The sequence below is a fragment of the Pongo abelii genome, chromosome X (assembly GCF_028885655.2).
Source record: "Pongo abelii isolate AG06213 chromosome X, NHGRI_mPonAbe1-v2.0_pri, whole genome shotgun sequence".
Lineage (NCBI taxonomy): Eukaryota > Metazoa > Chordata > Mammalia > Primates > Hominidae > Pongo > Pongo abelii.
Window position 1 is genome coordinate 53,557,365 of NC_072008.2, and position 120,936 is coordinate 53,678,300.

The following is a 120,936-nucleotide window of genomic DNA, read 5'->3' on the forward strand; positions in this document are numbered from 1 at the left end:
GATGACAGAAGTTGGGAGGTTAATGGTGAGGAAGGGGGCTATAGGAAATGGTATTCTCTCATCTAACAAAATTCTAGTTTAGAAATATTGTCTGTAGTTCATGGAACAGGAAATAAAGGCATTACTCAATAACCCACAGAAAAACTAAACTATACTAGAAGCAGGAAGGAGTTGAACTTGCTGTAAATGATCTAAATCCTCATCTCTCATAGCAGGCCATCAATGGGTAATGTCTGAAAGTAATGATTTTTTAAATGCCCACATATTATGGAGGTATGGAGATAAAAATCAGAACAAATAACTAAAAGTGGTGGCGAAAAGTGAGAGTGGGGGTGGGGATGTGTGGGGCAGTAGACTTTTGCTTTTCACAAGTCCGTCTGTAGTGATTTGACTTTACTGATTTGAGTTTTCTAAATAAGGTACATGGATTACTTCTATTTTAAAATGAGAAAAAAAATTTTAAAAAGGACACTCCTGCCCACAACCCTCCTCCCCCCAAATTTCCTTATCCCTCCAGACCGACTGTAGCAGAATATAATAAAGTTTGGGAAACCTTGCAGTCTCTCTTCCTGCTTCTCCCTTAGGTGAAGCCTCTTTGCTTTAGTCAAAATGGAATATTTGTTAGCCCAGACAGGGCATATTTATTCTCACCTTCTTGTTTTTATGTCTCCCAGGCCTGGAAAGCCTTTCCTCCTTATCTCTACCAGTTGGAATCCTCCCTTTTAAAAAGGCTCAGCTCAAATTCCACCTCCTCCAAAAGTCTTCGTTGTCCCCTGGTAGAACTCTCTCTCTCCTTGGGGGTTCCTACGAGTCTTCATTTATGCCTCTGATTATGACACTTAAATGTACTTTTTTTTTTTTTGAGATGGAGCCTTGCTCTGTTGCCCAGGCTGGAGTGCAGTGGTGCGATCTTGGCTCACGGCAACCTCCGCCCCCTGGGCTCAAGCAAGTCTCCTGCCTCAGCCTCCCTAATAACTGGGATTACAGGCATGCGGTACCATGCCCGGCTAGTTTTTGTATTTTTAGTAGAGACAGAGTTTCGCCATGTTGGCCAGGCTGGTCTTGAACTCCTGACCTCAGGTGATCCACCCGCCCTGGCCTCCCAAAGTGCTGGTATTATAGGGTGAGCCACTGTGCCTGGCAAATGTACTTTTTTCAAGTACTGTTTTTTTTGGTTTTTTTTTTTTTGAGACAGAGTCTTACTCTGTTGCCTAGGCTGGAGTGCTGGGTTCAAGCAATTCTCCCACCTCAGCCTCCCAAGTAGCTAGGATTACAGGCGCACGCCACCACACCCGGCTAATTTTTTTTTTTTTTTTTTTGAGACGAAGTCTCACTCTTGTCCCCCAGGCTGGAGTGCGATGGTACAATCTTGGTTCACTGCAACCTCTGCCTCTCGGGTTCAAGCAGTTCTCCTGCCTCAGCCTCCCAAGGAGCTGGGATTACAGGTGCCTGCCACCACACCCAGCTAATTTTTGTATTTTTAGTAGAGACGGGGTTTCACCATGCTGGCCAGGCTGGCCTCAAACTCCAGACCTCAGGTGATCCACCCACCTCGGCCTCCCAAAGTGCTGGGATTACAGGCGTGAGCCACCGTGCCTGGCCTAATTTTTGTATTTTTAGTAGAGATGGGGTTTCAGTATGTTGGCCAGACTGGTCTCAAACTCCTGACCTCAGGTGATCCTCCTGCCTTGACCTCCCAAAGTGTTGGGATTACAGGCGTGAGCCACCATGCCCAGCCTGAAGTACATTCTTTAGGTCAGTGTTTCATGCCCCCAACCTTCTTTCACCCCAGCTACCAGAGTGGTCCTCCTAAATACCAATCTGGCCCAGTTAGTCCCTTGCTTCAAACCCTTCTACAGCCTCCCATTGCTCAGAGTCAAAGCTAAGCTTGACTGCTTGGATTCCACCACTTCTCCCACTGCATGGGTGATGCCCCATTCCCCCTGAAATCCATGCACTTTCACCCTCTTGATTTAACTGTGCTTAGGCAGCTCCTCTGCTTGGAATGTTTTTTCCTCCCTTTCCAAGTGGTAAGCACTCATTCCTCTTTCAAGACTCAGTTCAAGTGTCCCATCCTCTATAAAGGCTTTCCCACCCCAGGGAGAACGATCTAATACTTCCTATATGCTCACTTTGCCTCACCTAGACTTCCGTTATATCATCTTCCACAATTAGTGTGCTTAACCGCTTACTTATCTGAGTTCCCAATTAAGCCAAGAATTCCTGGAGGGCATGTATATCTAATTCCCAGAACCTAGCACAGGGCCTGACACATGACAGGAATTCAACATATGCCTGCTGAACAAATGGATGGAAAAATGATGCATGAGTGAATACAGGAAAGAGCAAGTGAACTGGTAAATGCTTACATTAATGTATTAATGAATGAGTGAAGTTGTGAGTTAGTGCATATATAAGGTAATGAATAAATGAGTGGATGAATGAATGATAAAAATAAGTCAAGTAAGTGAATGAAAGGTGCCCATGCCAGTGAGGCAGGCAAGGATGAGTGAATTCCCACCTCTATGTCTTGCTTCAAACCCACCAGGAAGACCTCCTGCCCTGCTTTCCCCTCATCTAAACTGCACACCACAGTGTTAACCTTTTAGATTCCAAGGAACAAAGACACACACAGGTTAGTGATGGGGATTTATTAAAGCATTCACAGGGAAATAAGGAAGACAAGAACAGCTACACAGGCAGCCTCATGGAAGAACAGAAACTTGAAAATGGTTCATGATCCAAAGCAGCTCTAGAGCCTGGCTTATCTTGTCACCCCCTCAGCTGCAGGCATCTGTTGCTCCCTTCTCTAGTGCTTCCCAAATTGGTGACTCAACTCCTTTCTGGCTGTATTTATACTCCTCCTACTGCTACTGACTAACTTCTTTCTGCCCCCCTCGATGCTAGCCCATGGCTTTTTCTGCCTCATGGGTCCTGCAGCTTCATGGCTCCCGGCGCTTCAGTTCCTATTAATCCATGGCTTTTCTGCATTGTAGCTCCTGCTGCCTCTTCCATTCCTGTTGCCATGTTGCCACATGGTTCTGGCTACCTTGTGGTTCTTGCAGTCTCATCGCTTCTACTGTCTCATGATCTTATCTATTCAAGCCTTCTGCTGCTTTGTGGATCTCATAGTCAGTTTTGTCTCATGGTTTCTGTTCCTCGTGGCTCCTATTGCTTCATGGCTTCTGCGTCCTTTTAGCCCATTGTTGCCTTGCTGCTTCATGGCTTCTGCCACCCTGTGGCTCCGTGATCTCATTATACAAATGTCTCATGACCTCTGCTTACTTATGGTTTCTGCAGCTTTCTCTTTGCTTTTGCTGTTTAGTTTCTGGCCACCCCTCACCCACCACCACTAATGCCTCATTAAATTCTAATTAACTGTTGTTCTCTTCTTCTGAATATCTCACATTCTGCCTCCCTGAAAGATCTGGTTGTTTCATGCGTTTGCCATTTGATACATGCCACCCCTGTAAGGTGGAGTCTTTACGCCAGTCCAGCTAATAGGCCACTGGCCAGCCTAGAGATTGGTTGCCCTTGAATCAGACACTATCCACATCCAGCTATCTGTGGCCAGGATTGTGAGGTCACATGGTACAGAGCATGGCAACTTATGCTAAAGAAACCCCTTAGAAGGGACTGCAAGCATGGCAGGTTTGCTAAGGGTTTCCAGAAGGGGGCAGTGTAATTGGCAAGCATCTTGTTTGACCTGTCCAATACATCGACCTTCAAGGTTCAACCTAAGTCCCACCTTCTCTCTGACCACCTCTGCCTGTCCTGATCTACAATGGGATAGATCAAGATCAAGGCTCTAGAGATGACATAGAAAGGAAACCTAGGTTCCATTTCTGGCTCCAACACTTCCTAGCAGTGGGACCTTAGGAAGTTAATTCCCCTCTGAGGACCTCAGAAGGGGTTTGGGCAGTCTTCCCTTACAAGTCTGACATTCTGGGTATCTCACTATAAGTTATTGTATAAGAGATGTGACTCTTACCTGGGAAAGCCCTCAAAAACATCTCTTGTAGGAAAGAGGGAGTCAGAGTCCTGGCTTGGAAGAGCCTTACTGCACACTGGAGGTGCTTAGCCAAGATTTCTTGAACTGGATGAATGAATCAATGGCTTGTGGAGGGGTGGGGAGAAGGGGGGCAGTGAGAGACCACACAGCACACAGAATGTCTAACTAACTTGAGGAATTCCAGTTGCTGAGGAGGATGTAAGGAGATTCTGTTTCAGAGATGGATAAGGCAAGAGATGACTGGGACAGGGTAGGAATCATGGCTATTCATGGGTACTCATTCTATCCTCTCAGTCACCCTCCACATCCAATAATCAGTCATTAAGTTATCATCTTCCCTTAACAGTTCACACCTTAACACCTCCAATCTATTCCTACTGGCCTTTGCCCTAGTGCAGGCCTTCTGGTCTTTTTCCAGTCTCCTAATCTTGTCATCTCCATTCGCTCTCTCACAAATGGATTCACTCATGCATTCATTCATTCAAAAACTTTACTGGGTGCCTGTTTTGTGTCAGGCACTGTGCTTTTTTGCAGGGGCTATACTGGTAAGCAAAATATCCCCAGGCCCACCCTTGTGGTGCCTAAAGCTTATTCAGAGACAAAATAAACAAATATAGTAGTGTTAAGAAGCTGATTTAACAGGGAAACTACAGGCACGGGCACATACAGCATGAACATCTAACCTAATCTGTTTTCCATGCTGGTTGGCTAGCCAGCCAGAAACAGGTTAAGTTCACATCTGATCTGGAGTCCCCCTATTAAAAACCATTTCATAGCTCCCTCACCGCCTTCAAGCTATGGTTTCCAAATCTGGCTGTACCCTAGCCATGTGGTAACCTTTATAAGCATTCAAGATTCCAAATCCTCACCCCAGACTTACTGAATGTTTTAGGGGCCGGGGTCCAGAATGCCCTACCTGTTTGTGGTATACAGCCAATTTGGGAACCACATTGTCCTACAAGACAAATTTGAATTCTGTAGCCATGCATTTACGACCCTCTTCCAATCTGGTTCCTCTCTACCTTTTCTTGCTGCTTTTCCCCCACCCCAGGAATCTTCATGCTTCAGTATTTGTTTTGCTGTTTCTTGCCTTCATGTCTTCATGCATACTGTTTCCAGTATCTGGAAATTCCTTCTACTTCCTCAACTGGCTAATTCCTACCAGTCCCTCAAGACTCAGTTCAGGTGTCACCACCTAGACTACAGGATGCCTTCTCTGAATCTTCATATAAGCTAGATGTTTTTCCTGTGCCCGTCACAGTGTTGATCATACTGTATGGTTAATGGCTGTTTTACAAATTGTTTCCCCAATTAGACAGTGAGCTCCTCAAAGGCAGGATAAAGATTTGACTCATCTTTGTGTTCCTGGTGCACAACACTGTGATTTCCAGAGAGAAGTGCCCAATTAAACTTAGATACTGTTGTGGAGTACTCTTCAACTCCCTACAGCAAGGCTACTGCGTCCACAGTATAAGGGAGTCAAACTAGTTCCTCCAACAAGCCCTAGGGAATCTACTCGGATCCAGCTTGCTCTTGGAAACACTGGTGCCCGGCCTCCCGTGAGCATAGCCTTCATTGACAACGGTTGCCCTGTGATGCCAGGAGGTGGTGGGGCACAACAGGAGAGAGCAGGGGGCAAGCACTAAATAGATCCGAGTGGAAGTCTAGGCTCTGCCACTAAACCAGTGGAATCTTGGACAAGTCACCTCACCTCCTGGATCCTCAGGACTTAAGTCCCCAAAGCTCCTTTGTAGCACATGTGTTCCTGTGTGCCAGGGCCTTAGCCTAAGGCATCTCATGTAATCCTTTTTATCCTGTGAGGTAGGGGTTAGTTATCTGGGTTATTATCCACGCCTGCTGAATCAGATTTCCAGAGGCGGGACCAGAGCAATTTATTTTTAAAGAGCTCCACATCCTTTGGATGTGGGGGTGCAAGCAGGGAACTGCTGCTTCTCATTATAAGCCCTTCTGTACTATTTTATTTTTTTACCTATGTATATATTGCTTTACTTTTTAAAAAGGAAAAAGAAAAAGCTTTACAAACGATTCTGATGTGCAGCCAAGGTTGATAACCACCTGTACAGTGGAGAAAGCAGTTGAATGACTTGGAAGACCTGGGTTCAAACCTTTTTGGGCCTCAGTTTCCTTATCTGTAAAGTGGGGAGAATAGCAAAGGTGACCTTTAAAGGGCTGTGAATGATCTAGATGCCAGCCAAATTGCTTCATATATATTTAATTTTCTCTTTGCTTCACTACTGCAAGGTAGGTGTTTATTATCTCCTTTTACAGATGTGGAAACTTAGGCTCAGAGGTGAAGTAACTTGCACAAGTTTCTACAGCTAGAATTTGAACCAGGTCTGACCCCCGAATTGTGCTCGTCCATAAAGGCCAGCATTTGCCAAATTATGGCACACAGTAAGTACCACCAGTGGTACGTGACTTCTTTGGTTGAAAACAGACAAATTTATTTTGTTTTGATAGTTACGTCTTTTAATATGTATTAGAAAAATACATAATTAGCACACATCAAACCTGCGATTTCACAGATATCACTACTTGGGATGAAAATGATATAGGATAACAATGTTAGACCTCAGATCAACCTCAAGAAAAATACTGAGTAAATAGTACAGGAGGGCAATTTGGAAGTATTATTAAAAACCAATATATAAATATCCTATGACTTTGCAATTCCACTTCTAGGAATCAACCCTAGGTAAACTTTCACACATACACTTTCACACAGGCATAGGGACGCTCCTGTGTAGTATTTTGTAATAGCAAAACCTAAAAACAGTCTTAATGTCCATCACAAGAGAAATGCATAAGTAAAATGTGGTAATCATATGATGACAATCTATACAGCAATTACAGAAGATGGATTGAGCTACATTAAGTAACATGCACAGATCTCAAAAACATCGTTAAGCAAAGAAAACAAATTGCTAAACAATTCAATATATCATTTGCATTAAACACACAATATTTCCAATGAGTTCACATATGTACGTACAAGCATTAAAACAAAGTCTAAACGGAAGTACAACAAACAACAGCCACTAAGAGGGGAAGGATCAAGAGGGGGAGTGGTTGGTAGCTGAATGAGACTATCTTTAACAATCTAATTTCTCAAAAGGAGAATGAATTCATGCATTATTTGGGTAATTAGAATGGACTTAACTTTTAAAAAGCAATATACAGATTGGAATTAAAGTGTGATGGTGTATGTGAATGAGTAAAGGCTGAGCTCATCGCACCCGGCTTTGCTGCCTCTTCATGATCCTTATAGCTAATGAGGTTAGTTCCTAAAATGAACCTCACACGTGTTAGGCTGGGATGTGGCCCAGGATACCTCTCCCCTATTTCCTCACAACCCAGATTGGGGCTCAGGCACCCGGTTACCAGACATGATTGAAGCTACAGGTTTCCTCAGGCCTTCCACTTACCAGGTAGACCCCATCAGTGCCCTGAAACTTTCCCAGTCAGCAGGGCATTCAGCACCTTCCAGATTTGGAGGCTTCTTCTGTCCCTAACAGCTGGGATCAGAAGCTCTCAGGGGTCCAGGCATGAGGGTTATATTCTGAGGGGTCGGCACCTAGTGGGCTCCACGAACGGATAAGGCCTCCAGTGAGGAGCTTGACATCATTAAATCCTATGAGGTAGGTAATATTGTTAGCCCCATTTTACAGATGAGGAAACTGAGGCACAGAAGGTCAAATGACTTGCCCAAGGTCAAACAACTAGTAAGTGACAAAAAGTGGGACCAGAACCCATAACTGTCTGTCCCCAGAGCTCATGCTCCACTCCTAGTGCCTGACCAAATCCTACCAATTTGTCAAGGTCTAGCTTAAATGTGACCTCCAGGAAGCCTAGAGGGGATCACCCTCTTCTCAAATTCAAAGTACATATGACATTCAGCTAACTATAGTCATTCATGAACCCACTGTATCTCCTTACTAGGAGGGTAGAGATCATGTCTGATTCAACTCTGTATTCCAAGCACAGAGCCTGACAAATAGAGGGTGTTCAGTATGTGTCTGATGAATACATAAATGAATGAATACACAAATGAGTGAATGAAGGCAGTTTCAGGTAACTGCCTAAGACTCCTATGAGGTCCTGAGTACCTTTGCCCAGCTCAGGGGTGCTGTCATCCTAAGCTCTCTTGGAATCAAATTCAGCCTAGGCTCCTTCTAAAACAGGTCTCCAATATCCTTTATTATTTTGCAAACATACTCACATGCACACATGCGGATACATACACACACACATATATACCCACACACACAGTGGGCAAGAGGCCCAAGGGGCCCACGATTATGGGTGATGAGGGGGAGGAAGGGGGTGTGTGTGATGAACAGATGGCCCTGTTCAGCTCAGCACCTCCTTTCGGAGGCCAGAATACTCCCTGTCGTTCAGGAATTTCTGCTCCAGACCTAACATCACCTCTGTTCCTCTTCATGCTTGATTAGCAGTGCCTAAATCCCATGACTACACCAAAAAGGGCCAGGAGGTAGGGGGAAGGTTGGGAGTCAAATATCCAGAGATTGGGAGAGGGACAGCTTAGGAATCCAGACAGGGCGGGAGGGCAGAACTACTGCTACTGCTCATTGGGGTTGGGGTTGGCATCTGGGTACTTGGTGAGGTCGAAGGTCAGGACTTTGCTGATCACACAGTCCCCTTGCTGAAGGAGGAGGGAGAAAAAGAAAAATAAAATTGTAAGGAGAGAATTAAGAGGGGTCTAGTGCCCCAGGACCAGGGGCCTCAAACCCTCCTCCCTGAATACCTGCCCAAAGCCCAGTCAATGGTTCTCTCTGGGTGTGAGAGGATATGCTCAGTCCCATGTGCCTTCTCTCCCTGCCTACTTCTGTACTCTCCTCCTTTCTCCACTGTCTGGCTGCCTCTGCCTGCCTTTCCACCTGTACCCAAATGCAATGGCCCTGCCTGACTGGGCTGGCTAAGCCTCCAGAGGCAGGGCTCCAACAAGCCCAAATGGCCATTCAGGACCTGATTCCCTATGCTCCCCCACCTCCTTTCCCCTCCACTGCAGCCTTCCTTTCCTGCCCTGGGAAATCAGGCAGGGAGTAGGACTGGCTCCTGAGCCAGGCCCGCCCTACCTCAGGATAGACTCCAATGAGGCTCTCGGCCTTGGTGTAGAACTCCTCCTTGAGAGAGATGACGATGGCCTGGAAGTTGCAAGTCGACTGCTCCTTGATGTAATTTGCCACCTGTGGGAAAGGCCGCCAGGCACTTAGCAAGGCTCAAACCTTAACAGTCCCCTGTATTTTCCAGCCACAACCAGAAGGCAGAAGAGGTAGGGTAGGGAGAGGAAGGTGGGGAAAAGAGAGGTTGAGAGAAGGAGACTACTGACTACCACAGCATGGATGACTCTGGGCCCAGCCTCCCAGGCACAGACAGCAGGCAGCAGGAACGGCTAGGGCACACTCAGGAGTTGCTCCCTGAAACCCAGCCCCGACCTGGGGGCATCCCTCCCAGGCCCCACTTTCTTTGCACCCACCTTGCCAATGTTGGTGTTATCCAAGGCAGCATCGATCTCATCCAGGACGAAGAAGGGGGCTGGCTTGTAGCTGGGAGGGAACCAGTAGGTGAGCTGACACTGAGGCGGGGAGGGGGTGGCAAGGCGGGGTGGGACAGCCCCAAGGCCCATCAAACAGGCCAGCTTCCCACTCCACTTCTTCAGAGACTAAAAAACCCAGGTCTCAAAGTTGCCGGAGCCCCTAAAAGCCAACACATCAACAAAGCCCTCCCCTCTGCACTCAGCCCTGTGTTCCAGGTTCCTACAGAACCACAAGAAGACATGGTCCCCTCAGGAGCTTCCAGGCTGGCTGGGGAGCTAAAGCTGTCCAAGGTTCTAGTCGTAATGACCGAGCTACCTAGAGGTCCACCCCATTCCAACACACGCCATCACAGCATGCTCTGTCATGCTTCCTTGCCTCTGCACATGCCGCACCCTCAGCCTAGAATGCCTGCTGGTCTACCTGGCACTTCTACTCATCCTTTACATCTCCTGCTCAAGTGGCACCTGTCATTAAAAGTCTTCCCTGGCCTACCCATACCCTCCCCACAGACTGGGTTAAGTGTACCTCCTCTGTGTATCCATCTCGCCCATGCTCACCGGGTTACAACACTTAGCACATGTCTGTTTATGCGTCTGGCTTCTACTAGACTGTGAGCTCCTCGAGGCCAGAGACCCTGTCTGATAATCTGTGTCCCTAATCCCTCCGCAGGGTCTGGTACAGAGCAGCACTCAAGAAATTGATGCTGTACAATCAAGCAATATAAGTTGCAGGAGTCAGACTCCAGTACTACTGGCATTCAGGAGGGGAAGGTCAGGGTATGCCACAGTGATCAAGGAGGGCTTCCTAAAGGGGAGGAGAATGAGGAAGGGTGAAGGGGTGAAAGGTGATGATCAAGCTAGATTTACATGGAAAGGGATTATTAGCCAGCAACCTTGTGAGCAAAAGCCTGGAGGCGGAACTGAATACATGCAGAGGCCAGTGAGGACATGCTGAGCAGATGAGGGTGGATGGGGAAGACAGGTCCAGAAAAACCAAAGCCAGATACGCTGCAGTAGATACTGAAACAGGGATGCAATCCAGATTCCACCAAACCATCTTCACCTTCGCAGATCTCCGCGTATCCTTGGGCCCCAGAGTCTCTGGTGGCCTCAGTTCAGTCTCTTCGTCAACTGCCCTAGGGGATCAGCCTTACCTGTGGATGGCAAAGAGCAGGGCCAGAGCTGCCACTGTCTTCTCCCCCCCTGACAAGTTGTCCATAGGCCGGAAGCGTTTCCCAGGAGCCACACAGTTGTAGTTGATGCCATCCAAGTAGGGCTCTTCAGGGTTCTCAGGGCCCAGGAATGCCTAGGGGAAGGCAGATATGTCAGGATCTGTATCCGAGTCTGGATGGAGACAGGGACAGGAAGCCTAGAGGGAAGGACAACTGAGGATGGTAGCAGCTGGTTGGGTAAGGGGCTCCAGCCTACCTGGGCACTGCTATTGCGGGACAGGGCCTTATAGATCTCATCAATGTTGGTAGCCACAGATTCAAAACAAGCATTGAAGCGGTCAAAGCGCTCCTTCTTGATCTGTTCGAATGCCTGCTTGGCCTTTTTTGCTCGCTTTCGGGCTGCTTCAAACTCTGCCAGAAAGAAAGACAGAAGACCCCTCAGTGCCCTGGCAAGAAGGACCTGCAAATGACAATCCAGAGCAGGGACATCCCACCGAGAGAGAGGAATGCTTGAGGAGGGTCCCAGAAGGATCTGTATCCAGTGGACTGGCCCCTGGATACAATGCAGAGTAAGAAACAGGGGCCTGGAGCCACACAAATATGGGTTCCTCCCTGTGTTCTACCAGCAACCAGCTGTGTGACCTTGAACAGGTCATTTACTCTCTGGGAACCTCACCAATTTTCCGTTCTATAAAGCAGGTATAATAACCCCTACTGTTTAGGGCTCCTGGGAGTTTTAAGTAAGAAAACATGTCAGAACAGGAACTGCTGTGATGTACAGCAGGCCCGTGGCATACCTTTAGCCTCTTGTCCTCATCGTAGGCCCAAGTAGAAGGGTAAATCTTACCATCTGAGGTCTCCTGGAACTTGTCTCGGACACTTTCCAGCTTTTCCATGGCCTTCATGTTGGGGGCGGCAATACGCTGAAGCACACTCTGCTGCTCGTTCAGCTTCTGCTGCAGTGTGTTCATCTCTTGCTTGATCTCTTCCTCAGCCTGGGCATCCTGTAAGCCCCAGGCCCAGCAACGTCAAGAAGGGCCTGGCCCCTGTGCCAAGGCCCCCACCGAAAGATGACTGACTGAGTGTGGCCTGGGCGCCTGCTCCTATACGGAGGGCAGGTTCTTCTTCTCTAGCTCAGTTCCTTCCACCAGATCCTACCCATAATAACCATTCCCACCATCTCTGGAAATTATAGGCTGAGGCTGCTTTCTAATCTCTAGCCCTTCCCCCAGGCCCTGCCAACCTCTTTGTCTCTCAGGAGGAGCAGCTGGTGGTGTCCCTCTCTGGCTCTTAGCCCAGGCCATGAGCCAGTACCAACCCAGGGTGACCTGGAGGCTCCCACACTGGCCGCTTTGGACTCCACTTACAGCTCCACAATAAGTAAGGCAATTCACGTTTTCTGCTTAGATCACTACATTTGAGCAAATTCCATTTGAGTTTAGTTTTAGTTGTTATAGATATTGCAATGCATTTCTGGGCTTGTGCCTTTCTGCCACTTTCAGTCAATAAATATTTACTGAATGCCTACCAAGTGCCAGGCACTGGGGCCATCCTGTCCTGTGAGCCCTGGTTTCTGTGCTCACAGAGCTCAGGGGTCTAACAGAGGAATGCACATAAGTAAACAACCAGAATACTGTAGGATGAATGTGAAAACAATGATAAGCAGGCAGTGTTGAATCAGCACACAAGAAAGACACCTAACTCAGACTCAGGAGGACTCAGACTCCTAACTCAGAGATCAGGAGATTGATAGTTCTTGAGTGGTGAATGTTAGTACTATTATGTTTAGTGAGCCTAGGGTATTTTGGGTATAAATAAGTATAATAAGTAGAAGGAGGGATCCCACTAGTATATAGAATATGTGCCTGCATTGAGGTGTTCTGGTTGGTTACCTCATCGGGTGATAAAAATTAAGGTAGGCTTCCAGGAATATGTTTAAGCTAAGGACTACAGGATGAACAAGTGAAGACAGAGAAAAGGAATAGACTTTTTTTTTTTTTTTGGAGACAGAGTCTCGCTCTATTACCCAGGCTGGAGTGCAATGGCATGATCTCTGGTCATTGCAAGCTCCACTTTCCAGGCTCAAGTGATCCTCCCACCTCAGCCTCCCAAGTAGCTGGGACTACGGACACGCACAACCATGCCTGGCTAATTTTTGTATTTTTTGTAGAGACAGAGTTTCGCCATGTTGCCCAGGTTGGTCTCAAATTCCTGAGCTCAACTGATCCACCCATCTCAACCTCCCTAAGTGCTGGGATTACAAGCGTGAGACACTATGCCCGGCCAGGAACAGACTTCTATGCAGTTGGGAGCATCACAAAAAATAGCCAGGGGAGGTTGCTCATGGTCCGTTCATCGAATTGAAAAGAATTCAAAAGAGAAAGCAAGCCAGGAATGGTGGCTCATGCCTTTAATCCCAGCATTTTGGGAGCCTGTCAGGAAAAGCGCTTGAGAATAGGAATTTGAGACCAGCCTGGGCAAAATAGGGAGAGTCCATCTCTACAAAAATAAAAAAATTAGCCAGACGTGGTGGCACATGCCTGTGGTCCCAGCTCCTTGGGAGGCTAAGGTGAGAGGACTGTTTAGGTACAGGAGATCGAGGCTGCAGTGAACCATGATGGTGCCACTGCACTCTAACCTGGATGACAGTGCGAGACCTTGTCTCAAAAAAAAAAAAAAGAGTAATCAACTTTAATAAACTTCGAAAGCTAAAAAAAAATATATATATATATGGCAGTAGTAGCAATTGTGTGTGTATGTGCATGCGTACAAGTGTGTTGGAGGGCACAGAAAGAGAAGATGCTAGATAGACAAGTAGAAGACAGATTATAAAGGGCCTTATAAAGTTTAGACTTTATCCTGAGAAAGGTGAGGTACCAGTGAATGATTTCAAGAATAAGGACATAAACTTATGTACATTTTAGAAAGCCCTTATGAAGATCTCTATACACGACTTTGGAGTGGTCTCCAGGATAGGATTTTTTTTTTTTTTTTTAAAGTTTTTTTTTGAGATGGGAGTCTTGCTCTGTCGCCCACGCTGGAGTGCAGTGGCGCGATCTCGGCTCACTGCAACCTCCGCCTCCCAGGTTCACGCCATTCTCCTGCCTCAGCCTCCCGAATAGCTGGGACTACAGGCACCCGCCACCATGCCCAGCTAATTTTTTTTTTGTATTTTTAGTAGAGACGGGGTTTCACCGTGTTAGCCAGGATGGTCTTGACCTCCTGACCTCGTGATCCACATGCCTAGGCCTCCCAAAGTGCTTGGGATTACAGGTGTGAGCCACCGCACCCGGCCCCAGGATAGATTTTTAAGTAAAATATGAAAGCTACACAATAGTGTATGCTATATTTTATTGAAGTGAAGGTAGAGGGAATATAAATATATTTGTATTTTAAACATATAACGACAAGAAAAAGAATCCAAAAACTAATTAAAGGGTTATCTATCAAGAAAAAGAGGTGAAGGGGACAGGAATGGAAGCAGGAATTCTCTTCATGTACCTCGTTTTATACTTTTGGTTTTAGAAACACATAAAGATGTTATATATAACTATTAAAGCAAAATTAAATCAAAATGTGAAAACCACTGGGTAAAAAATTGTTGGGGAACAAGATATTCACAAGATGCCAAAGCATCACTCTAAAGATTACTAATTAATGACAAAGGTAAAAGTGTACATTTAGCGTTGAAAAACCTAGCAACTGACACTTTAACTGAGGGATCAAACTCAATAACACTAATAGTGGGCACATTCTGACATGATGTACCTTCTGGAGGGATGCCACATCAAGTTCACCAATGAAATGTTCTTTCCAAAAAATACTTAACATGAATCCATTGAGTCTCCAGACTGGATGAAATTTCCAATTTACAGGAGATACAAGGGTTGGAAGAGCAGGTTAAATAATATTGTAAAAAAAAAAAGAACATATCCATAATGTGGGACATTTTTCAAGAAAACTCTCATAGACTCTTTAAAAGATCAATGCCATGAATAAAAGGTAAAGGGATAGCTCCATATTAAAAGAAACTAAAGAGACATAATAAATAAAATAAATTCATAAATTTTGATTGGATACTAGTTCCAAAAAGAAAAAAAACTACAAAAGACACTTTTAGAACATCTAGAGAAATTCAAATATGGGTTGATGATTAAATATTATGAAACCTAATTATTCATTTTCTTAGGTATAATATGAAATTATGGTTAGGTAAGACAATCCCTTGCTCTTAGCATGCTGAAGTATTTAGGGCTGAAGTATCATGGCCACACTTCCTTCAAAAGGTTCAGCAAAAACAAAAAAACTGCAAGTAATGGGAGGCAAGAGGGAAGGAGGGGAAAGATAGGGGAAAGATGAGAGAAAAAGCAAATGTGGTAAAATATTCACTGGTGAATCTAAGGTGAAAGGCATATGAGTGTTCACTGTTCTAGTCTTTCAAGTTTTCCACAGGCTTGAAACATCTCAAAAGTAAAGCTGAAAAAAAAATCAAAATGCTAAAAAGAGTAACCCCTAAAAATGAAAAACAAACTAAAACAAAGAAACCTAACTATATATTAAGCTGGTTAGACACTCAGATAATTCTTTCAAATTACTTTAAAACATAGGAACATGACTATACATTCCCAATAAGGCTTTCCTTAGCTTAATAATAAAAATAATCTCAGAAAATCTTAAACTATTTAAAATTACATTCAATAATCAAATTGTTACTATCTTTTTTTTTTTTTTTTTTTGAGATGGAGTCTTGTTCTGTCGCCCAGGCTGGAGTGCAGCGGTGCGACCTCAGCTCACTGCAACCTCTGCCTCCCAGGTTCACACCATTCTCCTGCCTCAGCTTCCCGAGTAGCTAGGACTACAGGCGCCTGCCACCACGCCTGGCTAATTTTTTGTATTTTTAGTAGAGATGGCATTTCACCATGTTAGCCAGGATGGTCTCCATCTCCTGACCTTGTGATTAGCCCGCCTTGGCCTCCCAAAGTGCTGGGATTACAGGCGTGAGCCACTGCGCCTGGCCCTTTTACTAATAATATCTTATTGTGATTTTTCAAACTAGTATATACAGAGTAGGATAAAGTAAATGTGTTATTATGTTAGTGTTGCTAGGAACTGAGATTTTCAGCAACTGGGAGACTCAAAAAGAAAATCAATGACGTTAAACTAAAAATTACAATTTCAATTCAAAGTATCAATATGAACTCATGATGCATTTTTCCTTCAAAATAAAAAAAAAATGCATTTAATAGCCCAATCTATTGAAAAGTTCTAGAAGCACTAACAAACCCAGCAATCATGAACACTCCAATATCCAGATGTTAGCTGCTAAATAATAGCATTTCCCACTAAAGGAAGTCAGAGCTTCCTGGAGAAACAGTTGATTCCAGGTCTGGGTGGAAAATGGGGAGGATGAACCTGGACATATTGGAAAGCAAGGGAGATATCAAAGACTACCAGGGTTGTGTTGAAATGATTCAGAAGCCAAACTGAATGAGTCACCATTGGCCAAAGATGGGACAACCTGAGCACCAAGAAGGATTTCTAATAACCACAACAGACTGAAAGACACCAAATATATTTAAATTCATAATGATATGAGAACTCAGTGGACAAATCTTGAGAAAGCCAAGGAAGCAATTCTTTATTTTATGAACTGATAAAGGGGGGAAAAAATCAAGCATATATATCCTGCCTTTCCTATACAAACTGTATCTCAGAATAACCAAATAAATGATGAGAGGAAGTATCTCTTTATAGTATTCCAGCTAGTAAACACAGAAATGATAGAATAAGGTCACCATTTTGCAATGCCTGACTAATTAATGGATCTATGCAATAATAAGCATGGCTGCAAACCACACAAAAAGAGCCACTAATGGACATTATGTACCTTTTGATGGAAGTACCACCACCAGCTGTGAAGGAGCCGTAGCTACAACAAACAATTGAACCCCAAAATTTGAATCTAACCAAGCCACTGTGCTGTCCAATCCGGTTGCCAGTAGCCACATGTGGCTACTTAGCACATGATATTTGGCTAGTGCAACTGAGGAGATAAAATCTTAATTTTATGAAATTTTAGTTCATTTAAATTGAAAACCTGATATTCAATTCAGTTACTGGAAAACTTTGATGCATATTTGGAAAACTTGGGTATGTGGGTCTCCTTTTTCAATTGTAAATTTTAGGAAATCTAAATATAGATCAAGTATTTCTGAGGAAATTTTAGCATCTGAATTGAGATGTGCTGTGTTAAAATACATACTAGATTTTGAAGACAGTACAAAAAAGATCATCAAATATCTCATCAATAATTTTTATATAGTTCACACATTGAAATCATACTCCTGAGGATACTAGGCTAAACATAATATAGTATTAAAATTAGTTTCACCTTTGTCTTTTTATTTTTAAAATGTGGCTACTAGAAAATCGAAAATTGGCCAGGTGCAGTGGCTCACACCTGTAATCCGAGCACTTTGGGAGGCCGAGGCGGGTGGATCACGGGGTCAGGAGATCGAGACCATCCTGGCTAACACGGTGAAACCCCGTCTCTACTAAAAATACAAAAAAAATTAGCCGGGCGTGGTGGCGGGCGCCTGTAGTCCCAGTTACTTGGGAGGCTGAGGCAGGAGAATGACGTGAACCTGGGGGGCGGAGGTTGCAGTGAGCCGAGATCGTGCCACTGCACTTCAGCCTGGGCGACAGAGCAAGACTCCATCTCAAAAAAAAAAAAAAAAAAAAATTACATATGTGGATCACATTTTACCTCTTCTGAACAGCACTGATCTACATCTAACTACCCACTTATAAGAACTACAGAGGATGGCAGAACCATCTATGGTTTTTTTTTGGTGGGCGGGGGTGAAAGGAACATTTTAAACACTACAGGACACAATCAGTAAAGTATAGAATGTGAACAATCCTTCAGAAGAAATGAGTCAATTTCTACAACAACAAAAAAATAGTGCAAAGAAAAATAAAAACAGGTGGAGGGGGATCCTATAAGTTAAATGAGATTCAAGTGACATATCAATTAATGGCTTTATCAATCATCCACTAACTATCGTCAATCATCTTATTTGACTTCCAATTCAAGCAGGTAAACTGTAGAGTGTGTGTTTGCGTGTGAGCATCATGGATGTGTAACACTATTAAGAAATTACTGCCAAGCGTGGTGGCTCACGCCTGTAATCCCAACACTTCGGGAGGCCGAGGCGGGCGGATCACAAAGTCAGGAGTTCAAGACCAGCCTGGCCAACATAGTGAAACCCCATCTCTACTAAAAATACAAACAATTAGCCGGGCATGGTGGCAGGCGCCTGTAATCCTAGCTACTCAGGAGGCTGAGGCAGGAGAATCGCTTGAACCCGGGAGGCGGAGGTTGCAGAGAGCCGAGATTGTGCCACTGCACATCAGCCTGTGATAGTACGAGACTCTGTCTCAAAAAAAAAAATTATTTTTAGGTATGTAATGGTTCTAATTATTTTTAAGAATTCCTATCTCTTTCAGAGATGTATCCTGCAATATTTGCAAATGAAATATGATGCCCAGAATTTCTTTTTTTTTTTTTTGAGACGGAGTCTTGCTCTGTTACCCAGGCTGGAGTGCAATGGCGTGATCTCGGCTCATTGCAACCTCTGACTCCTGGGTTCAAGTGATTCTCCTGCCTCAGCCTCTCAAGTAGCTGGGACTACAGGCATGTGCCACCACGGCCAGCTAATTTTTTGTATTTTTAGTAGAGACGGGGTTTCACCGTGTTAGCCAGGATCAATCTCCTGATCTCATGATCTGCCTGCCTCGGCCTCCCGAAGTGCTGGGATTACAGGCGTGAGCCACTGCGCCCAGCCCAGAATTTACTTTAAAATAACCTAGGGGTAGGGAGGGATAATAAAGTGTCAGGGGGCGGGGGGGCCGGGCCCCGTGGCTCACACCTGTAATCCCAGCACTTTGGGAGGCCAAGGCGGGCAGACCACGAGGTCAGGAGTTCGAGACCAGCTTGGCCAACACAGTGAAATCCCGTCTCCACTAAAAATACAAAAAAATTAGCCAGGCGAAGTGGTGGGCGCCTGTAATCCCAGCTACTCGGGAGGCTAAGGCAGGAGAATCACTTGAACCTGGGAGGCAGAGGTTGCAGTGAGCCGAGCTTGTGCCACTGCACACCAGCTCAGGCCACAGTGTGAGACTCCATCTCAAAAAAAAAAAGAACTGTGTGGGGGTGCACATTAAACAAGTTTGGCCAGCAGCTGACTGTTGTTAAAACTGGTGATGGCTATATGAGGGAGCACTGTAGTATTTTACTTTTGCATATAAAATTTTCCATACTAAAAATCTAAAAATAACAACAACAAAAAAACTTGAAGTGGTTCCCACTGGCCAAGATGAACAATGTGAGCATCAAGAAGAAAAATGGGGGCCAGGCGCAGTGGCTCACACCTGTAATCCTAGCACTTTGGGAGGCTGAGGCAGGCGGATCATGAGGTCAGGAGATTGAGACCATCCTGGCTAACACGATGAAACCCCGTCTCCATTAAAAATACAAAAAATTAGCCGGGCGTGGTGGTGGGTGCCTGTAGTCCCAGCTACTTGGGAGGCTGAGGCAGGAGAATGATGTGAACCCGGGAGGCAGAGCTTGCAGTGAGCTGAGATCATGCCACTGAACTCCAGACTCCGTCTCAAAAAAAAAAAAAAGAAAAATGGGGCCGGGTGTGGTGGCTCATGCCTGTAATCCTAGCACTTTAGGAGGCCAAGACAGGGGGATCACATGAGGTCAGGAGTTCAAGACCAGCCTGGCCAACATGGCAGAACCCCGTCTCTACTAAAAATAAAAAAAATTATCTGGGCGTGGTGGCGCATGCCTGTAATCCCAGCTACTCAGGACGCTGAGATAGGAGAATCACTTGAACCCAGGAGGCAGAGGCTGCAGTGAGCTGAGATCATGCCACTGAACTCCAGCCTGGGTGACAGAGTGAGACTCCGTCTCAAACAAAAACAAAGAAAAATGGGCCAGGTGCAGAGGCTCACACCTGTAATCCCAACACTTCAGGAGGCTGAAACAGGAGGATCACTTGAGGCCAGAAGTTTGAGACCAGCCTCGGCAACACAGTGAGACCCTGTCTCCACATTAAAAAAAAAAGAAGAAAAATGACTCTAACAGACTGAAACATAAAAGACATCTAAACGTTGAAGTTTCTTTTTTGAGACAGGTTCTCCCTGTCACCCAGGCTACAGCGCACTGGTGTGATCTAGGTTTAGCGCAGCCTCAACCTCCCAGGATCAAGTGATCTTCCTGCCTCAGCCTCCTGAGTAGCTGGGACTACAGGTACATGCCATCACACCCAGCTAATTTTTAAAAATTAGCTCTTGGGCTCAAGCAATCCCCCTGCCTTGGACTCCCAAAGTGCTGGGATTACAGGCGTGAGTCACCACACCTGGCCAACATTTATGTATTTTTTTATTTTTTGAGACAGGGTCTTGAACTATTGACATTTTGGGTCAGGTAATTCGTTGCTGTAGGGATTGTCCTGCGCACAGTAGGATGTTTAGCAGCATCCCTGGTGTCTACCCACTAGATGCCAGTAGTAACCCCCCTACCCCAGTTATGACAAGCAGGCGTGACGAATATCTCCAGCCATTGTCATATGTCCCCTGGGGGAACAAAATATCTTACCCTCTCAATGAGAACCACTCCTATAAAAGGACTTAAAAAAAATAGTGATACCACTATTACACTTAAAAGTATTAACAATTCCCGCGGCCGGGCACAGTGGCTCACGCCTGTAATCCCAGCACTTTGGGAGGCTGAGGTGGGCAGATCACGAGGTCAGGAGATCGAGACCATCCTGACTAACACGGTGAAACCCCATCTCTACTAAAAATACAAAAAAAATTAGCCGGGCGTGGTGGCAGGTGACTGTAGTCCCAGCTCCATGGGAGGCTGATGAAGGAGAATCGAGTGAACCTGGGAGGCAGAGCTTGCAGTGAGCCGAGACCACGCCACTGCACTTGCACTCCAGCCTGGGTGACAGAGCCAGACTGTTTCAAAAAAATAAATAAATAAATAAATAAAATTTCCCAGTCTGGATTTGGCTAACTACATCCCTGTGCATTTTTTTTTTTTTTTTTTTTTGAGACGGAGTTTTGCTCTTGTCACCCAGGTTGGAGTGCAATGGCACAATCTCGGCTCACTGCAAGCTCCGCCTCCCGGGTTCAGGCGATTCTGTCTCAGCCTTCCGAGTAGCTGGGATTACAGGTGTGCACCACCATGCCAGGCTAATTTTTGTATTTTTAGTAGAGATGGGGTTTCACCATGTTGGCCAGACTAGTCTTGAACTCCTGACTTCAGGTGATCCACCTGCCTCGGCCTCTCAAAGTGCTGGGATTACAGGCGTGAGCCACCGCGCCCGACCCTCATGTGCTTTTTTAACATTCCTCTGGCACCAGTGTTTCTGATAGTTGGTAGATATAGAAGCTTGATCAGAGCCACGTTTGTTTTTTGGCAAGAATACTTCATAGCTAATGTTGAACACTGGTCAATTTTAACATTACAAAGAAAGTGAGAACTGACATCAGGTGTTTACTGATGTGATGCAGATGGAAGTTCACAAGTACACAATACCACCTATGATATATACTTGCCTAAAACAGAACTTGAATCCAATCAAATCCTAGATTTACCTACCAGTTTATAGGAAATACAAGGAATAGAAAAAACATGTTCAGTAACATCAAGGGGACATAATCAGCCAAATCTAGAATGCAGACAATTCTATAGTACCAACGACCCAGTTCCTTCCATAGATAAATACGAAGAAAAAAAATAAAATAAAAACGAAGAAGAAAATGTTATAGACTAGCAGAGACCAATTTTAACATACGGACCTTACTGGAATATTGATCTAAACACATAAACTGCAAAAAATAAAAAAAAATAAAAAAATGTTATGGGACTTTCATGAAATCTAAACATTTACTGATTAGATGATATTGTGGAGTTATTGTTAAATATTTTCAGGTATAATATTATGGTTGTTTTTCTTAAAAGTTCTCATATTCTAGAGATACATGCTGAGCTAATTGTGGATGGAGTAATGTCTAGAGTTTTCTTTAAAATACTCCAATGGGGGGTATAAAAAATAAGATTGCTTAACTGTTGAAGCTGAGTGCCTGAGGTTCATTATTATCATTCTCTTTACTTCCATATGCTTGAAATTTTCCATAAGTTAAAAAAATCAAATCCTCCTGAATATAATGACGATTGAAACACACCATAAACTATTTAGGAGGCTCCTGTAGTTGGCTATGTGAGATGAAAGTGGCCTGCATTAGAGACAGTGGAAACAAAAACCAGAATTCAATAGATATTTAGGGCCGGGCACAGTGGCTCACGCCTGTAATCTCAGCACTTTGGGAGGCCAAGGTGGGCAGATCACCTGAGGTCAGGAGTTCAAGACCAGCCTGACCAACATGATGAAACCCTGCCTCTACTAAAAATTAGCTGGGCATGATGGCGGGCACCTGTAATCTCAGCTACTCGGGAGGCTGAGGCAGGAGAATCGCTTGAACCCGGGAGGCAGAGGTTGCAGCAGTGAGTAGAGATCATGCCACTGCACTCCAGCCTGGGCAACAAGAGCGAAACTCCGTCTCAAAAAAAAAAAAGATATTTAGGAGGCAGAATCCATAGGGTTTGGTGCTTGGTAATTAATTGATTATGTAAAGTGAAAGAGGGAGAAGTCAAGGATGAGGCTCAAATTTCTGGCTGAGCATGTGAGTGGCACTGAGGAGATGGGTAAATATGGGGAGGAAGGCTAGGGTTTGAGGTACCTGTGGGACCTAGCATAGAGATTGCAGCGGAAGCCATGGAAGTTTACTTTAGTGTGCCAAGTTTACTTTAGTGTGGTATCCACTTTAGTGATACCCAGGATGAAAGAATGCCAAGCGAGGAGGAAAGAGCCCTGAGGAACACCTGAGGTCAATCTGTTCACTGTACTGAAGTCTCTTCTCTGTGTGTACCTAGGCTTAGCTTAGTTATATACACACATGGAAGGGGAAGACTGATAGCAGGCAAGGGCAGGAGCAACTCGGGGTATGGGGTGGGGAATGTGCATATGTCTGTTTGTATATATGAGGGCGAGATCCTGCCTCACAACTGAATCCTCCCATCCTTGCCAGCTTTCCCCTTTCCAGCCATGGTCTCCATAGAGCCCCCAGATGGGCTGACCCCCTCTCTGGACAGCTAGGAAGATGGTCCTACTACCACCCAACCCCCACCCCCACCACACCCCTGTGGTTGATCCTCACCTTCAGATCCTCACACAGATCACCGTAGTCAATCTCAATGAGGGCCTCTCGTGCATAGATACTGGAAATTCTCTGTGAACCACTCACTGAGTCCTCCCCCTGGGAGCTACCCTGCAATGGCAACGGAGAGTCAAGTGGAGCAGACTGGCCATGAAAGTGCACTTCTATAGGGAGCTCCTTTGCAGCCTTCAAACTTTGAGAAAGCACCTTGCTAGAAAGCACCATGGCAGAAGGAACAGAGGCTTTGCAGGCAGAATGACTCAAGTTCAAAATTGAGCTCTATGGCCAGGTGCAGTGGCTCGTGCCTATAATCCCAGCACTTTGGGAGGCCAAGGCAGGTGAATCACTTGAGGCCAGGAGTTTGAGACTAGCCTGGCCAACATGGTGAAACCCTGTCTCTACTGAAAACACAAAAATCAGCCAGGAGTGGTAGTGCATGCCTGTAATCCCAGCTACGTGGGAGACTGAGGCACAAGAATCACTTGAAACTGGGAGGCGGAGGCTGCAGTGAGCCAAGATCACGCCACTGCACTTCAGCCTGGGTGACAAAGTAAGACTCTGTCTCAAAAAAAAAAATAAAAATAAAATAAAAAAATTGAGGTCTACCACTTACTAACATTGTGATTTTGGGCAAGTCACATTCTCAGATCCTGAGTTTCTTCACCTGTAATGTGGGGATAATGCCTGTCTGGCAGGTCTGTGGTTAGGATTGGGGTAATTATGTCACACACTACCATGATGCCCAGAACATTTCTGGTATTCAAAATATTTTACTGAATTAAACTGAAATGCCATTTGGAAAGTGAGGAGGGAGAAAGATACATGGGACTGAGATACATAACCAGGTCTAAGACAAGATATTAATATATGCAAACCTCCTCTAACATTTCCCATCCCCTTGCTACAAATCTTTGCTTCCACTGCTCCTCTTTGGCTAGTATCTCTGGTTTTCCTACAACTAAACTTCCTCACCTCTGCATTGCTGATGTCCCTTACCCAACCCTCTCCTGGCCAATCTCCCTCACTGCAGCTAAGCTATCGCCCTCAGGTCCCCTAGCTTTCTGTCTTCCTTTGCTCTTGGCTAATGTCCCTCAATTCCCACTCCTACCAATTTCTGTCACCTGCTGGAGCTAATATAGCTCAGGTCCCTAAGGTTAATGAATTACTTCATTCTTTCCTGGCTCAACTCTCTCACCACCCACTCACTGGCTTGCAGCTGTATTCCCAATTCAACTTCTCTCTCACACCAAAGCCATTATTACCTTTCGCCTCACCTGCCTTCACCACTGCACCTTGCCTCATCTCTCCTGCATCCCTTTTCATGTCCCTTCACCATCTGCCCACCATCTTTCTCTCTTTTGCTGCCCTTCCTGGTCACTTTCACTCCCCATCCCTGGTTAATGATGTTCATAGCCCACTCCCACCACCAGCCACAATACTCACCTCTTCCTGACTAATATCATCCATGGTGCCTTTTGACAGTGGCAACTTAATGTCCTGCATCTTACAGGCCTGTAGCAAGTTGTGACGGTCACTGCGCTTCTGTTCAAGCTTGGTCTCAATGGCTGTCACCTCCTTCTGTAAATGAGTCATTTCCCTAAAAAAGGTCCAGGGGCTAGGTGAGACCCAAATCTGGCAGGGTGCCTGCTCTACCTACGTCCTCCCACCCCAGGCCTGAACCCACTCACTTGTTGGCGCCCCCCAGTTTCTTACGAATCTCCTCCATCTCATGATTCTTGTCATTCACTTCCGACTTCTTGGCCAGATGCTGATTCTTCAGGTCTTGTAGCTGAGCCATGGTCTCATCTATGATCTTCATGTGTCTTTGTTCCTCCTGGTCCCAGCAGTGGGAACAGGACAATAGGTGAAGACTTTCCCCATCTTACCCTGGGATATTCTCCTGCTCCCACCCTTCCTACTAGGCAGTTTATTGGAGTCACTCGTCAATGAGCTTTGCTTTCACACCCCCATCACCCCTCAGCCTTCTATCTTTTTTAAATTTGGTTGTCCTCTCCCACACACCCCAATTTTACAAGTTATCTAGTATATGTAGAAAAGTATAGAGAAAGTATTAAGGGGGGAATCACTCACAATCTCATCAGCTAGATAATCAATTAACATTCTAGCACATTTTCTCTCAGCGTTATTTACAGACAGCTTTACATAGTTGAGACTAGATTGTAATTAAAACTGTATTCTGACTTTGTTATATTTGAGCATTTTTTTCTATATCAAAACTTTGTCATGTGCAGTATGGTAACATTTGTTGTTTTTTTTTTTTTAAAAACCCACACAAACAATACTGTGCATTTTCTATGAATACACATATGCAAATGTACAAGTATTTAAGTAAATCCTTAAAGGGTCTGGAAGAATCACCTCTGGCAAGACGAAGGGGACTAGGATGAAGAGTGGTCAGCCAAAGGGGATTGTAGCCTTATGTATAATGTTCTGATTTTTACAAAGGAAAATTTTTGTTTTCATTTTGATCTTAAGTCACATAAAGGGGGCCTGGTGGAGTGGCTTACACTTGTGATTCCAGCACTTTGGGAAGCCAAGGTGGGCAGATTGCTTGAGCCCAGGAGTTCGAGACCAGCCTGGACAATAAGGCAAAACCCCGTCTCTACAAAAAAATACAAAAATTAGCTGGGTGTGGTGGTGCACGCCTGTGGTTCCAGCTACTTGAGAGGTTGAGGTGGGAGGATCATTTGAGCCTGGGAGGCAGAGGTTGCAGTGAGCTGAGATCGTGCCTCTGCACTCTAAACTGGGCGACAGGGCGAGACCTTGTCTCAAAAAAAGTAATAATAATCACATAAAGGGGACATATCTGCAACTTACTCCCAAATGGCTCATAAAAAATAATAAGCATATATATATAGAGAGAGAGAATGCAGAAGATAATGCGGCAACATGTTGATGACCGATGAATCTTGGTGATGGGTAGATGGGAGTTCTTTGTACTATTCCTTGCAATTTTTTGCAAAGTTGAAAATTATTTCAAAATAAAAAGTAAAAAAATTGCATATATTTAATATCCCAAATCATCTAGGTATCTAACTTGTCTTGCCTCAGGATTTTACTGCCCAAGCTACAACTGCATTTAAGATTTCAGACACCAGGCCGGGCATGGTGGCTCACAGCTGTAATCCCAGCACTTTGGGAGGCAGAGGCAGGCGGATCACTTGAGGCCAGGAGTTCCAGACCAGCCTGGCGAACATTGTGAAACCCCATCTCTACTAAAAATACAAAAAATTAGCCGGGCTTGGTGGCGGGCGCCTGTAATCCCAGCTACTCAGGAGGCAGAGGCAGGAGTTATCGCTTGAACCTGGAAGGCAGAGGCTGCAGTGAGCCGAGTGCTACTGCACTCTAGCCTAGGCAACAAGATCAAAACTGAGTCTCAAAAAAAAAAAAAAAAAAGATTTCAGACACTAAAGAGGACTACTTTAATCATCAGGGGTTAATGACGAAAACACACAAACAAGCAACAAACATAGGCAGACATAAGTCAAACAGTAAGTTCAAACCAAGAGAAGGCCAAATCACCTCAGGAGGGAATGCTATAAGGAACAAAGGCTTCATAGTAGTTTAAAGAGAAAGGATGTGAGAAAATTGAGTCATCACACAATACATGGTGGCACAGGCATGCTAAACTCAAAAGAACTGAGCTGTAGCAGTCAGTAGCATAGTCACACTGTGAAGTGACTAGGTTTCAGCAAAACATCATCATTTGTTGCACTGAATTTACATAGTCAATCTAAATTTTGCTCATTTTGTTAGTATTTAATTTTTAACGTTCTCTTAGCATTTGGTTAAGTGTTCTAAGTATATATATTTGTATATACTTAAGTAACATCACGGATTTAAGGCAACACTGGCAATCTTAGGGACTATTTTTCCTTTAAAAAGGGTCTGTGTATTACTAAAGTTTGAAGACACTACATAAATAATTTTACAAATGTAGCATGATTTGCTAAATTCCCACTTTCCAAGGGGCACTGAGTAGTTTCCAATTTGGAACTATAAATAATGCTTCTTATAAACATCAAAGTGTTCGCATAAAGCTTTGCCAGCATTTTGGATCATCTCCTCAGGTATTACTGAGTTACAGGGTATAAATGCATTGTGAAGCTTCTTGAAGGATGGGTGCCACATTACGTAAGAATACTCGTCTCCTGGCCAGGCACGGTGGCTCATGCTTGTAATCCCAGCACTTCGCAAGGCCGAGACGGGTGGAACACGAGGTCAGGAGCTCGAGACCAGCCTGGCCAATATGGTGAAACCCCGTCTCTACTAAAAATACAAAAATTAGCTGGACGTGGTGGGAGGCGCCTGTAGTCCCAGCTGCTTGGGAGGCTGAGGCAGGAGAATGGCATGAACCCGGGAGGCGGAGGTTGCAGTGAGCTGAGATAGTGCCACTGCACTCCAGCCTGGGCAACAGAGCAAGACTCCATCTCAAAAAAAAGAAAAAAAGAATACTGGTCTCCTATACCATGGCTGGTATTGAGCATTGTGTCCTTTGTTTTTACATTTTCCATGATGTGCTAGAAAATACATTGTATCTAATTGTTGCTTTAATTTGCGTTTCTTTAGTAAGACTGAATTATTTGTATGTGTTTAGGGACTATTTGAAAGTCTTCTTGAACTGTTTGTGACACTTATCCATTTTTCCTGTTTAGGTCTTGGTATTTTTCTTATTGATTTAGATGAGAAATTTCTAAGTTGTGGACATTATCCTTCTGTCTGCCATATTTCTTCCCATTTTTCCTCCCAGTTATTAGTCTGTCTTTTAATTCTTTCCTTCCTTACCTTTTTGAGCTTTTCTATCTCATTTTCATCTTTTTTCACTGTCTGCTCCCACATGTGTACTTTATCTTGGTCCTCCTTCAGTTGGTTCTTTTCAAAATCCAACTGAATGCCCAAGCGAGTCTTCTGATTCTCAAACTCCAAACTGTGTATAAAGGTGGGGGGAGAATCACTCATAATCTCATCAGCCAGAGATAACCAATGTACAAAATCCAACTATGGGAAGAAAGGGAAACTAGACCCAGGGCTCAGGGACCCAGAGTTACTGATTTTCAGTCACAACTTGCTTCATCCATCCATATGCACGTAAAACGGTCCCCTGAAGCTGAAGAACTAAGTTCCTCAGCCTAGCCCTGTGGACATGGCATAAGGCAGGGAAGATTTGGCCAAACCTTATTTATCCCTCTTTAAACACTGAAGACCCCAGCGCCCTCCAAGTTCCTACAAGGAGGCATAAAAGAGTCTATCTGATTCCACCAGCTATGGTAATTCCTATTTATTAGGCTTCCATGTACTTTACATACATTATCTCTAATCCTCTAATCAACAGCTCTGCAAGTAGGCATTATTATCCTAATTTTACAAATGAGGAAAACTTAGGCCAAGAGGTAAAAGACCTTGCCCAAGGCCACATAGCTGGTAAATGGCACATGTGAGACTGAAACCCAGATTTAACACCAAAACCTGGGCTCTTTCTAGTATACCACCACTGCAACATAATGTAGTGGATTAAGAAGACTGGCATCTCAACTCTGCCACTTACTAGTAATGTAATTCAGGCAAGTTGGTTATACTCTCCAGGCCTGTTTCCCCATCTGCAAAATGAACATCATAATAATACTTACCTTAGGGTTATTGGGAAATTTTTAAATGAGTTAATATGTATAAAGTCCTTAGAACCACACCGGGTCCATGATAACTACTCAATCAATTTTAGTTACCATTATCACCAGGTATATTGACTGTACTCAGCTTACTTTTGTCCAAGGGCTTCAACTAGAGCATCCCAACTTCTGCCCCAAGGTCCCAGAACCTCTTAAAGGGCAGAACTTGGATAGTACAAAAACATGGAGAAAATACTGGATTCCTGCTATTGTCCTCCTCTCCATCTCTTCAGAAACTCAAGAGTATGCAACCAGCATACACAGTCACTGGCAGGCCAGGCAGGACTAACTTCCAATTGCCCTCTCCAACTCCTAATATGGTGTGACAGATGCTGCCAGATGTCATGCTAGCAGCTTAAACCTATTAGCCACTATAATCCAAATGAAATGTAACTAACTCTATAATTTTGAGCTATGCAATTTTATATCCAATCTCCTAAGTATGACTCATAAAGGCCTCTGTGATCCGGCCCCTGCTGACCTCTCCACCACTCCCTACCTTCTTCCTGACCCTGCTTTTATGCTCCAGACATTAAAAACTACTTAGTATCCAGAACAAGGCATGCTCTCTCACACCTCCAAGCATGCTGTTCTCTCTGCCTGGAATTCACTTTTTCTGTCGCTGCCTGGCTGGCTAAATCCTACTCACTCTTCAGGTCTCCAGTCATCACTCCCTGTTTTGTAAAACCTTTCCTGACGGTTCTGAGCAGGTTCCTAGTTTCTATTACACTTTGTTGGGTTCCTCCCTTTTTAGACTTCAGGTGCAGAAGCAAGTTAATCATATCCCACAGTTCATAACACACTTATCATCACTGCCTGGGCAAGACCCTTCCCTTGTCCTCTTTGTTTCAATCCCCAATTTCCATTCCCATTACCTTCCCTGCTGTGAACATGCACCACAAAGTGACATACACACATGCATTCCTTAAAAATGCATATCCTTGTAAAATGTCTTGGTTCTAAAATTTACACAAATCTACTGCATTAAAAATTTTATTCTTTTTTCTGGTCAATACCAGGTTTATAAGTTATCCATTACTGCCCATAAATCTAGTTCCTGCTGTGAACTCCCACACAGTATTCCAGTCTATATATTCATTTGACTTATGCTTCCCCCAGTAATGGCCATCTACATTGCCACCAATGTCCCACTACTACAAGTTATGCCAAGATGAATGACACTGAATGTGTATCTCTTTGGGACCCTATGGCAAGACTCTCTCTGGGATATATACCCATAGGTTATAATATATATATATGTATATATATACACATGTATTTTTTTCACATACTACACAGGACATCTATAGATTTCCACCTACTACTGTTAGACTTTTTAATTTGCATTTCTCTGATTAAGAGGTTAGACCTCAATTCCTATGGTCATTAGCCACTTGAACTTCTCTTTCCATGAAAGCCTATCTATATTCTTTGCCACTTTTTTTTTTTTTTTTTAACTTTTTTCATCGCATTGGGTATCATTAAGTACTTTGCCACATTTCTATTGGGTTTCTTGTCATTGTTTTTTATTTTTCCTGTTGTTGATTTGCAGTTCCTTGAAAATTTCTTCAGTATTTTGTATCTACCTTAATTACACCATTGATCACACTGTCCTCAAATTGATGTTTCCCCCAGTACTCTATATGTTTCCTGAGGAAAGAAACAGAGTCTGATTCAATTCTGTATGGGCAAAGGGCTAAACTGCTAACTGAAGCCCAGGGTACAAGGGATGACCTCCTTCAGCAAAGACTGTGCTGTGTTCATCTGTCTTACCTCCATCTCCCTTGTCCCCCTTCCAATACCTAGCACAAGACAACCTGGCACAAGGTAGGTACTCAACAAAGGTTTGTTGAATGAATGAATCAACTAAAGTGAAGAAAAATGAGAAGATTATTTTCTTCTGGCTATTGTTTCAACCAAGAATTTCATCTCCCGCCTCCCTCCACCTCACATTGCCCATTATGATAATAACAACAAAAGCTACTATTTCTTGCTCTTAGTAGATGATATGTAAGCTGCTAAATACCCTTTAAAAAGGTAAAAAAAAAAAAAAAGCCAGGCGGGGGTTGGGGCCAGGCGTGGTGGCTCATCCTGTAATCCCAGCACTTTGGGAGGCCAAGGCTGGTGGATCACGAGGTCAGGAGTTCGAGACCAGTCTGGCCAGCATGGTGAAACCCCATCTCTACTAATACGAAAAATTAGCCAGGCATGGTGGTGTACACCTATAGTCCCAGCTACTTGGGAGGCTAAGGCAGGAGAATTGCATGAACACGGGAGCCCAGAAGGTGGAGGATGCAGTGAGCCAAGATCATGCCACTGCACTCCAGCCTGGGCGACAGAGCGAGACTCCATCTCAAAAAAAAAAAAAAAAAAAAAAAAAGGCTGGCAATATGGCTCACACCTGTAATCCTAGCACTTTGGGAGGCTGAGGCAGGAGGATCACTTGAGCCCAGGAGATCAAGACCAGCCTGGGCAACATGGCAAAACCCCATCTCTACAATAACAACAAAAAAAAAACAAAAAAAGAAAAATTAGCCGGGCGTGGTGGCAAACACCTGTAGTCCTAGCTACTCAGGAGGCTGAGGTGGGAGGACCACCTGAGCCTGGGAAGGTCAAGATTGACACTGCACTCCAGTCTCGGAAACAGAGTGAGACCCCATCTCAAAAAAAAAAAAAAAAAAAAAAAAAAGGTAAAACAGGTAATCTTAAAAAAAAAAAAAAAAAGATTATTTCACCTGATCCTCCCAACAATGCCATGAGATAGGTATCATTATACCATTTTGCAGATACTGCAGCTTACAGAAGTCAAGTCACTGCCAAAGATAACGAGTTGTGGAGCTGGGGTTGTAATCCAGGAATCCAGAAAATCAAGTTTAGAGTTGGCACTCTTAACCACTATAACTATGCCATACTGCCCTCCTGATTTCTGTTCTTCAAGGCCTACCTACAAAAACTCACATAGTTCTAAGAGCTGACCCTTGCCTATGACAGCATCTGGTTTTCCAAGGATGTCAAGCTAGAGGCTCAAGGGCATCCCAATCTCTTCTACCAATCCTCCCACCTACCGCTTCTTGGCGATTTCATTCTGCCGTTTCACCTTCTCTTCCTCAAACTCCCGGATGTTGCGCACACCAATCTCCCGACAAAACTCTTCAAACACCTCATCCTCTACCTGAGAAGAGAAGCCAGGGAGGGCATCGGCCCTTTTAGTCTGTCCTGCTTCCAGTCCCAGTCCTGCCCTGACGCACACGCTGGCATGGCCCACACCCTACCAACCTGGTTCATCTTCTCCTTCAAGTCTTTCATTTCCCTCTCTCGGCTCTGAATGATCCTCTTGATATCATTAATGCGAGGCCCAAAGTTGGCTAGCTCACTCTCCAGCTTGGATTTTTCCTACAGGCAATGGGTTGAGAGGACAAAGCAGACCAGGCTCCTTGGAGAAAAAGCTACCTTGACTGCATTGGCCCCACAGTCAGGAAGGGCTAGCTCTCCACAACTGAGAGAACCTGGCTTAGCACAACTGCCCTAGTCAAGTCTCCATGATGTTGCACTGAAGCCATCACATGGCTTCTTCCCTGCCATCCAGTTCAGCCAGCTTCAATCCACAGGGCTGGGCACACAGTAAACATCATTAGGTATAGGTCCCAATGTTTGATCTACAACCCCTGGGGGCAGAGCTGATTCAGAATTCAGTTTAGATTTTTTGAGTTTAGAAAGAGATATATAAATACACACACTACATATAAAACCTCTAGCGCGGTCTGGGGAAGTACTCAATAAAAAAAAAAAAAAAAAAAACCACATGAATATACCTAGAACAGTACCCTCCCCCCGCCCCACTACCACAAGCAGGGACTGAAATGCCCATAGTTCACTTTCAAAAATTCAAATTTGTTGAATGAATAAATTATGCTAACAATAGCACATAACATAAACTGAACACATGGTAGTCTTAAGCACTTTACATGTTAACTCATTCAATAATGACCCTATAAAGTAGGTATCATTTATTTATTTTGAGACAGAGTCTCGCTCTGTCACCCAGGCTGGAGTACAATGGCACGATCTCGGCTCACTGCAACCTCCACCTCCTGGGTTCAAGCAATTCTCCTGCCTCAGCCTCCCAAGAAGCTGGGATTACAGGCGCCTGCCACCACGCCCGGCTAATTTTTTGTATTTGTAGTAGAGACAGGGTTGGCCAGGCTGGTCTCCAACTCCTGACCTCAGGTGATCCACAGGTGATCCACCGTGCCCGGCCGAGTAGGTATTATCTTAACTCGCATTTCACAGATAAAGATGTGAAGGTTGACACTGAGAGGTGAAATTACTGCCTAATGTCATACTCAAGGCAGAGCCAAGCTCTGAACCCCTGGCTGTCTGACTCTATGCTATACTTGACTTCCTGTGGCAGGCTGGGAGGAGACGGGGAAGTGAAACAAGTTCCCCACCCCCAGAGAAACCTAGGCCAGGAAAGTGTGGATGGCCTTTGGAGAACAGGGCTGAAGGCCAGGCCCCACCTGCAGATTCAGAGCTAGATGTCGTGTCTTGGTCTGTTCTAGGTCACTCTGGGAGTACTTGAGCCGCATCTGCAGTCCATGGGCCTGAGACTGCACCTGACGCAGCTCTGCCTCTTTCCGTTTTGCCTTCATCTGCTCCTGAAGGGAACAAGAAAGAAGGGCTAGGTGGTAAGGTGGTGGCTGACCTAGGCTTAGGACTCCCACTGCTAAAAACAGCACTGCCTGTGGCTTACTTTCAGCTCCTCTGTCAAGCGCTCCTTCTTCTCTTTCAACTTGTCTACTGCTTTCTCATCCCAGCGCCGCGCCTTGGCCTTCAGGTCACTGGCCCCACCAGAGATCACTCCTGACTTCTGGAATAGGGTTCCATCCAGTGCCACTGTCTACACACAGCAGGGGGAAGAGAGAAGAGGGGGAGAAGCTGAACAAATGAATCTCCAGTACTGAGTCTGTCCAGCTCCAACCTGGGCAAGGGAATCCACACCTTGTGGCGCTGGTGGCCTCCAAAGGCAATGCGGCGGGCATCCTCCACGTTGTCACAGACAAGGGCATTGCCACAAGCATACTGCAGGGCCTTTTTGATATGAGGTGGCTCATAGCGAATCACATCAATCACTAGCTTGGCCCCCTTCAGCTCCCGGAGTTTCTCATCTGTAGGCTTTACCTGTGGGGAGAAGCTCAGTCAGTGGCAGAACACAAACACGGAGTACTAGAGGAGGGGCCCTTGAACACTGGCCTGACCCAATCCCCAACAAGCCTCACCTCCAGGTAGTCAAGAGGCAAGAAGGTCTCAGGCTCCCCACGCTGCTCCTTGATATACTGAATACAGTCCCGGCCTGTCTTCTCCGAGTCCACAATAATGGCATCCATGTTCTTGCCCAAAACCTTGGTTACAGCAATCTGATACTTCTTTTGTGTGGGCTGGCATAGGTCAATGAGGCGGCCGTACTGAGTAAAGTAGGAAGGGAAAACTGAAGTATGAAGCTTTTGGAAGCTGGCTTAGGAATCCTAATTCCCAGTATGGAAAGGGGGACAGACTAGAATCTATATCAGGAAGTGACTGCAACTGTATTGCCTAGTAGTTAAGATAATCCAATACCAAGCATGGTGGTGTGTGTTTGTAATCCTACCTACTTGGGAGGTTGCAGTGGGAGGATAGCTTAAGCCCAGGAGTTCAAGACCAGCCTGGGCAACATAATGAGACCCTGTCTCAAAACCAACAAAAAAGACAGCCCACTAGTTCTGTACCCACGTAACCCTACCCTATCTGAATGGGACTGTATGGACTGAGGAGGAGGCAACTGCAGACTAGCTTGCTGTGTGCACTCTAGATCAGCACAGTGGCCAATCCTAATGTCCCTCTGAAAGGTGGAAAAGTTTGGGTAAGAGAAGGGAGGTAAAGAAATGAATAAATGAGTTACATAATGAGGGAAACTCAATATTACATTAACACCTCAAAAGAGGTTCAGAGCAAGAGATGATATTGTCTCTTAGCACAATTATCCCAGATGCCTGAAAGTGTGAAGCTATGTTTGCTGAGAACACTCCTGGTTTTGGAACCTAACAAGATTGAATAGAAGCCTGCAAACCTGAATGGCCTCACCCTAGGAGACATTTTTATATGACATGATCATGGACTAGACTAATTATTAATTAATGACTGAATGGGATTCTAGTAATGTGCCAGTATCTTTCTACTTTTTTCTGGAGACGGAGTCTTACTCTGTTGCCCACGCTGAAGTGCAGTGGCGCAATCTTGGCTCACTGCAACCTCCACCTCCCAGGTTCAAGTGATTCTCCTGCCTCAGCCTCCCGAGTAGCTGGGGTTACAGGTGCCTGCCACCATGCCCGGCTAATTTTTGTATTTTTAGTAGAGACGGGGTTTCACCATGTTGGCCAGGCTGATCTCAAACTCCTGACCTCTGATGATCTGCCCGCCTCGGCCTCCCAAAGTGCGAGGATTACAGGCGTGAGCCACCGCTCCCAGCATCTTTCTATTTATTACATGATTGTTCTGATGTAAGGGATCTGTGTTTGAAGATCAAAGTGGACTGTGGTTTTATGAAATATATATTTAGTCTTCTACCCGCAAGTTCCTGACACACAACTCCTAAAACCCTTAGAATCTCAGGAACGAGCAGTGTCTTTTGTATGTTAATGAGATGATTATGGCTGGAGGCCCATAGATAGCTTCTGGATAGGGGCTGGTTACCAGAAAGACCAAGGCAGGATTAGATTTGGGACTCTTAGCTCCACCCCCGCAACCTTCAGGAGGGGAGAGGGGCTGAAGGTTGAACTGATCATTGATGGCTGATGATCTGATCAATCATGCCTACATAATGAAGCCCCTGTGTGGGGGTACCTGGAGGGTGGCTTGCCCAGATTGGGCATGGAAGCTTCACATCTCTTCCCCCATACCTTGCCTTATGCATCCATCTGGCTGTTCTCTGTATCCTTTGTAATATCCTTCATAATAAATGGGTAAACATAAGTAAAACATTTTCCTGAGTTCTGTGAGCTGCACTAGTAAATTAATCGAACCCAGAGAGGGATTCTTGGGAACTGTAATTTATAGCAGGTCAGTCAGAACCACAAGTCACAACCTGAGACTTGCAATTGACATCTAAAGTCTTGGACTGAGCCCCTAACCCACAGGATCTGATGCTATCTCCAGATAAATAGTGTCAGAGCTGAAGTGAATTATAGGTCACCCAGCTGGTGTCTGCTGGAGAATTGCTTGCTGTGTGAGGAAAAACCCCCACACTTCTGGTGTCAGAAGTGAAGTGTTGTGCTGGTTGTGTGAGAGTAGAAAAAACACTTTGGTTTTTTCCTATCTCACAGAAGAACACAGCCCCCATGCTGTAAAGGAAAAGCCTATTCTGGCTCCCAAGCAATGACTTCAGGCAGTCGTGTCTGAATCCAGAATCATCTTTCTAAACCTCACATTTACCATTTTACAGACCACCACCACCCAGGAACTATGCCAAATATATATATTATTTCAAATTCTCACAAGCACTTAGCGAAATACATCTGGCTGGGCGTGGTGGCTCACGCCTGTAACCCCTACCACTTTGGGAGGCCGAGGCGGGCAGATAACTTGGGGTCAGGAGTTTAAAACCAGCCTGGCCAACATGATGAAACCCCGTCTCTACTAAAAATACAAAAAAATTAGCTGGGCATGGTGGTGGGCACCTGTAATCTCAGCTACTTGGGAGGCTGAGGCAGGAGAATCACTTGAGCCTAGGAGGCAGAGATTGCAGTGAGCCGAGGTTGTGCCACTGCACTCCAGCCTGGGCGACAGAGCGAGACTCCATCTCAAAATCAATCAATCAGTCAATCTCTTTTACCAGTTCCCTTCCCGCAGCCTCCAAACCAAGCCTGGTTCCCTAAGAACTATCAGATTAAGGGGGCAGGGACTGACTCTAATCATACTTATCTCTCCAGCAGTGTCTAGAGAAGTGATAGGGAAATATTAGTGGAACCAAACTAAGTTGAACCCAGGTATGGGATAATATTCAGGGAACCTGGGAACTCAGGATTTGGTGAAAGAGGCCAAAAGATCAAGAGATCTGATAAAGCTCAGGGTGTCCCTAAAAGTTACTGGGCCACTTAATACATGCCAAGGGAGCCCATTTAGAAGACTGCACCGAGCTACTTCCTGGGAGAGAAATTCCAGCCCCATGGCCCCACCTGCTTCCAAAATCTTTCCTGGTTTTCCAATTCCCCTCCCAGAGGCATAGACATAGCAAGACAAAACCTTCAGAAAGACACAATTGGTATGATGAAAACAACATGATTGCCTAGTATGACAGGTTGAAAAATTAAAAAAAAAAAAAAGAACATGAGCTTAGAACAAGTTGGGTTTGAACTGCAGTTCTTCCTCTTAGAAGCGGTGCTTTTTTAAACCTCTCCGAGCCTCATTTCCCCCAACAATAAAAATGGGATTGGCAACCCTGTCCTTACAGGGCTGCTGGGAAAATCGTGTGACAGTGAGTGTAAGTGCTCAAGAAATGAGTTCCCTCTCTGTTCTTACCACAGAGCCAGGGTAAAGGCGCTTGATGCTTTCCATTATCTCTGCCTTTCGCTGCTGGCGGCTGCTCTCCTGGCGGTCGATGCGGGCATCCCCTAGCTGCTCCATCACCTGGTTCAGCTCCTTATTGATTTCATCAATACGCCGCTTGGCCATCTCCACCTCCTCTGTCAGCTCCCCCTCTAGCTTCTTCTGCTCTTCTAGGGACTGCCTACAAAGTGAGGGCACACAGGAGTTACTCCTGCTGGTGAGAAAATACTCCTGGCTCAGAGCTCTGGGGGTCCTGCATGAAGAGGGGCAGGTATGTAGGGTCACAAGAACAGGCCTGGAAGTAAGGGGGACAGTTGCTGAGCTACATACTTGCTAGTGGTGATGTATTCCTCCAGTTTCTCAATCCGCTTCTGATTCTCTTCAATTTCCCGCAGCTTTTGCTTGATCTTGGCCTGGGAAACAAACATATTCCATCATCAGGGGCTGCACAAGTTTACGCCAAGACCATGGGGGCCCTAGATAACACCCTTTATGTGCCCACTCATCCAAGAGCCAAACAGTCCAGGACAATCTGTCACTAATATAGGAGGCCTACTAAAAAGCAGACATAGGTGGTGTTCGGTTTGATCTACTAACTGATGATGGGGGCCTCCCAGAGCTCCAGAACCTCTCACAGGTGTTCTACCCAGCCAAGGCATCTTCTTCACCAACCATGGAGGCTCAAATCAAGATAAAGCTTCACAGGCCTTTCTGTACCTCTGTTTCCTCATCTGCAAAATGTGGGTAATCTCCACTGCATAGAATACACATTAAGTGCTTAATATAGGGTTGCTATTAATATTAATGACTATCACATTCTTTTTTAAAAATTTTTATTATTTTTTAAAATTTAATAAATTTTAAAAATTTATTTTTAAATAAATTATTTATTTAAAATAATAAAAAATTATTAGGAGAGCAGCCGCCAGCAGCGAAAGGCAGAGATAATAGAAAGCATCAAGCGCCTTTACCCTGGCTCTGTGGTAAGAGCAGAGAGGGAACTCATCTCCTGAGCACTTACACTCACTGTCACACGATTTTCCCAGCAGCCCTGTAAAGACAGGTTGCCAATCCCATTTTTATTATTGGGGGAAATGGGGCTCGGAGAGGTTTAAAAAAGCACCGCTTCTAAGAGGAAGAACTGCAGTTCAACACAGTGAGACAGGGTCTCACTGTGTCAGGGTCTCGCTGTGTTCAGCTCAGGCTGATCTCAAACTTCTGGCCTCAAGTGATCCACCACGCCTGGCCAACATTCTTTTAAATATTTAAAAGTGCTTAGCAGAATGCCTGGAACACTGTACACTCCTGGGACACTATGACAACTTTCTATCGTTGTTATTACAATATTGATATCAGGGAGGCAGTAAGTAAAGTATATTTGGTAAGAGTGTGGGCTTTAGAGCTACACTGCCCAGGGTCTGGTTCTGATACTTAATAGTTATGTGAGTGGCTGGGCACGGTGGCTCACGCCTGTAATCCCAACACTTTGGGAGGCCAAGGCAGGCTGATCGCAGAGGCAGGCAGGAGTTTAAGACCAGCCTGGGCAACAAGCAGAAACCCTGACTCTACAAAAATAAAAAAATTAGGAGGCCGAGGCAGGCAGATCACTTGAGTTCAGGAGTTCAAGACCAGCCTGATCAACATGGTGAAATCCCATCTCTACTAAAACTACAAAAAATTTAGCCAGGTGTGGTGGCACCCACCTGTCATCCCAGCTACTAGAGTGGCTGAGACACAAGAATCACTTGAACTGGGCTGGGTGCGTTGGCTCACACCTGTAATCCCAGCACTTTAGGAGGCCAAGGCGAGTGGATCACCTGAGGTCAGAAGTTCGAGACCAGCCTGACCAACAAGGTGAAACCCCGTCTCTACTAAAAATACAAAAATTAGCTGGGCATGGTGGCTGGTGCCTGTAATCTCAGCTACTTGGGAGGCTGAGGCAGGAGAATTGCTTGAACCCGGGAGGCAGAGGTTGTAGTGAGCCGAGATGGCACCACTGCACTCTAGCCTGGGCAACAAGAGAGAAACTGCATCTCAAAAAACAATAAAAATAAAAATAAAAAAATAAAAAGAATCATTTGAACCCAACAGGCAGAGGATGCAGTGAGCTGAGATCATGCCACTGCACTCCAGCCTGGGCAACAGAGTGAAACTTTGTCTCAAAAAAAAAAAAAAAAAAGTAGCCAAGCATGGTGGCAAGCACGAGTAGTGCTGGATACTCGGGAGGCTCTGGTTGGAAGATTGCTTAAGCCTGGGAAGTCGAGGATGCAGTGAGCCATGGTCGCATGGCTGCACCTCAGCCTGCATGACAGAGAAAGACTCTGTCTCAAAAATAACAATAATCTTGTGACCTTAGGCAAATTACTCTGTGTTGTAATTTCCTCATTCATAAAATAGGGTAATGGTAGCCATTCCATAAAGATAATCATAAATAAAGAATTAAATGAGTGAATACATGTAAAGAACATTGCCTATCATACAGTAAGTGCTCAACAGATGTGAGCTACTGTCATTATCATTAAGATTATCATGGCCAGGCACAGTGGCTCAGGCCTGTAATCCCAGCAATTTGGGAGGCCGAAGTGGGTGGATCACAAGATCAGGAGTTGGAGACCAGCCTGGCCAACATAGTGAAACCCTGTCTCTACTAAAAATACAAAAATTAGCCGAACATGGTGGTGCGCGCCTGTAGTCCCAGCTACTCAGGAGGCTGAGGCAGGAGAATTGCTTGAACCCGGGAGGCAAAGGTTGTGGTGAGCTGAGATCGCACCACTGCACTCCAGCCTGGGCAAGAGCGAAACTCTGTCTCAAAAAAAAAAAAAAAAGATTAACATTACAGGTTGGGTAACTCTAATCTAAAATGCTTGGGACCAGAAACGTTTCAGATTTTGGATTTTATTTTGGATTTGGGATGCTCAACCTATATCCTTTTCTGTGGACCATCATCCCTAATCTTATAACTATAGCCCACCTCTGTCTCTACTTTCTTCCGTTCTTCCAGATCCAGACGGTCCTGGTCAGCTTTCTGGTCTCGATTGAATTTCTCCAGCTCCTGGGCCAGGGTAGCCGCTCTCTTGCTGGCTTCTTCTTTCAACCGGTGGTATTTCTTCACCTGTGTTAGGGACAGGGAAGGAGAACAGGGATGACCAAGTCAGCAGATGTCAGCCCAGGGATCTCCTCCCTGCCAACCCCTTCCACAGCTTACCTGATTCTCCTCCAAGGTCAAATCTCTGCCCTGACTCTGACTCTCTTCTTCCATCCGTTCTTCAAACTCCTGCCGGGCCTTCTCCACTGACAGCATCTCCTTCTCCAGCTCATCCATGTCACCTTTACGCTTCTTGTAGTGCTTCTGAGCATTCTGCAGAGACTTCTTGGCTGCTTCCAGCTTCTTGATTTTGTGGGAGGTGTTCTCCTTGGCTTTGATGTACTGAGGCCGCTTCTGGTTCAATTCTGAGTCCTTCTCCCTTTTGCCAGAGGGGTGGGGGAAACCAGTGAGCACTATGGAAGAAGGGAGGGTTCCCAGGCTTTTCACCCAAAGGAGAGCTTGAGCCCCTGAGACAACCTCAGGGAATTACTTAAAAGAACAAGGGCGTAATGCCCCACAGATCCTGAAAAAAAGCGGCAGTCTGACTACTCCCTGAAAGGTATGACTTCAGCCTGGCATTCCAGCCACTCCATAAGGCAAAGCTACCAACTCTGCCTCAACCCTGGCCAAGAAGCTCATTAACAACTCCCAAGAACATCCTGTATTTACTTAGTTGGCCCCTCAAATTCCTATCCTTTAAACTTCTAGCTTCAGTTTCCTCTTCTAGGAAGGCCTTCTCAGCCACTCCATTGGCTCGGCCTCACACTGGTTCCTCTTTCTTGGCAAGGCCACCACCCCTTTTGAGTTTTCCCTCATCTGAGCACCTGTCTACCCAGGGCCTGAGTGCTTAAATATTCTATTTGTCTAAACTGCAAGTCAAGAAATGTGCCTGGTTCTTACAAAAGCAAGTCAGGAGAATAACAGAGAAATGAGTACAGGTACTGAACTCCGGGCTCAGAGGAACCCTAATAAACAGCACGGCCTCTTGGCTTCCCACAAGTCGCAGGCCCAGGTCTGCCTCTTACTTGATCTCCTTCTCAATCTGCTGCTGCTCCCGCATCATTTTGCCCAGCTCCTTCTTCTTCTCCTTCAGCTCATCCTCCACCTTGTCCATACGCTTCTTGTCCTTCTCGATCTCCTTGTTCTTTGAGGCCAGTTCCTTGTTGAGCTTCTCAATTTCCACTTCATTATGGTAAAGCTTAAAGAGCTGCAGCTGTACCTGAGCCCGTACTACCTCATCCTTCAGGCGCTGGTAGCGGTCAGCCTGTGCAAACAGGGGAATGGTGGCAGGGGTGCATCGATAAGGCACTGGCTCCATCCTGGTCCCTCAGAGCCAAGAGGTAGCTTGGCCACCTACCTCTTCTTTCTCCTGCTTTGCTTCCTTGCGTTCAGCCGCAATATTTTTCTTGCGATGGTAATTAAACTGTGTGTCCTCTTCAGCCTTCACCATTTCCTTCTTTCGCTTGTCATACTCCTGCGCCAGCTCCCCAGAACGACTAATCTCTTCAAATAGAGCTGTCCTCTCTTTGGGGTTCTTCATGGCAATAGATTCCACAGCACCCTAGTAAAGGTTGAAACACTCTTCCACTTCAGACCCCAGCCAACCCAGTTCACCTTACCCACTTCCACTCCTTCATCCAGAAAAAGTTACCAACTTTCTCTCTCCCATGCCCCTGGTGCCACATTTCACACTGGGCTTTGAGGACAAATTCCTTGCCCTCTGAGGAACACAGGGAGCCAAAGGGACAAAGACAACAAAGTGTTATGTGCAGTAACAGAAGCAGCACAGGAAAAGGACAAAATGAAGCTTGGGGGTAGGAGACTGATAGGGATATCTATCTCAGAAGGCTTCCCAAAGGTGACATCTGTGCTGAGTTTGGAAGATAGAGGGAAACTAACCAAGAAAATAAAAGAGAAAAGGTGGCCGGGTGCAGTGGCTCACACCTGTAATCCCAGCACTTTGGGAGGCTGAGGCAGGCAGATCACCTGAGATCAGGAGTTCAAGACCAGCCTAGCCAAAATGGTAAAACTGCATCTCTACCAAAAATACAAAAATTAGCCAGGCATGGTGGCGGGTGCCTGTAGTCCCAGCTACTTGGGAGGCTGAGGCAGGAGAATCACTTGAACCCTGGAGGTGGAGGTTGCAGTGAGCCAAGATCGTGCCACTGCACTCCAGCCTGGGTGACAAGCAAAACTCCATCTCAAAAAAACAAAACAAAACAAAAACAAACAAACAAAAAAAAAACAGAAAAAGTTATTCTACGTAGAGGAAAATTAATATGCAAAGACCTGTAGGCCAAAGAAAGCAGGTGAATTTGCAGAACCATAAATGGTTTAAGTAGGCTGGAGTGCAAGGCTGGAGAAGAACATGCAGATGGTATTTGGATTTTGATGATGGTGTTTCCCAAATGATAGGCTTAGGAGTTTGGATCTCATCCTAAGGCAATAGTTCTCAAATTTCAGCCGACATCATAATAAACTGGAGAGCTTGGTAAAACACAAATTGCTGTGCCCCACCCCACAGTTTCTTCCAAGTAGGGAAGTCTAGGATAGGGCCTGAGAATGTGCATTTTCTAACATGTTACCAGGTAATGCTGATACTGCTGGTCTGGAGACTACAGTTTAAGAACCACCATTGTAAGGCAATACGGAATCACTGAAATGTTTTAAGGAAAAAAGGGAGGGGAAACAAAACAAATGTGTCTTCATAAGATGAGCCTGGCTCAGGGGCCAGACTGAAGTTGGGAAGCTCAGTGAACAAGATGCTACATTAGTTCAAGGGAGAGATGATAAAGCCTGAGATGGAGCAGACAGAGTGGGGATGGGACATGGTCTGGCAAAAACCAGATAGCCAATAACTGTTAAAAACGCCCACCTGGAAAACGAGGAAGTTACGAGCTTTGATGAGAATGCCCAACTTCTCTAATTCCTCACTGTACTCATGTAGTTGGACCACTTTGTTGTTGATCTTGTACTCAGAAGAACCCCCTACAAGACAATGCATGAGTTGGCAAGGGTCAGGCCTCCTTCCTGTCCCAATCAACTAGTCTAGCCACCTCCCAGGACCCAAGGAGAGCCTTCTGGCAAGCCTCACCCACCTACAATGACACGGGCAAAGGTACGGTCCTCAGCACCCTCCTCAGAGTAGACCATGCTGACAAAGGCCCGGTTGGCAGCTGGCTTGCCCACAGGAGCTCCATGGATCAGGTCCCGCAAGGTCTTTACCCGCAGGTTGCTGGTTTTTTCACCTAGCACAAAGCTGATGGCATCCATGAGATTTGACTTACCTAAGGGAAGAGGGACGAGGCAGTAGACGGAAAGTCAGGATGAAGAGGAGAGGAAAAGGAATAAAGATATTGAGACGAACAAAAATGTCCCCTAATCACTCAGTACTCAGACTAATGGGAAGAGAGACTACTCCTCTGTCCCCATAAAGACTGAGCACAACCAAAGCTCTGGGTCAAAGGCTTAGGGAAAATAGTCCTTTTGCAGTTACTATATAGCAGCCAGAAGCTAGAACCCAGGACAAGCGTAGTGACTCACACCTGTAATCCCAGCACTTTGGGAGGCCGAGGCAGGAAGATCGCTTGAGGCCAGGAGTTTGAAACCAGCTTGGACAACAAGGCAAAACCCAGTCTCTACAAAAACTTTAAAAATTAGCTGGGCATGGTGGCATGCGCCTGTAGTCCCACCTACTCAGAAGGCTGAGGAGGGAGGATCGCTTGAGCTCAAGAGTTCAGAGCTGCATGAGCTATGATGACACCACTGCACTCCAGCCTGGGTGACAGAGCAAGACTCTCTTTAAAAAAATAGTGAAAAAAAAAAAAAAAAAGAGGAAAGAATAATTTAAAAAAAGAAGCTAGAATCCAATCTAAAGAAATGGTATATTCACAGAATGGATAGTTCTACAACCTTTAATGATATGGACAAAAGCCCACAATAGGTGAAACAAACAAGACACAAAACTCAACGATGTTAAAATAATATAAAGTAGGCCGGGCACGGTGGCTCACGCCTGTAATCCCAGCACTTTGGGAGGCCGAGGCAGGTGGATCACCTGAGGTCAGGAGTTCAAGACCAGCCTGACCAATATGGTGAAACCCTGTCTCTACTAAAAAAATACAAAACTTAGCTGGGCATGGTGGTGGGCGCCTGTAATCTCAGCTACTTGGAAGGCTGAGGCAGGAGAATCGCTTGAACCTGGGAGGTGGAGGCTGCAGTGAGCCAAGATCGTGCCATTGCACTCCAGCCTGGGCAACAGAGTAAGACTCCATCTCAAAAAAAAAAAAATAATAATAATAATAATATAAAGTAAAATTTAAAAATAGGCTGGGAGGAGGGGAAAATGGGAGTTTTTTGTCTTTTGAGATGGAGTCTTGCTCTGTTGCCAGGCTGGAGTGCAGTGGTGTGATCTCAGCTCACCACAACCTCCAACTCCCTGGTTCAAGGGATTCTCCCGCCTCAGCCTCTCGAATAGCTGGGATTACAGGCACACATCACCACGCCCAGCTAACTTTTTGTATTTTTAGTAGAGACGGGGTTTCACCATGTTGGCTAGGATGGTCTCGATCTTCTGACCTTGTGATTCGCCCACCTCGGCCTCCCAAAGTGCTGGGATTACAGGCATGAGCCACCACGCCTGGCCTGGGAGTTGTTTTTTAATGGGTATAGATTTTCAGTTTTGCAAGATGAAAAAGTTCTAGAGATCGTTTGCACAAAAACGTGAATATATTTAACACTACTGAACTGTACACTTAAAAATGGTTAATTTAGGAAATTTTATGTGTATTTTACCACCATCTAAAAAAAGAGCGTATTCCTGTTGTGATACAATATGAAACACACAGCATCATTTATGATGTATCTTGCCAAAAATATTTAACCTGAATCTATTTTTTTCCTTTTTTAAATTTTTTGTTATAATAAAGACAAGGTCTTGCTGTGTTGCCCAGGCTAGTCTTGAACTCCTGGCCTCAAGTGATCCTCCCACCGTGGCCTCCCAAAGTGCTGGGATTACAGGCATGAGCCACCATATCCAGCCTAATTTGAATCTAAACAAGCCTTTAGACTTATCTTCCAGTTCCTAGGAAATACAGCAATACAATATAGAGGAACATAGTAAGGTTTCCATGAGGAAATCTTAACACAAACACAGAATGTGGGATGTTCTCAAAGAAAAATGGCCCGGTCTTTTCAAAAAGTCAGTGTCTAAACAGAAAGGTTGAGCCGGGCATGGTGGCTCACCTGAGGTTGGGGAGTTCCAGACCAACCTGACTAACATGGAGAAACCTTGTCTCTACTAAAAACACAAAATTAGCCGGGCATGGTGGCATATGCCTCTAATTCCAGCTACTCAGGAGGCTGAGGCAGGAGACTCGCTTGAACCTGGGAAGCAGAGGTTGCGGTGAGCCAAGATCGCGCCATTGCACTCCAGCCTGGGCAACAAGAGCAAAACTCTTTCTCAAAAAAAAAAAAAAAAAGTTGAGCGAACCATTCCAAAACATGAGAGATTTCTGAGACATAGGTAAACAGTGCACAAACTTTGACTGGACTCTGGTTCCAAAATAACAAAAAGACATTTGGGGAGCAAGTTAAGGAAGCTTAAATATAAACTGGATAATTGATGACATGAGGAAATTTTCTTAGTTGTGATCACTAAATAGTCGTAGTACAGGAGAATGATGATTTTAAGAGGTGAATGCTGAAGCACTTAGGGGTGAAATGTAATTGAGTCTGTAATTTACTTCCAAATGACTAAGTAATGCACATATATGCTTGCAAATTTTCATAATAAAACTTGGGAGAAGAGAAGGCATAGGAAACAAATATATGAAAATGTAAACAGTGCAGCAGTGATTGCCTCTGAAAAGGAAACTAAGCAGCTAGGGTCAAGGGAGTCTTCTTTTTACTACTGTATATCCTTAAGGATTTTTAAAATTGTATACCATGTGCATGTATCAGCTATTCAAATAAATAAGGTTTTCAACATTAACAGTGGCTATCTTTTCAGCAATGGAGTTACAGCTTTTACTTTCTTCATTTTAGAATCTGAAAACAAAAAAGGTTTTATTTATTTATTTTTTGAGATGGAGTCTTGCTCTATTGCCCACGCTACATTGCACCTACCAAGTTCAAGTGACTCTCCTGCCTCAGCCTCCTGAATAGCTGGGACGACAAGCGTGTGCCACCACACCTAGTTAATTTTTGTATTTTTAGTAGAGATGGGGTTTCATCATGTTAGCCAGGCTGGTCTTGAATTCCTGACCTCAGGTGATACACCCACCTCGGTCTCCTAAAGTGCTGGGATTACAGGCATAAGCTACCACGCCCAGACCTTATTCATTTATTTATTGAGACAGGGTCTGACTCTGTTGCCCAGGCTGGAGTGCAGTAGCAGTATCACAGCTCTCTGCAGCCTTGACCCCCTTGGCTCAAGTGATCCTCCTGTCTCAGCCTCCCAAGTAGCTGGAAGCATGGGCATAAGCCACCATGCCCAGCTAGTTTTTGGATTTTTGCAGAAGCAGGGTCTCCCTATGTTGCCTAGGCTGGTCTCAAACTCCTGAGCTCCAGAGATCCTCCACCTTGGACTCCCAAAGTGCTGGGGTTACAGGCATGAGCCACCGTTCCTGGCCAAAAAAAAAGATGTTTTAAAAGTTTAGGCCGGGTGCAGTGGCTCATGACTGTAATCCCAGCACTTTGAAAGGCCGAGGCAGGCAGATCACCTGAGGTCAGGAGTTTGAGACTAGCCTGGCCAACACGGTGAAACCCCGTCTCTACTAAAAATACAAAAATTAGCCAGGCACAGTTGTGTGCCTATAATCCCAGCTACTTGGGAGGCTGAGGCACGAGAATCGCTTAAACCCAGGAGGTGGAGGTTACAGTGAGCTGAGATCGCGCCACTGCACTCCAACCTGGGTGACAGAGACTCACTCTGTCTCAAATTAAAAAAAAGTTTAGTCGGGCTGGTGGATAAGGAGGAACAGTTTAGTCTCTATAATTTCTATCTCAAGACTGTCTCTAAACAACTTATATATGACTTTGAACTGAAGATCTGATTTCCAACACCTTTCTACTCAGCCATAAAAACAGCAGCCCAAGTCCTTCCATGGAGATGGTGTAAGACTATGATTAGGTTGGGCACGGGGTCTCACGCCTGTAATCCCAGCACTTTGGGAAGCAGACGTGGGTGGATCACTTGACCTCAGGAGTTTGAGACCAGCCTGGACAACATGGCAAAATCCCATCTCTACAAAAAATACAAAAATTGCTCGGCATGGTGGCGCACTCCAGTTGTCCTGACTACTGGGGAGGCTGAGATGGGAGGGTTGCTTGAGCCTGAGAAGTTGAGGCTGCAGTGAGCCATGATTGTGCCACTGTATGCCAGCCTTGGTGACAGAGCAAGACCCTGACTCCAAAAAAAAAAAAAAAAAAAAAAAAGGCCAGGCACGGTGGCTCACACCTGTAATCGCAGCACTTTGGGAGGCCCAGGTGGGCGGATCACGGGGTCAGGAGTTTGAGACCAGCCTGACCAACGTGGTGAAACCCGTCTCTACTAAAAATACAGAAACTGGCCGGGCATAGTGGTGCACGCCTGTAATCCCAGCTCCTCAGGAGGCTGAGGCAGGAGAATAGCTTGAACCCGGGAGGCAGAGGTTGCAGTGAGCTGAGATCGCACCACTGCACTCCAGCGTGGGCGACAGAGAAAGACTTCATCTCAAAAAAAAAAAAGAATCACTTGAACCCAGCAGGCAGAGGTTGCAGTGAGCCGAGGTCATGCCACTGCACTCCAGTGTGGGCATCAGAGTGAGACTCCCTCTAAAAAAGCTTGAAAACTTGGGCTTACAACCAACAGACCAGGTTCTAATCTTACTTTCACTACTTCTTAGCTGACCTTCCATTCCCTCACCTGGAAAAAGATGAAAAAACCACAATTCACAGGTCTAAAAATATGTGCGGCACATACTTCTCTATTAGAGTGGCAGGAGCACAGGCATGGGTTCTGAGAACCACGGACAAGTTATCACACCTCTGTGCCTTAGTCTCCTCATGTATAAAACGAAGCTATTGGCATTTTCCTCCTAGGGTCATTTTAAGAATTTAAATGTAAAGGGTCCCTTGGCTGGGTGCAGTGGCTCATGCCTGTAATCCCGGCACTTTGGGAGGCTGAGACAGGCAGATCACTTGAGCCCAGGAGTTTGAGACCAGCCTGGCCAACAGGGCGAAACACCACCTCTACTAAAAATACAAAAACTAGGCAGATGGGGTGGCGCACGCCTGTAGTCCCAGCTACTTGGGAGGCTGAGGCACGAGAATCACTTGAACCCAAGAGGCAGAGGTTGCAGTGAGCCAACATCACGCCACTGCACTCCAGCCTGGACAACAGAGCAAGACTGTCTCAAAAAAAAAAAAGAAAAAGAAAAAGAAAAAACAGGGTCCCAATAAATAAAGTACTTGACACAGAGTAGGTACTCATTAATTAGTCCTATCCTAAGTCTGGACTCAGCTCTTGTCTCCCTCATCACAGCAGGACTAGCACATCATGCAGACCAGGAATCAGCCTTTTAGGAACCAATATCCAACCTTTGGGCTTCTCCCATCATTTCCAGGGAGGACATCATCATCTCACAACCACAAGCCTCTCTAATCACAATCAATATGGCAAACATTTTTGTAATATATATTATGGACTGAATACCAGTAAAACCTTTCAGGGAATGTCTGCTTTAAGGTACTCACAGGTCCATGAAGATACAAAAACATGCACCATCAATATAGGACTTAATAAACATTAATGTGTACCAAGTGTCTACGGTATGCCACAGAGGAAGAGTAATTCACCAAAGGGACTAAAGGAATGGCTTGTAGAGGTGGGCCTTGAAGAACGGGGGCAAGTGGGGGAGTGCCATGGCCCTTTTCAGAACAGCTGGGAATACAAATCTACTAATGCTGAGGGGACTGAATGCCAAGAGGTACATCCTAGCTCTTCCAACAGGGGCCACTACACTAAAACCCGAGGAAACTGGGTGGACACCAAGCATTAGCCCTCCAGGCCAGTGGTTCTCAAACAAGTTAGGGGTTTGGGGGAGTCACACACACTCTCTGTGACATCTGGCAATGTCTAGAGACAGTTTTGATTGTCATGCCTGGGGAGGAGGGGTGCTACTGTCATCTAGCAGGTAGACAGACGCCAGAGATGCTGTTAAACATCCTACAACGCACAGGGCACATCCCACAGCAAAGGATTATCTCGCTGGAAATGTCAATAGTGCCACTGTTGAGACACACAGTCTCCAGGAAAGGTACTCAGTATGTGCTACTTCAGCAAGGGCAGCCTCTTAGGCTAGGATATCATTCAGCTAGAACATCTCTGGGGTGGAAGAATACAGCAGGATTCCAAATGGACATCTGAGGTGAGAGGAATCCACGGTGTATCGTTTAGAGTTGGGAAGATACAAAATAGAGGCTTTACCTGACCACCCTTTCTAAAGACACCACCCAAGTCACTTTATCACATCCACCTGTCTCATTTCCTGTATAGCACTTGTGACAGCCTAAAACCATCTCATTTTCTCCTTCTTTATCTTCTTTCCCCTCTGGAATATAAGTTCCCTGTGAGCATGGAGTTGGTTTATTCTATTCTCCGCTGTTTCCACAACTTGCAATTGAATAACTCCTGATAAACAATAAGCATTCAACAAATTTGGTAAATTAGTTAATTTCGGCTTTTGACGGTTTCGGTGGTAGTAAAGGGGCGAGTTCGAGGCAACTACCTCTGACATAGCGGTTGGGGGTGGGGATCGACACCTCAAGCACTCTAAAGACTGGAGCGCTGGGTCTGAAATTCAAAAGTGCCGCCTCCAGAGAAGAGTAGAAAGGAAAGAGTTAGAATGTACCAATGCGAGGCGAGAGGGGACGCTGGGCTGAAACAGAAGTGCACCGTTTGGGACCGAAGGCCACGGGACAGCTACCAGCGTCCCCACATTTTCCGGAGGGGGTCAAGTAAGGCTGGGAAGCCGGCTCCGGCCGGTCCGGCGGGGAGCCGCGCGGCGGGGAACTGAGCTGGCGGGAAGCTGGCTCCAGACGCGCCTCCTTTGGCGGGAGGGGGAAGTAGGCGGGGTAACTAGCAGCTCGGCCTGTACTACTTGGCCGGGGCGGGGGCCGTGCAGGAAGCGGCAAGTGACACCTGGAAGGGGTTCGAGTTAAAGCACCCGCGCGGGGACAGTGGGTTCGAGCAGAACCCCCTCTGGAAGGGCAAGGAACCCGTAAGGGTCCGCGACGTTTCAGGTTACATGGGCTGGGTTGTACTACTCCGGCACCGGATAAGGGGTCCAGGCCGGGACGTGCGCAGGGCCGCAGCCAGGTTTATCTCACCAGAGCCATTGGGTCCAATGATGGCGGTGAACCTCTGAAATGGTCCGATAATCTGTCGACCCTTGTACGACTTAAAGTTCTCAATCTCAATCAGTTTCAGGAACCCCATGACGGCCGCGGCGCCGGCGGCGGTAGGACAGGCCGCGCCGTACGCCCGAGAACTGAGGTAGCCCGCGCGGGAAACGCCGCAATGCAAGCCGGGCGACCGGCAAGTGTCGCGAGAATACGTCCAGGCCTAACGGGATTTTCCCCTTCCGGCAGGAGTGGGACCAGGGGCGGGGACTGATGTTGCGTAAACGAGGAGCGAGCTGACGACTGGCGTGGTGCCTCCGCCCCCCTTTCTTGTTGCATGGCAACAACAAACACTTGCTCCTGCGGACCAGATCCCCGGAGGAGTTGGTGCTGGGCAGAATCAGAGCAGTTCTTGAGGTTCAAGGAGGCGGGGGAGACCTGAGCTCACGCTTGCTGAGACGGAAGTCACAGCAGGATTATGCCCCTCAGGGCAAGAGGAAGGTGGGAGCTCAGCTGTGGCTTTAGCCTGGCCAGCTTTCAAGGCTAGGACAAGGACAGGGTCGGGAATTGGAAGGATCCGAGGGGAGCAGAGGGCTGGACGGGAAGGAGGGGCCAACGGGAGGATTCAGTGTTAGGTGAGCTCAGACTTTGCTAATGGTGGGGTGGGATTGGAGGCGGGACGGGATGCGAAGGCGGATGGGTTGTGAATGGGGCTGGGGCTACTCCCAGGCAACAGGGATACAGGCTGGGGAAGGCTACGGCCTGAGATACTACCCCTATCCCCTGCCTCCCTCCTGCTCTACCAAGCAGAGTTCAGAAACTGCCGCCGTAACCCAAGAACAAAGTTGCATGCAGAGCCAACCTAAGAGCTTCAAAATCGGGATTCCTTACTGAGAAAGGTATTTTGTGTGAACCCCCAGGAGTCAGGGTCCCTAAGCCAGTGGTCTCCACCTCCACCTACCTCTGCCTCCATGCCTCTCCCCCATCCCATTCCCACAGCTCTATACCACAATGCCACCTTACCTCTCTTCCCTCTCTGCTCTCTATCATTAATAAGGCAGGGGCCTTAGCAATCCAAGAAGCTTAAAATGTCAGTTGAATCTTCCCCTTCAGTGACCTTATACTGTGATGGCAGGTGAAACCAGTAGGTAAGCTGGTGCCATTTTCAGACTTAAACATGAAAGGATCTGGTGGTTGCCATAATTCTTCCTTTAACTATTTATTAAATTATGTCCGAAGGCTAGAAAGAATCCTAAAGACTTAGGACAAGTCCAGGAAAGTGAGGAAGTGGCTGGGCATGGTGGCTGACAACTGTAATCCCATCGTGAGGGAGGCAGGCCAAGGCAGGAGGATCACTTGAGACCAGCAGTTCAAGACCAGCCTGGGCAACACAGTGAGACCCTATCTCTACTAAAAATTTAAAAATTAGCTGGGTGTGGCAGCTGTCACCTGTGGTCTACCCAGGATGCCGAAGCAGGAGGATCACTTGAGCTTGGGAGATTGAGGCTGTAGTGAGTGGTGTCCGCACCACTTCACTCCAGCCTAGGTGACAGAGCAATACCCTGTCTCAAAAATAAATAAAGGGAGGAAGCTTGGTAGATGGAATCTAGTAGGGGAACCATAAATGAAGTTCAGTTGGGAGAAACAATCAGGCTGAGGGGATAAAATGGCTAAAAGACAGCAATCTCATGTAATCCATGGGGAAATACTGTTCCCTTTTAAAAGATGAGATGGTGAGCCTGGGTGACATAGCAAAACCCAATCTCTACAAAAAAATTTTAAAAATTAGGCAGGCATGGTGGCACACACCTGTAGTCCCAGCTACTCAGGAGGCTGGGGCAGGAAGATCCTTTGAGCCCAGGAGTTTGAGGCTGCAGTGAGCCATGATTGCACCACTACACTCCATCCTGGGCAACAGAGAGAGACCCCATCTAAAACAAATTAAAAATAAAATAAATTTTATTCTCTGCCTCAGCCTTCCGGGTAGCTAGGATTACAGGTGCCCACTGCCACGCCCGGCTAATTTTTTTGTATTTTTAGTAGAGACAGGGTTTCACCATGTTGGCCAGGCTGGTCTTGAACTCCTGACCTCATGATCTACCTGCCTCGGCCTCCCAAAGTGCTGGGATTACAGGCGTGAGCCACCGCGCCCAGCCAAAAATAAAATAAATTTTTAAATTTAAAAAAAGATGAGATGGCACTTGGGGGGAAAATTAAATTGGATCCTTATCTCACACCATACACAAAATACAATTCCAAGTGGATTAAAAACCTAAGTGAGGCCGGGCACAGTGGCTCATGCCTGTAATACCAGCACATTGGGAGGCCGAGGCAGGAGAATTGCTTGAGTTCAAGACTAGCTTGGGCAATATAGTGAGACCCCATCTATATTAAAAAAAACTAAATGGGGCCAGGCGCGGTGGCTCATGCCGGTAATCCCAGCACTTTGGGAGGCCAAGGAGGGCGGATCACAAGGTCAGGAGATCGAGACTATCCTGGCTAACACTGTGAAACCCCATCTCTACTAAAAATACAAAAAATCAGCCGGGCCTGGTGGCAGGTGCCTATAGTCCAGCTACTCGGGAGGCTGAGGCAGGAGAATGGCATGAACCCGGGAGGCGGAGCTTGCAGTGGGCCGAGATCACGCCACTGCACTCCAGCCTGGGCGACAGAGCGAGACTCCACCTAAAAAAAAAAAAAAAAAAAAAAAAAAATTAAATGAGGCTGGGAGCGGTGGCTCACGCCTGTAATCCCAGCACTTTGGGAGGCCAAGGCGGAGTTCGAGACCAGCCTGGCTAACATGGTGAAACCCCGTCTCTACTAAAAATACAAAAATTAGCCGGGCGTGGTGGCACATGCCTGTAATCCCAGCTACTCAGGAAGCTGAAGCAGGAGAATCGCTTGAACCCGGGAGACGGAGGTTGCAGTGAGTCAAAATCGCGCCACTGCACTCCAGCCTGGGCGACAGAGCGAGACTCCATCTCAAAAAAAAAAAAAAAAAAAAAATTAAATGAGAAAGGCAAAACTTTAGAAATATAGGAGAATATCTTTATGACCCCAGGATAGGGAGGGATTTCTTAAATAATAACTACTAAGCTCAAAGGGAAAGATGGGTAAGTATGACTACATTCAAATTCACCATAAAGAAAGTGAAAAAATGTGGTAAGTGCACACAGAAAGCTTCTAAAATATTGATAATGTTCTATTTTCCGAGATTTGTGTAGAGTCCACAGGTGTTCGTTTTGTTAATGTGCTTCATAACCTATATGTATATTAACCACATTGCTTTGTATGTATCAATTATTACCTTAAAAATCAAGTGGGCCGGGCGCGGTGGCTCATGCCTGTAATCCCAGCACTTTGGGAGGCCGAGGTGGGCAGATCACGAGGTCAGGAGATCGAGACCATGGTGAAACCCTGTCTCTACTAAAAATACAAAAAATTAGCCAGGCGCAGTGGCGGGCGCCTGTAGTCCCAGCCTGTTGCCCAGGCTGGAGTGCAGTGGCGCTATCTCGGCTCACTGCAAGCTCTGCCTCCTGGGTTCATGCCATTCTCCTGCCTCAGCCTCCTGAGTAGCAGGGACTACAGGCGCCCGCCACCACGCCTGGCTAATTTTTTGTATTTTTAGTAGAGACGGGGTTTCACCATGTTAGCCAGCATGGTCTTGATCTCCTGACCTCGTGATCCGCCCGCCTCAGCCTCCCAAAGCGCTGGGATTACAGGTGTGAGCCACCCGCCCGGCCTACAATTAATTTTAAAAGGAAAACCTGGCTGGGCATGGTGGTCACACCTGTAATCTCAACAATTTGGGAGGCTAAGGTGGGAGGATTGCTTGAGCCCAGGAGTTCAAGACCAGCCTGGGTAACATAGAGAAACCCTGTCTCTACAAAAAATACAAAAATTAGTCACACCTGTAGTCCCAGCTAGTCGGGAGGGTGAGGTGGGAGGATCACTTGAGCCCAGGAGGCGGAGATTGCAGGGAGCTAAGATCGTGTCACTGCATTCCAGCCTGGGCAACAGAGTGAGACATTGTCTCAAAAAAAAAAAAAAAAGGACAACCTGATTTTTAAAAAAATGAACAGATATGAATGGGCACTCCAAAGAGAAGTAAATAAAAATGGTCAAAAAAACCATGAAAAGAACTTTATTAGCAATAAGGAAAATTCCAATTAAAACAAATAATTATAATTTTGTACCCACAAATTGGCAAAAATGTAAAAGTATGGTATACCAAGTGTTGGTGAGAATGTGTAATGACTAGAATTTTTATACACTATTGTGAAAGTGTAAATTACAATCTCCTTGGAAAACAACTTAGCACTATCTTGTAAAGTTAAATATGCACATACCCTATGATCCAGCACTTCCACTCCTAGGTATATACTAGAGAAACTTCCACCCTGTATATATAAATCTTTTAAAATCTATAGGTCCTTCTGTCTTTTTCTCTCAAAAAAAAAAAAAAAATTAGCTGAGTTGTTTGTCCTGCAGTCCTAATCTCTCTTGAGCCCACCTCAATCAGAGTTTCATCCCCAGAACTCCATCAAACATGTTCTTGTCAGGCCGGGTATTACAGGTGGCTCACACCTGTAATCTCAGCACTTTAGGAGGCTGAGGCAGGAGGATCACTTGAGCCCAGGAGTTCAAGACCAGCCTGGGCAACATAGTGAGAGAGAGAGGGAATGGTAACACATTTTGGATAGTGTGTGGAGTGCTCTTGGAGTAAGGATGAGGGGGAAGAAATCAAGGACACTTCAGTGGTATCAATAATGTTCTGTTTCTTAGCTGGGGAGTTAGTTCATGGATTTCTATGTTATCATGCATCCTAACTTAAATATATGGGTTATATATGTTCTCCTATATGTATCAACTACTTCACAGTTACAAAATGGAAAACAAAACAAAGCACCAAAAAGATCCAAATAGCTATAGGAGGAATTGAAGAATCACGCTCCAAACAAAGGAACAGCACATACAAAGGCCCTGGGGTGGGAACAATTACTGTGTTGGAGGACTTAATCAGCTTGCCTGGAGCACTGTAAGCAAGGGAGACAGTGGTTTGAGACAAATTGGAGAGGTGTGCAGGAACTAGATCTTGAAAGCCCACAGTAAGGAGTTTGGATCTGATTCTAAGTACAGTGGGAAGCTAGTGGAGGATTTAAGCAGGTGAGAGACATGATCAGATTTATGTTTGCTAAAGTTTTTTTTGGCTGCAGCTTTGGCTGGGTTACATGCCAAAAGTGAGCTTCCCAAAATATGAAGGAGCACAGGCAAATTTAAGCTTTCTAGCCTTTCATTTGACCAGAAAATAATTAATAAAAGTAAAAAAAAAAAAAAGGGGGGGGGGACATATATTTCAGAAAAGAAAGCTGCTTCTGGTTTCTGTGATTGGGCTATAGGAGTCAATAGAGGAAGCTGGAATACCAACATGGAGACAGTTGTGGTTATTCAGAAAGGTGGCAATGGTGGCTTGGACCAAGGTTATTTTGAAAGAAGAAGGAGTGAGGGAAAGGAAGGATTAAAGGATGTCTCCTAGTTTTTAGCCTGAGCAACTTGGTGAATGGTGGTGCCACTTACTGAAATAAGGAAAACTGAGTACAGTATAATGAAAAAGGAGTGTTGTAGATGTGTTTGAGGCTTAGAAAGGTGAGCAGGGGTCAGATCATGAAGAACCTTATAAATCTGGCAAAGGGGGTTGGGTCTTATAAGCACTGGGGAGCCATTGCTTTAAAAGTGCTTTCAAAGGCTTTATGCTGAGGAGTGCCATGGTCAGATTTGCTTCCCAAAGATCACTCTGGTAGCCAGTGCAGAGAAATCCAGTGCAGAGAGGGTAACGTTGGAGCAAGAGAACCCAGTGGGGCTCCTGAGATACTGCCTGACACCAGATTGTGAGGCCTGAATTAAGCTGGTGACAGCAGAGATGGAGGGCACAGATATGAAATATATCAGGAAGTAAAATCAGTAGGAATCAATAACTGCTGAAATATTATAGGGAGGAAGGAATGGGGGTGGCGTGTAGTCAAAGATGGTGGTCGGCACTGATGGGCCATTCCACCTCCCTTTTGCTCCAGATGTATAACATAAACCAGTCAACAGATACCAAGGAAGCAGCAGCCATCGAGGCTAGAAGAAATCGAGAAAAAGAGCGACAAAACCGATTCTTCAATGTGCGGAACCGAGTCATGGGGGTGAGTGGGTAGTAGGGACTGTTGCTCAGGATCAGGGCCACCTCACTCATACCTGGAGAGGAATGTGTAAGTGCCCATGATAGCCCTTCCCCTGATTCAAGCAGGCCCCTAGGGCAGGAAAGGAAAGAGAGGGAGAAGGCACCCACCCCTACAGGCCTGGGAAGAGCTTGGGAAGAGGGATAGGTCAGTGCAAGGGAAGAGACTGGGGGGACGGCTGACCCTTCTTCAGTCAGCTCTGGGCCATGTGACCTGGTTCTTGAGACAGGCAACACGGAGCTAAAAGAGGCCTAAAGAATATTTGGAGTCTGGGTGCAGTGGCTCACACCTGTAATCCCAGCACTTTAGGAGGCTGAGGTGAGCAGATCACACGAGGTCAGGAGTTTAAGACCAGCCTGGCCAACGTGGTGAAACCGTCTCTACTGAAAATACAAAAATTAGCTGTGCGTGGTTGTGCATGCCTGTATTCCCAGCTACTTGGGAGGCTGAGGCACAAGAATCACTTGAATCCAGGAGGAGGAGGTTGCAGTGAGCCGAGATCACACCATTGCACTCCAGCCTGAGCGACAGAGTGAGACCCTGTCTCAAAATTACTGCATATACCTAAACTATCTCTGCAAGGCTATGTTAAGAAACTGTTAACCAGGCTGAGAGACAGAGATGGAAGGGACACTTACTCCTCACTAAACTGTATTCCTTTTTGTATGATTTTGAAATGTGATAAATGAATTATAATCAAAATAAAGAGAAAATATTGATAGTTTAAGAAACAAAAGATTGCTAGGTGAGTGGATAGAAGGGGGATGCAGCATGGTATTTTGGAAGAGACCCCGTAAGTATTTAAGGCCAGGTCTGCTGACTGTTGTGTGTGTGGCTTTGGATAAATCACCTGTCTTCTCTGAGCCCCAGGCTCCTCTTCTGTAAAATGAGGCTGAAGGAAGTCAGGCGAGTATTAACACACAGTGGCAGCTTTGAAAACCAGTGCATAGTACCTGCCGTAAGAAGTTGGCTAGGGTATTAGTGTTCTGATTGAGATCCAGCTGACAAGCTGACAAGCATTTCCTCGGGGCCTGCTCTGTGCCAAGCACTGTGTTGGGCAGTGGGGATATGAAAATGACTAAGGCCCAGTTTCTGTCCTGAAAGGGCTCACAGTCTGGTGGAGGAGAGAATACAGAGAGGCGAACATCAATATAATGTAGACAGTGGGTTCTAGATTCTATGGGAGTAGAACCTGCCTGAGGGGTCAGGAAGGTGAAGGCTGAGCTGGTCTGGAAGGACGAATTGGAATTTATGTAAAGAGGGGAGGAAAGTGTTCCAAGTGGAGGGAGCAGCTTGAGCAAAGGCTATTGGTTCAAAACAGCCTAAGATATTCAGGGAACTTTAAGCACAGCTCATAAGGGTAAGGTGGGACTAAGAGATGAGGCCAGAGAAGGAGGCAGAGGCTAGACCATGGAGAGGCTTACAAACCATGCTCAGGAGCTAGAACTTTATCCAGTAGGTACTGGGGAGCTACAGGATTCTGAAACAGGTAAATTCTAAGAAGTTTGTGGTAGGACATTGAAGGCCCCCTGCTGGGCCGCTACTCTGATTGTGCTCCTTTCTTTGGGATCAGGTGGATGTCCAGGCCCTGAACAACCAGGTGGGAGACCGAAAGCGTCGGGAAGCAGCAGAAAGAAGCGAGGAGGCAGCTTATGGTAAAAGCCAAAAGCCAGGGGCCAGACAAGGGTGTAAAGAAAGAGCTCGAGTGGGCTAAGGTAGGGCAGTTCTGCCTCTGAGGCCTGAGGCCCTGGGGTGGTGGGACAAACTGGATGGACCTTGAGAGTAGAGGCCATGCTAAGTGGACTCTGTCCCTCCTGGGGTATCTTCTCCATATCCTTGCTCACCACCCCCAGGTACCAGCCAGGTGCAGTATGATGTGATAGTCCAGATGTTAGAGAAGGAAGAGGCAGATCGAACACGTCGGCTGGCCAAGAAAGTCCAGGAGTTTCAGGAGCAGAAGCAGCAGCTCAAGAACGAGCGTGAATTTAGTCTTTGGGATCCAGGCCAAGTCTGGAAGGGGCTTCCAACCTATCTTAGTTACAGTAATACCTATCCTGGTCCAGCCAGCCTGCAGTACTTCTCTGGGGAAGACCTAGACAGGGACACACGGCTGAGAAAGCAGCAGGGGCAGTTCAGGTACAACTTGGAAAGGCAGCAGCAGGAGCAACAGCAAGCCAAGGTTGATGAGAATTATGCAGGTAAGCAGCCCGATCTGTCCTAAGCTGAGTACAGCACCCAGGGGACCAGAACTGTGTGGGGAGGTCCAATTATCCATAGGGTTGGTGCTGAAATGTTAAGTTGTGCAGACCCCAACCTCCCTGACTTCCTTCAGTAACTGACAGTGTAGCATTGTTCTTGATTAGCTTGGCACTCCATTATGTGGAGGCAGCACAGTGCAGACAGACCTAATGGCTCTGCCACTTACTAGCTGGTTTGGGCAAATGAATTTTCCCTCCTGTGCTTCAGTTTCTTCATCTTTAAAATGAGAATAATAATCTATACCACATAGAGTAGCTACTATTATGATATTGTCTGTGGCCACATCCTTCTCTTCCATTAGAAGAAGCCCTTCAAGGGCAAGGACCATGTCTTATCTACTTGCACTGTTTATTTACCCTTCACATCAACCCTGTTACAGCACTCTGTTCTGTTGGACCACTTATTGTAGTTGTAGCTAATTGTGAAAGTATTTATTTAATATCTGTCTTCTCCCTAAAATGTCAGCCTACTGAAGATGAACCATCTCTTTCATGTCTACCCATCTCCCAGTTGCATAGTACAGTGTCTGACAGGTCTTAGGAATAGCAAGGAGCTCAGTGTGGCTGGAGCAGAAAAAAATTGTCAGTACCTTTGCTCATGCCATGCCCTCAGCCTGGAATGCCCTTTGCTCTTTTAGCCTGTATACAAAATGTATTTCAAAGATCACCTCTTCCTGGAAGCCTTCCTCTTTTCCACCACCCAAAACCCTCTTAATACCCTGTGTACATCCCTGCCATTGCTCTTGCCAGATTGTGGTCTATCTATGTTTGATCTGTGTCCCCAACTAGACAGGGAGTTCTCTGAGGACAGGATTTAATTCAATGGTATCATTAGAACCCAACACATGGACCTTAGACTGAGATTCAGAGATATGAAATGATTTACCCAAAATCACACAGCTCAGAAGCAGCAGAACTGACATTGGGACCCAGGTCCATTGGAGGCATCTTTTAGTTATGCACTTGAGAAATCCTTGTTGCTGCACCTAGTTCCTTCCACATCCCTACAACTCGGACACTAACCCCCTCCTAAACATTTGTACACACACAAACACAAAACTTGCCGAACAAATGGCTGGATGAGTGAAACAGGAATGGAGCAAGCCAGTACAGTACCCTGGCCATATTTCTCTGTGTAGATGCGCTCAGTAACCAGCTGCGCCTCGCCATGGACGCGCAGGCCACCCATCTGGCCAGGCTGGAGGAGTCCTGTCGTGCCGCCATGATGTGTGCCATGGCCAATGCCAACAAAGCGCAGGTATGGCCTGAGCCATGCAGTACCTTGGGCTCTCCCCAACTCCTGAACAAAATCCTGGGGAACCTTAGCCACATTCTTCCTCTTACATCCCCTCTTAAATCAGCATCAGCCCTCTCATCTGAGTATTCCCCCTTCACTGAAGGCCCCTCTTAGGGTACAAGTCACCTCTCCCCACCTCCAGAAGCAGGATGACTTGAGAACAGAACATTGCCCTCTCATCCTCCGCTTCTCAGTCTAAAGGCTTCCTGAAGGCAGAGAAGTTCCCTGCCCATTCTCCCCAACACATGTGTTAGAGGCATTGAAAGGCCATACAGTATCTGTTCTTTCTCTCCTTGAGATGGAAGAGTAGGGCCATGTTCCCCCCTCCCCTGTGACAGAGTTCCCTGAGGTTGGGCACCCAAATGTTTGCATCTGGGGGCTCCACCAGGCAGCTGTGCAGGCTGGGCGTCAGCGCAGTGAGCGTCAGCGTGAACAGAAGGCCAACCTTGTGGAGATCCAGCACCAGAGCACGAGTGACCTACTGACTGAAAACCCCCAGGTCGCCCAACACCGTATGGCTCCCTACCGGGTCCTGCCCTATTGCTGGAAGGGCATGACTCCAGAGCAGCAAGCTGCCATCAGGAAAGAGCAGGAAGTACAACGCTCTAAGAAGCAAGCACACCGTCAGGCTGAGAAAACATTGGATACTGAATGGAAAAGCCAGACCATGAGCTCAGCCCAGGCAGTGCTGGAGCTAGAAGAGCAGGAGAGGGAATTGTGTGCTGTATTTCAAAGGGGTCTAGGCTCCTTCAACCAGCAGCTGGCTAATGAGCAAAAAGCCCAGTGAGTTCTAGGTGGTGGTGGTGGAGATAAAATGCCAAGGGAAGGAGAGGAGGGATGGTGAGGAACCATGGAGAGAGGGAAAGCATGTCAGCTGAGACCTCTGGACTTCTTTCACAGGCAGGATTACCTGAATTCAGTAATCTACACCAATCAACCTACGGCCCAGTATCACCGGCAGTTTAACACCAGCAGCCGCTAAGTTCAGGATGTTTATCTCTCCCTTCTCCTCCATCAAGCTCACAGGTGGTTAGGAGTCAAAGAGAAAAATGCTGTATACTCCCACCTTCTAACCTAGGTAATAAAGTTCTGCACTCAAAATCAAGTCCACGCGTTGTAACAGGACACAAAGTATTATGAAGGTACTGCCTTTCCCACCCCACCCTGGAGCTCTGAGCATCCAACCCTGTCACAGCCTTCACATTTCTTCCCCATGCCAGGCCCCCTAGCACAAAACATTGCCTACATTCTGTGAGAAAAAGAGACTTTATTAGGCACAGAGGGCGACTGGTAGGCAGTTACAAAATGGCTACTGGGCTTCCTCCCAAGCTGGAGAGTAGTACCCCAGGGGAAGGAAGGGCAGAGAAGCGTGTGTTTTCTCTGCCTTCTCCCTTCAAGGCTGCATACGAATGGCCCCATCCAGCCGGATGACCTCTCCATTGAGGAATGGGTTCTCGATGATGGCCTGTACCAGGTGAGCATACTCAGCAGGGTCACCCAGTCGGCTAGGGAAGGGCACTTGGCTGGCCAAGAAGTTGCGCACTTTCTCTGGGAGGCTGGTCAGCAGTGGGGTGCCAAACAGACCTAAACAATATAGCCAAATTCAGAGACTCACCCTTGCTTTCATATTTACCTGGTTCTTCCTTACTTTAGCCCTACTTCTTGGTGGTTCCCTGGGACCCAAAGATAAAAGGCTGCTGTTGCTTAGGTGGTGGATACCTTCCCCTCTCAACTGTCCATGGATCCCACCCAATCCCAGGTATGATGGAGAGAGGGGATATGTCTACCTGGAGCAATGGTCATCACCCGGATGCCTATGGGAGCCAGATCCCGAGCAATGGGCAGTGTCATGCCCACTATTCCCCCCTTGGAAGCAGAGTATGCAGCTTGTCCAACCTGGAGAAAAAGTAGAGGTCATAGGTGGGAGGGCCCCAACAAGTCACTTAGGAGGCATAAGTCTTGCCCTTGCCCACACACCTGACCCTCGAAGGCAGCCACACTGGCAGTGTTGATGATGACCCCACGTTGGCCTCCCTGGTCTGGTTCATTCTGGCACATCTCACCAGCCACCAGGCGGATCACATTGAAGGTGCCCATGAGATTCACCTGTAGGACAGGTGGAGACATGCTATAGGACCTGAGGCAGAAGAAGCCTTTGTCCCCTAAAAACTTTGGGGTCCTCCACAGCCAGACACTTCTTACTCCCACTATCCCTGGAGAACTTCCAAGGCCTTACATTAAGAACTCGCTGGAAGTCTTCCAAGGTATGGGCCTGGCTCTTCTTTAAGTTGTACGTCTTGTTAGCCACCGCGATGCCTGCACAGTTGACAGCTACATCCACACGGCCAAACTTTTCTTTTGCTAGAGCCAAAGCTGTTTGCACATCCTTCTCAGAGGTCACCTTCAAAGGGAGAAGTGGAGAAGGTATTCATCTCCCAGCACCCACTCTCACCACTAAACCTGAGGGAGGGCAGGGCAGGGCATGCCCAGTCCTTGGGTGAGAAGAGATTTGTGAGAAGGGAGAGGCCAAGAGAAAGGTTGTAAAACTTGAGAGATAGGCTGGATGCGGTGGCTCATGCCTGTAATCTCAGCACTTTGGGAGGCCGAGGCGGGTGGATCACTTAAGATCAGGAGTTTGAGACCAGCCTGGCCAACGTGGTGAAAACCCGTCTCTACTAAAAATACAAAATTAGCCGGCATCGTGACACATGCCTGTAATCCCAGCTACTTGGAAGGCTGAGGCAGAAGAATCGCTTGAACCCGGGAGGCAGAGGTTGCAGTGAGCCGAGATCATGCCATTGCACTGCAGCCTGGGCAACAGTTAGACTCTGTCCCAAAAAAAAAAATTGAGAGAGTAGGTCAAAGGTGAAAATGTTAGGTAATATAGAGCAGTGTTGCAAAACATTTTTCAAATCAATACCCTCTTGATATATTCACATGCTCCTGAAGATTCTTAATTGCTGTGGATCAGAGCACTAATGCAACCCTGTTGTGAGGCCGGGTGCAGTGGCTCACACCTGTAATCCCAGCACTTTGGGAGGCTGAGGCGGGCGGATCACCTGAGATCAGGAGTTCAAGACCAGCCCGGCCAACATGGTGAAACCCCGTCTCTTCTAAAAATACAAAAAAAAATTAGCTGGGCGTGGTGGCAGGTGCCTGTAATCCCAGCTACTTGGGAGGCTGAGGCAGGAAAATCGCTTGAACCCAGAAGATGGAGGTTGCAAGGAGCTGAGATTGTGCCACTGCACTCCAGCCTGGGCAACAGTGAGACTCCATCTCAAAAATAAAAATAAAAAATAACCCTCTTGTGAGAATTATTGATAGGAAGATAAACTAGCTTTTTTGTATTCTTACCTGCTAAGATTTCATCAAGTTTCACTTTCTGTAGTTTGTTTCATGAAAACAAGTTTTTTGACTTTGTAAATATAAAATTACAAGGCACAATATGCATTTTCAAACTATACATAACTCCTCCAGGAGATTGTTATGTCCAATCCCCATCCCCATTGTTGTGAATCCCAGCTTTAGAGAATCCTTATCACAGGTGGTCCCACAGTGCTTGAAGGCTCAGGCCAAAAGAGACAAGGAGATGGGTCTACCGCCCCCATAGAGGAGACCCTTATGGGAGGGACCCCCACAGGTTCCCAGGCCGGTGTTGGTGACCTCATGCACACCCTGGGAGAGGAGAGGTGACCCCACTTACGTCGGCTGGGGCGAAAACGCAGTTGTTTCCTAACTTCTTGGCCTGGGCCTCCCCACCCGAGTTGGGCAGGTCCAGAAGCACAGCAGAGGCTCCCTGCCCCACAAGTCGCTCCGCCGTGGCCAGGCCCAGGCCCGAGGCTCCTCCGGTTATTACCGCCACCAGGCCCTGTCAAAAGGGACACGGTCAGGGTCAGCTGTTACATTGCCCAGGCCATCCCCACGCTGTCGCCTGCCTGTTCTCCAGGCTTCTGAGGAGAAGGGGGGAGGGGAGCGGTCGTGGTCACCCCTGCGGGTAAACTAGGTGTGCTGCTTCTCCTCACCGTTGGGACCTCGGAGGCAGAAGGGATTTCAGCCCCAGACAGCCCGTCCCGTGACCCTAGATAGATAGACAAATAGATAGATAGATAGATAGATGATAGATAGATAGATAGATGCGCCGCGGAGTGTTGACTTTCACCTCTTGAGCCCAACGGCCACAATACCAGGCCTACATAAGCATGACCCTTTCCCTCGAAACCGATCTCTTTCTCCTAGTTCCACGGCCGCGCTGTCCCGGCCCGTAAAGGAGGGCAAGCAACAGAAGCAAAGAACCTTCTACCTTCACGCTCCGACACGCTGCTGCCATCTTGTCGCCGGCCACTCCACTGGATGGGGGCGCAGGCGCTCGCTGATTGGCCGAGGCGAAGCGGCGGAAGGGGCGGTTGCGACGGGCCGGGGCGTCTGCCGCTGCCGCGTGAGACGTGGGGGCGTGGCCTGGTACTTTAGTCCTTTGGCCAGAGGGCGGATTCCTCCTGCTAAGGTATCCCCAGAGTTATTTCAACTGGGGAAAGAGACCAATAGCAGAAGTACAATACCACAACACCCCTCGCCCTACTCTCTAGCTGGCCTTTTGGCAAGTGGCCTGCTCCGCGTGGGGGAAGAGGGGTGGATATTGAGAACGGATGCCTTCCTCCTCTGAAAAAGTCTTCATTCAAGTATGAATGTATTTGAGACTCCTATATGCTAGACTGTGTGCGGGGCACCTGGGATACCCAGCGGAATAATAGATTCATGCCTTCCAGGAGGGCACAGTCCAGTTGGAGAAAGAGAATTACAGTACAGACACAGAAGAATGGACGGAACCAGATTCTGGGACACTCAGACAAGGAGATCCAAAGATGAGGAGTCTGAGTTACAGAGAGAGAGCCATGTAAAGAGAAATATGTTGAGGCCGAGACAGATGGAAGAGAGATGCCAGATAGGATCACAGAGAGATGAATGTGGAGAGCCGCTAAGAGAGATGCTTGGAGACAGACATTCTAGGACAGCTGCTGAGAAGCACAAACCTAAAGAGGCAAAAACATCTTTCATCAGTTCAGGCTTTGCTACTCTCCTCTATCTTTGTCTAATTTATTTTAAGTCCAAAAACCCAGATCACACACTGCAGATTGGACTTCAACCAGAGACTATTATTTAAGACCCAGGTCTTCGTAATCCTAGAACATCTTTTAGGCAGCTTCCAGAAGCTATGTCATTAGAGTCTTGAGCCCAGATATCTAATCTGTCTTCCTTCTATACTTTTCCTCAAACCAAGGTCTTCAGGCCATAAATCTTAGCCTACTATTTCAGCCTCAGAACTGCTTTATGTTTTCTCTATCTGAAATATCTCTCCCCACCTGCTTTCTCACCCAGGAAGATTCCCCTCCAGGCCTTCTAGTTGTTGACGGCGACCACACTCATAATCACTACACCGTATTTACCAAAGGATTTAGCACACCGGTCTCACAATTTTCCTATCTACATGAAGTGCTTCCATCAATTTATAGCACTCTTCATCTGGCCCAATATGCTGTAGCCACAGTGGCCTCCTTTGTGTTAATCTTTGCATTAGCTGCTCCCTCTGCTTGGAATGCTCTCCCCTGATCCTTGCATGACTGCCTTTATTTTTTTTTTCATTCAGAACTAAGCTTAAATATCACCTTCCCAGAGGGGTCCTCCCTAAATATTCAAACTGTAGCCACCTAGACACTATCCCATTGCATATTTGAATTCTCTTCATAGCACTTGCATGTCCGTAATCCATTTTCCAACCTTAGGGCCAGATGTGCTGTGGAATTCAGAGTTTTTTTCAATTTGAGAAAGGAAGACATGTAATTTATATTACATAACTCTTTAAAAAAACTAGTCAAACATAACTCTTTGTATAGTCTATATTATATAACTATTGAGAAAGGCCTGGAGCATCGTAATGAAACATTAATATTTCTGAAGTGAAAGGTATGAAAATTCACACCAAGTGTGAATAAAGACTATAAATAGCCTCACACTACTTCAGGTCAGGTTTTATCACCTATTGAGTTTGAGCTCCAAAGTATGAAAAAACAACCTTATGCTTTTCAGAACTTTTGGCATCGCAGGATTGTGCCTACAGGCTTGTGAGCCTGCACGCTCCTCTAACCTGGCCTTGTTTGTGTAGTTCTCCCCCTGCTGGAAGGTAAGCCCCATGGCACCAGGGGCTTGTCCAGCTGGTTCACCCAATGCCAAGAACACTGCTTGGCGTGTACAAGACACTTAAAACAAATGTGTTAAATAAATGAATTAATGAATTAATCTTGGAAGAATTTCCAGGCCCAGTTTTATGATTCTTTCACCTGCCCAACTCCGGGAACCTTCACCTCCTCTCTACTTTAACCACCTGTCCAGGCCACATTTATTGCACTTGTCATTCCCTGGAATAACCTCCTGCCCTCCCCAGCATCTAAACACCATCTTTTCTCTCTCTGACCATGTTCTCGAGTTGTCTTGGATCTCTTCCCCTCTACCGCTTTTTTTTTTTTTTTTTTTTTTTTTGAGATGGAGTCTCCTGCTGCCCAGGCTGGAGTGCAGTGGCGCATCTTGGCTCACTGCAACCTCTGCCTCCTGGGTGCAAGCAATTCTCCTGCCTCAGCTTCCAGAGTAGCTGAAATTACAGGCATGGGCCACCACGCCCGGCTAATTTTTGTATTTTTAGTAGAGATGGGATTTTACCATGTTGGCCAGTCTGGTGTCGAACTCCTGATCTCAGGTGATCCGCCCTGCCTCGGCCTCCCAAAGTGTTGGGATTACAGGCATGAGCCATCGCACCCAGCCTCAGCTCTATTATTTACTAGCCGAATGACCCTGGACAAGTTACTTAACTGATGTGCCTCAGTTTCCTCTTCTGTAAAATGAGTATAATCAAATGACTATTCGTAGGGTTGTTAGGAATAAATGAGTTAACAACTATATATTTAAAAAGGACTTGGAACAGTGCTTGGCCATTAGCAAGAGCTATATAAGTGTTAGCTATGGTTACTCTTCAGAGCAGTGTTTCTCATCCTTTTCTATGCTACGGACACCTATGGGAGTCTGGTGAAGTCTGAGGAACCCCTTCCCAGAGTAATGCATGCGTCCTATAAGTAGGATTACAAAAGAAACCAATTATATTGGGGTACAATTTTCAAAATAAAAAACGCACCTGTAATGTAGTAATATATGTGCTTCTTTATTGACACATTAAATAGCAAGCTCTATCAACAGGTCTAGTGACAACCATGATTTTTGAAATAGTGATGTTATTTTGAGAGATGTGCAACAACTGTAATAATGAAAATCTGATCTCTCTTAGTGTCAAAGTCACAGGTGCTAATATTACTGCAGTTTGTTACCCACATCCCCTAGAAGGATATGCTATATTTCTATTAGTAATAGCGAAAATAATGATGCAATTTCCCCTCTATCCAAGTCCATGGGCTCTTTGAATTCTATTCACTGACTCCTCAGGGGTCTTTTGGATTGTGGGTTAAGAACTGTGTTTAGAGGGAGCTCTCTGAACTTCTTCTAGTTCTGAGGGCTGCACAATTAAAAGAACTGTTTTTAGAGCAAACGGAAGCCATTAGTGAATACTTCTCTCTTGCCACCTCCAAAATTGTCTCTACCCACCCCCAAAATTGTCTCTACCCACCCACACCATCCTTTCCTTGGGTCTCAGAGAAGAAGTCCTGTTTAGGGCTCACCCTTCCACTGGGTTTTGTGTCCCAGCCCCTCCCACTTTCTTGGGGATTTCTGCTACTGAGCATCCTCTCTCTTACTGCATGCATCTCTGTCTCAAAACCATTAGAAAATAGGGAATGGGGGCTGAGTGTGGTGGTTCACACCTGTAATCCTAACATTTTGGGAGGCTGAAGCAGGAGGATGTCTTGAGCCCAGGAGTTTGAGACCAGCCTGGGCAACATAGCAAGACCCTGTCTCCACACACACACAAAAATAGGGAATAAAGTGATGTCAACCTTTACACGCACATACTCAACAGTTTGGATGCATGTCTCATGGGAACCTGAGGGCCAGAGGTGCGCAAAGGGGCCCAGCAAGGACACCAAAACAAGCAACATGCAGCATTGTGTCAAATTAGCCCTGCCAGGGAACAGAGAAAAACAAAGGTGGTCTTTACTCCTGGGTGGTCTTCACTCCTGGGAGATAAAAACCACAAGATAACCCATTTAACTCTTGTGGGCACCTGCAGTTACCTCTGCAAAGACAGAGCTGCACTGGTTCCGGCTGGCTCTGAGGTGACATTGACAAGTATAAAGAATCCCAATTATATCGTCATTTATGTGAGGGGAAAAGAAGAACCCCAAGTGATGATTATACAGAGCCTGTCATTTCTGAGTGAGCTGGGGCACAATCTGAATGATTGGTTTAAACGCTGAAGGACTGCAGGGGACATGAAAATTACTGTGGCGAGCGTTTGAGAGGATGCTGAGGACGCATGTTGGCTGAGTATTTGCCACTTGAATAAATGGGGCTGATGTCTGAATGAGCCTGAAGGATGACAGCCTCAGGTTATGATGACTTTGCCATTGCCTAAATCAACTGCCATTTTTCAGGCTTTGCGTAATCAGACCTTTCTGGCTGCATTTGACATATTCATCACTTGCTCTTCCTAGAAACTCCCACTTGGCTTCCAGGAAGCCTGACTCTCCTGGTTTCTTGTACTCCCCTGATTGTTCTTTTGTCTCCTCCCTGGGTTCTTTTTCTTCTGTCCCCTCTCTGGGGAGCTTATCCATCTCCTGGTTTCAATACTCCCTCTCTGCTGAGGACTTCCCAGTCTCTACTTTGAGCTCATCTTCTCCACTGAACTTCAGAATCATATAGCAAATAATTTGCTGGCCCTCTACACCAGATGTCCTAAATTAAACTCAACCATTGCCCCCTAAAACTGCTGTATCTCAATTGGTTGCAGTACTAACTTCCCAGACACCCAAGCCAGATCCTGGGACTCACGCCCTTTTCACCCCATCTAAGCAACTGCCAAGTCCTGCTGATTTAACTCCTACATACTTTTTGGATCTGGCACCTCCTCCCACCTACTTTCCTATTATCACCATCCAAAATCTCTTGCCTGTACAATTGCAACTGGTCAGACTCCACTATTGTTGCTCTTAAAAGGATCATCCAAGAAACCAGCAGAAGCCTCTTCCTAAAACCCAATTTTTATTGTTACCCACTTGCTTTCAAACCCCTTCAGTGCCCCCTCTTCACTTTTTTTTTTTTTTTTTTGGAGGGAGTCTTGTTCTGTTGCCCAGGCTGGAGTGCAGTGGCACAATCTTGGCTCACTGCAGCCTCCACCTCCCAGGTTCAAGCGATTTTCATGCCTCAGCCTCCCGAGTAGCTGGGACTACAGGTGCCCACCACCACACCCGGCTAATTTTTATATTTTTAGTAGAGACAGGGTTTCACCATGTTGGCCAGGCTGGTTTCGAACTCCTGACCTCAGGTGATCTGCCTACCTCGGCCTCCCAAAGTGCTGAGATTACAGGCGTGTGCCACCGTGCCCGGCCCCCACCTCCTCGCTTTTAAGGCTTTCCATAATCCGATGGCTGCTGGCTAACTTCGGCATCTATAACACGACACTTTCCAGTAACAACACACTACTTGGTACCCCCACAGTAGTGTTGCCAGATGAGGTATAGGATGCTCAGTAATTATATTTGAATTTCAGATAAAGGATGAATTTTTCTTTTTTTTTTTGAGACAGAATCTTGGCTCTGTCACTCAAGCTGGAGTGCAGTGGCACGATCTCAGCTCACTGCAACCTCTGCCTCCTGGATTCAAGCAATTCTCCTGCCTCAGCCTCCCTAGTAGCTGGGACTACAGGCGCCCACCACCACCCTCGGCTAATTTTTGTATTTTTAGTAGAGACGGGGTTTCATCATGTTGGTCAGGCTGGTCTCGAACTCCTGACCTCAGATGATCCACCCACCTCGGCCTCCCAAAGTACTAGGTGTGAGCCACTGCGCCCAGCCGAATAATTTTTTCATATAAGTAATCCCATGCAATCTTTGGGACATGCTTATATTGTAAAACTATTTGTTATTTATCTGAAATTCAGACTTGTGGGCACCCCGTATTTTTATTTGCTAAATGTGGCAACCCTACCCCACAGATGACCCCCAGGATGGTGCGATGCCCCTTCTGAGGGTCCCACAGCTCTGAACCAACACTTACCCACCTGAGAGACTGAGGATCTATTCTGATCTCTGTATTCTTGCTACGCAACACAGAGAGCCTGGCATAGAACAGATGGCAGTGTTTGCTAAGTGAATGAATGCATATGTGTGACATAGCAATAAACCTGTATCTTCCGGTGGAATCAGTAAGTGTTGTGATCAGTATACAGTGTCAGTTCCGCTTATATCCACCTTCCTTTCACAGTCTTGGAAAAATCACCTCATGGTTTACACATTCCCCCCAGCAGGTGAGCTAGAAAGCCAGGAGTCATCTGTAGACTTAGGGAAGCCATTATAGGACCAGTTGGGTTTTCTGTTTTTTATTCGGAGTTGGGAGGAACGGGAGGGAGACGACCATCTTTTGGCGATATGAAAGTCGAGAAAGGCAAACAGGAGGGGAGCAAGAGAGGAAAAGAAGAGGATGTGAAAAGCCCGAAGGAAGGCAGGAGAGCAAGCAGGTAGGAATAAAGGCGAGGAAGCGGGAGCCAGCTGGCACCACAGCGAGGAGTGACAGCCGCCGCCAGCAGGGGCCGGGAGCTGGGAGGAGGGAGGCTCAGGCAAGCCGCCCTGAGCCATTCTTCTCCTTCCTGGACTCTTCACCACCCATCCTGCTAACCAAGGGCCTCCACCTTGCTCGTCGTCAGAGGCAGACACCCAGGACTTGGCCCTCTTGGGCTTTCTAGCTCTCCAGCCCGGGAGTTAGACTAATTTTCCAACTCCCCCGGCCCCAAATCGGGAGGACAATAATCCCTTCCGCTCCGCGCCCGCCAAGGTCGAGTTAGGAAAGACTTGGAACAGAATTAAACGGCTTTGGGGAAGATGAGTCAGCCGAACGGGGCTGCAGCTGCCAGTGAAACCCCTGCCAGTGTGATTGGGCAACAACCAGAAGTAGGGGGCCCGCGGGGTGGTGGTGCCATCCCTTAAAGGCAGTTCATATAATAAGTCTTGATCGCGCACCCACTAAAGGGGCGGCTTTGGGGTCAGGCTCAATTTCCTCGACTGTGAAGTGGGAATATGAATACTTGACTTATCCGAAACGAATCATGTCTGCAAGGTGCCTGGGCTATAAAAAGCGGTCAGTCAATAGTCACGGTCGTGCTTAGTGCAGTGCCCTCCACCCTAGGCCACTTTCGCCATGTGAGACTGTCCCAAAGGCGGGGGTGTGGGGTGCAGGGGGGAGCCCCTGATCGGGCACGGGCAGAAGACAAGTTCTTTTTTTTCTGCCACTTCCAGGTGAGGAAGAAAAGACGCCTGCTCCGGAACCAAGGGTTGGGTGGCGATGTACTGGCCTCACCTGCTTTAAGCAAAGTCACCTTAGATTTACCATGTTTGCTATTCACTCCTTCATTTTCTTTATTAGAGGGAGGGCTGATTAAACGGAAGGACTTACACTAAGACTCCAGTACGAGGCTGTACTATAGACCTGACCGAGTGAGCATGAGAAGACGAGACCCGGGAGAAGGAGGGCAACAGCGGGCACCGAGATCCACAGGTCCAGAGTCTAGCCGCCACCCACACCCTGTCTTTTCGGAGCGGTGCGCGCCATCTGCGCATGCGCTCCCCATCCCTGCCAGGTCCCCGGCGGGGTCAGCCGGCTGGCTGGTGGAGGTGCTACCCGCGCATGCGTGTCCTGCTCACAAGGCGCTCCCAGTGCGGTTGGAGTGTCTCCAGTGGAGCTGACAGTTGGGAGGACCGAGGCCCGGCCCATAGCGGGTGGCTGTTAGGAGGTATGGATAAAGGACCTGTGTATCTTGGTGCCCACTGTCGCCCTCCTTCTCCCGAGGTCTCGTCTTCTCACACTCACTCGGTGAGTGACAGCGACAGGTCACAGAGGGCGGTAAAGTGCGGCGCCCCTGGGGGGTTTCGTCTGGCGCGGAGTAGAGGTGGACGGCAGTTGTGGTTGCTCCTTTCACCTGGACTCACCTGTGTGGTCCCCTGGCAGGGACTAAAAACCAGAAGACGGAGAGGAGTGAATGTGTTTGACTCGGAGGAAACCTCTCTTGAGCCTGCCCTCACATCCTTACAAGGGATCCAGTCTGAGGTCCAGTTGTCCCCAAACCCATCTACTCCCCCACCACCCACTTCCCTGACTAAAAGCTAAATTTGGACGGTAACCACGCCCTACCCCATCCCCTTGGAGTCCTTCAGTCAGCTCCAAAGGCCCACCCCACATTCTGGGGGCCTCTGAGTCAAAAAGGAGGGCCCATTGGGCAGGGTGGAGTTGAGGGACCTGCTGTGGAGATGTCTCTGGCCTGGGGAAACCACTGCTTCCTCATCTGCCACTGAGACTGAGGAAGACCCGCAGATGGGCCTTGGCAAGCACCCAGAAGAATAACTCCAGACCACCATTCAGGAAGTTAAGACAGTGGGAGATTGGGTTAATGACCTTGACCCCAGACCCCTGTAAGGAAAGGAAAGGGAGCCTCTGGCTGCTCCTTCTGCAGATGGGAAGTTGAGGCTTCAGGGACCTTAAAACCTAATGGTTCTTATGAATGAGAAACATTCATACCCAGTAGTACTGTTTAACTCACATACCATGTCTCAGGATCTGTTGTAAGCATATTAACTCTTATTTACTTATTTATTTATTTATTTATTAAAATTTTTTTTTTTGAGACAGAGTCTCACTCTGTCACCCAGGCTGGAGTGCAGTGGCTTGATCTCAGCTCACTGCAACCTCTGCTTCCCGGGTTCAAGCAATTCTCCTGCCTCAGCCTCCCAAGTAGCTGGAGTTGCAGGTGCATGCCACCAAGCCAGGCTAATTTTTTTTTTTTTTTTTTTGCTTTTTTTTTTTTTAGTAGAGATGGGGTTTCGCCATGTTGACCAAGCTGTTCTCGAACTCCTGACCTCAGGTGATCTGCCCCTCTTGGCCTCCCAAAGTGCTGGGATTGCAGGCATGAGCCACTCTGGTCAATTTTTGTATTTTTAGTAGAGACGGGGTTTCACCATGTTGGCCAGGCTGGTCTCGAACTCCTGACCTCAGGTGATCCACCTGCCACGGCCTCCCAAAGTGCTGGGATTACAGGCATGAGCAACCGCACCCGGCCCATATTAACTCTTTTTTGTTTTGTTTTGTTTTTTGAGACGGAGTCCTGCTCTGTTGCCAGGCTGGATTGCAGTGGCACGATCTCAGCTCACTGCAACCTCCACCTCCCGCGTTCAAGCGATTCTCCTGCCTCAGCCTCCCGAGTAGCTGGGATTACAGGCATGTGCCACTACGCCTGGCTAGTTTTTGTATTTTTAGTAGAGACGGGGTTTCACCATGTTGTCCAGGACGGTCTCGATCTCCTGACCTTGTGATCCGCCCACCTCGGCCTCCCAAAATGCTGGGATTACAGGCCTGAACCACCGCGCCTGGCCATATTTACTCTTAATCCTCACAACAACCCTATGAGGTAGGCATTACCATCCTCCTCGTTTTACAGATGAAGAAAGTGAGTACTGAAGTTAAGCCACTTCCCAAGGTCTCACAACTAGTCAGAAGCAAAGCAGGACTTCAAACTCAGGCAGTCTGGCTCCAGAGTCTGCACTCTTTTGAACACAAGTGATGCTGCTCTGGGGAAGAGAACAGATAAGAGAGACCCAGTAGAGGTCAAGATTGGAACTCATTTCCTAAGCACCTTCTCTCACACTATTTCAGTCTTCCAAATGACCCTGTGAGGGAGGAATCTGAGGCAAAGAGAGGTTACATATTTTTAAAGAAATATATTACTCATGACACTTATTAAAGATGGTAGGGCCAGGCTTTATTCAAGGCCATGGCGACAGGTATGCAGACCACTGCAATGGGGTCTTGCAGTGGGAGAAAGATTGGACTCAACTCTAAGTCCAACAATGACAAGTGGAGATTTGTAACCAAGGAGCAGGGTGGGGTCAGTGGATGAGAAATTACTAAGAAGAAACATCTAGGACAAGGGGTTTCTGGCTAAACTGACTTGATAGGATTATTGCTGAAGGCAGGCCAGGATGCTAAGAATCCAGGGTAGTCAGATACCAAGGGTGGGAAATTTCCCCTAAATTGACTTAGCAGGATTCTTGCTCAAACTAGATTCAATAAGGATAGAGAGAGTCCTTATAAGGACCCTTATAAGGACAGGTCAGGCCTAGTCAAGCAGAGTACATGGAGGAGACTGACTAAGGTTTTGGTCAAAGGAGACAGTCTTTGTCAAATATCTTGCCCAGCCGGGCAAGGTGGCACATGCCTGTAATCCCAACACTTAGGGAGGCCAAGGTGGGAGGATCGCTTGAAGCCAGGAGTTCAAGACCAGCCCGGGTGACATAGCGAGACCCCATCTCTACCCCAAAAAATGTTTTGGGATTTTTTGAGACAGGGTCTTGATCTGTCGCCCAGGCTGGAGTACTATGGCGCAATTTTGCCTCATTTGCAGCCTTGACCTCCTAGTTGAGATGGAGTCTCGCTCTGCTGCCTAGGCTGGAGTGCAGTGGCGTAATCTCAGCTCACTGCAACCTCTGTCTCCCGGGTTCCAGCAATTCTACTGCCTCAGCCTCCTGAGTAGCTGGGATTACAGGCGTGGGCCACCATGCCCAGCTAATTTTTTTTTTTATTTTTAGTAGAGACGAGGTTTCACTGTATTGGCCAAGCTGGTCTCGAACTCCTGACCTCAGGTGATCCACCCACCTAGGCCTCCCAAAGTGCCAGGGTTACAGGCATAAGCCACCACGCCCGGCCCACTACATGCATTTTAACAAACATTTATTGGTTAATTCAGCAGATGTTTATTATGCTGGGTGTTCTCGGAGGCACTGAGGACTCAGCAGTGAACAAAACAGACGTGGTCCCTGTCCGCAGCTCTCTGAAGGAGGGTGAAAGTAAAGAAACACAGCCAACATTAGTTAGCGGTAAAAACCGACTTTATTCAGTAACTACTGACAGTAGAGGAAAGAGCTGAACTTCATTCTTATTTGCACAGAGGTGACTAGGAGTTTTGTTTTGTTTTTTGAGATGGAGTCTCACTCTGTTGCCCAGGCTGCAGTGCAGTGGCACGATCTCGGCTCACTGCATCCTCCCAGGTTCAAGTGATTCTCCTGCCTCAGCCTCCCAGGTAGCTGAGATTACAGGCACGCACAACCACACCCGGCTCATTTTTGTATTTTTAGTTGCGATGGGGTTTCACCATGTTGGCCAGGCTGGTCTTGAACTCCTGACCTCAGGTGATCTGCCCACTTTGGCCTCCCAAAGTGCTGGGATTACAAGCGTGAGCCACTGCACCCGGTCCATGACTAGGAGTTTTTTTTTTTTTTTTTTTTTATCTTTATTTTTATTTTTTATCTTTTGAGATCTTGCTCCGTCGCCCAGACTGGAGTTCCGTGGCGTGATCTCAGCTCACTGCAAACTCCGCCTCTGGGTTCACGCCATTCTCCTGCCTCAGCCTCCCGAGTAGCTGGGATTACAGGTGCCCGCCACACGCCTGGCTAATTTTTTTTTGTATTTTTAGTAGAGACGGGGGTTTCACCGTTTTAGCCAGGACGGTCTCGATCTCCTGACCTTGTGATCCGTCCCCCTCGGACTCCCAAAGTGCTGGGATTACAGGCGTGAGCCGCCGCGGCCTCATATTGTTAAACTTTTCTTAGAGCTAAGGAAGAAGGTGGTCAGGACCCATCCTTGTCAGGTGTTGGCTAGGATGAATGATAACACTCTTTTGACAGCCCTGAGCTTTTTCAGACTGGAACTCAAAAGGGAGCTGGGCTGCCCCCAAGCGGTAGCCTTAGGCTGCTAGAAGCTATGACAAAGTTTGGTCATGTCTCTTAGTGCAGGGGTTTGAATGCAGTGTTTCTGCATAGAGTTTGTGCAGTTTGAGGGGGAGTGTGGAACCAACAATAAACATGTAAATGACTTTCAGGTAGCGATATTTGAAGACAAGGGAGGTTGGGAGAAGGAATTGACTATTATGGTGAACTGAGAATCCAGAAATACAAAGGCCTGGGAAGAACAAGTGAAAAGCCCCGAGGCAGGACCAGGCCTGTCTTTTGCCGGGGCAGGAGGGAAGGCCCGTTTTCCTGGAGCACGGGTAGCACTCAGTGAAAGCAGTGAACAGGGTGAGACTAAGGCAGAGGATGGTGGGACAATTGAAGTCTGAGATCTTGGAGATACTCAGGGGCCAGATCACAAGGACTATGTGCCAGCAGGCCCACCCCATAAACTCATGCAAATTTGCACTGTATAAGCGCAGCTTGTGCTGAAGGGATGAGGACAGGGACCTAAAATTGCACTTGTACTATGTTCACCAAGTTGTACAGTGCATCCTGGTACAGGGCTAAGTCAGCCAGAAGAAAAGGGTGCCTTTTCCCAATAACCACAAGTTAGGCAAACTGTGAGCCAGAGGGGTTGCATCTGCTCAGAGGGGCACTGCTGTGGTCTGAATGTTTGCGCCCCCTCACCACTAAATTCATAAGTTGAAATCCTAACCCCCAAGGTGATGTTATTGGGAGATAGGACCCCTTGGGAGCTGGGCTCCACCTTCATGAGTGGGATTAGTGCTCTTATAAAACAGGCCCAAAGGAGCTCAATTGCCCCTTCCACCAGGTGAGGACACAGTGAGAAGGTCTCATCTATGAACTAGGAAGTGGGTCCTCACCAGACACTGAATCTGCCAGTGCCTTGATCTTGGACTTTACAGCCTCCAGAGCTGTGAGAAATGAATTTCAGTTGTTTAAGTTTATGGGGTTTTTTTTGTTGTTGTTATAGCAGCCCAAATAGACTAAGACAGGCATTTTTGTCTAAATAGCATGAAGGGGGCTGGACATGGTGGCTCACGCTTGTAATCCCAGAACTTTGGGAGGCCAAGGCGGGCGGATCACCTGAGGTCAAGGGTTCAAGACCAGCCTGGCCAACATGGTGAAACCTTGTCTCTACTAAAAATACAAAAATTAGCCAGGTGTGGTATGTGCGCCTATAATCCCAGCTACTCCGGGGGCTGAGGCAGGAGAATTGCTTGAACTCGGGAGGCGGAAGTTGCAGTTAGCCAAGATCTTGCCACTGCACTTCAGCCTGGGTGACAGAGTGAGACTCTGTCTCAAAAAAAAAAAAAAAAACCAATAATAATAATAAATAGCATGAAGGTGTTCTATGGGTTAGCTGTGGCTTGTGGGCCAGGCGCTGAGCTAGCAGTTGCCAGGGTAGCAGACCAGTTATGAGGTTATTGAAAAAGCTGAGGCAGCTGTCTTAAGAAAAGATAGCCATGAAAAATGAGTTTATTTTACATTATTACAATGGCCCATAGTGGCTGTTCAATGGGCATGTTCAGCACCTCCATGGAGAAACTGCTGTGACAGCTGTACAAGGGAAAGGATGATATGTTCAGGTACTCATTGATATTTGAGAGTGACTTCATCCAGATGAATGAACCCCTCTTTCCCCTCTTCCTCCTGCATTCCCTTTTCTCTCCCCACTCGAGACCTTCCTCAGTCTCTCTCACATTCCTTTATTTTTTATTTATTTATTTATTTTTTTGAGACAGTCTTGCTCTGTCACCCAGGCGGGAGTGCAATGGTGCGATCTCAGCTCACTGCAAACCTCTGCCTCCTGGGTTCAAGTGATTCTCATGCCTCAGCCTCCCAAATAGCTGGGATTACAGGCATGCACACCACGCCCAGCTAGTTTTTGTATTTTTAGTAGAGATGGGGTTTCACCATGTTGGCCAGGCTGGTCTCGAACTCGTGAGCTCAAGTGATCCACCCACTTCAGGCTCCCAAAATGCTAGGATTACAGGCGTGAGCCGCCATGCCCGGCCTCCTTTTATTTCTTCAACAAAGCATTTATTAAGCACTAGTATGTGCAGCACATGCAAAAATGTCCTCAGTGATGTCTCCAAAATCAGGTAAACAGACAAGTTTTAAAAAAAATTTATTGAGTTATCAATTTATGCATCTCTATCTTACAAAAAGGATTTGAGCAGCTGTCAATTCCAAGATTTATCTTTTCCTGCCACTATACCATGATGGACAGCAGACCTAAGCTAGGGCAAGATGATAAGAATTCCTTCTATTTATTTTGCTTTAAAAATGTTTATATTATAGGCCAGGCGTGGTGGCTCACACCTGTAATCTCAGCACTTTGGGAGGCTGTAATCCCAGCTATTTGGGAGGCTGAGGCATGAGAATCGCTTGAACCCAGGAGGCAGAGGTGGGCGGATTGCTTGAGCTCAGGAGTTTGAGACCAGCCTGGACAACATGGCAAAACACCGTCTCTACGAAAAATACAAAAATTAGCTGGGCATGACGGTGCGTGACTGTAATCTCACCTACTTGGGAGACTGAGGCAGGAGAATCAATTGAACCCAGGAGGCGGAGGTTGCAGTGAGCCGAGATCGCGCAACTGCACTCCAGCCTGGGTGACAGAGCAAGACCCCATCTCAAAAAAAAAAGTTTATATTATTATATTTATGTTGTATATACTTTATCTTCTTTTCAAGTGTGCAGAAGGGAATGATAGAAAATAAAACACTCCCAGTTATATCAGATACTCACATTTTGCCATGTTTACTTTGGATTTAATTTTTTTTTTGTTTTTGACACGGAGTTTCACTCTTGTCGCCCAGGTGGGAGTGCAACGGCACGATCTCGGCTCCCTGCAACCTCCGCCTCCCTGCAACCTCCGCCTCCCAGGTTCAAGCGATTCTCCTGCCTCAGCCACCCAAGTAGCTGGGATTACAGGTGCCTGCCACCATGCCTGGCTAATTTTTGTAATTTTAGTACAGATGGTGTTTCACCATTTTGACCAGATTAGTCTCAAACTCCTGACCTCAGGTGATGTACCCACCTCGGCCTCCCAAAGTGCTGGGATTACAGGTGTGAGCCACCACGCCCGGCCTAGACTTAATTTTTTTAAAATAAAGCATGAAAGATCCAGTTGACTCTCCCTTGGTTCCCTTCCCTAGGTCCCCAAGGTGTATCCCCTGTAAGCCCTCAGTTTCCCTTGTCCTGAATTTGGAGTTTTTCATTCCTATGCATGTTTTGTCCTTCAATTTTATATGAATGTATTCATAAATATTTTCTAGTAATTTAAAGAACATGATGTGGTCTTGTTTTGCGTGTCTTGAAACCTTAGACCCGTATTGACACTGTGGGGCCCCTCCTGCAGGTTGCTTTTTATCGTTCAACGTTGTCTATATTTGTACACATAGCTCTAGCTATCTCTTAATTGACATGGTGCTCTCCAGCATCCAAGGACTTCAGGGTCCATTATTTTCTACGATCCTCACAACAAATGTCATGATGCCCTCAGGACTCAAGAAGAATCTGAGACCCAGAGAGTGAAGTGAAGACCACAAAGGGGCAGAGCCCCAGGTTTCTGACTCCTGGCTCACTGTGGCTCCTCTGCTTGGGTGCTATCTGGATAATACCATGAGTCGCATCATTAAGACAAGAAGGGTGAGTAACAGAGGGCAGGCAAGTGGGAGAGAGAGGAAAGGAGCATGGAGAAGAGGGTAGAAAGGAAGGGTAGACAAGGGAAGGAAAAAAAGGGGGCAGAACCAGCAGAGGGAGCTGTATAGCTTTAAATCGATCTGATTCTCATGCTCAACCTTGGCCACTCATTGGGATCACCTGGGGAGCTTTGCCAACTAGTGATGCCTGGAATCCACCCCCAGAAATTCTAACATAATTGGCCTAGAGGGAGGACTGAATAGGAGGATGTTTAAAGGCTCCCCAGCTGGTTTGAATGTATAGTTGGGGTTGCAAGTCATTGACTAAGCAAAGCAATTTGTCAGGCAGTGAATTGGCTGAGGGGGCGAAACTCAAAGGCTGGCTTGTTAACATTAATAAGATCTTACACCTTGAAGGCTGGCTTGATAATACGATGTAAATAAGGTATTGAGATCTTGGGCCTAGATTCTATCAACAGAAATGGGCTAAAATGAAGGAGGTGATAATCCATTTTCCTTAGGGTTGTTCATACTAGTCTTACACTATTGTGTTCAGTCGTTGGGGCTTTGACTTGAAGGAGAGACCAGCAATTTTCACAATGAATACCAGTAAACCCCTACAGAGTAACAGAATTCAGCAAACACTCTAAGTACTTCCTTTATGCTGGGCCTGTGCTACAGGGAAGGAAGACAGAGATGAGAAAATCATAATCCTTGCCCTCAAGAAGCTCAGACAAACAGGCAACCTGGACATATATACAGACAATTAACTCAATGGGCTAAGTGCTAGAGATAAGTCCAAGGAACAGAAAGCAGAGAACACCTAACTCTACCTTGGGAAGACTGGCAGAGGGGCTAAGGGTAGGCTTCACAGGAAGGCTGCATGAGTGAACCAAGTCTTGAAGGTTGAGTGGGAGTTGGTTAAGGGCATGGTTGAGGCTGGGAGTTAGGAAGAGCATGTGTAAAGGCTTAGGGTGGTAGAAGCACATGGAACACATATGTGGCAGGGGAGAAGCTGGTGATGAGGCTGGAAAGATGGGGGCCTTGTGTGCCATACCCAGAAGTCCTGGCTTGACTCTGTAGGCAGCCAGGCATCATCAAAGCGAGGAATATAGGGAGAGCAGGGAGGGCCTTATGGAGAGGTGGCATCTAAGCTGGGTCTTGGAGGATGAGTAGAATTTCAACAGGCAGGGATGTGGGATGGAGAAGAAGGCTTCCCAAGAAGGGACAGGAGCAGAGAGAAAAGTGTGAGCAAAGATGTGGAGGCAGGATGAGTTTGACATGTGTCAGACACAGTGAAGGAACCGATCCTCTGGTAGGAGTGATCACAGTCATCTGGGGCACTTTTATTTTTGTGACGGAGTCTTGCTCTGTCGCCCAGGCTGGAGTGCAGTGGCGCGATCTGGGCTCACTACAAGCTCCGCCTCCTGGGTTCACACCATTCTCCTGCCTCAGCCTCCTGAGTAGCTGGGACTACTGGCGCCTGCCACCACGCCCAGCTAATTTTTTTGTATTTTTTTGTGGAGACAGGGTTTCATCGTGTTAGCCAGGATGGTCTCGATCTCCTGACCTTGTGATCCACCCGCCTCGGCCTTCCAAAGTGCTGGGATTACAGGCGTGAGCCACCGCGCCCAGCCTATCTGGGGCACTTTTTAAAAAAAATTTTTTTTTTTTTTTTGAGACAGAGTCTGACTCTGTCGCCCAGGCTAGAGTGCAGTGGTGTGATCTCGGCTCACTGCAACCTCCACCTCCTGGGTTGATTTGATTCTCCTGCCTCAGCCTCCCAAGTAACTGGGACTACAGGCACATGCCACCACACCTGGCTAATTTTTGTATTTTTAGTAGAGATGAGGTTTTGCCATGTTGGCCAGGCTGGTCTTGAACTCCTGGTCTCAAGTGATCCACCTGCCTCGGCCTCCCAAAGTGCTGGGATTACAAGCATGAGCCACTGTGCCTGGCCAAAATATCTTTTTTTATTTCTTTGCTTTCTTAATACACTTACTTTAAATTAAGAAAAAGAAAAAAGCCTGGCGCAGTGGCTCATGCCTGTAATCTCAGCACTTTGTGGAGGCCGAGGTGGGAGGATTGCCCAAGCTCAGGAGTTCAAGACCAGCCTGGGCAACACAGTGAGACCCTGTCTCAATAAATAAATAAATTAATTTTAAAAAGAAAAAAGGATAAAATATCAATCCCTGGCATCTACTCCCCTCCCATCCTCCAAGATGATTCTAATTTATATGGTCTGGTAGTGCAGTCCTGGCATCAGTATATTTTAAAAGTCCCCCAGGTGATCATAATCTGCAGCTGGGCTTGAGAGCCACAGCTGTAGGGGAGCTGTTGAGGACATGGATGGAAAGGTCGGCTAGAGCCAGATACCATGACTATAAATTAGCTAATGTTTATTGATTTTTTTTTTTTCAGATGTGGTCTCTGTTGCCCAGGCTGGAGTGCACTGGTGCAATCACGGCTCACTGCAACCTTGACCTGCTGGGCTTAAGTGATCCTCCCACCTCAGCCTCCTGAGTAGCTGGGACCATAGGCATGTGCCACCTTGCGCAGCTAATTTTTAAAATTTTTTGGTAGAGACAGAGTCCTGCTATGTTGCCTAGGCTGGTCTGGAACTCCTGAGCTCAAGTGATCCTCCTGCCTCAGCCTCCCAAAGTGCTAGGATTATAGGCATGAGCCACCTCGCCTGGCCTATTGAATGTTAACTGTGTACCATTCACTTAGTGTATATTAATCCATTTAATCTTCACAACTCTATGAGGATGGGTACTATTATCATCCTTGTGTTGCAGTTGTGGAAACATAATTTGTGCAACGTCATATGCCAAAGTGGCAGTCTGGCTTTCAAGGCATATCCTAGAAGGGCTTGTATTCCAGGCCAAGAGGTTGGCTTTTCTTCTGTAATCACCTTTGTTAGTTCAATGTGTATTCATCCAGAATTTTTCTTTATGCACCTGCAAGCAAGTATCCATACACATTTCCCCCTTTCTTTCTTTCTTTCTTTTTTTTTTTTTTTTTTTGAGATAGAGTCTCACTCTGTCACCCAGGCTGGAGTGGAGTGGCATGATTTGGCTCACTGCAACCTCTGGCCCCTGGCCCCTGGCCCCTGGGTTCAAGCAATTCTCCTGCCTCAGATTACAGGCATGCACTAAAAAGGTGGCATACTCTTTACGCCTTCTGTGCCTCGCTTTTATGAACAATGTATCCTGGAAATCATTACACATCAGTACATAGAGAGCTTCCCCATTCTTTTTTTTTTTTTTAACAGCTCATTAGCATTTCTTTGTGTGCATGTACCCTACTTGATTTCATCTTGGATTGGTTTCAGTTTCTGGCTGTCAAAATGCTGTAATGAATTATCTTGTTTATGTGCCATTTTGCATATTCCCAGAAATGAAATTGCTGGGTTAAGGGGTAGGTAGATGTGCATTTGTAATTTAAATAGGTGTGGCCAAATTGTCCTCTGTAGATGTTGTACTGTTTTGCATTCCTACCTGCAGTGTATGAGAGTATGTTGGCACTTAAAAAATTTTTAGAATGCCGGGCGCGGTGGCTTGTGCCTGTAATCTCAGCACTTTGGAAGGTCGAGGCGGGTGGAACACGAGGTCAGGAGATTGAGACCATCCTGGCTAACATGGTGAAACCCTGTCTCTACTAAAAATACAAAAAATTAGCCGGGCGTGGTGGCGGGCACCTGTAGTCCCAGCTACTCAGGAGGCTGAGGCAGGAGAATGGCGTGAACCCGGGAGGCGGAGCTTGCAGTGAGCCAAGATCACGCCACTGCACTCCAGCCTGGGCAATGGAGTGAGACTCTGTCTCGTAAAAAAAGAAACATTTTTTTAGATTCAGGGGGTACATGTACAGGTTTGTTACATAGGTATATTGCATGATGCTGAGGTTTGGGCTTCTATTGATGCTGAGGTTTGGGCTTCTATTGTACCTGTTACCTGAATAATGAATACAGCACCCAATAGGTAGTTTTTCTTTTTTTCTTTTTCCTTTCTTTTCTTTTCTTTTCTTTTTTTTTTTTTTGACAAGACCTTGCTCTGTTGCCCAGGCTGGAGTGCAGTGGCGCGATCTCAGCTCACTGTTACCTCCACCTCCTGGGTTCAAGCGGTTCTCCTGCCTCAGCCTCCTAAGTAGCTAGGACTACAGGCATGTACCACCACGCCTGGCTAATTTTTGTATTTTTGGTAGAGACGGGGTTTCGCCTGTTGCCCAGGCTGGTCTCAAACTCCTGACCTCTGGTGATCCACCCGCCTCGGCATCCCAAGTTTCTGGGATTACAGGCGTGAGCCACTGCACCTGGCCAAAATAGGTTGTTTTTCAACCTTTGTCCCCCTTCCCTCACTCTCTCCTTTTGGAGACCCCAGTGTCTATTGTTCCCATCTTTATGTCTGTTTGTATCCAATGTTTAGCTCCCACTTATAAGTGAGAACATGTGGTGTTTGTTTCTTTTTTCCCAATTAGATCCTGATATTTTAGGGCCAGGTGTGGTGGCTCATACTTGTAATCCCAGCACTTTGGGAGACCAAGGCGGGTGGATTGCTTGAGCTCAGGAGTTTGAGACCAGCCTGGGCAACAAGTCAAAACCGCATTCTACAAAAAGTATTAGCCAGGCATGGTGGCATGCGCCTGTAGTCCCAGCTACTCAGGAGGATGAGGTGGGAGGATTGCTTGAGCCCAAGAGGCGGAGGTTGCAGTGAGCTGAGATCACACCACTGCACTCCGGCCTAGGTGACACAGCGAGACTCTGTCTCAAAAAAAAAAAAAAATCCTGATATTTAAATGTGGATTTTTTTCAACTTTTATTATAGATCAAAGGGTACATGTGCAGATTTGTTACATGGGTAAATTGCATGACGCTGAGGCTTGGGGTCCCAATCATCACATCGCCCAGGCAGTAAGCATAGTACCCAACAGGTGGTTTTTCAGCCCACGCCCTTCTCTCTCCCTCTCCCATCTAATGGTTCCCAGTGTCTATTTTTCCCATCTTTTTTGTTTTAGTTTGCAAGATAATTTTTATTTTTACTTCTTTTAAAAAATGGACATTAATATTCAATATATATGTATACCTTAAAACTTCACCCAGTTTTACAAAAATTAGTCGGGCGTGGTGGCACATGCCTGTAATCCCAGCTACTCGGGAGGCTGAGGCAGGAGAATCACTTGAACCTGGGAGGCAGAGGTTGCAGTGAGCTGAGATCGCGCCACTGCACTACAGCCTGGGTGACAGAGCAAGACTCCATCTCATAAAAAAACAAAAAACCAAAACCAAAAAAAAAAAACCCCCAAAAAAAAACTTCACCCAGGCTACTCTGGGCACACTGTCCATGGGTTAGTCCTGCTCTGTAAGGAGCAGTAAAAAACAACAACAAAATCTCCCAATTTAGTGAAAACAAGGCATTCAATGGCAGACCAGCAGCAGAAACTGCTTATTAGCTAATAATCATTTTATGAAGTCATATCTATATAAAAACAAACACTAAAGAGAATAGACAACTAAAGTGACAGGCATAATTATAAATAAATACCAGATTACCAGATTTTAAATAGTAATCTATAAAAGTTTTACTATCTAAGGATTTTCACTCAAAGAAGAAAAAACACATAGTAATGTCAAGCTTGCAGAATGGGGAGTTAACAGATACATTTTCTCTTAATGGAAACCTATCTAGCTTCAGTAACATTCCTGGATGAAGCATTAAGTTACTGTTGCACTTTTTTTTTTTTTGAGACGGAGTCTCTCTCTGTCACCAGGCTGGAGTGGTGCGATCTCAGCTCACTGCAACCTCCGCCTCCCGGGTTCAAGCCTCCTGAGTAGCTGGGACTACAGGCACATGCCATCATGCCCAGCTAATTTTTGTATTTTTAGTAGAGACGGGGTTTCACCATGTTGGCCAGGATGGTCTCAATCTCTTGACCTCGTGGTCTGCCCGCCTCGGCTGGGATTACAGGCATGAGCCACTGTGCCCAGCCTTTTTTTTTGAGATGGAGTTTCACTCTTGTTGCCCAGGCTGGAGTGCAATGGTGCGATCTCAGCTCACAGCAACCTCTGCCTCCCGGGTTCAAGCGATTCTCCTGCTTCAGCCTCCCAAGTAGCTGGGATTACAGGCATGTGCCACCATGCCCGGATAATTTTGTATTTTTAGTAGAGACAATGTTTCTCCATGTTGGTCAGGCTGGTCTGGAACTCCTGACCTCAGGTGATCTGCCCACCTCAGCCTTCCACAGTGCTGGGATTAAAGGCATGAGCCACCATGCCTGGCCACTGTTGCACATTTTTAAAAGACTGGTCCAGCTGTGTTTCCTCTCATTTTAAATCATTCTCTTCATTTAAAGTATTGGCAGGAGCATCATTACATAGATTGTCTAGAATGTCTTTGTTTAATCCATTTGACTCCTCCTTTTGATCTTCATCAGTATTAACCTCTTCAATTGTCTGTACCCTGGGTGTATTCATTAACATTATCATTTCCTAGGGACTATTACTCAGCAGCTTTGCCTGCCTTCTTTCCAAGGCCACTTGTTTATTTCTCTCAATCCTTTGTTGTTGCTCATCTGTTAGGCTTCTACTTGACTCAGAAGCAAACATCTCACTTTCAGATGAGCTTGTCAGAAAGGGATCTAATTCAGTAGCAGTTACACAATGTCCATTATTTTCCCCAACTTCCTCATTATTGCTAACAACATATTCATGTAAAATAGGGAGATCAAGTCGAATTCATTTTAAACAGGTCTGAATTTCCTTTTTATTTCTCAGGTATTCAACTCTGTCAATAAAATCCTCAAACTGCAGTTTAGGGAATCGCCTACGTGCCTAGTGTTCCATGTGTCTGATTAGCATCATTAAGTCTTCAGCCTCATGACTTTTACCTTTGAATTTTGCCTTATCAAATACATGCCTTAAGGCTGGAAGCCCTCTCTCTGAAATTAATCTGTGAGCATCCAGCTTGGATATATTTCTTTTAATTGCTCTCTTTGGAGGTACAGGAACAAGTGCTCCACTTCCTGACTCTATATCAGGTTCAGCTCCTTCACCATCTTGTCTCTCTGGAGAGGCTGGAGGTGGGAAAGGAGGAAAAGTTTCATCTTTTACATGCTCATAATCTGGAAGGTCAATCATGCCATTCTCCTGTGGTTCTAGCATCTTTTCCTCTGGCTTTCCTCTCTTTCTGGACGCTCCTGGATTTTCTTTCCAGGTTCATCTAACCTCACAGACAGCAGGGGCCACAGTGCAGAGCTCAGTGTGCAAACTAAGCATGCTTCTTCTATTTTTCCCATCTTTACGTTCATGTGTATTCAGTGTTTAGCTTCCACTTATATGTGAGAGCATGTGGTATTTGTTTTTCTGTTCCTGTATTAATCTGCTTAGGATAATGGCCTCCAGCTGCATCCATGTTGCTGCAAAGGACATGATTGTGTTCTTTTTTATGACTGTGTAGTATTCCATGGTGTATATCTGACACATTTTCTTTATCCAATCTGCTGTTGATGGGCATCTAGGCTGATTCCATGTGTTTGTTTTCATGACTAGTGCTGCAATGTGTCTTTTTGGTAGAACGATTTCTTTTCCTTTGGGTATATACCCAGATGTGGGCACATTTTTAAAGACTTACTTAATTTTTGAATATGTGATACGCATATGCTTCAGAAGCAAAGGTGAAAAGGAGTGCAGTGGGCTGGGCACGGTGGCTCTCGCCTGTAATCCCAGCACTTTGGGAGGCCGAGGTGGGCGGATCACCTGAGGTCAGGAGTTTGAGACCAGCCTGGCCAACTTGGTGAAACCGTGTCTCTACTAAAAATGGAAAAATTAGCCGGGGGTGGTGGTGGGTGCCTGTAATCCCAGCTACTTGGGAGGCTGAGGCAGGAGAATCACTTGAACGGAGGCAGAGGTTGCAGTGAGCCAAAATTGCACCACTGCACTCCAGCCTGGGCAACAGAGCAAGACTCCATCTCAAAACAAAAAACAAAAAACAAAAAGGGCAGTGGAAAGCTTCCTGCCATCACAGTCCATCTACCCAGTGTCCATCCCACCATTAATCATTATTAGTCATTTATTACGTAATCTTCTAGTGTTTTCATTCTTTCGCTCTTTCGGTGTATGTGTGTGTGTCAGATATAGATTTTTATAACTTATTAATAGAACTTTTAAAACATAAACCAAAATAAAGAATACTTCTGAAAGGGCTGGAACATTCTGGGTCCCATGAACTGTCAAAATAGGCACACTGGAAAAACTGGAAATAGAATCCAACGTGAGTAGGGGGAACATATAAATAAAGGAAAAACAAAGTTCATATAAAAGTGAGAGACAACAGAACCTGGCTATCTCTGAAAGCAAGCTCCCATCATTTTGAGCTCTTCACAGAAACAGAAGAGGGAGCTATAACCATGAACTTAGAAGAGCTTTCCTTCTAAACATGCCAGAAAATTAATGTCGTATAAAAAGATGGAAGTCAAATCCCATAAAAAGTTATTGTAAGAAAATAGAAAATACAGAGCAGAATGACCTCACTACAGACAATGGGAGAATGCCAGAAAGATGTGCCTGCAAAACAGATGAAAATTCTATCCTAATATTGCCAAATGAGCTCAAAGAGATTAAGAAATTATAAAAGATAAGAAAGAACAGCATACATCAGAAAGAGAAAAATTCAGAAATGGAGTAATGGAATTTGAGAAAGAATTAGAAACAAAACAAAAAGTCGTTTCAGAAATGCAGACTAAACTAGAAGGAAGCTGGGTGTGGTGGCACATGCCTGTAGTCCCAACTACTTGGGAGGCTGAGGTGGAAGGATCACTTGAGCCCAGGAGTTTGAGGCTGCAGTGAACCATGATTGCGCCACTGCACTCCAGCCTCAGCAGCAGATTGAGACTCTCTCTCTAAAAACAAACAAACTAGAAGTAACATAAGAACAAATAAAAACAACAGATAATGGCTTGAGAGGAAAAGGAGAAAAGATTTTAAAATCAAAAAGAAGTAAAAGGCTTCTGGTTTTAACATGGACATAAAAAGAACTGAAAAGAAACTCCTAACCTCACAAGAAAAAACCTGGGCAGAAAGCGAATGAACAACTGCACGAACTCATCAGAGAACTGAGATCACAGGACAGGTGACCATCCTGAAATCTGGAGAGAGACACAGTACCTGCAGAGAGACACAGGACCGGAGCATTTGCTTACCCCAGGCTGAAGCCGCTAGATGCTATATGAGCTGATAGGAAGTTTAAACTTGAAATGTTGATGGATTTCTGGAGGCCGAGTGCAGGCTACGGAAAGAGTGTGAAGCTTTTGGGGACCGCTGTCATAGGGGAGTTCCCACCCTTTTGCAGGTTATTTTAAAATTATTATTATTTTTATTTATTTATTTATTTATTTTTGAGATGGAGTCTGTCTCTGTTGCCCAAGATGGAGTGCAGTGGCGCGATCTTTGTTCACTGCAAGCTCTGCCTCCTGGGTGCAAGCTAGTCTCCTGCCTCAGCCTCCTGAGTAGCTGGGATTATAGGCACTTGCCACCACGCCCAGCTAATTTTTGTGTTTTTAGAGAGACGGGGTTTCACTGTGTTGGCCAGGCTGGTCTTGACGGGTGATCCGCCTGCCTTGGCCTCCCAAAGTGCTAGGATTACAGGCATGAGCCACTGCGCCCGGTCTAAAATTGTTATTTATTTATTTATTTATAATAGAGACAAGGTCTCACTATGTTGCTCTGGCTGGTCTTGAACTCCTGGGCTCAAGCAATCCACCTGCCTCAGCCTCCCAAAGTGCTGGAATTACAGGTGTGAGCCACCATGCCTGGCTAACTTTTGCAGGTTTTTACTCCAGAAACCTCACCAGACTCTCACTGGATGAACAGAGAGAACCTGGAGAAAGATTCCTTCTTGCCCCCTGTGGTGCTGGCTGGAGGAGGGAAACAGTTACCACACTGCCTAGACCACGTAGCCTGTTACCCTTACAGAACAAACGGCTTAATCTACAGGGGAAAGTGTAAGGCTTATTTGAGGGACTATGTCTCAGGTACGAGATCTCTTAATTCTTTGGGGATCTGTGTCTTAGGGTGTGATATCTACAAACTATTTGGGGTTCTGCTTCTCAGGGTTAACCTAAATAACAGAGAGGCTCTCTACAGAAAAAGATATTTGGCTGGCCGTGGTGGCTTACGCCTGTAATCCCAGCACTTTGGGAGGCCTAGGCAGGCGGATCACAAGGTCAGAAGTTCGAGACCAGCCTGGCCAATATGATGAAACCCCGTCTCTACTAAAAATACAAAAATTAGCCAGGCATGGTGGCGGGCACCTGTAGTCCCAGCTACTCGGGAGGCTGAGGCAGGAGAATCACTTGAACTTGGGAGGCAGAGGTTGCAGTGAGCCAAGATCGTGCCATTGCACTCCAGCCTGAGTGACAGAGTGAGACTCTGTCTCAAAAAAAAAAAAAAGAAGGAAAAATATATTCATTCAGGGATGGGGCATTGCAATGGGAATATGTGTGCCATAGTAAACTATGTGCATACTCAGGGAGGTAAAGGAAGGCAAAGGTTTTTAAAGGAAAAATGAGGAGAGTTATGTAATTGTTTTCAAATGATTATCCTTGGCCACAAAGATCAGTAACAAGGGTGATGCCAATCCAGAGTTGGATAGGCAGTTGCTAGGCAGATGTCCTCAAAGTATTTTTTGCTTAAGGTTGTAATGGGCTTTGTGCAAAATTGTGGGGTTTTTTTCTTTTTTAAATATATTTTTTTGGCCAGGAGTGGTGGTGCACTCCTGTAGCCCCAGCTACTCAGGAGGCTGAGATGGAAGGATCAACTGAGCCTCAACCAAGGCTGCAGTGAGCTGTGATCATGCCACTGCACTCTAGCCTGGGTGACATAGTGATACCCTGCCTCAAAAAAAATTTTTTTCTTTAAAAAATTTTTTTAGAGATGGGGTCTCGCTATGTTGCCCATGCATGTCTTGAACTTCTGGCCTTTAGCAATCCTCCCACTTCAGCCACACAGAGTGCTGGGATTACAGGCGTGAGCCACTGCACCAGGCCTTTTTTCTTTTTTTTCTTTTGAGATGGGATCTCTCTATGTTACCCAGGCTGGTCTTGAACTCCCTGGGCTCAAGCAATCCTCTCACCTCAGCCTCCCAAGTAGTTGAGATTACAGGTGTGCACCACCACACCCCAACAGGATTTTTTTTTTTTTTTGCAGTCTTTGGTGATACGTTTTGTTATCAGGTATACAAACTTGAGAACCCTCTCTTCCCCAGCTCTATTTGCCAGTTTTTGTTTGTTTGTTTGTTTGTTTGTTTTTGAGATGGAGTTTCACTCTTGTTGCCCAGGCTGGAGTACAATGGCACGATCTCCGCTCACTGCAACCTCTACCTCCCAGGTTCAAGAGATTCTCCTACCTCAGCCTCCTGAGTAGCTGGGATTACAGGCATGCGCCACCACACCCTGCTAATTTTTTGTATTTTCAGTAGAGACGGGGTTTCACTATGTTGGCCAGGCTGGTCTCGAACTCCTGACCTCAGACGATCCACCCGCCTCGGCCTCCCAAAGTGCTGGGATTACAGGTGTGAGCCACCGCGCCTGGCTCTTTTTTTTTTTTTTTTTTTGGTTGTTTTTGTTGTTTCTGTTTTTCTGGGTTTTTTTTAACATAAGTGACTCCATTTAGATTCTGACACCTTTCATATCAATAATGTGAGGACCTTGAGTACTTTGCATTTTTTTTCCAAGGTGTGAGCTTTCTGAGGTATTTGGAGGTTGCTGACCAACAGTATGAGGTCCTGAGGTGTTTAGGAGCCTGTGTCACGAGATGTGAAGTCACTGAAATATTTTTCTTTCAGACTATGAATTTCTTGGGATATTTGGGGGTCTGAGTTTCAGGGTGTGAAGACTGTAGGCTGTTTCCCAGGTCTCTGATCTATAGGCCAGGCTGTGAGGCTTCTGAACCCTTTGGGGTTCTACCTCCCAACATGTGACATCTCACACTTCCTTGAATGTGAGTTCTATGTGAGGCAGAAATTTTAAAATAATAATAATAATAATAATAATAATATAATAAGTACTGCATTTATTCATTCCAAGAAAAGTAACAGGCAAGGCAAGGGTTAAAAAGAAAAGAACAAGTTTTCCTCTGCCTAGCAATTTCACTTCAAAGACAGTTTTAATACAATGCTGTCCGAATACCCAAGGCCAAAGGGATGGGCTCCAGACACCCCCACCCCGCCCTGCCAACTTCCAGAGCAAGGTTGAAGGAATAAAAAGAGAAAGACAGATTCTTTCACTGTTGCTCTTTTCCCAGACTTCTTAAGCATTATTATGTTTTATAAATGTCTCCTTTGCCTCTGGGGGCTGGCTTTAGCTCAGCAGTTAACTTCGACAATGCTTTCCATGGTTAGGAAACCAACCTCTCTGGGTGGTTCGAGACCCGTGGGCCCTCTCCAGTCCTTTCGTGGTCGCCAAAAATGTTGCGGTAAACTGAGGAACAGAGAGACCAATATGGAGTACATGAGGATTGTTGTTTATTTTAGGTACGCACCGGCTCAGTGGTTTCATATCTAAAAAGCTGAGCCAGTGTGTACCTAAAATAAACAACAATTCTCCTCTACTCCATATTGGTCTCTCTGTTCCTCAGTTTACCGCAACATATGAGCTGGTTTATTTTTATCATGGTGTGAGTTCTCTGAACTCTTTGTGGGTCCATTTTCATCATTGTGAGGTGATTACCATTTTTGAGGATTGGTGTCCCTGACTGTGGACATTTCTGAACTTTTGAGGTTCTCTCCTTGAGTTTGAGGCCACATTGTTCTTCCAAGGCATATTTACCCATATGCTAGGTCTCTGAGCCGATTTATTGACTATATCCAAAATGTGAGGTCAATAAGCTTCTTTCTTTCTTTCTTCCTTCCTTCCTTCCTTCCTTCCTCCCTTCCTTCCTTCCTTCTTTCCTTCCCTCCCTCCCTCCCTCTCTTTCTTTCTTTTCTTCTTTCTTTCTTTTTTTTGATGGAGTCTAGCTCTGTCGCCCAGGCTGGAGTGCAGTAGCTCGATCTCGGCTCACTGCAACCTCCGCCTCCCAGGTTCAAGCGATTCTCCTGCCTCAGCCTCCTGAGTAGCTGGGATTACAGGTGCCTGCCACCACGCCCAGCTAATTTTTGTATTTTTAGTAGAGACGGGGTTTCACTGTGCTGGCCAGGCTGGTGTTGAACCCCTGACCTCAGGTGATCCACCCGCCTCAGCCTCCCAAAGTGCTGGGGTTACAAGCGTGAGCCACCGTGCCTGGCCAATGAGCTCTTCAGTATCTTTTTGTAGGATGTTAAATGTACAAGTAATTTTGGGAGTCTGTATTTCAAGTTGTCAAATCTCAAAGACTGGTGGGAGCATTTTATCATGTGGTGATATTAGCTGTTGGGGGGTTCTGTGTGCTAGAGTGCCAGGTCCCTGAGTAGCTTGAGGGTCTTTGTACAGGCTGTGATATCTTTAATCTGTTTGAGAGTCTCTATACCATGGTGTATGGTATCTGAGTTACTTGGGTCTTTCTTCCATGGAGTGAAATCTCTGAGCTCTTTTGTGGCTTGTGTCACATAGTGTGAGGTCTCTAAGCTTTTGGGGAATCTCTGTCCAAGGTGTAAGGCTGGCTGGCTTTCTTTCTTACTTTCCTTCTGTCTTTCTTTCTTACTTTCCTTCTGTCTTTCTCACTTTCCTTCTCTCTTTCTTTCTCTGTTTCTCCTTCCTTCCTTCCTTCTTTCCTTCCTCTGTCTCTCTCTCTCTTTCTCTCTTTCCCTCTCTTTCTTTCTCTTTCTTTTCTTTTCTTTTTTTTGAGACAGGATCTTGCTCTGTCACCCAGGCTGGTGTGCAGTGACACGATCTCAGCTCACTGCAACCTCCACCTCCTGGGCTCTAGGGATCTTCTCACCTCAGCCTCCCAAGTAGTTGGGACTATAGGCGAGCACCACCACATCTGGCTAATATTTTTGTATTTTTTTGTAGAGACAGGATTTTGCTGTGTTGCCCAGGCTGATCTCAAACTCCTGGGCTCAAGTGATCCACCCACCTCTGCCTCCCAGTGTTGGGACTACAGGCGTGAGCCATCGGGCCCAGCCAGGTGTGAGGTTTCTAAGCTATTTGGTGCCCTGTTTTCTAGCCTGTGAATTCTCCAAGTCAGTTTGTTTATTTTCTACCTGGGTATAAGGCCTCTGGGCTTTTTGTGTTTTTGCTATCCAGGAGATGGGGACTCTCAACCTTTGTGGACCTCCTTCCCTGATGGTCAGGTTTTAATATTCTGACAGTGTAATGTCCCTGAGTGTGGAGGCTCTGTCATTTTAAAGGTCTTTTGTTTTTGTTTTTTGATATTTTTTGAGATGGAGTCTCACTGTCGCCCAGGCTGGAGTGCAGTGGTGTGATCTCGGCTCACTGCAGCCTCCACCTCCCGGGTTCAAGTGATTCTGCCGCCTCAGCCTCCTGAGTAGCTGGGACTACAGGCGCACGCCACCACACCTGGCTAACTTTTTTTGTATTTTTAGTAGAGACAGGGTTTCACAATGTTGGGCAGACTGATCTTGAACTGCTGACCTCAGGTGATCCACCCGCCTCGGCCTCCCAAAGTGCTGAGATTACAGGTGTAAGCCACCACACCCAGCCTGTTTTTTGTTTTTTGAAACAGAGTTTTACTCTGTTGCCTAGGCTGGAGTGCAGTGGTGCAATCCCAGGTCCTTGCAACTCCCACATCCCAGGCTCAGGTGATCCTCCTGCCTCAGCCTCCTGAGTAGCTGGGACCACCACGCCTGGCCAATTTTTTGTATTTTTAGTAGAGACGGGGTTTCACCATGTTGGCCAGGCTGGTCTCCAACTTCCAACCTCAAATGACCTGCGTGCCTCTCCCTCCCAAAGTGCTGGGATTATAGCCGTGAGCCACCATGCCTGGTCTGAGTTTCTTATTTTTATTTTTTATTTTTTAAATCAATGGGGTCTTGCTTTGTCACCTAGGATGGAGTGCAGTGGTATTATCATAGCTCACTGCAGCCTTGAACTCCCGGGCTCAATCGATCATCCTACTTCAGCCTCCCAAGTAGCTGGGACTACAGGCACATGCTACCACACTTGTCTCGAGTTTCTTATTTGTATTACTTGTTTATTATCTGTCTCTGTCCTGTGAGAAAGTGACATTCATGAAGGCAGAGGCTTTGTCTCGTTGCTGTGCTGCTGTGTCCCCAGCAGCTAGAACATAGCCTAGTACAGAGCTAAGCAGTTCATAAACATCCATGGAATAAATGCATGCATGAATGAATGAATGGATCTGGCAGAATATCAAAGGAGTAGCCCCAGCCCAGCTCAGCCCTCAAGATAATTCTATTAACTGTGTGCAGTGGCACGTGCCTGCAGTCGCAGCTACTCAGAAGGCTAAGGTGGGAGGATCCCTTGAGCTCAGGAGTTGGAGGCTGCAGTGAACCATGATTGCACCACTGCACTCCAGCTTGAGCAACAGAGCGAGACCCTGTCTCAAAAAAAGATAGGCTGGGCGTGGTGGCTCACACTTGTAATCCCAGCACTTTGGGAGGCTGAGGTGGGAGGATTGCTTGAGCCTAGGAGTTCCCGGGTGTGGTGGCCCATGCCTGTGGTCCCAGCTACCTGGGAGGCTAAGGCAGGACAATAACTTGAGCCCAGGAGGTCGAGGCTGCAGTGAGCTGTGATCACGCCACTGCATTCCAGTGAAACACTGTCTCAAAAAAAAAAAAAAAAGAGAGGGAGAGAAATGAAAAAGAAAGATAATTCTCTTACACACTCTATCAGAGGCAGGTGGGCATCTTATTTCCAAGACCCTCCACCCAGGATGTTAAGACAGAAGTGAGGTTCATAGCTCATCTTCAAAGGCTATTTGTACATATTGGCCCAAAACATACTTCCTCAATCCTAAATATGATTTCTGTTTTCCTTTTTCCTTCCTTCCTTCCTTTTTTTTTTTTTTGAGACGGAGCCTTGCTCTGTCACCCAGGCTGGAGTGCAGTGGCATGATCTCCACTCATTGCAACCTCCGCCTCCCAGGTTCAAGCAATTCTCCTGCCTCAGCCTCCTGAGTAGCTGGGATTACAGGCGCCTGCCACCTTGCCCAGCTAATTTTTGTATTTTTGGTAGAGACGGGGTTTCACCACATTGGGCAGGCTGGTCTCGAACTCCTGACCTCAGGTGATCCGCCTGCCTCAGCCTCCTGGAGTGTTGGGATTACAGGCGTGAGCCACGGTGCCCGGCTGATTTCTGTTTTTCTTTTCCTGGAAGTGGGGTGGCATGGGAGGAGGGTGGGAAATAAAATCCTATCAACATTGTCTAGGAAAATTCCCAGTACTTGAGTTGCTGTAAGTCAGTTGGCGAATTTCCTTTTTCACTACTATGCAACAGTTTATATCATGTTGATAAATTGACACAAAATGATAAAGCATATTATCTAGAGCTGCACTGTCTAGTATAGTAGCCACTAGCTACATGTGGCTATTTACATTTAAATTAATTAAAATTATGGCCAAGTACAGTGTCTCATGCCTGTAATCTCAGCACTTTGAGAGGCTTAGGTGAGAGGACTGCTTGAGACCAGGAGGTCAAGACCAGCCTGAGCATAAAAATGAGACCCTGTCTCCACAAAAAATAAAATTAGCGGAGCATGCCTGTAGTCTTAGCTACTCAGGAGGCTGAGGCAGGAGGATTGCTTGAGTCCAGGAGTTCGAGGCTGCAGTGAGCTGTGATGGTGCCACTGCACTCCAGCCTGGGTGACAGAGTGGGACCCCGTCTCTATTTTTAAAAAATAATTAGATTAAGTAAAGTATTTGACACAAGCTACAACATGGATGAAGCTTGAGGACCACATGCTAAGTGAAATAAGCCAATCACAAAGTGATTTCACTTATATGAGCTACTTAGTCAAATTCCTAAAGACAGAGAGTAGAGTAGTGGTTGCCAGGGGCTGGAAGAAGGAGGGAATGGGGAGTTATGGCTGAACAGGTATGAGTTTCAGGTTGGGTAGAAGAAAAGGTTCTGGAGATGTGTGGTGGTGATGGTTGCATAAAAATGCAAATGTTTGGCCAGGTGCGGTGGCTCACACCTGTAATCCCAGCACTTTGGGAGGCCAAGGCAGGTGGATCACAAGGTCAAGACATCGAGACCATCCTGGCCAACGTGGTGAAACCCTGTCTCTACTGAAAATACAAAAAATTAGCCGGGTGTGGTGGCACGTGCCTGTAGTCCCAGCTACTCAGGAGGCTGAGGCAGGAGAATTGCTTGAACCTGGGAGGTGGAGGTTGCAGTGAGCCAAGACCACACCACTGCACACCAGCCTGGGAGACAGAGTCTCATTTTGTCTCAAAAAAAAAAAAAAAAGCAAATGTTCTTTTTTTGTTGTTGAAACAGAGTCTTGCTCTGTCGCCCAGGGGCTGCAGTATAGTGGCATGATCTCGGCTCACTGCAACCTCTGCCTCCCAGGTTAAAGAGAGTCTCCTGCCTCAGCCTCCTGTGTAGCTGGGACTACAGGCATGAGCCAATACGCCTGGCTAATTTTTTTAAATTTAATTTTTATTATTTTTTATTTTTTTGAGACAGAGTTTCATTCTTGTTGCCCAGGCTGGAGTGCAATGGTGTGGTCTCGGCTCACTGCAACCTCTGCCCCCCCGGGTTCAAGTGACTCTCCTGCCTCAGCCTCCCAAGTAGCTGGGATTACAGGCACCTGCCACCATGCTCGGCTAGTTTTTTTGTATTTTTAGTAGAGACAGGGTTTCATCGTGTTTGCCAGGCTGGTCTTGAACTCCTGACCTCAGGTGACCCGCCTGCCTCGGCCTCCCAAAGTGCTGGGATTACAGGTGTCAGCCACTGCACCCGGCCCATTTGCCACATTTTAAATACTCAATAGACACATGTGGCTAGTGGCTACCATACTGGACAGTGTAGATAGAGAACGTTTCCATAATTGCTGAGTGTTTTACTGAACGGTGCTGGTCTAGAGTTATGACAGAAAGCTCTGCAAGAACTAAAATCAGAAAGAAGCTGAAGAGGTAGAAACAGTTGTCTCTAGGGCTAGAACTGGGGTTTGGGAAGGACAGGCAGAAACTTTGCTTTTTATCAAAATCCCCTCAGGATATGGGACTTATTCCCATGCTCATGAATTACTGTGATAATCTGAAAGAAAACCCACTCCCCCAGGCTCCACCAGGGAGTTAGATCCTTTTCTTCTTTTTTAAAAAAAAATCAAGGTGAAATTCCATATAAGATTAACCATTGCAAAGTGAACAATTTAGTAGCAATTTGTACATTCACAATATTGTGCAACCACTACTTCTGTCTAGTTACAAAACATTTTCATCGCCCCAAAGAAAAACCCTATACTCACTAATCAGTTGCTCCCCATTTCTTGCACCACCTACCCGAGACCAGCCCCACTCAGCCCCACTCAGCAATCATTCATCTGTGTTCAGTCTTTATGGATTTACCTATTCAGGGATCATACGATATGTGACTTTTTTTTTTTTTTTGAGACAGAGTCTTGCCCTTGTCACCCAAGCTGGAGTGCAGTGCAGCGATCTCAGCTCACTGCAACCTCTGCCTCCTGGGTTCAAGTGATTCTCCTACCTCAGCCTCCTGAGTAGCTGGAACTACAAGTGTGCGCTACCATGCCTGGCTAATTTTTGTAGTTTTAGTAGAGACAGGGTTTTGCCATGTTGACTAGGCTGGTCTCGAACTCCTGGCCTCAAGCAATCTGCCCACCTTGGCCTCCCAAAGTGCTGGGATTACAAGCGTGAGCCACTGCGCAAGGCCAGGTTTCACCACTGTTAACTAATATCTGGCTTTGTTGATCTTTGGCATCATGTAGCATACACCTCATTCCTTTTCGTGGCTGAATAATATTCCATTGTATGTATATACAAGTTGAGCATCCCTTATCTGAAAATTCAAAATCCAAAATGTTTTCAGATCCGAAATGATGCCACAGTGGAAAATTCCACAAATAAGTACTTAACACAAACTTTGTTTCATGCGCAGAATTATTTAAAATATTGTATAAAATTGGCCAGGCATGATGGCTCATGCCTGTAATCCAGCACTTTTTTTTTTTTTGAGACAGATTCTTGCTGTCACCCAGGCTGGAGTGCCCGATCTCGGCTCATGGCAACCTCTGCCTCCCAGGTTCAAGCAATTCTCCCGCCTCAGCCTCCCAAGTAGCTGGGATCACAGGCGTGCACCACCACATCCAGCAAATTTTTGTATTTTTAGTAGAGACAGGGTTTCACCATGTTGGCCAGACTGGTCTTGAACTCCTGACCTCAGGTGATCCACCTGCCTCAGCCTCTCAAAGTGCTGGGATTACAGGCGTGAGCCACTGCACCTGGCCCAGCACTTTGGGAGGCGAAGGTGAGTGGATCACTTGAGCTCAGGAGTTGAAGACCAGCCTGGGCAACATGGCAAAACCCTGTCTCTGTAAAAAATACAAAAATTAGCTGAGTGTGGTGGTGCATGCCTGTTGTCCCAGCTACTCGGGAGGCTGAGGTGGGAGGATTGCTTGAGCCTGGGAAGTTGAGGCTTCAGTGAGCTGAGAACACATTACTGCACACCAGCCTGGGTGACAGAGCAAGACCATATCTCAAAAAAGAAATACATACATACACACACACACATACATATATATGGTATAAAATTACCTTCAGGCTATTTGTATGAGATGAATGTAAAACATAAATGAATTTCATATTTAGACTTGGGTTCCACCCCAAGATATCTCATTATGTATGTATAAATATTCCAAAATAAAAAAAAATCCAAAATGTAAAACACTTCTGGTCCCAAGCATTTTGGATAAGGGATACTCAAACTGTACCACAATTTATTTAGCCATTCATCTGTTGATGGACATTTGGACTGGTTCCACCTTTTGGCTGTTGTGAATGCCGCTGCTATGAACATGTGTTAGATGTGCTTGAGTATCAGTTTTCAGTTCTTTTGGGTATATATTTAGGAGTGGAATTGCTAGATCATATTGGAATGAGACCACCACTTCTCCTGTTGTCCTTCCCAGCTTCTCCCCCACCTCCCCTTTTCCCTAGTTTATAAGACAGGAGAAAAGGGAGAAAGTAAAAAAGTTGGAAAGAAACAGAAGTAAGATAAATAGCTAGATGACCTTGGCGCCACCACCTGGCCCTGGTGGTTAAAATAATAATAATAATATTAACCCCTGACCAAAACTACTGGTGTTATCTGTAAATTCCAGACATTGTATGAGAAAGCACTGTAAAACTTTTTGTTCTGTTAGCTGATGTATGTAGTCCCCAGTCACGTTCCTCACGCTTACTTGATCTATCATGACCCTTTTACGTGGACCCCTTAGAGTTGTAAGCCCTTAAAAGGGCTATGAATTTCTTTTTCGGGGAGCTCGGCTCTTAAGACGCGAGTCTGCCGACGCTCCCGGCCAAATAAAAACCTCTTCCTTCTTTAATCCGGTGTCTGAGGAGTTTTGTATGCGGCTCATCCTGCTACAATATGATGATTCTCTTTATTTTTTTTTTGAAATGGAGTCTCGCTGTGTCGCCCAGGCTGGAGTGCAGTGGTGTGATCTCGGCTCACTGCAACCTCCGCCTCCCGTGTTCAGGCGATTCTCCTGCCTCAGCCTCCCGAGTAGCTGGGACTACAGGCACATGCCACCACGCCCGGCTAATTTTTTGTATTTTTAGTAGAGACGGGGTTTCACCATGTTAGCCAGGATGGTCTTGATCTCCTGACCTCGTGATCCGCCCGCCTCGGCCTCCCAAAGTGCTAGAATTACAGGCGTGAGCCATCGCGCCCGGCCTCTATGGTTACCTTTTAGAGGAACTGCCCAACTATTTCCACAGTGGCTGAACCATTTTGTATTCCCACCAGCAATGTATGAGGGTCCCAGTTTCTCCACATCCTTGCCAACACTTATTTTCTGTTTTGCTGATTATAGCCATCCAAGTGGTGATGAAGTGGTATCTCATTGTGGTTTTGATTTGCATTGCCCTACTGACTAGTGATGTTGAGCATCTTTTCATGTGCTTCTTAGCCATTTGTATATCTTCTTTGGAGAAATATCCATTCAAGTCCTTTGCTCATTAAAAAAATCAGGTTGTTTTTGTTTTTGTCATTGAGTTGTAAGAGTTCCTTATATATTCTGGATACATGACCCTTGTCAGATATATGATTTACAAATACGTCCTCCTATTCTATAGGTTGTCTTTTCACTTTCTTAATACTGTCGTCTGATACACAAAAGTTTTCAATTTTGATGAAGTCCAATTTATCTGTTTTTGTTGTTGTTGTTGTTGTTGTTGTTGTCTGTACTTTCGGTGTCATAGCTAGGAATCCATTGTCCAATCCAAGAGCATGAAAATTTACTAGAGCCTTTTCTTGGGGTGGGGTTCAGTTCATGGCTCTCAGTAGCTTGGAAAATTTTTGCTCCACTTTCAGATGGACATTGCCACTGCTCATCTTCACTTCCTGACCTCCAGCCCCACCCTGGCTCTAGGCCACCCTGCTGCCCAGGATCTGCCCCTGGATGCTCAATCATCAATAGACCACGTCAACCATGCTGCCTCTGGCTGCCAAACAGCTGCAGTGAATTAACGTAGACTTGGTTGAATGTGTTTAGTACCACCTGGGAAAGAAACTCAAAATTTGAAAGGGAAACTCAACATTTCCTCAAATCCTCAAGAATTCAGCACATCGATTTTGTAGCAAGTTAGCTTTTGTCATTTGGATTCTAGGAGATTTGATGATTTGGTGAATTGGTCATTTAGTCAATTGGGTTTTGAAAAGAAAGTGCTGGGGCAGATCACGAGGTCAGGAGTTCAAGGCCAGCCTGGCCAACACGGTGAAGCCCCATCTCTACTAAAATATACAAAAATTAGCCAGGCGTGGTAGCAGGTGCCTGTAATCCCAGCTACTCAGGAGGCTGAGGCAGGAGAATTGCTTGAACCCGGGAGGCGGAGGTTGCAGTGAGCCGAGATCGTGCCATTGCACTCCAGCCTGGGCGACAGAGCTAGACTCCGTCTCAAAAAAAAAAAAAAAAAAAAATGAAAGAAAGAAAGGAATGATAAAAAGGAATAAAAAGAAGATTAAAAAAAAAAAAGTGCTAGGCTGGGCACAGTGACTCATGTCTCTAATCCCAGCACTTTGGCAGGCTGAAGCAGGAGGATTGCTTGAGACCAGGAGTTCGAGACCAGCCTGGGCAAATATAGCAAAACTTCGTCTCTACAAAAAAAAAATTAAAAATTAGCCTGGATGGTGGTGCACACCTTATAGTCTCAGCTACTTGCGAGGCTGAGGTGGGAGGATTGCTTGAGCCCAGTAGGTTGAGGCTGTAGTGAGCCATGATCACACCACTCCACTCAGCCAGGGTGACAGAGTGAGATCCTGTGAAAGAGAAGAGAAGAGAGAAAGTCTGTGGTAGTGAAGAAGAAATGAGAATATAGACATATATCTGCTTATTTTTGCAAAAAGAAACACAGGAAAGATAAACCATAAGTGAATATGATTGTTTACCCCAGGGCCATGGTGGGCATCTGAAACTCTGGTGGAAGTCCCTCCATTCCTGCCACTTTCAGGTCTGTGTTGGGTGGGGGAAGCAGGAGAACCCTCTCTGGAGGGACTCTGGGCCTGGTCCTCACCCCAGGCCAGCAAAGGCTCCTCTCAGCTAAACAGCATCTCCATATTGCTGACCTGAGCAGGCATAGTTAGGGCAACATCCCTAACCAGCCCCTCCCTGCCCCGTGTAAGGTCCCTAAGAGCTGGGGGTGGTCGCGGGGAGGGTGCCTGGTGTGGGAACTGCCAGGTGCAGGCTGGCTCGGTGCCTTTGACCTCACCGGTCCTGTGACTTCACCTTCAGTCCAGTCCATTCTACCTTCCTTAGAGCTATGGATGGTGAGATCAACAGCCGGGGATGAGGGGAGATTGGAGTCTGCATCTAATACTGGGAGATCTTTTAACTCATCCAACCAATTCCTTATTGAGTGTCCTGTCCTGGGTTCTGGGGACACCACAGTGAACAGAACAGACATAAATCTCTGCTCTCAGAGAGCTGTCATTCTGGTGGGGGCATTAGTGACGGTGTTAGGTAGTGAGTAATGCCCTGAAGAAAATGAAGCAGGGAGGTGAGGTAGAGCAGACTGAGTTGGGTGGGCACTCACCAGTGGTGAACAGGGAAGGCCTCAGTGAGGTGACACATGACCTGAGACTGGAACCTTGAGCTGAAGGAGCCAGCTGTGCATCAGTCTGGGGGATGGGTGTTCTAGGCAGGGACAGTGTAAAGGTCCTGAGATGGGAATGAACTTGGCTAGTAACAAAGTTCCAATAAGGGCAGAAATACTTGGGGCTCAGATTTTGCCAGGCACACACTCCAGTTTGGCCCAATCTGGTAGTGCTGGGGGAGCAAGGTGAAGGGGAAAGGAGGGAGGAGAGAGGCTGTCCTGAAGTGGGGCAGGTGCAGGTGATGGCAGGAAAGGCCTTGGGCACAGGAGGTAGGTATGGGTTTATGGCATTTGGGTGACTGCTGGAGTGGGGCCACTATAGAGTTATGCCTTGAGGGCTGGGAAAGTCAGGGTTGGAACTGGAGAGGGGATGGTGGAAAGGTAGAGTAAGGTCTTCCTGAACCCTTGGGAGAGCCCTAAGGGGCCACCTCACTTATCTCTCTCCCTCCCTCCTCCTTCCTTCCTTCCCTCCCTCCCTGGAAGCCCTGCTTTTGAGGAGAGCCATGGGTGTAGGTGGCAGGTACCTCTCACCTAGTGGGTCACCTGACTCCTGTGGCACATGCCTGAGGCTGCAAGATGGCAGTCTTGGCTTATGGCAGTAGGTGGGGAGAAGATTCTAGATCAAGGTGTTCTTGCCAGCTCTCTCTCTCTCTGTCTTCAGTCAGAGGCACAGATGCATAGACAGAAGCCAGCACAGGCACAGCCTCTGAGTCACCCAGGTACCTACATACAGTGACCATACAATACCCTCTCTCTCTCTCTCTCTCTCTCTCACACACACACACACACACAAATCCATAGCACACAAGCACAGACACAAACACACACACACTTTGACATATGGCAGCAGCAAACAGAGACATATACAGGCACAGTCACTCAGAGATACCCAGTACAGTAACCATCAGTCACTCACAAAGAGACACAAGTCACACTGATACCTACCTGCCATATAGAGACACATAGCCCATTAGCATAGACATGGGCAGAGCCACACACAGGCTGACATACAGTGATACCAAACAGACCTGTGCAGATGCAGCCTCATAGATACACACACACAAGCAGAGGTACTGAGAAGCAAAAGGGCATGCAGACAGGGCTCACATGCACCCAGACCTGGCTAAATAAGTTATCCCAAAACACACTGTACTGTAGAAGGGAATATAGTCATGCACATCAGTGATACACAGTGTTTCTTTTGGGGCTGTGGCAACCATTGGTGATCACTGCTAGATCCAGGGTTTCTTTAGAAACTAAGTTGGAAGCTGGGCAGTGGCTCATGCCTGTAATCCCAGCACGTTGGGAGGCCAGGGCAGGAGGATCGCTTGAGGTCAGGACTTCAAGACCATCTTGGGCATCATGGTGAGACTCTGTCTCTAATATATATATACAGCATATATATATATTAGCATATATATGTTAACAGGGCATGGTGGTGCATGCCTGTAGTCTCAGCTACTTGGGAAGCTGAGGTGGAGGATCACTTGAGACCAGGAGTTCAAGGTTGTGGTGAGCCATGATTGCACCACTGCACTCCAGAAAAAGAAGCTAAGCTGTAGTTTTGCCTGTTAGGTTAAATGAAGAGAGGAACAATAAAAAAAGAGGAACCACAATTATGGACTCTAGAATTTAAGCTGGGTAAAGAGGGAAGTGAGGACATGAGAGAGGTGTGAAACACTGAAAAGGTAGTAAGATCAATAAATTGTAGATCCTAATGGGGTCGAAGGGTGTGATGGCTAATTTTATTTGTCATTTTGACTGGGCCACAAGGTGCTTCTTGTTGTTATGACTTTATCCTCTGCTGGCCTAGAGGTGGTAATCCCAGAGGAGGGAAGGCTTCCACCAGGAGACACAACAATGATTCCATTGAACTAGAAGTTAAGTCTGTGGCTACTTTGGGCTCCTTGTGTCTTTGTTTTTCCTTTTCTTTCTTTCTTTCTTTTTCTTTTTTTTTTTTTGAGACGCTCTATTGCCCAGGCTGCAGCGTAGTGGCACAATCTCGGCTCACTGCAACCTCCGCCTCCCAGGTTCAAGCAATTCTCCTGCCTCAGCCTCCCAAGTAGCTGGCACTACAGGCATGTACCACCATGCCCGGCTAATTTTTATATTTTTAGTTGAGACGGGGTTTCACCATGTTGGCCAGGCTGATCTCGAACTCCTGACCTCAGGTGGTCTGCCCACCTCAGCCTCCCAAAGTGTTGGGATTTTAGGCGTGAGCCACTACACCCAGCCTCCTCGTGTCTTTGAACCAACAGGCAAAGAAAGGAGTTATTATGCTGGCTGGGGTGATCAATCCTGCCTACCAAGGGGACATTGGACTACTACTTCATAATGGAGGGAAGGAAGAGTATTCTGGAATGCAGGCGATCCCTTAGGGCATCTCTGAATATTACCATTCCCTGTGATTAAGGTCAATGAAAAACTACAACCCAATCCAGGCAGGACTATAAATGGCCCAGACCCTTCAGGAATGAAGATTTGGGTCACCCCACCAGGTAAGAACCACAGCCAGCTGAGGTGCTTGCTGAAGGCAAAGGGAGTATGGAATGGCTAGTGGAAGAAGGTAGTTATGAACACCAGCTATGACCACATGACTGGTTACAGAAATGAAGATGGTAATTGGCATGAGTATTTCTTCCTTACTAAAAAATTCTTTTTGGCTGGGCACAGTGGCTCACGCCTGTAATCCCAGCACTTAAAGCACTTAGGGAGACTGAGTCAGGTGGATCACTTGAGGTCAGGAGTTCAAGACCAGCCTGGCCAACATGGTGAAACCCTGTCTCTACTAAAAATACAAAATTAGCCAGCCGTGGTGGTGGGTGCCTGTAATCCCAGCTACTTGGGAGGCTGAGGCAGGAGAATCGCTTGAACCCAAGAGGCAGGTTGACCTCAGGTGATCCACCTGCCTGGGCCTCTCAAAGTACTGGAATTATAGGCATGAGCTACCGTGCCCGGCCCCCTCTCTTATTCTTATATCATGTAATTTAAGATGTATTAACTTTACATCATAGTATTTAAGTTACACACTATCAAGGAAAAGAATAAATGTCACTCAAGGACTTCACATCTTTTGGAGAAGGGGTTAATGGATTTTTCAACTGTGCACAGGATAGTTGCATCGTGTCAGGTGGAATTATGACCTTGTTATTGTCTTTACTGGAGATTAAGTATGGTTTAAAGGGATGTGTGTGGGTGTCGCGTTGGCAAGAGATGGATTTGTGATGGTTAATTCTATGTGTCGACTTGTCTAGGCTGCAGGATGCCTAGATACTTGGTCAGACGTGATTCAGAACGTGTCTGTGAGGATGTTTTTGGATGAGATTAACAGTTAAATCAGTAGACTGAGTAAAGAAGATTGCTGGCTCTAATGTGGGGTAGCAACATCCAATCAGTTGAAGGCCTGAATAGAACAAAAAGGCTGACCCCCCCCCACCCCCGCCCGCCAGGAGAAAGACAGAATTCTGCCTGACTGTTTTCTAACTGGGACATTCGCTTTTTCCTGCCTTTGGACTCAAACTGAAACATTGATTCTTCCTGGGTCTCAAGCCTGCTGGTCTTTAAGCTGGAACTACACCATTGGTTCTCCTGGGTTTCAGGCCTTCAGACTTGGACTGAATACACCATCAGCTCTCTTGGGTTTCCAGTTTGCCAACTCACCCTCCAGATCTTGGGACTTCTCAGCTTTGATGATTGTATGAGCCACTTGCTTATAATAGATCTCCCCCCATATATGGACATGTATATATCTTTACAAGTTATTGTTTCTGTTTCTGGAGAATCCCAACTCATACAATGGGGAGGTGAACTGGAAGTTGAAGAGGTAGTGGTCAACAAGTGAAAACTTTGAAACTGAGGTTATGGAGAGGCTGCAGCTATTGTTAACCACAAGGTCAATGGTACAACAGTGGTGTGCGTGGCTGAAGTGGAGTGGGCACAGTATCAGTGGAGAAGAGCTCACAGAACAAAGAGACCAGGGTTAGACTCTGGATTTTTTTTTCTGAGACTGAGTCTATCTCTGTTGCCCAGGCTGAAGTGCAGTGGTGCGATCTCAGCTCACTGCAACTTTCACCTCCTGGATTCAAATGATTCTCATGCCTCAACCTCCTGAGTAGCCAGGATTACAGGTGCATGCTACGACGCCTGGATACTTTTTGTATTTTTAGTACAGATGGGGTTTTGCCATGTTTCCCAGGCTGGTCTCAAACTCCTGGGCTCAAGTGATCCACCTGCCTCAGCCTCCCAAAGTGCTGGGATTATAGGCGTGAACCGCCGCACCCGCCAGACTGTGGATTTTTAATCTCCTACTTTTTTTTTTTTTTTTTAATAACTGCTCCTTGCGAAGCAGGGCTACCCCACAGGCAGTGTGCCCAGAGTAGCCTTTATTCTTTATTTTTTTAAAAAATAGAGATAAGGTCTTGCTATGTTGCCCAGGCTGGTCTTGAACTCCTGGACTCAAGCAATCCTCCTGCCTTAGCCTCCCAAAGTTCTGGGATTACAGGTGTGAGTCACCCATGCCTGGCCTTAATCCACTATCAATATGTATTTTGAAATCACCAAGAGTTCTGGACAAGAGAGGTATTGGAGAGAGTGACAGTGAGCCAGGGATAAACCAAAGGGGAGTGATGAGGGGCTTGGTAGATGACTGTGATGAAGATGAGTAGAAGGCTGTGGAGTCTAATGCTTGTGCCTCAGAGGAGCTGGGGGTGGGAGGGTTCCTGAGGAGAGAGGGACCATGGTCTGGGAGGAGTGCATGAAGTGCATGGAGGACACTTATGCCTCTGGAATCACTGTGATGAGAGCTGTGGAAGAGAAAACTGGCCACTGCTTGAGAGTGATGCAGTATTGTCAAGGAAGACCCATTCATGTTCCCATTGGAGCAAGAAGGTGAGCTCAACCTTCAGAGAAGTATCCTTCAGCTCTAGACTAATAGATTCTGCTGATGACTGAGTGTGAGTTCCAGAAGGCAAAGTCTCAGGATATGGGTCATAAAAGGGCATTCGAAGACTTACATTTCCAGCCATGATGGAGTAACAGGGACTGAATTTACTCCCCTGCCTTAAACAACTAAGAAACCAGGTAAAATATGTGAAACAAAGGTTTCCAGACATTAGACAACAGGAAGCATGGGACCATGATCCCATGAGAGAAGAGAAACAACTGAGTGAACCATATGATGGCCTGGAGAGAGTTTCCAGGTTGGGGGGCCGGGGCGGTGAGGAGGACTGAAAAAGAGCCTTGTGGCCTCTCTGAGTTTAGAAGACATAGTTAAATGAGTTTCTGGCAGTGACAGCAGCCAGAATTCACAGGGAAGCATAGAGTACCATAGAGGAGAGCGCTGCACACAGAGAGAAAGCTCTGGAGATCTATAGGGGGTTCCTTTCAAGCCTTCAGCTGAATTCTGATCAGCACACATATATGAGGAAACTATCTGAAGTCCAGGTGTTACCAGTGGAGGGTGTTGGCATTTTGAAGAAAGAATTGGGCATTTCGAACAAAGTGGAGTCATCCAGGTTCTTGGCGTTTTGCACAAAGAATTGGACAAAACGCACAAAGCAACGAAAGAATGAAGCCACAAAAGAATGAAGCAGGCTGGGTGCGGTGGCTCACACCTGTAATCTCAACACTTTGGGAGGTCAAGGCAGGTGGATCACAAGGTCAGGAGTTCGAGACCAGCTTGGCCAACACGGTGAAACCCCATCTCTACTAAAAATAGAAAAACTAGCCGGGCATGGTGGTGGGTGCCTGTAATCCCAGCTACTCGGGAGGCTGAGGCAGGAGACTTGCTTGAACCTGGGAAGCAGAGGTTGCAGTGAGCCGAGATTGCACCACTGCATTCCAGCCTGGGTGACAGAGCAAGACTCTGTCTCAGGAAAAAAAAGAAAAGAAAAAAAAAGAATGAAGCAACAAAAGCAAAGATTTATTGAAACGAAAGTACACTCCACAGAGTGGGAGCAAGCTGGAGCAGGCGGCTCAAGAGCACTGGTTACAGAATTTTCGGGGATTTAAATACCCTCTAGAGGTTTCCCATTGGTTACTTGATTTACACTATGTAAATGGAATAGTGGCCCACAATCAGTCTGATTGGTCATGGAAGGTGACCAATCAGAAGCTGAAGTGAAGTTACAAAGTTACACCCTATGCAAACGTCTGGTTGATTATAGGAGGGGCCCAATCACAGGCTGAAGTGAAGTTACAAAGTTACACCCCTATGCAAATGAAGACTAGGCCCACAACCAGTCTGATTGGTTGTGGGAGGAGACCAATCAAAGGTACTTTCCTTTCTCATCTGTGATGCAGAAGAAGGGGGTAGGTTGCAAAGGGAGTAGCCTCTGATCTTTTTGTTACTTGGGCCTGGGAAGTTGGGGTTTTCCTTTTGATTTAGTTCTAGGAAGTCAAGTGAATCGGCCTTAGGTTCCCTGCTTCCAGACCCTATTCTCCTGCCTCGTAGGGAAAGGCCATTGCAAAGGATCAGGAGGAATAATAATCCTCAGAGCCAGGAATACTTTATCTCCACACTAGCCTGAGTGGAGAAACCTCCTAACACATAAGACATTGAGTAGAAAGCTCAGGACGGTATTGCCTCAGTACCAAACTAGCTTTAGACTAAAGGCTATGCAGGTCCTGCCTAAAAAAACCTTAAAAGCAGACCAAGTGCGGTGGCTCATGCCTATAATCCCAGCACTTTGGGAGGCCAAGTCAGGTGGATCACTTGAGCCCAGGAGTTTGAGACCAGCCTGGGCAACATAGTGAAACCCTGTCTGTACAAAATTACAAAAATTAGCCAGGTGTGGTAGCACACGCCTGTAGTCCCAGCTACTAAGCTCACAGGGGGCTGAGATGGGAGGGTCGCTTGAGCCCAGGAGGTTAAGGCTGCAGTGAGCCATGATCACAAGGCTGCAGTGAGCCATGATCACAACGCTGCACTCCAGCCTGGGTGACAGAGTGAGACCCTGTCTCAAAGAAAAAAACAAACAACAAAAAACCTTAAAAACAAGCCTCAAAAAGATCAAATTGATTGTGTCTTGGACCAAAACAAATTTTTTTTTTTTTTTTAGATAGGGTCTCACTCTGTCGCCCAGGCTGGAGTGGCATGATCTCGGCTCACTGCAACCTCCACCTCCCAGGTTCAAGCTATTCTCCTGCCTCAGCCCCCTTAGTAGCCTCCCAAAGTGCAGGGATTACAGGCATGAACCACTGTGCCTGGCCAAAAACAAAACAAAAAAATTTTTAAGTACAAAAAAGTCAGCACCCAATAAGGTAATATTGATATGGGAGTGGGGCAGGGAAGTGCTGGGTAGAGAAGGGTGGGTCCCTGGCTAGGGGTCCACCCTGGGGTTGTGCCCATGGACCTAGGTAAGAACAGGCATTTCTGGTTTTATGCCCAAATGTTGCATTTCCCAAGACCACCCTGGCCTGCCACACCCCCATCCTGTGCCTATAAAAACCCCGAGACCCTAGGGGGCACAGACACAAACAGCTGGACATCAAAAAGAGCACACCTGCAGAAGAGCACACCAACGCACCGGCAGATGCCGGCAGGCCATCGACTGGTGGAATGACACGGAGTTTGGCCGGGGGTTGGAGGAGAGTCTGGCCGCTGGGCGGCCCAACTCCAGGAGAAAACCACCTTCCCACTCTATCCCCCTTCTGGCCTCCCCATCCACCTTGCTGACAGCTACCACCACTCAATAAAAAACCTTGCACTCATTCTCCAAGCCCACATGTGATCCGGTTCTTCCAGTACACCAAGGCAAGAACCCTGGGATACAGAAAGCCCTCTGTCCTTGGGATAAGGCAAAGGGTCTAATTGAGCTGATTAACACAAACTGCCTACAGACAGCAAAACTAAAAGAGCACGCTGTAACACATGCCCACTGGGGCTTCAGCTGTAAACATTCACTCCTAGACACTGCCGTGGGGCTGGAGCCCCACAACCTGCCCATCTGCATGCTCCCCCTAGAGGTTTGAGCAGTGGTACACCAAAGAAGCGAGCCACACCCCCCTCTCACACCCTGCTAGGGGGATAGGGAACTTTTCCCGTTTCAATATTTACATCTGACGCCCAATAAAAAATTATCAAGCATGCAAAGAAACAGGAAAATACAACCCATAATGAAGGGAAAAATAATCCACAGAACATGACCCAGAAATGACCCAGATGATAGAATGAGTAGACAAAGGACGTGAAAACAGCTGTTATAAATATATTCCATACATTCAAGAAGGTATAGGAGCGGAGAATGGTGGCATGTGCCTGTAGTCCTAGCTACTCGGGAGGCTGAGGCAGGAGGATCATGTGAGCCCAGGAGTTTGAGGCTGCAGTGAGCTGTGATTACAGCTCTGCTGTACTCCAGGCTGGGTGACAGAGTGAGACCCTGTCTCTCTCTTAAAAAAAAAAAAAAAAAGGCATAGGAAAGCATGAGTATGACTGAAATTGAGCACCCAAGGAAGACCCTTCCCTGTTGTCCCTGCACCCACCTTAGTTCAAGGTTGAGATCAGTCCTTGATGGAGAGAATACGGCTGTGACTTGTTGAATGGCAGAATTTGCTGGAAATCTGCTTGCTGGAACTTGCCAGAAATCCACCATCTAGAGTGCCAGTGAAAGCTGTTCATGGGGAGGTATCTTGCTGGAGGCACTCTGCCACAAAACTACCTGAGGGAGAGTGCCAGGGGATGTTGCTGGCTACTGGGTGCTGTTGGCTGCCCTGCACCACAAAAGCTGGAAAATGGAGAAGCTGTGAGTCCTTCAGGAGCCAGAGGCAAACTGCTACTAACCCATCTGATGGGGAATTCCAGCGGGAGGCTGCTGGCTATTGGGTGCTGATGGTCACCACGCACTGTGGGAACCAGGCACTGGATAAGTTGTAGGACCCTGTTGCTATAGAAAGCTGCAGACACTGCAGTAACCTGCAAAGTGGACACTCCAGCACCGGGAAGCAAAACCTTTTTCCTTCTTGAAATGTCTCTCCAGTGCCCTCTACTGGCAAAGCTTCAGTGCCAGGTGGCAAAGGAAACATGTAAAGGGACCAGATCTGTTTTCACAGAGCAGGCATGAAGAGTGAATTTGAAGCTGAGAGGTAAAAATTGGTAAGCGGTACAGTCCACCCCTTTGACTTCTTGGCTTTCATGTGCACATATTTGAATTCTTCTACAACAAAACAACTTGGGCGAGGTGGGAGGATCATTGAAGGCCAGGAGTTTGAGGTTATAGTGAGCTATGATCCCGCCATTGCACTCCAGCCTGGGTGACAGTGCAATACTCTGTCCCAAAAAAAAAGAGAATAACACAACTTTACTCCTACCCAACAAGATATAGCTATCCTTCTTACAAGAGAGGAAGTTGTTATCCTTTCACCCAAATGAGAAGACACATCTCTGTCTGTATTAATTACTCCTCAAATTCAGCCATGGTCCCGCTGATATCCTAGTACCTAAAGAGTAAATTGTAAAATTAACTTCCAACTTCTTGTATATAAAATAAAAATGGGAAAAAGAGAAAAAGAACATGGCTAGATTATGCAAATAAACACATACATATAACAAGCAGAAAGCAAATGAGGAAAGGTAATATAGTACTCATTTCTGTAATTGATCTCAAGGCTGTAATTGACATCTATGGCTTCCTTCTGTTATTATCCATTCTGTATTTCCCCTGCCTTCATTCAGAACCTCAGATGCTCTTTTCTACCTGAAGGAGTCACCCAAACTTTCATTCTGGAAGGGTCTGAGTAATTGATCATCCTGCCTGTTGAGTTACTGGAGTTTAACCTTTTAATGGAGTTTAACCATTAATCTTTACTATGGGGGCCAGGCACGGTGGCTCACACCTGTAATCCCAGCACTTTGAGAGACCAAGGCAGGCAGATCACCTAAGGTCAAGAGTTTGAGACCAACATGGCAAAACCCCGTTTCTACTAAAAATACAGAAATTAGCCAGGCGTGGTGGCATGCGCCTGTAGTCCCAGCTACTCAGGAGCCTGAGGCAGGATAATCGCTTGAACCCGGGAGACGGAGGTTGCAGTGAGCCAAGATCGTGCCACTGTACTCCAGCCTGGGTGACAGAGTAAGGCTCCGTCTCAAAACAAAAAACAAAACAAACAACAACAATAACAAAACTTTACTATTAGGCATGGAAGTACTAAGAGGCACCCCAGATAATTCTCTGGGTTGCAAACATGGTCCTCTTTGCCTCCCTTGTGTAGCAACAGCTCAACTTCCACTTGGTAATTAGGATCAATCACTAGAGCCAGTAAATTAAGTCTTACCTCACCCCCTTTTTTGGCTTGTGGTTTCATTGGCATAAGGAGCCCAAAATGTCCCACATTTTTCACTTTCCAATTCACTGGAATTATTGTTGTGTCCCCTGGAAGAAACAGTCTCCCTTTGAGGACTAAGATCTCCAAACTAGCAAAGCTCAAAATTGCTGAGACAGGAAGCAAAAATTCTGTGAGTAGGTTATTAGTTGTAATAATGAGAGGAGCTACTCCTACTTCTACCCCTTGGTTTCAGGACCCATTTATTCTGGCGATGGGAGAGATAGTGCTGTATAATAGTCTCTAGCTCAAAGTATATATTACATTCCAAAAAATAGTATACCATCGTTTCAAGATGTTATTTCCCAACTGGCATCAAAACCAAGTTTCAGTAAGCCATTTCACCCTTCAAGTAGGCCAGCTGCTCTAACATGATGTGGTATGTGGTAAGACCAGTTAATTCCATAGGCATGAGTCCGTTGCTGCACTTACTTTGCTGTGAACCAGAAGCAAAGCTGTGCAGAAGAGTCTACAGATGGTAGTTCTGGCATAAGGATTATGGACAGAGTAGGGAAAACTATATCCAGAAAATACATCTGTTTCTGTGAGACTGAATCTCTGTCCCCCTCCATGATGGAAGACTTCCAATGTAATCAACCTGTCACCAGGTTGTTGGCTTGTCCCCACAGGGAATAGTGCCATATCAGGGACTCAATTTTGGTCAATGCTGTTGGCAGATTAGGCACTCAGCAACCATGCCACCCTTGGTAAGGGGAAGTCCATGTTGTTGAGCCCAGGCATAGTCTCTGTCCCTGCCCATGGCCTATTGCCCATTGAGCAAATACCGGAGTGGCTGGTGAAAGAGGCTGATGCATATCAACAGACCACATAATTTTGTCCCCTGGATTCATAACAGTCTCCTATGCAATGTATGCCTTTTGGTGGGCATTCACATAGGACTCAAATATCTTCACAGTCTGTCCCCATTCAGAGAAGGCTGGTCACATTTCTCTTCCCCAGACTTCCTTGTCGCCAGTCTTTCAATCCTGTTCTTTTCAAGTCCCTAACTACATGTCAGTGTAGATCTATACTTCTGACTATCTCTTACTCCACACATAGTGGACAACTAAGCATACTGTTCAATGTTCTGCCCACTGGAGAGGATCTTCCTTCACCATTGTCATCCAGTCACCCCTGAGTACAGCTGTAGTGCTGCATCTGTCTACTTTTGGATGGTACCAGTATAACATGCAGATCCATATATAAGGTAGGCTTCAGTTTTCCTTCTTCAGTCAACTGGTCATAGGAACACTCTGTGATATCATAGGCATGGATTGAAGGAGAGGAGGCAAAGCAACAGGAGTTGGTGTCAAAAGAGTCTGAATTACCTGCTCATGCAACTTACTTGTACCTTCTGGACCTGCTCAACTTAGTCTTTTATGTACCATTTTCATCCAATAATAGATTGCTGCTATGCATGCCTAAGCTTATGGCTATGTGCGTCAAAGAAGACACCAGTTCATGATGAGAGTCTCAGGCTGTATGGTCACCTAATATCTCATGGTTAGGTGTTTCAGTCTCTGCCAAGGCCCAGCAGTAAGCCAGAGCTGTTTCGCAGGGAATAGTTTTCTGCGAAAGAGAGCACATACTTGCTCTAAAGTCCTAGAGGCTTACCCTGTGATTCTCTCATTGGTGCTTGCTAGAAACTCCATACAATATTCTTATTTGTCACAGACACTTCATGGGATCTGCTGGGTCAAGTGGAAGAGCAGGTTGTATTGCAGTCTGAATTGCAGAGCTTTCTCTTGTCTGGTTCTATTCAAAACTGGGAACCTTGGGTGATTCTATAGATGGGTTTGAAGTAGCACACTCAGGCCGGGCATGGTGGCTCAAACCTGTAATTCCAGCACTTTGGGAGGCTGAGGTGGGTGGATCACTTGAGGTCAGGAGTTCAAGACTAGCCTGGCCAACATGGTGAAACTCCGTCTCTGCTAAAATACAAAAATTAGCCAGGTGTGGTGGCGGGTGCCGGTAATCCCAGCTACTCGGGAGGCTGAGGCAGGAGAATTGCTTGAACCCAGGAGGTGGAGGTTGCAGTGAGCCGAGATCGCGCCATCACACTCCAGCCTGGGCAACAGAGCAAGACTCCATCTCAAAAAAAAAAAAAATGAAGTAGCACACCCAAATGTTGCCTCCAAGGCTGGGTGTGGTAGCTTATGCCTGCAATTACAGCAGTTTGGGAAGCTGAGGTCGGCAGATCTCTTGAACCCAGCAGTTCGAGACCAGCCTGGGAAACATGGCAAAACCCCATCTCTACAAAAAATAAAAAATAAAAAAGTTAGCCAGGTGTGGTAGCATTCACCTGTAGTTCCAGCTACTTGGGAGGCTGAGGCGGGAGGATTGCTTGAGCCCAGGTGACGGAGTTTGCAGTGAGCCATGATCATGCCACTGCACTCCAGCCTGTGTGACAGAGTGAGACCCTGTCTCAAAAAAAAAAAAAAAAAAAGTTGCCTCCAAAACACAGAGGCCTACCAAGGGTTGTAACTTTTTGTTTGTGATAGGAGGTGTGAGGTATAGCAACTTGTCTTTCACCTTGGAGGAAATCTTTTGACATACTCCAGACTATTTAACTCTTAGAAACTTCATTGAGGTGGCAGGCCCCTGAATTTTTGTGAGGTTTATACCCAACTGTATCAGGCAGGGTTCTTCAGAGAAACAGAACCAATAGAATGTGTATATATTTAGAGAGGGATTTATTTTAAGGAATTGGCTCATGTGATTATGGAAGCTGGCATTTTTTCAAGTCCAAACTCTGCAGGGTAGGCTGGCAGCCTGGAGTCCCAAGGAAGAGCTGATGATACAGTTTAAGTTCAAAGGCCTCCTGCTGGCAGAATTTCTTCTTGCTTGGTGGAGGTCAGTCTTTGTTCTATTATGACCTTCAACTGATTGGATGTGGCTCACCCAAATTATAGAGGGCAATCTGTTTCACTCAAAGTCCACCATTTACATATATATATATTTTTTGAGACAAAGTCTTGCTCTGTTGCTCAGGATGGAGTGCAGTGGTACGAGAACAGCTTACTGCAGCCTCCACCTCCCGGGCTCAAGCAGTCTTCCCACCTCAGCCTCCTGAGTAGTTGGAGCTACAAGCATGTGCACTATGCCTGACTAATTTTTTTTGTTTTTGTTTGTTTGTTTGTTTGTGACAGAGTCTCGCTCTGTTGTCCAGGCTGGAGTGCAGTGGCGCAGTCTCGGCTCACTGCAAGCTCTGCCTCCTGGGTTCACGCCATTCTCCTGCCTCAGCCTCCTGAGTAGCTAGGACTACAGGCGCCCGCCACCACGCCTGGCTAATTTTTTGTATTCTTAGTAGAGACGGGGTTTCACCGTGTCAGCCAGGATGGTCTCAATCTCCTGACCTCGTGATCCGCCCACCTCAGCCTCCCAAAGTGCTGGGATTACAAGCGTGAGCCACCACACCTGGCCTTGTTTTTGTTTTTTGTAGAGACAAGGTCTCACTGTGTTGCCCAGACCTGTCTTGAAGCCCTGGACTCAAGCAATCCTCCCACCTCGACCTCCCAAACTGCTGGGATTACAGGTATGAGCTACTGTGCCCAGCCCTTTCATTCTTTTTTATTTTATTTTATTTTATTTTATTTTTTTGAGACAGAGTCTTGCTTCTTCACCCAGGCTGGAGTGCAGTGGTGTGATCTTGGCTCACTGCAACCTCTGCCTCTGGGGTTCAAGCAATTCTCCTGCCTCAGTCTCCCCAGTAGCTGGGATTACAGGCACGTGCCACCACGCCCGGCTAATTTTTGTATTTTTAGTAGAAATGGGGTTTCACCATACTGGCCAGGCTGGTCTAAAATTCCTGACCTCAAGTGATCTGCCTCGGCCTCCCAAAGTGCTGGGATTACAGGCATGAGCCACTGCACCTGGCCCCCTTTCATTCTTAATAAGACGTCTAAACTATTTGCTCCTTTCTGCTCACCAGATCCAATCTACGTGTCATCAGTGTAGTGGCCCAGTGTGATGTTTAACTGAGTATCAAGATGAGCAATATCTCTGCTGACTATATCATGGCAGAGAGCAGAATTGACACAGCCCTGAGGCAACACCGTAAAGTTATGCTCTTGTTCTTGCCAGGTAAAAGCAAATGGTTTCTGGTAGTCTTTGAAAATTGGTGCAGAGAAAAGGTCATCAGTCAGGCCAGTACCTGCATACCAAGCGCCAGGGGGTGTGTTGAGTTGTTCCAGTAAATATACTATATCTGGGACAGGAGCTACAAGTGAAGTCGCCATCCAATTAAGTTTATGATTGTCTGCAGTCATTCTCCAAGATTCATCTAACTTTTGCACCAGTCAAACTGGTGAGTTAAATGGAGATGTGATAGGTGTCACCACCCCTACTTCTTTCAAGTCTTTTCTGGTGCCATTGATCTCTGCATTCCCCTCAGTATGCATTATTGCTTCTGGTTTACTAGCTTTCAAAGGAGTGGATGTTCCAGGGGCTTTGGCTTTGCCGTTCTTACTGTAATGGCCCTCACCCCATGGATCAGCAAGCTGATGTGGGGGTTATGCCAGTTTCTTTTTTTGGGAGCGGGAGGACAGAGTCTCTCTGTCACCCAGGCTAGAGTGCAGTGGCACGATCGCAGCTCACTGCAGCCTCAACCTCCTGGGCCCAAGTGACCCTCCCACCTCAGCCTCCTGAGTAGCTGGGACCACAGGCACGTGCCACCACACCCAGCTAATTTTTACAATTTTTTTGTAGAGATGGGGTCTTGCTGTGTTACCCAGGCTGGTCTTGAACTCCTGGGCTCAAGCTATCTTCCCACCTCAGCCTCCCAAAGTGCTGAGATTATAGGTGTGAGCCACCACGCTCATCCAGTTATGCCAGTTTCTAAGTATGTTTATTCCAATGATAAATTCAGGAAGTGGGAAAATAACTATAAGGTGGGCCACTGGACCAACTGGGCCCAATGTGAATCAAACCTGAGCTAAGACTATTACCTGACCACCCTAAAGCCCCTGCTTTGATGGACCACAGTGGCATTGTGGGTCCCCAGGAATTAGTGTCAATTCAGAACCAGTATCTAGTAATTCTCAAAAGTTCTAGGCATTTCCTTTTCCCCAATGTACAGTCACTCTAGTAAATGGCCACAGGTCCCTTTCAGGAAGGCTTGGAGGAAGATTTACAGTATGTATGCGTGGCAATGGTGCAGGCTTCTCCCTCAAGAGGACCTGGCTGCCCCTTCAATAAAGGGGCTCTAGACCAGTCTCAGTGGCTCACACCTGTAATCCCAGCACTTTGGGAGGCTGAGGCAGGAGAATCGCTTAAGTCCAGGAGTTTGGGACCAGCCTAGGCAACACAGCGAGACCCCATCTCTAAAAACTATAAAATAAAATATTTTTTTGAAAAAAGAAGGGTTTGCCGGGCGCAGTGACTCACACCTGTAATCCCAGCACTTTGGGAGGGTGAGGCAGGTGGATCACGAGGTCAGGAGATTGAGACCATCCTGGCTAACACAGTGAAACCCTGACTCTACTAAAAATACAAAAAATTAGCCGGGCGTGGTGGCGGGTGCCTGTAGTCCCAGGTACTCGGGAGGCTGAGGCAGGAGAATGGCATGAACCCGGGAGGCGGAGCTTGCAGTGAGCCGAGATCGCGCCATTGTACTCCAGCATGGGCAACAAGGCAAGACTCTGTCTAAAAAAAAAAAAAAAAAGAGGGGCTCTGGATCTGTGAATTGACTTCAGTCTGGACACTGAGTGACAGGCTGACTCTCCACTGTGGTGACTTGAGTCAGATTTTTGGCTACTAGATCTATAACTTTTTCTGTCATGTAGACTGAACAATATTCTGGTAGGGTATCCATCTGTTTCATGCCCAGGGAAATGGTGGTCAATGTGCCTGAACATCCACGGTGCTGTATTTGGCAGTTAAACGCTGCCACTTGACCTCTGTTACTTTGGTATTCCATGAACCCCATTGAAACCAGGGAGCCCATCCCTTACAGTCATACCTTGCCTACAAAGAAGAGTAACAACAGAGCTTTCCAGGATGCAGGTATTTTTCTCAGTAATGGATTTCTCAATGCCTTGGTGAAGGGAGGGTCTTTCAACCGTTTTCATGGAACATAGTTAGGAGTTGTGGGCAAGTCGAACATAATAAATCTCCAACATTCCTATCCCCTTAAGCCTTTGGATTCCCTTTCCCATATCATACCAGGGCAGCTCAGGCTTCTCAACTTAATTAACTGTAGGGCCATAATTGAGTCCAAGTTTCAGGCAATCAACCAAAAGCTACCTCCAGCTGCATAAGCTGACACTTTAAATACAGAGTCTCTAATAAGTGTACTTATCTCAATGAATTCTGCCCTATCTAGTATTATATTTTGCTCTCCTTTGTCTAATAACCTTGGAAACCACTTCTGCATATATATTCCCTATATTTCTGTCAATATATATTAGCAATCTTACAATGCTTTTGGTGTATAAGCTGCTTCCTCCTTGTTCATAGAGTGCACTTGTTCCCCTGGACCATGCTGAGATTTGACCTTAATTATTGGTCTTGTGGCAATAGGGGGTGGTTGTGGCAGGAAGAGGGGAGAATGGGCATTCCCTTTCAAGGCATCCTCCCCAGGTCAGTTTATCTCAGTGTTTTCAAGGAGAGAAAGGCTAGTCTCAGATACTGAAACAAACACTGAAGGACAAGCTATTTCCATTAGTACGGGAGACTCAGAGTGACTTGGTAGTTCGAGATTGTCAGTTTCATCTGAGACCAAACAGATGCCCCTCCAGATCCAAGTTTCAGGATCCCATTCTTTATCTTTCACATGAGAGACTTGTCAAGACTGTGAGTTCAACTTGCACTGCACAATTAAATGTTGTGTTTGATTGTCAGTAGTATCAGCCCATTATGCATCATGAAAGTTCTCTGGTTCTCAGACTGTGACTTGAGCTGAGAAGTCAATGGACCCCGGCTTGTTCTTTTCTTTTTTTTTTTTTTTTTTGTTTGTTTGAGACGGAGTCTCACTCTATCGCTCAGGCTGGAGTGCAGTGGTGCGATCTTGGCTCACTGCAACCTCTGCCACCCGAATTCAAGCGATTCTGCCTCAGCCTCCCGAGTAGCTGGGATTACAAGTGCCTGCCACCATGCCAGGCTAATTTTTGTATTTTTATTAGAGACGGGGTTTCACCATCTTGTCCAGGCTGGTCTTGAACTCCTGACCTTGTGATCCACCCGCCTCGGCCTCCCAAAGTGTTGTTGGTATCACAGGCGTGAGTTACTGTGTCTGGCCAT

The 120,936-nt window shown here is 46.4% G+C and overlaps 3 protein-coding genes and 1 pseudogene across 11 annotated transcripts; 1 reads left to right on the forward strand and 3 right to left on the reverse strand.

Moving 5' to 3' along the window:
• Positions 1-8,203: 8,203 nt before the first annotated feature.
• SMC1A (structural maintenance of chromosomes 1A) lies at positions 8,204-51,039 on the reverse strand. Of its 2 annotated transcripts, XM_024240574.3 has the most exons (25): positions 50,780-51,039; positions 43,507-43,695; positions 43,284-43,396; positions 41,766-41,969; positions 41,434-41,672; positions 40,529-40,787; positions 40,295-40,435; positions 37,654-37,736; positions 37,297-37,504; positions 34,023-34,208; positions 33,745-33,924; positions 33,497-33,643; positions 33,264-33,401; positions 32,023-32,139; positions 31,812-31,918; positions 27,866-28,007; positions 24,748-24,893; positions 24,503-24,656; positions 23,060-23,170; positions 11,610-11,766; positions 11,019-11,173; positions 10,745-10,896; positions 9,531-9,600; positions 9,130-9,240; positions 8,204-8,696 (listed from the first exon to the last, which is right to left on the reverse strand). In XM_024240574.3, exons 1-25 carry the CDS (start codon positions 50,886-50,888, stop codon positions 8,613-8,615), a joined length of 3,702 nt encoding a protein of 1,233 aa, XP_024096342.1. In that variant the 5' UTR covers positions 50,889-51,039; the 3' UTR covers positions 8,204-8,612. The 2 variants fall into 2 exon arrangements, with proteins under 2 accessions (XP_024096342.1, XP_024096343.1); XM_024240575.3 differs by lacking the exons at positions 43,284-43,396; positions 43,507-43,695 and having other exon boundaries at positions 50,780-51,032.
• RIBC1 (RIB43A domain with coiled-coils 1) lies at positions 51,016-61,675 on the forward strand. Of its 8 annotated transcripts, none has more exons than XM_054544587.2 (9): positions 51,044-51,292; positions 51,602-51,690; positions 52,031-52,184; positions 56,863-56,979; positions 58,589-58,670; positions 58,869-59,213; positions 60,413-60,531; positions 60,959-61,353; positions 61,471-61,675. In XM_054544587.2, the coding sequence occupies exons 4-9, from the start codon at positions 56,863-56,865 to the stop codon at positions 61,550-61,552; spliced, it is 1,140 nt and encodes a 379-aa protein (XP_054400562.1). In that variant the 5' UTR covers positions 51,044-51,292; positions 51,602-51,690; positions 52,031-52,184; the 3' UTR covers positions 61,553-61,675. The 8 variants fall into 8 exon arrangements, with proteins under 8 accessions (XP_024096346.1, XP_054400562.1, XP_024096344.1 ...); XM_063721346.1 differs by having other exon boundaries at positions 51,079-51,426; XM_024240576.3 differs by lacking the exon at positions 52,031-52,184 and having other exon boundaries at positions 51,046-51,292.
• Positions 61,676-61,817: 142 nt separating this feature from the next.
• Positions 61,818-65,057, reverse strand: HSD17B10 (hydroxysteroid 17-beta dehydrogenase 10). Its single transcript, XM_002831687.6, has 6 exons — positions 64,871-65,057; positions 64,274-64,438; positions 62,807-62,971; positions 62,548-62,676; positions 62,358-62,466; positions 61,818-62,154 (listed from the first exon to the last, which is right to left on the reverse strand). Exons 1-6 carry the CDS (start codon positions 64,895-64,897, stop codon positions 61,964-61,966), a joined length of 786 nt encoding a protein of 261 aa, XP_002831733.1. The 5' UTR covers positions 64,898-65,057; the 3' UTR covers positions 61,818-61,963.
• A 20,780-nt stretch (positions 65,058-85,837) lies between these two features.
• On the reverse strand, positions 85,838-87,320 carry LOC100460006 (TIMELESS-interacting protein-like; annotated as a pseudogene).
• Between the last annotated feature and the right edge of the window lie 33,616 nt (positions 87,321-120,936).

What these genes read in the sequence shown, in the direction of transcription:
- RIBC1 (XM_024240578.3), top strand. Translation starts at nt 56,863, where the DNA reads ATGTATAACATAAACCAGTCAACAGATACCAAGGAAGCAGCAGCCATC. An exon ending in TGCGGAACCGAGTCATGGGG is followed by an intron (nt 56,980 to 58,588) that starts GTGAGTGGGTAG and finishes CTTTGGGATCAG; the next exon opens with GTGGATGTCCAGGCCCTGAA. An exon ending in CCAATGCCAACAAAGCGCAG is followed by an intron (nt 60,532 to 60,958) that starts GTATGGCCTGAG and finishes GGGCTCCACCAG; the next exon opens with GCAGCTGTGCAGGCTGGGCG.
- HSD17B10 (XM_002831687.6), bottom strand. Translation starts at nt 64,897, where the DNA reads ATGGCAGCAGCGTGTCGGAGCGTGAAG. An exon ending in GCGTTTTCGCCCCAGCCGAC is followed by an intron (nt 62,972 to 64,273) that starts GTAAGTGGGGTC and finishes CTCCCTTTGAAG; the next exon opens with GTGACCTCTGAGAAGGATGT. An exon ending in TGGCTGCCTTCGAGGGTCAG is followed by an intron (nt 62,467 to 62,547) that starts GTGTGTGGGCAA and finishes CTTTTTCTCCAG; the next exon opens with GTTGGACAAGCTGCATACTC.
- SMC1A (XM_024240574.3), bottom strand. Translation starts at nt 50,888, where the DNA reads ATGGGGTTCCTGAAACTGATTGAGATTGAGAACTTTAAGTCGTACAAG. An exon ending in ATGATATTAGTCAGGAAGAG is followed by an intron (nt 23,171 to 24,502) that starts GTGAGTATTGTG and finishes TTGCCATTGCAG; the next exon opens with GGTAGCTCCCAGGGGGAGGA. An exon ending in CCCGCAATAGCAGTGCCCAG is followed by an intron (nt 10,897 to 11,018) that starts GTAGGCTGGAGC and finishes GCCTTCCCCTAG; the next exon opens with GCATTCCTGGGCCCTGAGAA.